We start from the raw sequence: 118,469 nt of genomic DNA, 5'->3' as shown, positions 1-118,469 counted from the left end.
ATGTCAGTCCACACAGTCCATACATGGATACTAACATGAAAGGGTTTGTTTTTCATGGTATTAGTGATTAGTCATTGGTATTAGTGATTTCATTATTATTAGTGATTATTCAGCCTATAACAATTTGGCCCCACTCATTTATACTGAAGTTATATGAAGTTTCAGCCTGGTATGCTTTTTGAATGTGGCACAACACAGGGAAGCCAACCAGAACGAAAATACTTTACATATCGCTGCTGTCGGAACAAAAGCTCACGTCTAGATTTTTGTTGTTTTTCAGTTTTTGACATTTGAAAGTGCCTGTTGCCCGTCACATGGTGTATAAATTGCATGATGAATGGACCAAAAGAAATGGCTTGAAAATTACTTGGAAAAAGTCTGATTCCATAGACTTACATTTAAAGTAAAAGTAAAGAAATGTTCCTTCTTCTATAAAGTTGTAATTTTGGAGATACAGTAGTGATATATCAGTCTTAATGTGAAAAAAAAAGTCATTATAATTTTACATATAAAAAGGGGATGAAAATGGCCATGTAAAACGAATTACACTTTTTTGCTACATGCAACCACACAAATGTCATTATGGGACCTCAGAGCAAATAAATACAAGAAAATGTAAAATATTGACCCTTTAATAATCTCATCTAAGTTCTGTGTTCTCTGTATACAATCTCTCTCTCTCTCTCTCTCTCTCTCTCTCTCTCTCTCTCTGGTGTTTTTTGTGTCATCTTGTCTTTCACAGCTGTTATTGCTGTGTTGGTTTAGTGTTAGTCAGCAGTAAACTGGACTTGAAAGTAGGCCATTCACTCTTCATCACTCACACTCAGTCCACCATCAGACTCTTGCGCACCACTGTGAGCCTCGACTCAGAGAGAGAGAGAGAGAGACTGACTAACCTTTGTTGGCACATACACACACACACACACACACACACACACACGGCAGGAAGTTCTTTGCTGAATCAGAATGTTCAGCCCAAACCCAAACACTGTGGACCCACAACCTTAGCAGAGTCATATCCTCCACACGAAGCTCAAAGACTACAGAGACAGAGAACACTGTTAACTAAACACACACACCACCACATCACAGAGCTCTCTCTACCTCCCTCTCTCTCTCACTGTGTCTCTCACTGTGCCTCACCCCATTTCTCTCTCCCTCTCCTCTTTTCTCTATTTCTCCCTCCCCCTGTTGCTTAATCTTTCTTCATCTTTTTTCCTTTCTTTTCTCCTCTCCTCCTTCCTGTCTCTTTCTCTTAGTCTTTCTCTTGTCTTTTTCTCTCTCTCCAAGTCCTTCTACTCTTACACTTTCTCTCTTTGTCTCTCTCTCTTTGTCTCTCTCTCTCTAGCCCCACTAACCTTTGTTGGCACAGCCACACACACACTCACACACACACACAGCAAGAAGAGCTTTGCTGAAACTCTTTCTCTCTTTTTCCTCCTTTTTGTGTCTCACTCTCTATCTCTATTCTATCATTTTCTTTCTTTCTTTCTTTCTTTCTTTCTTTCTTTCTTTCTTTCTTTCTTTCTTTCTTTCTCTCTCTCTCTCCTGTTTGGTTTGTCTTTCTCTTTTCATCCACTCTCTTATTCACTCTGTCACTGTTATTTTCTCTCCTTGCTCTCTCTTTTTCTCCGTTCTCTCCATTCTCCTTTCTCTTGCTCTCCACCTATCTCTCTCACTATTTTTCTTTGTCTTTCTCCTCTTGTTCTTTCTTTCTTTCTTTCTTTCTCCTCTAATTCTTCCTCTCCTGTCTATCATTTCTTGCACTCTTTCCTGTTCTCCTCTTCTCTTTCTTTTTCTTTCTCTCTATCTATCTCTCTCTCTCTGTCTCTCTCTCTCTCTCTTGTTTTCTTTTCTCTTGTTTCCTGTCCCTTCTCTCTTGCACGTGTGTTAATGGACTGCCCCCCCCCCCCCCCCCCCCCCCCCCTTCTGCACAATAAGCAACATCTGGGTTCTGCTCAGACCAAAACCAAAACAACATGTACAGAGGGGTCAAAAAAAGAGGGGGGGTGGGGTGGGGTGGGAGATGACTAGAACAGCCCCAGAGTTTCAGAGAAGCTAAAGAGAGAAAACACAGATTTAAAGCTGGATTGTCTCAAAGTCTGTGTTTTTGAATCTAGGTCACTATTTCCTTACACATAAACAGATAGATCTCCACTTACTGAATGCTCAGTGAGTCTGAGTCTGAACGCGCAGCTCAGTTCAGTTGTGAAGTGTTAAATCAGTCAAAGTTGTCAGTTCAGCTTTTTTTTTACACTGAAGACATTTGAGCAGGTGTGAAAACACATTTTTTGCACATGTATAAAGTTGGAAAATGGACGTTTGGATGTAGGTCTGCTGAACGTTAGGTATGTGTTGACTGGTGGGGAGATTTTCTGTTGTATTTGTGAGTTTCCCCCCTCGTCCAAAAGCAAAGTAAACAGTACCATAGTGCTGACACAAAGCGGTGGAGCCCAATCCCCAGTCCAGTAAAACAGACTGGAGAGAAAAAAATAGAGAAAGAATTCCACGATTCAGCGACTAGAGCCATAATTATGGAGAGAGGCTGCTGAAATCAGCAGGAAGATGTGGGAGAGTGTGTGTGTGTGTGTGTGTGTGTGTGTGTGTGTGTGTGTGTGTGTGTGTGTGTGTGTGTGTGTGTGTGTGTGTGTGTGTATGTAAGTATGTGAGACAGAGAGAAGGAGAAGTAGGCCAGACAATCATAGACAATGATAAACTACAAGTCTGAGAAGTTAACTGACTGTGATCTCTATAGAGATTATCATAGTATAGACTATGAAGACTGTGAAGACTACATGAACCCATAATGCTCTGTCCATGAAAGAGGTTTCTCTTTGGAAAGTATTTCTGACACTACAGTTTTTCCATTTAATAATAAAGGTTGTTATATTACACTTTTTGTGAGATTTACTGTTGTAGAGTAAGAGCACTTGGCTGCTCCATGGTTCTGCGTATGCATTTGCCAATGATAAAAATCCTACCACCACAGCAGTCTTAATTACTTTTTCAGGCAAGAGTCAATATGGCAAACTCACAAAACTCTTCTCTCCTTGGAGAGCACTCATGAGCACAAAATTCATCACAAAGTAATGTGATCACTCACATAACTCTCAGTGCAACAGAATAAACTAGCAAATCCTGAGGAGAACACTTTAAGCTCTTAAACCCACATGACTGTTTTTTAACTGTCATGAAAGGCTAGAAAAAACATTTGAGGATGAAAATCAGACAAAGTGTGTTGTTCCGATAAATAGCTAAAGTGTCAATGTGGTTTGCAGCAAGAGTGGAATGATTTGGGCATGCAGCTTGCGCAATGCTAATTAGTGTTTATTAGCTTTTGTTACTTGCTAGTAGAGGTAGGTAATCCAGATCCAAAGCCTAAAAACCCTCCCCAGGATTTTGTTCCAACTGCCTGAACATCTTTGCTGCTGGTTTGAGCAAATTGGAGAAGCGAAGCAGTTGGAACAAAATCCTGGGGAGGGTTTTTATCTTTTGGACCTGGATTACCCACCTCTACTTGTTAGCTAGCCTCATGGCTTCAGTGCAAAATTAAAGAAGCAAACTTCAGACACCAAATACTGACTGAATGACTACATTTGTGGTAAGTGGAGAAAAACTTTCGCCAAACTACTATTTTATCTGCTATTCAATTTATCAGACACAGTGCATTGAAGAGTATCAACAGAACTACAAATGGACCATTTTTACCCCAAAAGGTTAATTTTTTATCTGTTGTCCCTGTTGACCAGATGTTATGAAGTAATGTTTATAGCAAATGTTCTCCATTTTTCTAAATTTCACCAACATGTTCTAACTCCACCTAAATGAACTGAGCTTTTCCTTAAATGGGTCACTGCACTGTGACAGAGACATATGACTCAAACCCCAGACTCCCCCATTCCAAACTGAATCCAACACCAGTAAACCAAAGGAAGTGCTACTGCGGTGATGCATTGTGGAAGAAGCATCTTACTGCAATGAGATACTGAAAACTGGAAGATATTTTGTCTTTTCCAAATGACACATATACTGAACTATATTCTTTTACAAATTCCATGGTTTTTTCAGCCTGTCAAATGACATATTACGTAGGCTATTCAAAGATAATGCAATGCTGGGTTTCTTTTCTGTGAATATACAGTGTTGCAGGGTGTGACAGATGTCTATAAACATACATTAACGGCATTTGACGTACACTCTTATCCAGAGCAATTTGCTCTGCAATAGGCGAATGTAGCGTTAGGAGTCTTGCCTAAGGACTCTTATTGGTAAAGCACGGTGTGATTGCCAGGGTGGGGAAATTCAACCGTCATGTGGAGGGCAGTGGTATTATCCAACCAAATTGGGGTTTTGTCACTCTTTCTTGATGTTATTAATTTATGTAATCCTACTGACTCTTAAAAGATATTTCCTTTGTGTATCTAATCACTTCTCAATTAGTCTTGTGTACACTGTGTGTACCTCACAGTGGAAAAAGTTCCTTGAGAAAATAGAAAGAGACTGGCTCCTGCAGAGCAGATGAAGGAGGTCTTTCTCCACACCACTGGCTTATTTGCTCCTCAGAGGGAGTGAGAGAGCAGGCCGGAGAGTAAAATGGCGGCTGTGAAGGGCTGAGTTGCAGGGCAGTGAAACACTGCTGCCTGCTGGATAACACACTTACTTCAGGCACCTCAGCAAAAGATTCCAGTCTCATATTCATACTGTGGAAGGCTACAGTACTAAACCTGTAATATTTTCCATCTAACTTGCCAAAGGCCTAATAAAAATGACTATTACAGTTCTGGGTATGCAATTTTATCCAGGTCCAGTTTTGGGCTTGAAATCTGGCCACCCCGCTCCTCCTTTCTACTCCAAGTGGCAAGTTCCACATGAAGGACACTTACCAAGAGATTCATCTGGAATAAGTGGCTGAATGGAACGGACAGCTGCCTTTTCACATCAACTTTAAAATTTGCATAGCAAATTGAGTTAAAGCTGGTATATAAGCAAAGACCCATTTGACAGGGTAAACATTTCCCCACACACTTCTAATTGCTTAATAAAAATAATAATAATTTTATGTTTACCAGAGGCTGCAAATGCAAATTATCTATGAAACTAAAGATGTGCTTAATGTTCAAACAGTTAACTGAAACTAGATAAAGCCATGAAAAGCTGGCGGTCATGTTTTGGTCCCATCCATGCTATAGTTCATGGGTGCTCAGTCCTGGTCCTGGTGATCTACCACCCTGGAAAGCTCAGATCCAGCACATCTGGCTTTAATATTCTGATAACAATGCAAAAATCCAGCAATTTCCACTGTGGAGAAATAACATTCTTCTAATTGATAAATTTAATACAAGTACATTGTTTGGTTTGAATAGTTTACAATCAGCACCAATGAACCTCACTCCAGCACTCCTCCTGCCTTTCAGCTCAAGAATTTTCTATAAATAAGAACAGTTTTGCAACATGAACTTAGTCATCATTTCTCTTATTTGAATTTTGTTCAAGATGATGTGAGAATATCAAATTCTGAATCCGGTTTCAAGGGTACACACCTTGTAGACAGCAACCTCTAGATGGTTAAACCTCTAAATGGCTTTCTAGACTTATGAAATGGTGATTCACTTGTGTGTTAAAATTGTGTAAATGAAAGTAGGGTATGCATTGCTAAATGATCTCCCTCTAAAATATCTAAATGTAAATAAAAACAGAAATCAATGACATGCAAATAATTTAACCTTATATTTAACTTAAGTTAGTACAAAGACAACATATCAAATGCTGAAAGTGAGATTTTTTTTTATCATTTAATATATGCCTATTTTGAATTTTATGGCAGCAACTCAAAAAAGTTGAGACAGGGCCAACAAAAGACTGGTAAAGCTGTATAATGCTAAAAGAAAAACACCTGGCAGAACACTTCACAGCTATTTAGGTTAACTGGCAACAGATCTATAACATGATTGCGTATAAAAGAGCGCCTCAGAGCGGCTGAGTCTCTCTTACTAAAGACGGGAAGTGGTTCACAATTCAACGTTTCTCAACATAAAATAGCAAAAAACTTTGGGATTTCATATATGGTACATAATATCATTAAAAGAGTCTCTGTAAGCAAGTGACCAGGACCAAAATCAATATTGGATGGCTATGATCTTCAGGCCCTCAGGCAGCACTGCATAATAAACAGACAGATTCTGTAGTGGAAATTACTGCATGGGCTCATGAACAGTTCCGAAAACCGCTGTCTAAGAACACAGTTTGCCCTGCGTCGACAAATACAAATTTAAAACCTACCATGTAAAGGAAAAAAAAATCAGGATACAGAAACACCACCACCACCTTCTCTTGGTCTGAGTTTTCTAAGATGAACTGAGGCAGAAATGTATCCTGTGGTCCAATGAATCAAAATTTTTAATTCTTTTTGGAAATCTGGACACCACATCCTCTGAAGAATAAAGGGTCTAGCCGGCTTGTTATCAGTGCACAGTTCAAAAGCCAGCATCTGTGATGGCATGGGGGTATGTTAGTGCACATAGCATGGATAACCTGCAGATATAGAGGCTTACATGTTTTGGAGCAATATATGCTGCCATTCAGACATCTTTCTCAGGGAAAGTCTGGCTTATCTCAGCAAGACAACGTCAAACCACATTCGGCACATATTACAACAGCATGGCTCTGTAGTAAATTAGCCCATGTACTACATTGCTCTGCCTGCAAGTCCAGACCTGTGACCCACGATAACATCTGACACATTATAAAATGAAAAATGTGACAAAGGAGACCCTGAACAGATGAGCGCGGATATCAAGCAAGAATGGAAAAACATTTTACTTTCACAACTGCAGTTGGTCTTCTCAGTTCCCAAACACTTGAGTGTTGTTAAAAGATGAGGCGATGCAACACAGTAGTAAACATGCCCCCAACCCAACTTTTTTCAACAAATTCAGAGTGTACATGTACCTTTGAAAACACAATAACATTTCTTACTTTCAACATCTGACGTTGTCTTAGTTGTCATTAAATGGATTAAATGATTTCACGATCATTGCATTCTGTTTTTATTTACATTTTGCACAGCATCCCCACTTTTTGGAAACTTGTTGTAGACTACACTGTCCAGAGACATATTATAGTTGGCCATCAAAACCACCTGAAGTCTGAGACATGGAAATTGATTAATATGCTAATATGCTACTTAGTGCTAACCAAGGCTTTACTTTTCTTGTAAGCACTAAAGTACAAAACACAAACTTACTATTGATTCAGGTGTTTTATTTTTTGTTCTTTAATAACAGATTTCCTTTAGGTTTAAGCATGGATGATTTTAACTGTTCTTTTGCTCTTTCCTCCTCTTCTTTTTTTGCCCTCCATGTCTCCATACCTTGGTCCACCTCTGCGTTCAGATACACTGCTCTCCTCTGTCGGGACAGACACAGACAGCATGTAGACTGAGCTCTGATTCACTGTGGTACTTCATCACAAATAAATTCATTCAGCTTACGTGGATCAACTACATGCATCGTGTAACACAGCACATCACACAAACCAAAAAGTCACAAACCAAAGCCAATTACTACTCTGCAGCATTCCTGCTGTATTTTTAGTATGTATTTATGATCTAGACTAGAGGTTCCCAATCCCAGTCCTGGTGACCCAGCACATATTTGTATTTTCTTATAACACACACATCCAATTCAACTCTATTAACTATACAAATGTGCTGAGTGCAGGGTTGTGAGGACTGAGATTGAGAAATCCTGTTCTAGGCTCTTGGTAATATGTGAATGTTTTAATATTTTGGATCACTGTTCCTAAACACCTTTATACAAACTGTTGATAATAACACATTCAAATTGACTGAAATCTCTTGAAAGTATCAAGCATCAGCATTTATGTAAAATAACTTATTATGCCTCACATTTCATATTTTGTGCAAGTTGTCTTCACCACAACTGTGACACTGCCAACATGTGCTACTGTACAGTAAAGAGTAATGCAAAGAATAATAACATAAGTATGAAAATCCAAAATCTCTCCATTACAAGAATAAAACTTACTGCAAACTCCTCCCTCTGCTGCTGCCTCCTAATTTGTCCTTTTAATGGGGGTGCAGGCCTTCCATCTATATAAAAAACACAATCACAAAAATGAGCTAAATACATGCACATCTGTGCTCTCGTTTCCTCTTATCATTTCCTTTTCATTGACTTTAAAACGCATTATATGGTCAAACGAATGTGCAACTATCACACCAATATGAGCCTGTTGGACATCCCAATCTAAAACAATGGGCATTAATATGGAATTGCGCTCCACTGCAGCTTTCCACCTGATTTTGGAGTGTGCATGTGGGAATTTAAGCCCATTCAGTCAAAAAATATTTGTGAGATCAGGCACTGATGCTGGATGACAGGGCCTGGCTTGCAATCAACATTGCAAATCATTCCTGAGACGTTTCATTCCACTGGAGTTCCTTCAAACCAAACTCATCAAACCATATAACATAGTATATAACTGTCTAAAACAGTATCCTTCACTGTAACTAAGGGGCCCATGCCTGCAAAACAGCCCCAGACTATTATTATCCCTCCCCCTTTTTAATATTTATACTTTTGGCATTGCGCATAATAATCTTAGGCTTGTGTGCAACTGCTTAGCCTCTGAAACCAGTTTCATCAAGTGCCCGATACACTTCTTGTGCTGATATTTCTTCCAGAGGCAGCTTGTAATTCTGTAGTGATTGAAGCAACAGAGTATGCTTCCATTGTGGGGCATCCTATGTAAGTGCCCTGTTTAAAGTCAGCTCTTCAGTACGACACATTCTGCTGACAATGCTGTATCACTCAAATAAAGACAGAGTAACACCATTACTGTAGTCACTGTTACTGTAAATAAGCAACAGATCGCAACCTATAGCCCAATTCTGTGGTGTGCAAATGGGCCTTTCTTACCTGCAAATGACCAGTCAGGCAGATCTGTTAATGGACCATATTCTGATCCAGTCCAGGCCAATCCATTCCTGCAGATGCAAGGCACACAAAGTTAATAAAAAAAAAACAAAAAAAAACACACACAACAACAACAAACACTGAAGGCTACTGTACACTATTAAGCTTGGGAGGCAGAAAGGAAAGGAATGGCGTTTAGTTATTTACAAAAGAAAAGAGTGAAAAATTATATAGTATAGAAATTATATACGTATGTGTGTTAATTTTTTCAGCATAAACCCACGTTACAAAAACAGTTTATCTGAGTTAAAGTTCATGGTTAGTCATCTCAGCTTTTAATCCAGTTTATTTGCACATGTCCAGTTGTTCAATGTTTCAGTGCTTTTTGCACAACTTGCTGTTCTCTAACAAGGAGCTTAACGGCAAGGTGGTGGTGTTACAGTGTGGGCAGGTGTTTCTAGTCAATACAGAACTGCCCTACACTTTATGAATGCTACAGTGACAAGCCCATACTACTGAATAACATCATTAATCCAGTCATTGTGCCTCTGCATGAACAACACAGGCCTAATGTCATCTTCATGGACGACAATGCTCCAGCTGATCGAGGCTGCATCATTAGGGAATGGCTGCTGGAGTTTGGGGTACCTCAAATGGAGTTACCTGCACTTTCTCCAGTCCTGAATCCCATAGAAAACCTATGGGATCAGCTGAGTCGCCGTGTAGAGGCTCATAACTCTGTACCCCAGAACCTCAACGACCTGAGGGCCGCCCTTCAAAAAGAGTGGGGTGCCATGCCTCAGCAGACAATAAGTCGACTTGTGAACAGCATGAGACGTCGTTGTCAAGCTGTAATTGATGCTCAAGGGCACATGACAAGTTATTGAGACACTGACATTATTTGTTGGGGTATACGCACCACTGTTGTTGGCTTTTGTTCCAATAAATTGTTGTAGATGAGGAAATCCCCTACTTTCATGATATAATATCACTGTAGCGTGAACTTTTTACGGTTTCCATAAATTTCACCCAAATGCCAAATATCCCTAACTTTTTGTGAGTAGTGTATGTATAATATTGTAATCTATTTACATGTAATGTGCAATACATATTTCAATATATTGTCAAGCATCTGCATCCACTGGCATATATTTCAACTTTTAAAAACAGCACACTTAAATATATTTAGCGCATATAATTAAAAACATCACATGTAATTTTAATTTGAGCAAATGTATGTATATGCCCCCCCTCCTACACACACACACACACACACACACACAATTGAATGTACACTTGTAAAATGATTGGTTACGTACTCCAGTCTCCACTTCTTCCCTGCGTATGTGGCACACGTCGATGAGAAAGGGCGCACGGTCTGCCTTAACGCTTCAGCAAAACAAGAAAACAGGCATCGTGTCATTTGTAATGTAATAAAACCTCCTGAGCAGAAATCCGCCTTCCAGCCACACTAGAGCCACTGTGAGCTCCAGCATCAGAGAAACTGTAAGAGCCTTAACACACACACACACACTGACTGAATCATGGTCACTTATCAAACTCCTCCGGTTACATCCATGTACTGACCGACCCAAAGACACCAAGGCGGCGCGCTTTTTAATAACATCTCTCTCACCTGAAGACCAGAGCATCTTCAAGGGCGCTGCCATTTTGAAACAACTACGGCAAGCAGGCAGGACAGACAGCGGAAGACAGCCACAACGCGCTCTTAGGTGTAGAAAGCGTTGACGCAAGTTTGGTGTTGTACCGCTAGATGGCGCTCCAATCACATTACTGTATAACAGCGTCGCGCTCTCATTGACCTGCTGCAGCCAAACGGCTTTTCTGCTGTTTTTGGAGCTGAATTCTGAATACAGCAATGAAGCCAGTAATTATTTGAATATATACTTATAAACGGAAATATAAATGAAATAAAAACAATGATTAGGTTACACACCATTTGCCCACATTACTACTATATTTAATTCTATATTTTGTTATGCTCAATATTAGCTACAGTGAATCATGCGGTCCAATAGTCCATTTTCATGAGCCTTGAGCTTGATGATATGCAAAAGAGCGTTTTAGTATGAAACCTGATGATCTGAGAATTTAATGATGCATCCAGTTTTCACTCTGAACTTTGCTGATATTCTGTTCCCCTATGGATTAAAAACATGGGTACATAATATTCGCTCACATTAAAAATATACATGCACTTTTAAAATATGAGCTAAATTTATTTAAATGTACTCCTTTCGGATGTTTAAATCAATGCCATTAAGTGCACATATGGGAATATATTGAAATACATGCACATACATGACCAAATGTACATATTTTAATATTTATCTAATTATACATTCATTCATTCAGCTCCATTAACTATACAGGTGCACTTTATAGTTACACGGTTGCAGGCTGTAGTCCATCTGTTTCTCTGTATACTTTATCCTGTTCTTAAATGGTCAGGACCCCCACAGAGCAGGTACTATTTGGGTGGTGGATCACTCTCAGCACTGCAGTAACACTGACGTGGTGGTAGTGTGTTAGTATGCGCTGTGCTGGTCTGAGTGGATCAGACACAGTTTTTAAACTCTGTGTCCACCCACTGTCCACTCTATTAGACGCCCCTACCTTGTCAGTCCACCTTATAGATGTAAAGCCAGAGGTGACAGCTCATCTGCTGCTGCGCAGTGTGTGTTGATCATCCTCTAGTCCTTCATCAGTGGTCACAGGACGCTGTTTTTTGGGTGGTGGACTGTTCTCAGTCCAGCAGTGACACTGAGATGTTTAAAAACTCCAGAAGCACTGCTGTGTCTGATCCACTCAGACCAGCGCAACACACACTAACACACCACCACCATGTCAGTGTTACTGCAGCGCTGAGAATGATCCACCACCCAAATAGTAGTTACCTGCTCTATGGGGGTCCTATGGAGTCCTGACCACTGAAGAACAGGGTAAACTACGTAGGCAGAGAAACAGACGGACTACAGTCTGTAGTTGTAAAACTACAAAGTGCACCTATACAGTAAGTGGAGCTGACAAAGTGGACAATGAGTGTAGAAACAAACAGGTGCACTTCTACTGGTCTCTCGGACTGCTGCAGGTTTTTAAGACTTTTCTTCATAATGTAACGCTCGATGGAAAGTCTTTGCTTCAGTGTGTGTTTTTCAGTCTTCACTGTTGAAGAGCAGAGGCTTGTTCAGGGGCTCCTGAGCAGCCCGTGTAAACTTCCTCTCACATTCTTGCTGTGTATCTACCCGTGCAGTGCTGACTTAGCGCTGAAATATCCCTCCTGTGTGTGTGTGTGTGTGTGTGTGTTCTCCAACAAGTCCTCGCTCGCTGATAGCGCGCCTGTGGAGGGAGAGGCACACCGACACGCACGCGCTCCTGCTAACCGCAGGAGAGGAGACTGGAAGGGGCTTCGGGGTAGGGAAAACCACCAGCTTTAAAACAGCACGACTACACGCCTTCATATGCGTTCGGAGACAGGATTAAAACGCACGGCTACACGGCGGCGGCAGCAGCAGGTTAAGTGCCGCCGGAGTCTCTGCCCCCGGTCTCTATGGAGCGCAGTCTGGCATTTTCAGAAAAAACACACACTCACATTGTTACAGGCTCGAGAAAGCACACACGCGACCGCAGCGCGCAGTGCCAGGGCCCTTAGCGGTATCCCTCCGCACATTCCACAGACGAGAGGCACGACCAACTAGTCCGTGCGAATGGAAAAACAATGAGAGCCCGAGAGTAGGAATGTTTGTAATGTCTCGTGTTTTAACATTTTATGCTCTTCGTTCACTTTAACTCCCAAAGGGCTTGGCTGGTATCGAGATATGAGCTTAGAGTTCCCACGTTTTGCAGGGACTTCTTCTTTTGGCAAAGTGACTGCATTTTCGTTGGCTTTTGTCTCTCGCCAACCAAAGCTCTCTTTTCACTTTTTCGCTACTCTTTCAAGGGCGTTTACTTCACGTGTTTTAGCCGTTTTATACCGCGCAATCTGAAAGGAAGTGGGCGAGTTTCTTTCCTTTCCATTTGGAAAATGTGAGCTGAAGAGCACAGCGCCGCGAAAACACAAGGCAACATCTCTACTGTGAGAAGTTTGGATGTGTGACGAAATTGTGGGATGCGATTAATCCGCGCTGCCCAGAAGAAAGACGTTCCGGTCAGGAAAAGAGAGCGAGCGAGCGAGAGAGAGAAAGAGAGAGAGAGAGAGAGAGAGAAAGAAAGAAAGAAGGGGGAGGCAGAAAACTGCAGGAAAGAAAGAAACTCAAAGTTAATCGATGCCGTTTAATTTTCGGACTTCAAAAGACGCCTTTTTAAACGCGGTTTTTCCTCCGAGAGCGCCTGGGCGAGTATGAGACCTTTCTGCACTTTGTTTCGTTACTTCTTTTCTCCTTCTTTGAAGCTTTCCACTATTTTTACACTCTTTTTTTGGGAGGGGGGCATGATGTTCTTCGTTTTCTTTGAACGGGACTTGAACTAGTGAGGACGCTTTGAGGGAACGTGAGCTCTTCACTCGCCCTCTCAAGGATTTTTCTCTTTTCTGTTTTTGGTTTGTTTTATTGCTGTACAGCGTGGATTTTATTATCTCTCGCGGGAGAAGACGAAGCTGTTTTGTGGAAGGCAGAGAAAAGGATGTTTTTTCTCTCTTCTCTCTCCCTTCCTCTTTTCTGGAGCCCGCTAGCTGAGCTGAGCTGAGCCGAGCTGAGCTGATGAAAACCTGCCTGCCCCTCCAACCAACGACGCGAGAAGCTTAACGTCTTTGGACTCTACTTAAAAAGGCTGTTTGCAGGTTGATTTTGAGGATATTGTATGTACCAGCAACAGTTCTCGGTGAAAAGTCGCTGAAACAAAGGACTGAGTGGACTATTTTCAGCTGCCTCCGGTGTGAAAGGCTGAAGCGCCAACAGCGGTCTTCACTAATGTGACCGCTACGTCCACCGTCTTTGAACGGGCCGTGCAGTTTAAGCCACTTCTGCTTCATTGTTTTTCTTTTAAGGACTGATGAGATTTACAGCCTCGGGACGCGGTCTTCTGTAGCTAACTGACCCTCTTCGTTTGCCAGAGTGTACAAGCAGCCGCTGGAGGCTTCCGTGGTCTCCTAACAGATGGATGTACATGTTTCTCCTCACACATGCATACTCCTGAGATTCCCTGCGTGGAAACGTTCAGGCTCCATCCAGCGCCTGTTCAAGCATGACTAGTGCGAAATGTAGCCTGCAGAAAATGTCACAACGTGCTTTTTTATTTATCTCTATTTTTATGTGATATTTATTTTTTAGCTGAAGACGTCAGACAGGTTTGTTTTTTTTTTTTAGACTAATATTGTTTTTTTATTTGTCTAATCACGTTTCTTACTGTCTTTGTCTTTTCACCTGCTGTAGATCTACTTGAATTTGTATTCGACACTGTATTTATGATACTGTATTTAAGCTGTAGTCTTTCAGGTGTCATTTTATTTCTTTAGTATTTGTAGGGGTGTCGTCTAGGGGTAGATATTTAGTGATGGAGCGCATCGGCACCAAGCTGAAGCAAAAGTTTAAGCTGCCTGACTCTGGCAGTGTCAAATTTAGTAAGAAGAAAAATGAACTGGCCAACACGAATAACAACAGTAACAGCAACAGTGACACTAGTGCAGCACCAGTAGTGGCACACTTGAATCCGACAAATAGCCCAGCACTTCCGAGTCCGGCTCAGTTCAGCTCGGCGGAGGCATGTGGATCAACCCTGAGTGGAAGACCCAGCAAGGTGGTCAACTCTCAGAGAGTGTCACCTTGCGTCCATGCTGCTGCCACCTCAGCTTCAGTGCCTGAGGAATCGGGCCCTGTAAAGCGCCGGTCACCCCAACAGCGGGCCTCCTGTTACCTGCCTGAGTCCGTGGAAGGCCGGGGTACCTGTGACCAGGTTAGGCGCGGAGAGTTGTCCCAGGGCGAGCATGGTGACTCGCAGGGTGCATACAGCCCAAATTCTCGGGCGGCCCTGAATCAGCGCCGGTATTCACTGGAGCTTCAGCAGCTTGTTCGGAGACAGCAGCTCCTCTCGCAGCCTCCGCTATCCTCCATGCCTCCACCGTACCCCACCCATGGCCCAGTGGCCCGCTCTGGTTCTGCAGAACCAAGCTTCCTCCCTGAGCCAGAGCGCCATAAGCGTCTCTCTCTGCAGGAGGCACTGTTCTACAAGCGCTGGAGCTCTGGAGGAGAGCCCTGGGACAGTGGCAGGCCAGCTTCGCTCTCCCACCCTCCGCAGAGGGCCCATGACAGCCCAGGTGGTGGTTACCTGTTCCCTCCAGGCCCTACGTTGAGCCCCTGCTCATCCTTCAGCCTGCAGGAGTCTGTGTTAGCAAGCCCACGCTCGAGCTTCGCTAGCAGTACGGCCAGTGGAGGTGGAGGAGGTGGCAGCGGGAGTCCGATGGGTAGCCCGTGTAGTAGTAACCGCACCAGTGGGATCAGCTTAGGCTACGACACCCGCCATACTACACCTGGCCCTGCTGCACAGCAGCTGCAGTTTTCTTCCACACAGCTAGGTGGCACCACCTCTGGACAGGTGTACCCAGCCTCTGGTCTAGGGAAAGCAGGAGCTCCCCCAATGGAGGTGTGGAGGGACTACCTTGAGAGAGGCTTTCAGGATGGACGTCACTCATACCCACCAGCGGTCAGCGTCCCAACGGCAACTGGCCGCAGAGCAGAGCCAGAGTGGTGGAGTGGCTCAGAGCAAAGAGGAGAAAGGGTGAGCGAGCGGATACGACACTCAGACCTGCCGGGCACTCAGTACCAGCAGGAGTTGACCAGGCTGCTGCTGAGGGACATGGCGCTGGAGGGAGAGGAACTCCTTGGAGGACTGACCCTAAAAGAACAGCCCATGTCCACTTCTACACCTTCTTCAGCCTCTGCTGCACCAGCAGGAAAGTCCCAGCAAGAGGAGCACCCAACAGTGAGGGAGCCACCGCAGTCAGCCCTGGATCGACAGGAGTTCTTTGGTGAGAAAAGTCAAATAAACGTTACCCCCCCTCCCAACCCACCCACTTCCGACCTTCCAACACATCCAAGTCTAGTTATGACTAGTGGAGGTTTAAGGTGTGAGTGCGTGAAGCACTTGAGTCTATGAAAATCCCAGTCAGGCTTGCAGCGACTTGCATAGGCCTCCACAGTGACTGGTAGCCGAAAAAATTACCGCTGATGTCAAGGCAAGTCTAAACCGCAGAACTGAGTCAGTCCCAACAAAGATCACAGTTTAGAGCAGAATGGCAAAGAGCAAACAGACATTATGGCTGTATCCCTCCACCCAGGCCTCTAAACCAGCCTCCATACCTCACTCATATGCCCATGAGCAAATATACTGCTCCTCCGCCCAAGGCTACACACAGGCATTTCTGAATAGACTACACACAGGCAAAAAATATCTCCTCAGACCGCATATAATGACTATGCATGCCCATAAATTACAGGCTGCGTGTTCCACGGGTCATACCAGAGCGCTAGGGAGAAGTACAGTACGTTGGGCAGGGATGTCTGCGTGTGTGTGTTACATGCAGTAGCATGCACAGGCGTGTGTTCCTGCAGTTCAGGTATTTGAGTCCTGAGGGAAGGCTCTCTCACATTATCAACAGGGTGTGTGTCTGCGTGCAATACGTTGCCATTGTTGTGACAAATAAAACCCCCTTTGTCTTTAAAGGCCCTGCGCAAATTTTAAGACTGTTATGATTACATTTTAGATGAGATTGCGCTCTTTGTTAGCACTTTACCAAACGGAAGGGCACTGGAGTGTGGATCAAGCCTCGTTTGTTGAGCTGTGTTTAAACGTTAAACAAACATGCTGGTCATTACTCAGCCTGAAGAATGCATGACTCACCTCCCACAGAAATGTATTAGAATCCAGGCTGGAGTAGTGATGTGTTATGTGAGCGTAGCATTGTTTGACTGATGCTGCTCCAATTTAGATAAGTGGATGAGTGCAATTATGATAAAATACATTTCAAGCTAGGATTAATTCTTTGTTGTCTTTGATAAGCATCAAAGTGTATTTGTGTGTTCAGTGAGTAACTGTCATTTATGCTGTGTTTTAGGAACATGTGTGAAGTGTGGCAAAGGTGTGTATGGCGCAGATAATGCCTGTCAGGCGCTGGACAGTCTGTATCACACACGGTGTTTCACCTGTGTGTCCTGCGGTGAGTCAACCAGAAGTAATCTCAAATTATCCACAAATAATTCACAGACAGTTCTCTTTGGACTAAAAACTTTAAGATACAGTTCACTAGCATAAAACTACTTAAGGGATACATTTTACGCTGTAATGTTATTTTTAATATGCTGAACTTAAGTTTTGCTTCTAAAACTCAGTTTTGGATTTTTTTTTCCCACTGATACATTAATTTATGCAGCTCAGTTAAGGTAAAGGCAAATCTTAAATTGAATTCACTTACACTGTTTTATGGAAGTGACCACGTCACTGGTTATGTCCTAAAATGAAGAACTGAAATACACTAGGGCATGTAATTTATTGTATAAATACAGTACTCCTCACATTAAAATCTCAACAAAGATCCAAATCAAAATACTACAGTGACAGTTTGACAATCTTGTTTGGTGCAAAAAACTGTCGATTCTGGCCGTGCAACCCTAGTCACCATGGTAAGTTCTAAAAAGTGTATTTGTGCTCCAGTCCAAATTGGGAACATTGTAATCATAGTTTTGAGTTATGAATCAAGTGTTGGCAGCAGTGGTCATGATGGGCTTTAATATGAATTCAGTCAGAGCTGAGCCTTTCTATTAGAATGACTGTTGATTGAAGTGTAACAATAAACAAACATCTTCAGTGTTGAACATTACCTCATTAAAAAAAAAAATCAATCTGTAATTGACATAATATCTCTCTCTCTCTCTCTCTCTCTCTCTCTCTCTCTCTCTCTCTCTCTCTCTCTCTCTCTCTCTCTCTCTCAGGTCGCACGCTTAGAAACAAAGACTTCTACAATGTCAGTGGATCAGTGTACTGCAAGGAGGACTACATGGTAAGGGAGATCAGAGTTGGATCTCTGTATTGAACTGGGCTATAAATTAATGTGCCAACATGGAAAAAGTACTTGTGTAATGATTTTAGATTTACTTACTCTTGCCTTATCGCTCTTTCTCTTACTTTCTTCCTTTTTTTTCTGTGTCCTCCCTCAGTTTTCTGGCTTCCAGGCAGCTGCTGAGAAGTGCAATGTTTGTGGTCATCTGATCCTAGAGCAGGTATACATACTACTGTAATGTGCCATTAACAAACTATTCACACTTACGTGACTGACTGACATTTTAACATGGTTTTGATATGAGAGCCCTGTGCAGTTTCAAATATTTAGTAGTACTCTAGGAGACTTTAAAGTAAGAAATGTCCAGAATGATTGAGTTGTAAAAGATTCTCGGATGACTGCAAAAGCTGTAGAATATTCAAAATTAAGTTGTACAAAACTTGATATCTAAAATTCATCAAGTGGAAATAAAATCTTAAGTCAGGTAATTAAGGGGCAGTTAGTTTTTAATATTTTAATTGAAATAGTTTTTGAAAAGAGCAACTGGTGAGGTATAATGTTCAGTTTTTATTTCTCTAATATACATAATAAGAATCATAATATAGCATTGATATTTCTTGTTTTCTTGTGTTTATTGTTTTGTGTTAAGCAAAGACCCAACAATAATTCATAGAGGAAAAAAACAGTCTTTTGTAATGTGTTTTGAAAACCTTTCATTTTTAAACAAAATTTAATAATATGGCCAGTAATTTCAAACCTTTTTACAGTAGCATGGGCTTAGGGTCAGGCACTATGGTTAAGAATATTTGACTATAAATAATAATTAGCTATAGTTCGTATGCAAGTGTGAGTCCCCACACTGATGATGCTGATGATGATGATAATAGTCTTTAATAATAATCTTTATATACATTACACTTTTCATCTTGATAACAAAATCTCAGAGCTTTACCCCGGAAGATAAGCAAAACTTTTGGAAGATAATTATGATCTATAGAAGAAAACAGTTATCTAATGCATCACGCGTATGTTCGCCTTGAAAATAAAACAGTTGTTTGCCTGTGTCAGATTCTACAGGCCTTGGGGAACTCGTATCATCCTGGCTGTTTCCGTTGTACTGTCTGCTCAAAGACTCTGGATGGCGTGCCTTTCACAGTGGACTACCTCAATAATGTCTACTGCGTCTCAGACTACAACAGGTCAGTGCAGGAAGGACATGACTAATTAGTTTCCTTATGGCTCTTGGTCATAAAACAATTATTAGGCTAATGACAACCCTGTGATGATGCTCATTGAGGTATGAGTAAAGAAAGCGATGACCCATCTTGATGCTGCCTTTCGACAAGGTCATATGCCACTGCCTCGCGCCAAACAGTTAATCATTTTTACATCACACTTTCCGTTTTAAAGTGCAGTTTTCAAACCTAAAAAGCCACAATATTAATTATAGCCTGGATTATTCAGTGTTTTAAACATAGTCAAAGATTCAAAACGTACCATTAACTTTTCAGTCCATACATTTCATAGATGGAAACTGTGCTGCAAACCAGCTGGTTTTTGATTTGTTTTATGATGCCACATGAACGTACTGATTTACGTGCCCACCCATTCAGCCTAAAGCAGTTTAGTTTCACCCATTCACAATAAAGCATTTTAGCTCAAACTCCTTTTTGTAGAAGGCCCAGCACAGGACTGCCAATCAGAACAGAGCTGATTTACATACATCTTTTTTGAAAGCATGGCAACAAAAATAACCGGTTTTTGGTAATAAAATCACACAAACATTATGAAAGGGCTTAAGGATTAAATACATATTAAGTATATTACATTCAATATAGAAAGGTATAGAGTAATGGCCCCCGCGACCCTGACGGAGAAGCGGCTTGGAAAATGGATGGATGGATGGATGGATGGATGGATGGATAGAGTAATGGCACTTTGACCAGTTTTAAGTGGAGAATTTTCGTTAACTAGCAGCCTGGCAAACTACATTCAGTGTTTGAGGCTCAAGCCTTTCTCCAAATCGTTCAGCTCCGCCGTAAAATGGAATCATGAGAGAGACATTTTGTCTTTTGATTTAGGATCTTTGTTAGTTTGTGCTGTGTGTTTAGTTTGTGACGTTTATGTTGATGTATGTTTTTTGTTTTGTTTTGTTTTTTCTTTTCTTCAGGACATTTGCTCCTAAATGTGCTGCCTGTTTACAACCCATTTTACCTGCTGAGGTGAGTAACTGCTCAGAACAGCCTGCTTTAGCAACAGAGCCTGTGGTTAGGTTTTAGACAGAAACTAGTTTCTTGCTTTTCTTTTAACCAGAGCTCATGCTGTTGAATGGGCCTCCGCTACTGTAGTGGTTATCAATCCTGGTTCTGTGCATAATGTTGTTTTTTTTTCTTTCTGTCCTTTAACATACTTCTGGTAATTAACTCTATTAAATCCTTTGGCAATTTATAAATGCCTTCATCAGCATTGGATTGGTTTGCACAGGGAAAACAAAAAAATGCAGTTTGCTAGGGCTGGGATTAAGAAATGCTTTTATGCAGCAGTGGTTCCCATGTTACGTCTTTGAAAACTACTTTCCTACACAGTTTACTAAACTAAACTAGCTTTGACTCATCAACTAGGTACCAAACCTATATGAATCAGGGATGACATGAAACGGTGCAGTGCAGCGGTCCTCACCACTGGGATTATGCTCCACTTGTTTTGACATTGTTCTTATGTGTGTTTCAGGGCAGTGAGGAGATTCTCAGGGTGGTGTCCATGAACAAAGACTACCACTTTGAGTGCTATCACTGTGAGGTAAGCAGTCTGTTATGCTTTCATTACTGAGCCTTTCTGATTATTTTAGTAATTGAAGTAATTTAGCAACTATTTTAAGAATTAAAACACTAACAACAAGATTAGTAATCAGTGTATCCTTTAAAGGCCCCACATGAAAAATGGACATCAGATGTTAAGGTTTAATATGCTAAATGGAGATATTCTAAAAAGACACTGTCATATATTAGAAAACACTGGCAAAAAATGAATGTGTGTGTACCATCAGGCTATGTATTCTACTGTAAAACAGACATGGAAGAGAATATGAAATAAACTGTTCATCACCAATTAATCAAAAAAATATCAATTTAATTTTGTTTTAATCGAGTGATAAATTTGCGTCATCTGCCATAATGTTATGTATGCTCCTGGAGATCCATTCTAGAGTTCAGCTCTAAGCAGAGTTAGCACTTTTTAATTTCTGATACCTATAAGCTTTTACTGATAGCAGTCTGTTTTTTTTGTTTTTTTTTTTTCTTTAAAAACTACTAAGCTTTAAAATGAGCTTTATTACTGAAGCATTTCACTTAAGATGATCATGTAAAAGTGGGCTGTCATGCTGAGACTGCTCAAACACTACTGTTGTTCATAAGCTCTGTTATTACATTACATTACATTAACTCATTTAAAACTTTAGACAGCATGGGTAATAATGATAGGGTATAATTAAAATTGCAGGTCTCCACCTTGATTTGACATTTCAAGTGACTTAAATTGGCTTTGAACTAAACTTTCCACGATTAGAGCAGGTAACATTTTGCAATGTTGGTTGTTATTTTATTTATGGATTTATACAACCACAAACTAACTGACTGAGAAGCACTATGCTGGAGTTGTTATATCTGATACCCCCCTCCCCAACATATTACGGTATCATTTCACTGACATCTGGTTTTACCAACAATGGTCAAAACTCACCACTTCCTGTGTAACTACTTAGAAGAATTTTCCAGTATTAAACGTGTGAGGCTTTTGTGCTTTACTTTTTCCTTAATTCGCAAAAATGTTGTATATAAGAACCTCGTCTTCAGCGCATGTTTATGACCAAGTCACATAACGATGGTATTTGTGATGCCCTCCCTCATGTTATTTTGCTTAAAATGACCGCAGTTAATGTGTTCCAGGGTCTGTGGAGACATTGGAATGAGAATAATGCATAGATGATTAAATGGGAAGAAATAGTATCTCTAAAATAGTAATAATATTAGGGAAGCACTGAAATGAATGTTATTGACCAAATCAGAAAAGGTTCATATAATCTTTTTTTTTTTTTTTTTTTTTACATATGCCTCTGAATTAATGTAGTAACCCTAGTTTTATATATATATATATATATATATATATATATATATATATATATATATATATATATATAACTCCGTTATATTGACGGACCTTGTTTTAACAATGTAAAGCCTGTGGATGTGGCTTTAGAGTATACAGTACTGTGTAGTGCTCCAAGGTTTCTTTAGCAGGGGTGCTTTCAAAACGCAAGTCACCTTAGTGTTCGTCATTTACACAGAAAAGATACCATAAACCTCAGCAGGATCTGACAAACGTACATATTTGCAGTAACATTAAAAATGAGATTTAATAAGTTTATTACCAAAAGATATTGTTACAGAGTATTATTTTTGCGTTTGCCTGTACACAGCAGCAGAGGACCATGTTTACATTTTCACTGTTGATCTGCTGCAGCTAAAGCAGTTTGAAAGCGTCTGTGCTGACCAGCGCAGGAGCACCAAGAAAAGTGTTTTAGTCACTGTTTCTCATTTCTCACAGAATTACCATTCTAATTAAGTTAGGTTTTAGATTTTGACACTTAAGACATATTTAATACTACTTTACTTTTTTCTGCCATTTTTCCTTTTTCCAAAAACCAAAAGTGCCACTTTCAACCATTTTGGGCTGACATTTTGGTGCCTCCCTACATAATATCTACTGTTACAGTGATGGTAATTTTCCTTGTTTTTTTTCTTGTGTAGGAGTGCGGGAAGCAGCTGTCTGATAAGCCTGGCTCTCAGTGCTTCCCTCTGGACTCCCACCTCCTTTGCCACTCCTGCCATATGAGCAGAGTGTGTGCCACCCATAGCCTCCCCCCACAGAACACACACTGAGTGGGGAGGGGGCGTTTCTGCTGGACCAACACAGACTGCTTTTTACTGACATATGCATATTTGCCACCAAGGTTATTCGTTGCGGTCTTGTAAAGCCTTTTCAACGTCTTTATCTTATGTTTTGATCTTTCTTTCTTTCCCACACCCTCAGTCCTAAATCCTAAAACAAAAGGTTACGGATTCTGACACTGAAAACAGATTTTAAAGATATTTTTTTCTTCTCAAACTTGAGGTCATACATTTCAAGTGCATAGCCTGCAGCTACAGGGATCTGCCTCCCCCTGGTGGTCAGAAAGTGCACCGACACAAGCCTGCTGACAAAACTTTGTGTAACTCTTCTCTGAATGGATGATCACTGTCAACATTACTAAGTTATTAGGGAGTATGAAACATCACGCTGAGCTACTGTTTATATTTTCATGTCTGCTGTAGAAAGAAAATACAAGGGATTTTTGCTTAACTTTAAACAAATATATTTAATATCACTAGCAAAGATTTTGCACTTAAATGAACATGTTTACCTTTTAAGAGATTTTTTTAAAGAAAGTGTTCCTGCAAAAGAGTAAAAACATTCCTGTATCTTGTCTTATTAATAAACTTCTTTCTGTCTGTATTTTGAAGTCTTAATTTCGAAAGGGCATGTAAAGGGTGCAGAGAACATCTCACCATACCTGTAAAATATATCCATCAGTATTACATAATCGCAGGTGTGGTCTTTACTTTGATTAGCAGTAATGTCTAAATGGAAGCTTTGTGAATACATTCTGAATACCTCTTTTCTTGTCCAATAATGAGATGACAACCTTGAGAATATGTAGCTCTTCACCGAAGTTAAGCATCTAAAAGTGAAAGTGCTCAGACTACTCGAACACTGCTAGTCCACAGGAAGAAAGAGACAACTAACAGCGTCTCACGTTGAGTGAATATTTCAGGATCTATAATTGGTACTTAGACCTGATACTGGATTGAGATTCTAACCAAATTATGTACCGTTTTTTGAGAGCGCACCTTCTAGTGCACTTTACATTTTATCCACTTTAAGGGGCTTGGATTACAGTGATTTTTCAGAATTTCTGCACAAGTTGTCATTGTAGAGAAACATACCAACTCATTTACAGCAATGGTGATGGGAATGAGGCATCACAGTGCCTACACCAAAATATTTTATTTACTATCCCAAATAACTAGTGAACATACTCATGTCTGAGTTACTTGGAAATGGAAATTTGATCATGGTAAAACAGTGGTAATTTTTTTTTTTTTAATCTGGGGGGTGGGGGGACTATTTTGCCTTACAAAACAACCTCTAGTACCTCTCTATGAAAGAAAAAACTTTTTTGAATAAAGTTTTAGGCCAAAACTTGCAAAACCATTCTAAAATTTGTCAGACTTTTGTAATCATTTCATGTAAAAGCCTTATGTGAGGGATCTTTCAGAGGCACCGAACTCTGTAGATACCTGGTCTTTGCCCAACACGTTTCACATCAAACCACCCCGGATGACTCGGCTCACATCCTAACAACTTTGTAATTACACATTTTCAAAAATCAAAAGTCTCTTCTTATAATCTTTCCTAAGATTTTCAGATAGACCTCCTGCTCCTAGCACATCTGTGCTAATGTATAATAGCTAGCATTGCTTTCTGGAACACACAGGTCCCCCCAAACTTACTTCAACAATTCAATAAGCTTCAATAACACTTCAATACACTTACCCAACCCTTCTCCTGCTCATCCACTTTTGTTGAATTACTCATTGCATAAATAGAAGACTCATGTTCGGTTAGCTTCATTCTGCAAACTACAAATACGAACGAGCATCTATTTGTTAGATTCAGCCCACGTGGAGAATTAATCATTAAAAAAAGAAAAATCCAAATCAGCCCATTTTCCTTTAGTCACTTTTTTATTCTTTATACATTCTGCATACTCAGAAGAAAAATAATCAAAAAGCAAATAGGAATCCTTTTCTCTTTCAAACTAAAACAAAACTTTAAAACATTATTAAAACTTTGTATTGTTCCTCTCTTCTCTATAAAGGGTAGATTTCTCCCTTATCCGATTCACAGAGGACAATAAAGAAAGAACTCGAAACTTCAATAGGGGAGCAGGGAGATGCAGGGATGGAGGCAATGAAGGAGGAGGGAGAGATGAGACATTAACCAAAGACTGGTTTTCCTTCAGAATAGCACCCTTCTATAGCTAGACTCTGGGGAGATGGGTAATAGTAGTCTGTCATTCAGTGCTTTAGGATCGGACAGGTTTTAATTGAGGCCGGGGCCCAAATACTCTTCAGAATTAGTCAGTGGCCATAATTTTGTATTCAGGCGAATCTTTGCATGAACAGAAATAAATTAATAAATTTGAAACATCAAAATCAAACAATCATAGAAATACACTCCATCTCCCACAATCCTACACTGCGTTCACTGCACACCAGCCACAGCTGGCTCTTAACTAGATTTCATAAATAAAAAGATAAAAAGATGTTTTTAACCAAAAAAAAAAAAAAAAAAAAAAAAAAAAAAAAAGGATTGGAGTCACCACTGCCACAATCTCAGGCTACGAGGAAGTTTCCTCCAACACTGGTGGGGCCTTGAAACATTGACAATGTATTTCAGGCTGAAAGTGGGAGTGGGGAAAAAAAAAAATAAAGTGTGACTGATGTTTAATTCTGAAAACACAAAAGAATTTTACAACAGTAAATCTGGAACGTATATAAAAAAAAAAAAAAAAGTTTGATGGAAGCCCTGAAAAGGAGAAAAAAAAAAAAAAAAAAAAAAAGGATGTACAGCAGATACAACTATGTTTGTGATGCTACCAAAGTGTATGTTTATATATATATATATATATATATATATATATATATATATATATATATATATATATATATATATATATATATATATAAATAAAAAAAATCAAGAGTGTAAACTCCTGAAACAATTGAGTTTTGATTTTCAGCACTGAACTTTTGCTTCATACTTGGGCCTCAGCAGAGGTGGCATCCAAACATCTTAAACACCACGCACAACACGCGCTCACATTTTTCCTACTCAGCGTCGCCTGTCTCTAGAGGGGTTGCTGCGGCTCCGCGAGCGTCTGCTGCCCCCTGAAGGCTTGGAGTCGCTCGCTCTCCCTCTATTGCTGTCTCTCCTCTTCTCTCCCTCCTTCTCTCTACCCCTCTCACGTTCCCTCTCTCTTTCTCGCTCCTTGTCCCTCTCTCCTTCTGCAGGCCGGTTAGAGCTTCCACTACCGCTCACTGCGTTCCCTCCCTCCCTCTCTCGTGCACGCACTCTTTCCTTCCTCTCTTCCTCTCGCTTTTTGTCCTCCTCTTCCTGCAGTTCTTTCCTCCTCTTCTCTCGCTCCTTCATCCGCTCCGCTCGCTCAAGACTTCTTTGAGCCGCCTGTGGAAACAAGAAACGGAAAACAAGTTTAATCCTTGGAACCAGTTGTTCAAGCAAGAAGTGTATGCAAGTTTTAGAAGTGTTAACACATGTATGGGTCTCTGACCTGTTCTTCAGTGAGTGGCAGCCAGTATATACATGGAGCAGCTTTGGTTTTACGGAACAGATCATCCAGTAGTTTGGCAGGAGGTTCCTCTGGTTTTTCTGTGGCAAAGGGGATGTCAAAAAAAAACAAAAAAAAAAAACAAAAACAAAAAAAAAAAAAACCACACAACATTACTACAGTGGAGCAAAGTATTTCTTGCTTTACATCCCATTCATTTTTATACAAACAGGCAGCAATGGAGGTAAGCAGGCAAGGGGGATAAGTAGCCATGAGAATTTCTTGATACTATGCAAATGAGAAGCTAAATTTTTCTATGCAGCAGACCACTATATTTAAATGTTAATGTGGAAACTTTTACAATATATTACACACATGCAGAGACACCATCATGTGACCAGTGAAGTAGGAGCTTGTGAAAACAGATCTATTCAGCATCTCTTCAACATCTTCTGGTGGAAATGCAGCTTATCAGACTAAACTGCAATGAAGGATATTCTAAAGTTTCCATAATAACGTTACTGTGCATGCTTAATGTGGCAGCATCCTAAACTATTAAACCACTGGTGCATGTCTAATCATGGATCAGACACAAAGCAGGAACCAGCGCTGAACATATACTGAATGGGGGATAATTACAACAGCTGGAGGAAAAAATGAAAACGGGCCTATTAACATTATTTTACTCCACTCAACCTTTAGCGACCCCAAAGACCTGACAATGGAAGCAATTTGCTTTGGTGCAATGAAAATGCAGCTTGTCATGATACTGTACATAAAATACTTCTCTCCCTACCTTTTTTCTCTGCCTTCCTCTCTTTGCTCTTTCCTCGCTCTTTACGTCTCCTGTCCCGCGATCGTGATCTCTTGCCTGCATCTCTGTCGTCTCTGCCAAAGTCTCGTACTTTGTCCCTGTCCCATTCCCGCTCTGACCGCGTCCTCTCTCTGCGCTCCATCTCCCGTTCTCGCTCTGCCCACTGGTCCCTCACTGCCGTGGTGCCAATGTCCCTCTCTCTTTCCCTCTCTCTCTCCCTCTCTCGTGCTGGAGGCATGAGGGGTGGAGGAGCAGCAGCGGGACGGGCTACAGGCCCTGTGACTCGCGGGTCATCTCCAGTCAGGAGACCTTTGTGGAAGTCCACCTGGAGAGTAGCAAAAAAGATAGAAAAAGGGAGGGGAGGAAGACAGGGGAAGATGAGAGAAGTTTACAGATGGCCATTAAAAACACCCAAGCGTGAGATTTTACGGAAAGCATCCTGCAACAAAGTTTACAACATATTTTGCCGCAAAACAAAATCAGTTTGTTTATTTTAAATCAGAAAGCAGAAGTAAAAACAACCACTTGGCCAAAATTACATTTTTCATTTTCACAGACATCATAAAGTGGTAGAAGCCACATCAGTAAGTCTATTTGACATGACTGAACCACATGGTGTAGTTAAGTAAAGTGTGATGAAACCAAACATCTTACCACTACACTTTGGAATAAGGAGAAAACTGTATTTGATTTTTGACTGAATCTGTGCTTTAAGCAGAGATTGAAACGAAAATATAAAGTACCTCGTCCTGTTCACAGAAGTCCACTCGGAGCACTTTGGGATTGCTAGATGGCCATTTCACACCATGAAGCGCCTCACAAGTTGCTACTGCCTCCTCTTTACTGGAGTACTGCACAAGAAAGATCAAACAAGAGACCAGACTCACTTAGAAATTAAATTAGATCAAGATTTAGTTTCCATAAACATCCTGTAAGTAACCGCAAGACTCTAAAAGAGATGAATGATGAGAAACAGATGTGGTACAAAGCAATGGAAAAAAGACTCACCGTCACATAGCAGTGTGACTTAATCTTATCTATCCAGAAGCTTTCTTCAACCACTGTACCAGTCCGATTCAGGAGCTCTTTGAGCTGGCCCAAAGTGAAGGGGCGTACCTACACCCACACAAACAAAATGTGTGGGTCAGGGAAGGCAACCTATTAAAAGACTATGACTAATTAGCACAGCAACAATCCTTATTTTGTCATTTCATTACTCTGATATGTAACGCCCAAACTGTGTGCACTTCTAGTGGTAAAGACTTTTGGAATTTCACTTGGCTTTACAGTCCTTTAACCATGAGTCATAAACCCCAAACACACACTCAGAGCGCTCCCTCACCAAGTTGCAAATGTGGATGATGTTTGAGACTTTGCCTCGAGGAGGGGAGAGCTGCCGGCCCGTGCGTACAGGGTCATCAATAGCAACAGACACTTTCTGTTGACTGATCGAGCGACGCACTAGAGAATCATTAGGAGTCACTAAGAAAGAGAAACAAAAACAAAAGCAAAAAAAGAAATACACCATTTACTACAAAGATCAACAGTCAGCATTTCAAAGATGACTTACTACCTGTATGGGCTGTGAGAGAGAGACAGAGAGAGACAGAGAGAGAGTGTCTGGTCTGAAAGGCAGAGGCTTCTACTGATTCCATTTTTAAAAATATAATTTGGGAACACCAACACCACAAGTTACCTTTCTTGGCGTCTCCCCCTTGTGTTTCCACTGCAACCTCTGACAAGCTCTCCCTCTGATTCCTGTGGGGTTTCTCTTTCTCTCCTTCTGCCTGCTCCTCCTCCTCCTCCTCCTCATCTTCATCCACTTCCTTTTCTTTCTGTCCATTCTCTTGTCCTTCAGATGGGACAACCTATTTACCCCCCCCCAAAAAAAATTGTATAATTTGGTATATTCTAAGTGGCACCATGACTATTATGAGCTACGAACATTTCATCTCTACATACAGATTCCCCTTAATGAACTGAATCTTGCACCAAGTACCTGTGTTACAGTGCGTCTAATCTTAAGCCCCTGGTCCTCCTCACGGTCAACCTGCTGGCTGGAGTCCTCATCACCAGAGAAACGCCCTTCATCTGGGTGCAGCTCCACCACAGCCTCCTGCAGTGGCTTAATATCTGGAATCAGGGACTGCAAATAGAAAGAAAAACAAATAGAAGAAATACATTAACATGATTAGACTACTGGCAAACGCTAAAGCAAACAGAGGAATAGAGAGCATTACTGAAAAGAAAAACTGTGGTAAATGACAGAACAAACAAGTGGATAACAACTGCAAAAGTTGGTACAGCGATAAATCGCGTCTGTGCAACTCTGTACCTTCAGTGACTCTGTGGTGATACTAATCGAAGGCTTCTTGGCAGTGACTGCTGTGCTGGAGCCCCACCTCCTCTTCCTGCTCGCTCCACCCCCAGACTCCGTTTCTGTCAGTGATGCTCCCTCTGGCTTAGTACCTGCAGATTTAAAAAAAAAAAAAAAAAAAACAGCATTCAAACAAGCAAATACAGAGACTAACATGACAAACTTAAAATAAAACAAACAAAAACACTAGTTCTGTTTTTTTAAAGAATAGCTAAATCAAAAAGCTAAGGTTACTAACAATACATATGGGATCAGCCCACCATGTAGTATAGTTACAATAATGATAACAGGCAGCTACTGACTTCCATTCACTGTCAGCCACATTAGCACTTCTAGTCCCGCAAATCCTTTGGACATACACAAAAAAGAACGACTTACTAGTCAGTGAAATCTTGCGTGCAGCAAATGCCTTTGGAGTGGTGCTCTGAAAAGACAGGATGACCAAAAAAAGAAAAGAAAAAGAAAGAAGAAAAAAAAAGGCCCAAGTGGGTGCAGGAAGGGGTAAGACGGAGAGAGACAACACCCGGCCAGGAGAGACAGCAGGAAAGGGGGGGGATGATAGAAAAGAGAAAAAAAAGAAGAGACATAAAACTATCAATGAAAACATATTAGATGAACTAATCCCACAGACAGAAGCTCTGAATGTTCAACCCATTAGCTGCCTTGCTGTCTGTCCAAAAAACACCTCAATTCCTTAAATTCTAGCAACTTAAACTGAACTTATGTTATGAAATGCATGCTTTGCCCATATTCTATTCCACTGCTTGTATAAATAAAGCTACAAACCATATCACCCCCAGCTTAATCTAAACAGTATGACAAGATAAACACCTCTAAAATAAAATCACCCCTCCTTCTTAAACAAAACAAAACAAAAAAAAAGCACTGTGATAACTTTATCAAAAATAAATGCATCTTGGGAAAAAAAAAGGGTATTTCCTGGTACCATTGACACCTGATTCCTCACTGGCTTGGCTATGGCCCAACCACACGGCAGTGTGCACTGTATCTAGGCAACAAGGGTCCAATCAGAAGAGGCTGAGGACGGGAATCGGTCACAATTTGAGTGTGCTGATTGGCCGGCTGACAGGTACTGCTCTTTTTGCTGAGCCTTGACTTTGTGAAGGAGAAATTTTAGATTTTCTGAATCAAACTGAAAGTCTTTGATGTGTTTTCATTATTTCTGATGAACAGAAACAGTCTTTGTTGAATGAGTGACATGATTTTGTGATGTTTCAAGTATCCAAGGTAGTCTATGAAAACATGGGTATTCATATGAAAATGCTTTAGCTCTTGTTCAATCTGGCAGAGCATGTTGAGAGAAACCAGTCCAAAGCTACTGCTGAAAGAACTGTATCACAATGAAGCAAAGTCCATAATCCACACTGCAGACAAGGTTCACCGCAATGGCATTTTTAATCCCCAAGCTTGCGCTGATTAAAGTCTTTGGCTGTTTTCCTTTAGGCAGCCATTTGTCCACCGAGATGGCATTAGGTCAGAAAGGCTGGTGGCTGGACTGACCACAGACTGTCCATGTACTTCCTTCATGAAAATATAGAAGTGTCCATATTTAAAAGTAACAGCAGGATAAACAGTTTCCAGGCAACCCTCTGATAAAGCTCATGACACTTGCTATTCCGAAAAGTTATTTTGTCTCTTTGAGCAAAGGTGGTAATAAAGCTCATCAAAAAACAAACTGTTCAGCAAGTGGCAGCAACCAGATTGACGACTCACAAAATCACAGCAGCACGTCAAACTCCAACAGGGAAATAGGCGGAAGTCCAAGCCAAAACAGTAGAGCAGAGGAAGTCCGAGCTCTACTTTTTAACTCTGGAGATGAGTCTGCTGCGGTAAAGCAGATGAGGGCTGACTCTTATAAGGTGAGCTTGAGTCCATTAAAGTCTATAAAGGAAAGCATGCTGCTGAACTAGCAGGACAAACACACAGATGGTCGCGGCGTTTAAACCACTGTGTGTGTATCTTGCTGCATGGAGAAGTCCGGTAGCATCTGGTTGCAAGTTGGCAGGATTTGTAGGTGAACCATGAGGGCAGGTGCAGGTGTGACAGAGGTGGCAGCTTCTCAAAACAGCCGCCACTTCCCCCACCCAATCAACTCTGAGGGCTTCTCTTGAGCAGTCAAATCAGGGGCCACATCAGTTTGTGTGGTGATCAGCGTGGCCAATCATCCGCCAGGATTCCGTCAGGTGATGCTAAGTGTGCAGTGTCGACTCTGTCTGAGGGGATAGCTCAGCCGCAGCCGAGCCGCTGGGACATAGCTTGGCAGGTGATGGAGGTGGAGGAGAGGTGGAGGAGAGGTGGAGGTAGTAACGCAGGTACCAGTATGAGCAATGGAAGAAGGGAGTTCACCTTCACAACAAAGCAATCAGTGGGTTTTTAAAAACACAACACAGTCATACCACCAGATCAAGAGAGAAGGAACAGAGTGAGAGAGCAAGATGTGTGTTTAGTAGGAGGAAAGAGAGGGAGATAAGGGGAACCATGGTGTCAGAAAGAGAGCAAATAAGGGACTTCTGAAGCAGAGAAAGTGAAATAGTAACAGAGAGAAATGGGGAAAGGAGGGTTAAGAGCCTGGCTATCTCTCTCCACACGCTCTGTCAGGGTCTATTACATTTAATCCACTCTCTCCCTTGTACACCCACACACACACAGACTGTCAAAGAGCTCCTACAACAGCATGTGAATCATCAAATCCAGGAGACATTTTAAGGCGATACTATATAGAAATCATTAAAACAGTAACAAAAAGATTATGTCTGCTGTCTTTCAGCTTGGTTACGAATCTGGTCATTTCTACTCTCGGCTAAGTGCTGGTGTGACAGACCCTAATGCACCATCTAATAAACAGTTTCTGATAAATTTCAGACAACTCAACTTTTCAAACTACAACATAAATAATACAACAAAGCATGTATTAAACTCAAAGCCAGGCCTTGGGTGACTATGGCACTGATCTGGCTATTTTGCTTGGCCTTAGCAATACCCCTTAGTAATTTCTTTTCAGGTGGCTTTACGCATGAAAATGTGCGTTTAAAATATCATTACATAAACACATGTACTGCATTAAGATCTAATCCTTAATTTATACTTTTTTTTTTAGGACAGCTTGAGTGGTACATTACTCACTCACAGTTTTCATGGAAACTCGCCCACCTCTGTACAAGCTTTGTGCATGTTGCACAACTGCTCATCTACGTAAATGTAAGCCATCACAATAGCACGCTAGAACATAGGAACACTATACATACACACATATACGGACTGGCCTTATTTACCTTACAAGCTGGTGGTTATTAACCCCAGTACCCTGTCTAGCTTACTTTGGCATTTTCTCTGCTCAAACACAACCAATCCAACAAACCAGCTAATTAACAAGCAGGCTGGTCATCACTGATTCAGACCAACATACAACGCTTATGTATAACAAGCCCTTTAGACATCACAGCCACACACCTCCCGCTCACGCACACACCAACTTGCCAGTGAGCTGAAGGCTGTCTAATTTCACACGCCGTTAGCCATTTTCAACCTCTGACACTGTAATAACAGCCAGCAGAGAGAGAAAAGAGGAGCGAGAGACAGAAAAGGAAAGAGAGATAGAGGGAGGGAGAGGGTTGCTCTGAGAGATACTTTAAATGTGTACAGCTACAAATCTTAAAGGGGAAAGAAAAAAAAACAATTTGTTTTCTTTTCAGTTTTCCTGTATCTTATGCATGTATTCATGACACTTAACTGCCAATTACTTTTCAAGAAAAGTAATAAAAATGGAATGATTAAAAATATTAAGACTTTACATGCTTTCCACTGGAGCATTATACAAAATGTAATACATTTATTCTTAAGCAGTGACAGTTCGAGCAGAATTCGTCACTTAGATCTGCCTTTATTACACTACATAATGTGAGTTGCTATGTTGCACCACCACTGCAAATAAAGCTAGAAGGACAGTTTTCTTTATTACTTACAAAGATGAATGTGAAGGCACATCCTCTAATACTTTCACTCTATATCCCTCCCCCGTTCCTTAGGGTTTTTTGCTCCACAGGCCTCTTTAAAGAAGGCCTCATTACCTCATCAGGGCGTGACTCCGCAGTCTCTGGCGCCCCCTGTGGGGCAGGTTGGGCCAGCGTGCTCTGTGACTCAGGGCGTTCCTCAAGCTCCATAGCAACAGGTCCTGTGGGCTCAGCGACTGCAGCTTGCTTCACATCCCTAGAGAGAGAGAGAGAGAGAGAGAGAGAGAGAGAGAGAGAGAGAGAGAGAGAGAGAGAGAGAGAGAGAGAGAGAGAGAGAGAGAGAGAGAGAGAGAGATGCATTGCAATGAAAATTACATCACCACTGAGGAACAGAAGGAAAGATGAGGGACAAAAGGAGAAAAAGTGGGAGTAGGGAGAACACAAATACAAAGCAGTAGAGTAGGAATGAAGTCATCAGTAAACACAGTTAGTGCCCTCAATAAACTGCATTAGAGCTAATGAATAGCTGACATTTGACACACTTCGCAAACACTCCATATCAAAGGACAGAGGGAGAAATCAACATGCGCAAAATGAGAGAGAGAGGTAAGGTGGCTCAGGCTGGTGATCTGGGTCACTATAACTATAAATAACTCCGCAGCCAAATGACACCCAAAGTCAGGGTCAAAAACACATGCATTCACAGACACAAAATGACATCCAAAGCCAGAATCACAAACACTGCTGAAACAAAATTAACCGACTGGTGTCACTCAATCAGAAGTGACCCGTGCAAAACACAAACAAGCAAATAAGGCACAAGCAGCTGACACTAGACTTTACTATGGCCCTCGTGTAGACTCTTGAGATCGTGTGCAAAAATACTATTATCCACTCTGACCACTCTGGCCATCACTGACTGACAGTAGTATTGTGAGAGGCACGTGAAAGCAGGCAAGCAAGAATTAAAAATAAATAAATAAAAAAAATAAAATAAATAAATAAAAAAAGAGGGCCTTCTCAGTGTGTTAAGGAAAAAGGTGTCATCACCTCAGAGACTTATCTACAGACTGTGAAGCTTCAGTGGAGATTCACAGCCCCCTTCTCCAGTAATCAATTTCAGCACAATGTAAGGCAGTGGTGCTACAGAGAAGCCTACTTTAACCAGATATAACTTGTGTTTCTTGTAAGAAACTTGCCAAGTTGACTTTGTTCAAACTTTGTTCTGTATGGTTAAACTGCACTTTTACACCCTACAAATTGCTTCATTACAAAATAATCAAATGGCCAAAGCTTACTAGGTAAAGTTAACCTGCAAACTACTGTTACTGAACACTGCCATCGTTATTAGGTTAATAACTGAAAATCTTGTTTAACAACTCTGATTGAATTACAATGACCGTCAGTTAAGCCAACATTCATGTTTCACCAGTAAAGACATGTGAGAAAAGCTGTAACACTGTTTTATAAGGTGTGAAACCTTAGAAAAATGTGAAATTGGTCAGTCTTTAGCAATCAAGGACTACATTGCTGCTCTAGAACGAAATGCAGCCTGCAGCCTCTTATTAGTGCAAAGGGGGAAGAAAAATCTGATACGGGCTACAAGCAAAATTCAACCAACACAATTATCACCACCACATGCTAATGACATAAAATAAACTAAAAGCATCTGGGAGCATCCGACACCGCCAGAAAACAGATGCTAGAGGGAGATGGATGCCAGGAACGACAGAACAGATCAATAAAAAAGCAGCCTATGCCATTAGGACAAGAACATCAAACCTTATTTATCCATTAGGTCACCCTATCAGTGGGAAACAGATCTGTTGGCCACAACAATTGCATTTACAGTCCTTTGAGCAGCCTCACCCACGTTCACTCACTAACACGTGATTCATGCTCGTCACTTGTATCTGAAAAAAAATGTTGAAATGAACACCAGTCCACTGTATAAAGATTGCCAGTGATCCTTATTTAAAAAAAAAAAAAAAAAAAAAAAGCTTCCATCCTGTTCCATATTTTCAAGATAAGTGGGCATTTAACACATGGTAATAGCTTGGGAAGGGGTCAATCAAGCAAAGCGGTGAACATTTACACATCAATGTGAGGCCATGAACACTCAACACATGAAAAACGACGAAACCACTGATAATAAAAATGAAACACCGTGACACAAGTAAGGGAGCTGGCTACAATACCACACCTGTTTAAATACCCCTCCTGAGGGTTAATCACTTTCCTAGAAAGCAGAAACAGCACAGCACCCCATTTTTCTTTTAGGATGCTGAACCCGTGAACATCGGTAGATACCCAAGGCAGGGTATTCCAGGCACTTCTGAATTCCACACAGACCATTTTGACTCCATTCAAAGACAAAAATTCTTGCATAAAATAAATGTGAAAGCGGCTTATGGCTTGACTTTTGGAAGTCAACTGGAATAATTTCTGTAATCGAACAGCCCTACCAAACATGAAGCACTATTTTTCTCCTTTAACCACTAAGCTTTAGAAGGAGCTATTTTTAATTGAAGCAATTCATTTTAGACTTAAAACACCTACAAGTAGATGCCATGCTCACATGCTCTACTGCCCTACAGGGGAAATAACCAGCTTACATGACACAGCAGTGTAAAAAGTGTGCTATACTGGACTGACTCTCTCTCTCTCGTCCAGCATTCCTACTGATATTGCCTTGATGCCAGTGCTGATTTGCCATCTCAGCTAGGAAGTAGTGCCCAAGTACATGTGGTTCGTTTCACAAGCCGAAGCGCATTTCTGTGATTTTCCACCACTGACAGCAACTGATCTTCTCTCCCACGGGGGTCTGCCTGCAAAACTCCCCCAACACAGCACACACCCGGTTTCCTTAACAACCAGGGGGGCTGCGTTAGGGAGGAGCTCCACAACACAAAGAAAAGTCCTAAAACGCTAAAGTACATTGCATTCAACTGTGTGTGTGTGTGACTATATGTGAACACAAGCACACGCATTCATAGCCGTACAGTTTGTGTCTATATGCGTTACCACCCAGAAACACCGCTGTATCCAAGTAACAAAGCTAATGAATACAACGTTTACCTGGCCACCTTTTTCTACAGCAACAGGTAACGCTAGCTAACCCAGGCCTAAGGGATTTTTCCACTTGTGAAGAAAATTTAAGAAAAAAAAAATAGAGAGCGCGTCTTGGCGACCTCCTCGTCCCCCTTCGAGAAAGCCACGAGGAAACTAAGCGCAGGCCTCATTTCACGAACAAGGAATGTGTCCTCCGTGCTAAACGCCGTCTCTTTCTGACCAATTCATCTCCATCTATCGTCCCTTTTCCTCAGAGATGTTCACACCACTCCGCCTGCTCGTCCCCTTCCCGCCTCGCCACCACGCAGGGCATGAAGACGAGGCGAAACCAGACCTTTGCAGATTAACAGCTTCGCCGCTTCAGAAGACAAACAGACGCTTATTCCTCCACAGAGACTGGGATGCCCATAAACGTAGCCACCTATGCTAACGCTGAGGCCGGCGTTAGCACAGCCTGGTTTCCCCTGAGCAGACTGACGCCGTGGGGCATTTCTACAAATCTACTACCCCTCTCCCGCTCCCTCACCTCCGCGATCTGTTTCTCCCTTACCCGCCTTTATTGCCGTCGGACAGCATGTCTGCGCGGCTGCGGCTGAAAGCCGTTGTATCGTGGTGAGAGTCTTGTCGGTTTTTTTTCTTGTGCAATGCGTCGGTGATAATGCAGAGCGGCGTTCACTTAGCGGCCATGTTGAAGAGAGCTACAGGGCAGAGGGGAGGAGGAAGAAAAAGGAGGAGGAGGACCTCCCAGAGCACGGCTCTGTTCTTCGGCCGCGTCCCAACACGCGCACTTATGTCCTACAAAGCGCACTCGTGTTCTTTAAAGCGCGTTCTAGAACGCTTGGTTAATGCGCAGAATTCCAGCCTGCTCCCGCGGGTCCTCCTCGGACACAAGCTCGCGCATTTTAACGCACCCGGAGGCCGGAGTGCTGCGCACTACCGAAGTGTCCTAGAAAACGAGTGCGCACATTGGAACACGGCCCTCCTCATTCAGGACCACACCGCTTTTTTTCGTGGCTGCCACACAGAACGCCTGAATAAATAAATTAAAAAAACTGCCTACGCGAAAGGCGCTGTACAAAGACAAACTGTCCAGATACACCTGAAATCAGGACATTCACGTTTTTAATAATGCGATTTTCACTTTCTTTCTGTCTGTCTTTTATGGTGCGTCTTAAATTGTGGGTTCGATTTTAAAGCCATATGGAGGATTCAGCAGGAATCCAGACGCCAAAGCAAAACACATAACATAAAAATACTTTGGCTGCGTCCGATTTATGAAACTTCCTGTCTGCAGAGCTGACTAGCATGTGGATCCACGGAGCTGCTGCACCAGGCAATATCATGTTTCTTTATTGTTTAAAATATCAAACCACTTCAACATGCTCTCCCATGATCAATCTCAGTTTCCATTCAAATTAACATAAAATGCTCATATGGCAGTCTCAGGAGTCAGTACCATATTTAGGAATTAGGAATACAAATATAGACACCTTGCTGTTGTAAAAAAAAATGGCAACATATTTTATTCATTACATTTAAACCTCGTTTCTACAGACATCATTATGGTTTATCATTTTTCTGAACTATGTTTTTAGACGGTTACATTTCCCCATCATCTTTCTTTGCCTTATAGGTTTGGAATGTGGATCAACATGCTAGTCAGAGCTGCCGTTTACATCAACCATGAGCTACAGAGCTGGTAAATATAAAGGAAAGCAGATGTGAAAGTATGTTTCATGAAGTAACTCAGACAGCCCCACTACTGAAATTTGCCAGCTAAACAATGGTTCAGCTCTGGGGTCTGGTAAAGCTCTGCTGAGCCTTTTACACAGGCACACGCACACACACACACAGGTCGGTTCAGGGCTTTATTGGATTGCCCATTGCCGATTCATGTCTCTGAATGAAGGTTCATTGTGGTGCCACTCAGCTCTGTATGCCAGGGTAGAGCAGAGTATTCCAATCAGTGAATCTCAGCCAGAGAAAACAAACATGCATAAGCATAACATGTTGGTCCCAGGATCATGTCTTCTGGTCACTTTGATGCACAGCTTCAGGAAATTGCACTCAACTACATAATAATGAGTTGTATGTATGTAACAGGCACCTTACAGTGTCTATGACCTTACTGGTTCACATGAAGTGCATGAGTATATAATCTTTTGAACAATCGTGTGTGCACACATACAATCCATACGTGGCTATTTGAACAGCACCGAATGAATCATGCAGCAGAGAATGCATCTATAATTCTTGTATCAGTATATGAATCTGTATGTGTGGTATAATTAAAATCTGAAATATATACTGACATATTCTGCTGCTTAAAAACCCCCTACTCAGGAATTAGCTTAGCAGTTGTATCAGTTGTGCTAGAGCAGTGGTTCCCAAGTAGGTACACTGGGGTACATAAAGTATTCTCACATTATATTTAATTTAATCTTTATTTCAGCTGTGCAATTATACAGGTACTTTCCCAGTGCAGTACTCACTGAGCAAGAGATCCTTACTGAACCTGCTGCTGTGTTTAATCAAAAGGCCATGCCAAATTTCAGGATAGTTCAAGTGTTGCACACTGCCATGAATCTGGCTTTTACGCATGAACAGCAAGTGTGTGATCTTTCTAAAATCCATATTCTAATAGTTTGATTTTTTCATTCATATAAATGGTAGCTTTGGAGAGGGACCATATCTGGAGAGACTTTTCAGAAACGAAGCATTGTTGTTCTGTGTTGCTTCATGATAGCCCTAATACTGCACTCCATAACCCAAAACCTCTTATTTCATTTAATAAAAGCCATAGACTATATAATTCTCAAGCAGTGAAGTATGCAGTATCTTGTCCATGCATTCAAGATAAAACAAAATAGGTCAATAAATTAATTAATTGGAGCAGATATGGAGTGGATTTTCTCTGATCTGTGAGCAGGAAGCAGCATATAGGATACTTGGAGCAAAGTGTGGGAATTTCTGCCGCTCCATTTCACTCACCCATTTGGTCAGGAACTACTGATGTAATCAGTTGCTATGATGACAAATAATGGATAAAGAGCATGCCCAAATGGGATCTGGTCTCAACATGAGGGTTCCGCAAGTTTAAACACCTACACACATTTTAAAAGGGACAGCATACTGGATATCCAAGTAATAAAAAGGTAGCAACTGTGGTAGCAAAAAAAAGGTAGCAAAAGTTATTAATTTTGTGCAGATATGATTAATTGCCCAATTCTCATTTTGTTGTTCAGATTGTTTTTACATGTGCCCTCTCTTACATTAGTCTGAACAGAGCACCCTCCCGAACTGATCTGCTTGTGCCAAAGAACACCAATCTACCTGGCACACTCATCCAACAAACACAGCTGTCCTTTACATTTCCTATAATAACAGAATAACAGATTTTCATATAACATGAAGGACCAACACCAGACACAAAAACACCCACGCTGGACAGATTTTACAGAAAAGAGTAAAATGTTTGTGCTCGTTTTAAATGCAGAAGCTGATCAAAACAGAGAAAGGAATCTAGTATATGCATTTTTCTTCATGGCAGGTAAACAAAAGAATGGTTTTGTTTTTTTTTCTTAAAGTTTTTTTTGTTTTACGTTGGCTACATAGCAAACCTTAGCAACGGGCATTTTGATGACGTTGCCAAAAAGGGCCGGTCCCAATGTGCGGCAAAGTCTGACGAAGATTACAATGGACTGATATGCCACATGAATTCCAGTCTGACTGTTCAGACAGAAGTCATTTTACTGCATATCAGACATGCATCATATTTCCATAACACATATGAAAGTTACCCAGACATCAGTGTTTTTACTATTCACAATGCCACACAAAAAATATAATCGGTGGCACATATGAAGGAAAAGTTTGGAACTGGTCCAATTTTACCTCCAGTGTGAACATACCATAAGTAAAAAGCTACTAATTTGCTGGATCAGGTATTCAGAATTGAGTAAACACAAAGCTGGGGTAGACCGATTGATGGCCCAACTGATAACCGGAGTCGTTAAGTTATGTTTTCCAGATTAAGAGAATATAAACTTGCTTCCTCGCCGATAAAAGCACCTTTTTTATTCATGTGCATATCTAATACGGTTTCTGTGTTCTGTGGTATTTTGAATGTGTGAAACTGTGAATGCCTACAGCAGAGCTCCAGTGGGCCAACTACAGTGACAAGTGACTCTAGTCATTTTTTTTTTGCTCATTTAAAGCACAAACTGCTGTCACGTGCTACTTTGAAAGACTCCCCTGCTCTGCTAGGCTAAATGAGCAGTTTCTATCGAATCATGCAACACAGAATGCGTCTGATATATTCATCACACATAACTGCAGCTTGTTATTGCATAAACACTTTTGGTTGAACAACAAAGTGAAATAAACATTAACATTCACATTCCCTCATTGTTGCTTTTTACAAAATAGCGACAAATTTTACTGCATGACTCAATTTTTCTTGCAATCACTGACATGTTTTTTTTTTTTATCTGCTTGTTATCTTAAAGATAACTATAAAATGTTTACATTACTATTTCAGGGGTGATGGTGGGAAAAATTCCTGAGCCTGAACTTTTTTTCTCTGCTCGGGAGGTGAGCAGGGTGGGGGTGCTATGTATGCGACACACTTAACACATACCTTGTTGGCCCCTGGGCACAGATATACGTCTATGTATAACCCTGCTCTTCATTACTGTCAAAGAATTTTTGCTTTTGAATTAGTCCCTTCAATGATAGTGTTGAATTTTGTTGAAATACATGAACAACATTCAGACATGAGATAAACAAACCCAATATAAGCCTATATTTCAGAAGCTTGTGCAGATTACCAGAACTCGTGGGACTAGCAGGCCTGCTCAGGAATCCATACCTGTTTTTAACTAGTCACATACCTTATTGCTTCTATAGCATAGGAGACTACAGATACTACAGCCATACCAAGAACGGTCAGCAGGTGGCAATAACAATACTCCAAAGTAAACTAGGAATTGATTAGTAGCCTAACCATTGACTAAATGACATGAACAAGGACACATTAATTTCTTTTAAAAATATAATAGCAAACTATGCCCCATTTATTTTAAATATTTTGAAACAGTTACAGTGCAACAAACTCATAAATAATACTACAGCCCTAAAATTACTATTCAGTTCCATTTTCCCCTTAATATAGGCTTAATATAGTTGTGTTCCATGGCTGAGTTTATACGTTTGCACGTGTATTTCCCGGGATTTCCTACTGAATCTATCAATTTGTTTGGTCAAAGCAAGTCCCGTCCCCCCTGTTTCTGACTGGCTTAATGGCTAGTAGGCTCGGCCTTGGTGTTGGTTACAGTGAAACCTGCGCATGTCAGATCAAGAGAAGTGTCAGATCCTATGGTCAGATCACGAGGCCAGGGGTCGGCAACCCGCATGCGGCTCTTTGATCCCTCTGATGCGGCTCAGCTTTTGAAGATAATTAATTTAATTAACGTATATTATTTTTGAGACTTGTTTGGGCGGAAATATCACAAACGTCCGGTATTTAGTTTTGGTTCGCTTGACTGACATGTCGGCGTCGTCAGGCGTTAAGTAAAATTCTCGTAAATTCATACAAACTACAAACATCAATTTTATGGTGAATGAATATCTGCCCCAAATATTGGTTATTGGTATACCTGATTACTAATAATCAGTATCAGCCCTGGAAAAATCATAACAGTCAACCCCTACACGAAACTGTTGTGGCCAGGACAAGGTGCCCCTCGGGTAGTTAAAGCGGTCCTCTATCGTGGCTGAGGTGCCCCTGTCCTTTCCTCTGCTCCCAAACACACCAGATTTAACTCCTGAGCTAATTAACAACAGCTAAACACTGAATGGATAACATCTCCACAAGCATGTGTTCACTGGCTTAATTAATCCGCATCCTTTCAGGTTGGAAACCACCTACCGGTCAGGCAGAATGGAAAGTTGCAACAAAAAATCCTGCTAGAAAAGCGACGCTAATAAAAGCGCGATACTTTGAAGACAAGTTGTGCATGATTATGTCTGACCAATTTAAAAGAGCTATTGATAAAATCAGTACAAAGTGAAAACTTTCATGTGTGTGCTGTAACTGCTAACCTGGAAGGTTTTTCTCTCTCTTCTCCTGCAACTGCTCTTGCCGTTTTCTTCTCTTTGTCCTGATTCAAATAAACACAAAAGCTACATTAGCAGAGCAAAACATGAAAATACAACAAAACCCACCTCTCCTTTACAATGCATTTTCATAGTTCACACACACAAAGATAATGAACAGATGTGGGGTCATCTGTCCTCTAGTTTTGTTTGGAAATGTATTCACTGTTTCCATGAGGTCTTTAAACAAACCACCTTGTTTGTGCTTTCCTCAGATCACACTGCACGTGTGAGAAGTTAAGTTGAACTCACTTGCACCCAGAGAGACAGTGTCAGTCTGGCGCATCAGTATTAGCATGGCAAATTCATCATAGGAAACACAACAAAGGCAAATGCCCCCAACACATCTGAAATATTGAGTGATAACATGGACAAGCAAAACACTCACTTTCTTTTTACTTGGTGGGCTGGATTTGTCCTGTGGGGAAGAGCCTGAAGAAGTGGAGGAGGAGGATTCTGAGTCAGATTCAGAGGATGAAGAGTGACTGGAGGAGGATGAGTGCCGTTCAGATGATTTTTCTCTCTTTCTGGGTTTTGGTTTTGCTCTCTCTGCTTCCCCTTCTTCTGGTGGTGGTGATGGAGGAAGCACAGAACGGGTCCTTTGAGTGTCCTCCCCTGCTTCAGGTGCTTGCGGAGATGCTGGTTTGTCTGTTTCTGCCTGGGGCTTCATGTCTTTGTCATCGTCCTTCTCAGGCGTCAACTCAGGTGCAGCAGCACACTCCTCTGTCTCCATGGCAACGTCTACGTCAGCATGCCGTGGTCCAGAGACAAGGACTGACACCTGCTCAGGTTTGGAAGGGGACAGGAGGCATTCAGGTGGAGGAACTTCAGAGAACATCCGTGGTCGCTTAGTAACAGGAGGAGGGGTGGTGGCTGGTGAGATATGATGGAAATGGGCAGAGCCCTGGGAAGGAGATGCTTCACGTTGGCGTTTTGACGATAAATGGGCACTCTCGTTGGCCTTCTCAGGCTCCTTCTCTTTTTCCTTCTCCTCTCTTAATCCTTCTCTTTTCTCCTCTTTGTGTTGCTCAGGTCTTTCTTCCTCCTGCCTCTCAATCTCTTTCACAGCCTCTGAGTCCTGAGCACTGCCTTCGGTGGTACAGAGGGTAGTGGCTACTAGTTCAGGCTCTTTGGGCAACTCCTCTTGGGGTAAATCCTGTTGACCAGGAGGAGCCACAGCACCACTCAAGGCATGAGTATCATCTTCTCCCCTGGAGATCTCAAGCGCACTATTGTTGGCCTCCATTTCCATCTGTGCATCCTCCTGATCTGCTTCCTCCATTGCTCCATCTGCTTCTTCTTCTTCTTCCTTCTTCTGCCCACCATCAAAAGCTCCTTCAGACTCCATCTTGCGCACCAAAAGGCTGAGAGGGCCTGGTCTGCGCTGGGATGGTGGCTCTGGGCTGCTAGATCCGGAGCTAGAGCTGGACTCCTGCCTCTGTAGTGGTGGAGGAGAAGAAGCACCGCTCATTCCAGCTCTTGCACCTTCTCCTGGTGCTGCAGGCTCGTCCTGGTCTGGGGGGCTTTGCTTGGGGGTGTCTGGCATGGGGAAAGAGAGCTCTGGGGGTGGAGATGGAGGAGGCGTGGGCTGGCGGAGCTGCAGAGGAGAATGATGCACAGGCTGTGGCTGAGGTGGAATGTGCTGAGGAGGCTGAAGCTTGCGCCTGGAACGCTGCGCAGACGCTGCCGGCGGATGGTGCACAGGAGGAGCGCGGGCATTTTTCCTCCTATGAGAAGGGCCCCACTCATCATCTTCATCACTATCATCATCATCATCTTCATCGTCGTCGCTCTCCTCTTGAGTATGAGCAGACTGACTAAGCTGTGGCATCGAATGTGCTGGTCCTGCTTCAACAGGGGCAGTACCTTCTCTTTCTTGTGGACGGGGCACGAGACCCTGTCGTTCAGGCTGACCAACTACACGCACTGAGAGAGAGGCCACCGCGCGGGGAGGGGAGGGAGTGGCAACCTCCTCTTGAGAGAAGGAAGGCTGCCAGATCCTCCCAGTGGAGGCATCAGAGGGTTGCTGGGCTACTGGAGCTGAGCCCACATCCAGCCTACGAGCTCCTGGCAGACCTGGATCCTGCGGCAACCCTCCTCCATGATCCCCTCCCTCATCATCTTCTGCTCGGGACAAAGGGGGACGAGACGCTACCTTGTGACGCTGCAGAACAGACAAAAAGAGGGGAAAAAATAATCACTTGAAATAGATTTGGGTCATATGGCAAAACTGTAATACTGATACTTCAAGAAGTTTTCAAGATAGGCAATATTTATTTTTCTGACTTCTGCTAAGCTGGAACAGACAAATAGTTACAATAAAAAAAATACTATAAACACTATGAATACAAGGATTCGTATTGAAAGTTTCAAGTACTGTATGAAACCAAATCCAATTAAATGTGACTAATTATGCTCTCTTTGAAATCAAACATGCAGTTGGGTTAATAGGTCTAATTATGCTCTCTTGGTAATCAAACAGGGAGGTGGAAATTGCTTTTGGAGTACAATATTCACAACACGCTCAGAAAAGCTTACACAAACACAAAAGCAGTCAAAACAGCACAGAGTTTGAAGACACAGAGTGAGGTACTGTACTTCAAAACAAAATATGGATTTTTACAAAGAGAAATTTGTGTAAATCATAATGTGGACTTGTTAGGATGAGAATTTGACAAATGTTAAATGCCAGTGTGATAAAGTATTATTTATTTTGTGTTCTAAATATACAGACACCACCTGTCTCTGTTTAAGTCAATGCAAATTGTAAGGCATTTTCCTTCCATACATCAACATATTTTTAAGTGAAACAGGGTATCAAATATCTCTAAGCGAGCTTAACATTTTTGCTCAATAATAGTTGGGGGCTGTGGGAGGAAGAGGTGAAAAAATTGCTTAATATTATTGGTTAACATCCATGCCGACTGGTGCACAGTGACAAAATTCAGAATGATGTTTTAGAGGCAAGTAGATTTTACTGTGATAGCAAAATGGGTAAATATTTTTCTTTTAAATGATGAGATGATTAGTGCCTGATCGAGACATGAACAATCAAGGTAGAACAAAATGCTAATTTTCATTTCAGGATGACTTTAAGAACATGTTTACTTTAATAGCAAATTTTTACCTTTTTTCTTAAGAATTTGATAGTCACATTTAATCTCAAATCTACTGTAAGCCATTACAAACAATGGCTAACTCAAATGCTCATGTTTCTACAGTTGCTTTCAAAAGCTTTTCACCTGGTGTCAAAAGAGTTACACATCCATTTTTTGTTTTGCAGACATGAACACTTGGTCAGAATATATTTCATGTGTATTAACGGATAAAACAGCCAGCAAGTCCATTAGTTTGTCACAAATTCAGTTTTTAAAAGGAAAAATATCTGCTTAACTGTTTTGCTGTTGTACAGCATTCCTAAATGCAACCAAAGTGAACATGACATAGTCCACACTAGTTTACAATAAACTCAATTTATTTTAAAACACAGATGAAATCTTGGCTCTCACAACATGTTCTGTTCAGCCACAGTGCAGACTCTCAACACACAGTTGTGAGTGTTTAGAAAACGTATGTGCGAACCTTTTCTGGCAGGTAAGATGAATCGTCATCATTGGCCTCTGCGTGGTCTTCTTCCTCAGGTCCTGCAGGGCTGTTTGAATCTAAAGCCACACAAGGCAGGAATCATAGTTGGAAACACAGAGCAAACAACATCTTTTTCAACATATCACTTCTTTCTTGAATCAGAATCAGTAATGTTAACTGCTACACAAAATAAGGTGGGTTATATTCAACAGGAAATGAAATCTAGCATGTGCCTGGTATTTCCTCAGAGCACACTGCACGTGTGAGAAGTTCAGTTGAACTCACTTGCGCCCAGAGAGACACAGTTATTCTGGCGCATCAGTATTAGCATGGCAAACTCATCATAGGAAACACATTCAATTCAATTAAATTAAGAGACAAACATTAAATTCTAGCTGATTATTTACTCTCAGATAACAATTTAAATTGTTTTTTTTCCTTCAATTTATGCAACTATTGAACAACTAAGTTGCCAAATTGGTGATTAAGCTACCTGGCTTCCTAACCGCTGATTCCTAGTAGCTCCCATTGGATGAAAATCACAACTCAAGCTCAAAACACACACTACTCACTGCTGCATTCTAAAGGCCAATTTATAGTCCAGGCGACAAGTGTCTTTCAACAAAAAAATGACCTAAAAGAGACAAAATGTGTGTCTGCTGTGGAGTCGCAGATCTGGTCACGCTGAATATGTGAATGAGCAGTGCACGTGAGCTGTAGCACTCACAGGACCATGTCGCTTGAGTCCCACAGAAACGGGCTGCCAGCTATTTGAAACTAGGATCAATCCACATGCATTTGCCCCAAGTCAGTTAATGCAAACACATCCACTTCACATTCTGTTTGTTGTGACACCATTGCATTGTGAAAGTTAACAACTGTGGAAAACAACTGCCGTCACCTTGAATAATCAGATGGTTATGTAATAACTGTGACAGGCCTAGCAATATGTGAGCTGAATCCAAGGACGACTTATCTACACTACAATATGTACAGAACACTTTTTGCACACAAGATTTTACTGAAACCCCCACAACACAGTAGGTCATGAAATAGAATTAATGTGACCAACATCTGTCTGCAGCAATCTGACTTATTTCCAAGATGAAATAACTGGATTTTTTTCCCTAATCAAACTGCTGCAAAATGGAAGCAAATTAAAGTGTTTTATATTTTTGGTTCAGTATAGGTTGGTTCACTTTGCTTTTTTGAGGGCTATAAGTTGTGCTCTGCTGTGTCTTACCATCCGCCTCGGCTGCCTCTCGTGCCTCTCTTTCCATTCTCTGGCGCAGAAGCTCTTGTTGCTTGGCCAGGTACTGTTTGATGAAGCTGTTCTGGCTCATCTCCTCCCCTATCTGAACCATAAAAAAGTGCACACTTCAGCTTGATTCAAAATCCCAGATCCTATGTACCCTATTAGCGCCAGGAGCTGGTTTCATTAATAATAAGTCAAGTATGCTGTTTTTGGAGTAATTTCACCGATAGATATTAGAAAAACCATTGTAGCCATAGAAACGGAACCTAAATTAATACTGCTAATCTTTGGATCTCTGGCAGCAGACACCAATCTATTCCAGAAAAAAACTAGTGTGTTCCTGATGTTTGTGAACATACCCCTTTCATACACACACCCAAGCAAACACACATACATATATATTAGGGGTGCGGGAAAAACGTGATTCTTAGATGCATCGCAATGCAGACATGAATGATTCTGAGTCAATTTATAAATATCAAAAATCAATTTTCTAAATATTTAATTTATAACGTAATGTTGATGGAACGTAAAAAGCGGAACTTGGAGGTGGGCAAGTGCAGCGCCTGGACAGTCTGTGGAGGCACACATGGATGAGTGAGAAATCTGACCGGCAGCCTCTGCATTAAAAGCCAGGTTAGGTCAGGAGTCACAACCCAAATGCTAAGACCCATTTTGTCTTCTCAACAAAGTAAAATCTCTGTCAATGTTCAACTGATTAATGAGGCTGAAGTCACTTCTCATTCGCCAGTTTCTTGTTCGGTGGAACTGCAACTTTTTAGAGACAGTCTCTCGTTGCAGATTTAACGTACCAGGAAACAACTGCAGTGCTTATAAATGTGAATCAGTCCATTTGTCTCCAAATGTTCATTTTAATGTCTTTTCGTAGCTGCTGGCAAGGCGAGACTTCATTGCTATGTGACTGAAGGTCGTTGAGAACCAGGGCTTTAGCGCTATGCTGCACACTTTGGAGCCGAGATTCAGGGTCCAGTCTCGAAAATATTTCACTTACACAGCGACCCCCTGATGCATCTCTACAACAAGACCAAAACCGAAGTTATAAAATCACTAACGTAAACAAGTAGGATGGCTGTAATGTGCTGCGTGGACATTCACTGCCACCAGATGTTATTTCACTGTAACTTTATCGCAGATGAGTGGCAGCAGCGTCTCAGTGAATGAGACATTCACTTGCCACATTACTTCCAGTTGATTTATTAATAAAAGATATTTTAGATATTTAAAGCTTTAAAACTACCAAGTCCTCAGACATTAGGTAAATAAAAATCCTGTATAGAAAAAAAAAAAAGAAAAAAAAAAAAAAAATTACCCATTTATTGATGAATGGACTGAAAGAAATTACCTAAAAAGACTTGGGAAAAAAGTCTGGTTCCATTGACTTAAATTAAAAGTAAGTCAATTTTTTTTCATCTCCTGTAAAGTTACCATTTTGGAGATAAAAGGGTTTGATCTGACAACAGCTAAATTATTTGATTTTTATTATTTATATATATATATATATATATATATATATATATATATATATATATATATATATATATACACACACACACACATACATACACACACACACACAATATATATATATAAATAAATAAACACAGACACAGACCACATATCTAGTGTATATCGGCTGATGTTATAAATAGCATGAATAATTCATTCAACCCAATGTTTTTCAATTGCAGCACTGGTTATACATCCTGTTCAGTACACTTCAGTTAATCACACCAAATGTCTCATGAAAAGAATAACTAGCACTTAATGACTTAATAACCTGAGCCTTAATGACTTGCGAGTTTAGTTGTAGCTTACAAGTGTCTGTGGGTTTTTATTCCATGGTCGTTTGTTTAAAGACGGAGGCAAACTTGATCAAACAAGCTGCTTTCATTCCAGCTCAGTTGTGCTGGAATGAAAACCTGCGGCCACACAGCCTTTTCCAGATAAGTTGGAGACTCTTGTAGCACACCGCAAAGGTATAGACGGGACTTGACTGATACAGAATAGTCAGATTTGTTACATAGTTGTGAACATGATGATCGGTAATCCTTACTACTACGTAAAACAAAGTAGGTTGTTTCCTATTTGATCGTAAAGTTTAGGACAAAAAGATGGAAGGGTGCCCAGTATTTCCTCAGATCACACTGCATGTGTGAGAAGTTGAGTTGAACTCAATTGCACCCAGAAAGACACAGTCAGTCTGGCGCATCAGTATTAGCATGGCAAACTCATCACAGGAAAGACACCAGGGGAAAATTTGAACAGTGTCATGAATAAGCAAATCTTACCCCACACTAAGCTTTACTGACCTGCGAGTTGGGCTGCAGCCCAGCATGAGGGGTGGACGTCCTCTGTAGGTTCTCCAACATAAGTGCCTGGAAACAATGCCCAAACAGACACTTCAGCAAACACAACAAAAAAAAAACAAGTTAAATATACTGATTTACATTTTGTAAATGAGATAAGCTGATGTGTTTTCCTCAGATCACACTGCGAGTGTGAGAAGTTGAGCTGACCTCAGCTGCGCCCAGACAGACACAGTCAGTCTGGCACATCAGTATTAGCATGGCAAACTCATCACAGGAAACACACGATAAGACATACACATGATGTACATTTGGATTGTTTTCAGATGAAGTGATTTTGTGAGGAATGTGATCTACTTGGGCTATTTTGTCCACTTTAGTCATTTGAATGTCTTTCCTGATTCCTTGTCTGATTCAATTATGATCTGCTATTCACACCTCTCACTGTCATGCTTCATCATTTCGTATTACAGCAAAGATTTACAAACACGCCTCACTTCTTATGCCGAGAGACGTTGGATGTGCTAAGAAGTTCCACTGTGGTGGTATTTTAAGAAACCCAGTAGCTGAATATTTTTTCCTCCCCAACTCTAATCTACCTACCTCTCGTAATACGTGAAAACCTTCCTTGAACAGGGCTAGAGTATGCTGATAAAATATCTTACAAATGTACCACAGCAGCATAACGTGTGACGGTTTATACGTCTGTTAGTTAGTAAGTTAGTGAAGCCCCAAAGCCTGCGTACTACCACTCTATGCTATAATGAGCTGCTCCGACTGGACTGTTTTACACTTATAGGGAAGCTTACATATTGCTGCAAACGTTAACAAGACAGAAACCAAATTTTCAGAGCAGAAACCTATTAATTTTAGCTATGTATTCTGAACTGTCCTTTCAAATCTAAAAGCAAAACGCAATAGAAATTTTAATACAAACAGCTGAGCAACAGAGGCTCTACTTTTTTTAAATTGGCAGGTTATAAAAGTTACCAAATATAACGCTCACAACACCCTCGTTCAAAAGTTTAGAATCTCTTGCCACGTTAGTATTTCATTGTTTTATATACAGTAACTTAGTGTACACAGTTAGTATTACACACTATCTTTTGATAGTTTTATTCAACTTGTTGAAATTCTGTGAACAAGAAGTGAAAAAAAATGATAAATAATAACCAACAATTAGCTATTCGCATAGATTTTTGTTATCTGCCTTGAGATTTGATCTCCTCTTCTGAAATGAAAAACTGATCATTGAAATTTTTGTACAATACTCGATGTCCTTCAGAACCGCCCCCAGCTCTGCTCGTCATCTGGGCACATTTGAAAAATCTTAATTTGTGTTTACAGCTTCCTGGTGGTGTGAGAAATCAGAAATGTTTTCAACATGCATCTGCAAGAAACGAGGCAATGTATTGATTAAAACTCTGGTTACAAACGTTTAACCAGTGCTTACAAGCATGTAAACAATACTGTGCATCAACATAACTGTTAAAACTGAACCAGCATCCCGGTGTGACGGCAGCACCGGTATAATTTCACAGCAAAAATTAAACTACTAAATATGACATAAACCTGCGATCCCACCGAGTCGACCGCGTCCAGCTCCACACAGACAGAGTAAACAAACCACATGGTCGCTGAGTGGTCGCTCCATTTCGAGTAACCTGCCTCTGCGTTTCGCAGGACCGCGCTGTCCAGTCCAGAGCGAGTCCAGTGCGCAACGACGAGGAGTCGCGTTTGTTTATAAGCCCGATTTACTGCAGACGGGAGGTGCGTAAAGTGCACCATTCACAAGGCCATAACAACCACAACAGAAGTCTGATTTTCCGACGTGTGGCCTGATTTACATGTCAAAACAGATGCAAAGAGGAAAATGGGAGCTAAACGTCACTTCACACTCGCTACGTTGTAAGTTACAGATCGTCTAAAACAACGTGTTTAAATGCGAAGCACTTCGAAGACAAAGGGGTCGTTCCCGTGTTGTAATAAAACGGTGTACGGTTAAATAAGAGTCTCTGTTGCACTAATTAAACCAAGTTTAACATTTAAATGGTGTGACAGACACTCTTATAAGCTTGCGTGACTGGCTTAGTAAGAGTATTAGCTCGATCTAAGTCCATCAAGCCAACTCCTTGCACGTCCGAATTAATTTCATTCCCCAGCCAATTTGTCCCATCGAGAATCTCAAAGTTTAGCTAATGACTTTCCGCTGTTTTCCAGGCCCGAGTGTCTGTCAGCCGTCCGTCTGAGCCATCAGAGGAGCCGGGCGCGCCCCCGCGGACTACAAACACACACTCAACTCACACAGGGCGCGGGCACGAAGTCAACTCGCAAACCTCGGGATCACACGGCCGAACAACCGACTTCCCCTGCAAAAAACAGACACACACGGCGCACAAAACGGACCTGTGCTGACTCTTACACGTAGTCGAGGACCTGCTAGTTACTGTGAGCGCGCAGGTGGCGGTTTAAAACATCGCGCATGCACTAAATCAGCATTCCCGCTCCCGAAGCCTTCGACACTTCGGCCTGTCGCTTAGCTCAGCTCTCCGCTGCGAGTGAACTTGATTAGCAAAGGCGCCCCGCTTTTTAACTACAGCCAAGCCGCTGGAGGAAACTCACCCCTTTCAGGCGCTTGATGAGCGCGTTTTTCTGGCCGCTTTTGGCGAGCCCTCGCTGCTCCAGAGCAGCTTTTAAATCCGCCACACGGAGCGAATGAAGCGGCTTCCCATCCAGCGTAACATCTTCGAGCTCCGCCATTTTGCCTCCCCCTCTGCTCGATCGCTCGAACTTCGGCCTGCGACGCGTTGACGTCACGCGCCGGAGCCTTCCGGAAAAAGCCGAAGAGCGCGACGACAACAACAACAACACAGACGAAAATAAAGGGGACTTCCACCTATTTTTCAAAATTCCTCCATAATTTCTAAATTATCCAAACAAAGTTATTATGAGTGGGTTGTTGTGAATATAGGCATTGTAGAAAAACGTGTACTCTGATTTCTTTAAAATGACATAAATTAATAAATGATGGGTGACAGGAACCAGGGGTTTATAATGCAAATATAGCTATTTTATTTACAATTCAAAAATGATGAGAGCACCTTAGATAAGAGAATCAGTGACTCGGGTATAAGGTAGACTATTTGCGTACTCATAACCATTTTTGTGACAACTATCTGTAAGTTGACTATAAGAGGCAACAAGTCATTAAATTATATCACTATCACTATTAAGTTAAATCATTTTCACCACCGCTGTCAAAAATTCTCGCCCAACAAAGTTTCTCCAGAATGGAGCTTTTCACATCAAAACACTCCCACTTTGTTTACATCTAAATAATTGATTATGCAGAAATCTTGAAAGATCAGCAAGTTCCCTGTTCATTAGTCATTAGTTTTAACACGGTTTAGAATAAACACAGTACGTGTATTAATGCAACTATTTAAAAAAAATGAATAAAATACAGACTGAGACAATATTCTGTTACACATTTCTCAACTATTGTTCAACGGTTTAAGTTTAAATGTACATTTTTAAAATGGACCATACAGATCCACTCACATACTCACTCATATACACTCATATATGTTTTATAGTCTGTCAAGAGTCCCGAGAAAACCGTGCTGTTAATTAAGAGCTACTGACTCAGCCAAACCTGTTTGAGGAGGTCTTCAAGTAATTCAGGTTTTTAGACTCTAAACCAGGTTTAAAGACGTCCTTTGTGTTTGACAAAAAAGAGTGAAGCATATTAAGGTTTCCATTAAAGTATGGGCTGAGATAAATTGATTTCTTGACAGTAGTTTAAATTCAAGTGTAGACTCTACTATGGATCAGACTGATAACTGATTCACTTCTGGCCAGATACCATCGGAGGCATTTATCAATGAGTGGTCTCTAAGGATCTTTCCCAGGCTGGTCACACTGGGAACACATTTTAGTAAAAAGTGTAAATGGATTCTAGCCAAAGTGTTTTTGGGAACAAAACACATGTTAATGCCAGGTGTAAGCACCCTGCTAAGAAGCATTTCAACCTCGACTGGTTTTTGAATGAGGCACAATCAGAACAGAGACACATTACATTTGCATGCAAAAGTTTGAGCATGTTTTGTTGATTTTGTGAAAATAAATTATACATCTACAGAGAACACACTTCCTCACATTATAATGCACACACAGCAAACTGATAGACAATGTGCACTGAAACATATTACATGTGTTTACCTGTTTTCACTTTGAAAAGCAACAAAACATGTAATTTGACCAGGGGTGTTTAAACCTTTGCATAGAACTCTATGAATATTACTGGCACAGTAACCAAAAACAGCCTGTTAAATTCTAAGGAATGAAGAGATGCTGGAAAATGGTAATGTAAAAATGAGTTATGACTCTTTTTGGTACATAAACTCTCATAATCATAATGAGACCCCAGGGAAAACCACAAAATACAAAAACAACATAGAATATGGGACATTCAAAAATGTTAGCATACACAAAATCACAGTAGGGGTAATAAAAAGACAAATTCCTGAAAACTGCGTTGTAACAAAACTGTATTTGGAAAAAATGGTTTTATGACAAGCACCAGAGAAAGCCTAGCTACATATCAAATGTCCATGAACTTACCCATTACATACCAGGTGTCAAACGAAACCCAATAAAGAGTAAAATAAGCACAAGAATGAGTGTCAAAAATACATTCTAGTACAAAAAAGACAACAAAATTCCACATTTTTAAAGCAATTTTTTTTTCTTTTTGAAATATGAATGAAAATTTGTTGCAGGAAAACATCCCTGGTAATATGTGCATATATATGTATTTGATCAACTTAAAGCCATGCATACAATTGCATAAAACAACAAACAATAAATATGATTATGATGTTTTCTATAAGGCCATCTAATCTAAGCATTACAATAAACTCAAATGTATTTGAGCTTTTTTGATTGACTAAAAATCCTTTTAAAGAGAAGGTCACTCAGGAGAAGATGATATGAGTCTTTATGCTTTAGTAAGATAGGCAGTTCCAGCCGGAATGAGAGAGTCTGCAGGGCTGAGAATCCTCCCAACTGTAATGCTGGGTTGTGCAGTAATACTGATATGATCCACTTAGTGGCGGTCTGAGACAGTACTGAAAGCGGTATGAGGAAAAACCAATCAGCTACAGCTGAAGCAATTTGAGAATTCAAAACTTCAGCCTATCTATGTTAACACTAGCAGACCGACCAACATGTCAGTGCATGAGGTTACAGATAACACTAGCACGGCAGCAAGAACAATACAGAGGATTCTTTCATCACATTGCTGAGAAGGGTGAATCTAGAAGACAAAGATAAGATGGTTCAAAAAAAGAAATGGAAGACAAAGTAAGGAATTAAGGTTTCCTGGTATTGTGCCTGATGTTGGGCCATGGGGGAGAGCTGTACAACCATGACGGCTCTATCAGCCTGACTGCTACACAGAGAGGTAACAGGTTTATGCCCAGACCTGTGGATGTACCACAGAAAGATATGTAATCCTTAAACTGGTGACATGTAAGCAATACACACACTTGCGAAACTTCAAAGCCACTCTAAGCACATTTTTATACATGATATTTCACATACAAATTGGCTGATATATATATTGCTGTATTCCAGTTAAAGGCATAACATACATCTATGAGCACAGGTAACAGGTTTGATGCTTGCAGTAGCCTATATTTGCTTCTCCTTTTTTGTATTGTGATTTAACTAACAGTTACTTCACTTTTATGTTAATGATGTTAATATGACTAATAGTTGTTTCCCTGAAGTTCATTCACAATGAGCATGCTTCTGTCTTTACATGCAGAACTGCAGCCTAAGAGAAGAAATGCGGGCAAATGAAGAGAAGCAAAGAATTTCGGAACCAGGGGTGAGATAGAGAAGGAGAGAGGCTGGGAGAAAACAGAGAGCAAGAGGACTGGCTGAACAGGTTTCTGATTCAGTCACTGTCGTGGGAAAGGACAGAATCCAACGGATTACAAAAATCCCTCTATCAACTGCGCTTCCTATCTTTGTATTGAATCACGCATGAGTTCCTTCTTGCCTCTCCACCTGTATATACATTCCGACCAAGCCTGGATAAGATTGGATGAATAAGCACTTGTGCTTTTCTCTTCATGACATTGAAAGCCAGTCTGAAATCACTATTAGGTCCCTGGTCACATTAAGCACGAAACATCATACCATACCATTTAAAAAATGAAATTCTTGTTTTTATGTTAATCCAAATTTCTGTCTCAAATTTCTGTCTCTAAAACAGAATTTTAATTATGTCACATGCACCAGCAGACAGAGAAAATATTAACCAACAATATGATGTTTTACCTCTTGCTCCTACACACTCACCTATTATCAAGCTAGATGTTCTGCTAGCTCAAAGCTCCTCCATTATAGCATGTTTCATTCAAAATATGTCACTGTACGGACTGAAAATGTCTTATGATTTGTTTTCTTTATTTTAAGGCATGAACTGTGGCAGCCTAAAGGCCTATTCACACCAAGACACAATTTTTACCAAAGGGGAAAAAAAACACGTCTTGAAAACTGCATTTTAATTCAGGTCGAGTCCGACTGCAACCCAGAGTGAAGTTTTTAATCAGAGCTGCCTCCATTTTCTGCGTTCAGTGTTCACATCAGGCTGACCAATTAGAGCTCCGCTGTCATGGTTGCAGTCCAAACAAATGGCAGCAGAACAAATTATCTTGCTTGTAACAAGCATGCTAGCTAATTATAAAAAGTGGGGGTTACATAAAATACATAGCAGATAGTAGCTGAGAGGTTGAGAATGATGGTCAATTAGTAAAACATAGTAACTATTTATATTTTTGTTTATCTAAGCGTAAAACGGGTAGTTTTTCTTTTTTTGTAAAATGATTGTACTTGGTTTGTGTGCCTTTGAGTTGCAGTGCTTAAAGTAAAAATACAAAATTCATCATTGCTACTACTTGAAATATCCTTGTTTGTGTCTTTTTCAAAGTTCTCAAAGTGTTAATAAACAAAACTACAAAACCATGGTGTGAAAGTTCCACTACGTCAAAAATTGCACTTTCGTCCAAAAAATCTTACTTACCTACCGAATAACTACAAATTTTCTGACCAATTCTGCAATTGTGATTTAAATACATTTATTTTACATAAATTAAGTTCCAATCCTTTTTACCATCAAGAGGACAAGGACATTTTTTTCAGATGAGGCTTGTGCCAAACTGCCTGTTCACCACAATTATTTGGTTAAATATCCCCATTTAAAACTTGCTGAGGCAACAGTGCAGTTATTGTTCAGCTTGGTGTGAATAGACCTTAACCTGTTTCATGTGACAATTCACACCATCTGTATAATGCTGTACCTAAATAAACACAACCACTGAGTAGCCTATTTATTTTGTACATGTGAAAGAGAGAAAAACAGCCCCTGACCTAACCACATATTATTGTGCCGTGTGCGCGACCATCAACCATAAACTCAACATTGTTCTAAATCAACCGAATACAAATGAAAGCCAATACAAAATGTGCAGCAAACATTCCTCACACCAAACCAAACACCCATCAATAAGTTATTAAGATGCACAACAGTGTGCTAGGCACCCAGAAAACAACAAACAATTCAATAACAAACGAAACACTTAGAAACTGGCACCCATACTCATGCACACACACATACACAACCACAAATTCACCATCTCGAGGCAATCATCACCATCGAATCACTGTGTTACCGGTATAATCAATCAGAATACCTCTTTGAATACAATCAATAAAGAAATGTAATAAAAATACAAACACCCACAAATAAGGCATTCTATCATGAAACTTTGTAACCAAAGGGGAAAAAAATAAAAAAATAATAGAAGATATCAAGATATTTCTGCTAGTCGCTGAAGGAGCCCAGAGAAACCAGCAGCTTGCTGGGAAAGGTCAGCCACTCGGTCCACCATTTCCTGCGTGGCTGGAACTGATGGGTAATTCTGAGCAGCGCCTTTGGTTGCAACAACAACAGCCTTCAGGGCCTGACAGAGACGTCCACTAGAGGTGGTGACCTGGAGAAACAGACAGTGAATTGTGTGTGTGAGTTAAGGTTGTATGTGGACAGACTTAACAGCACAACTGTGTTGCTAGCTTCATTTTTGTTGACTTGTTCACACACACATACACACACTTTCATCACAGATTGACTGTTTGTCTCTTTGCAATGACTGCTGTGTTGAAAAAGGATAAAAACATGCTGTGTGCAAACTGCAAACCACAGGCAAGTTTTGGTAATGGAGTTCACTTGCAAGTCTCTTCTTAGTCTTCAGAAACTTGGATTTTCTGAAACCTCTATTCCTGTCAGTTAAGTCATAGAAAAAAAAGAGGAATCTAATCCGAGATCAGCAGTCCTATTCTGAGAAGCTTTGTGAATACGGGCCCTGGTGTTGTGACATGCAGAGGTGTAAAACACAATGTACATATGAAGGGCTCATTCTAAGCTATTGAAAACACAGAAATTGTAGTTACAGGTGATAATACACTAATGAAATGATTTTATATACTATATTTCATTTTTGTTAATATATCTCCCTAAATCGTACACACTGCACCTTTAAGTCCCTCTCACACCCAAAAACGAAGGACATCATCAGGACATTTTAGAGGTAATGTTCAGGCTGTGCGTCAGTCACACATACAGCACACACAAACAGGTGCGCACGCTCATACATGTCATGAAAATCCTGACAAACAGGAGCTGACATTCGCAGCACGAACAGCCACTTTGTTTCTGGAGTACTTTTCATAGCGGTGGCAGTATAAAGTGGTTTACAGACAGGTGATGAAGCTTATCAGTAAACTTTTTTTTTTTTGCCATAAGCATTAAGTAATAAATCATATAAGGCAAATGACATATCAAAAGAAATGCAGAAATTTAATTACATGCTAAATTAAAGAAATAAAAAAAACTGACTACCGAGCTTGACTACCTAATAAAAGGTACAAACAGACATTCTGTGAGGTGCCTTAAACACTACAAGACATTTAGTGCCTTAAACACTACAAGTTACAGTACTTTAAAATCTATTCCAATTCTAGTTCTTTGAAAACAGGTGTCATATGAGCTCTCTTTTTTACTTTTCTTAGGATCTATGCTGCAGCGAAGGAATGTTGTCTTAGAAAGCCCAGTAAAAGAGCATTGCAGTAATTAGTTCTGCTTGTAACAAATGCACAAACAGGTTTCTCTACTTTAAACTGAGACAGAAAAGACAGAACCTTAGTGATATTTCTTAAATTAACAACTACTTTAGTGACTGTGTTTCCATGCGGGATAAAACAGAGCTCAGAATGTAAGACAACATCTAGGTTTCATACTTCAGGTTTGGTATATGAAGCAAATGAGCCCAGCTTATCATAAAGCATCTTTCTCTGACTTTTAGCAGCAAAAATCAGTATGTATATTTTTCCTCAATTTAGTTTTGCATAAATTTAAATTTTGCCGCTACTGTCCAACCATATCCACAAAGGACCATGTGGCTGGAGTTTTCATTGTAAACGAGCAGGAGCACACCCGATTCCACTTATTTAATCAATTGCTCAGCTTTCAAACAACTAATCATGTCCAGTACAGTTTTTTAGAACTTGCAGCCACACCTGCCCTTTGGAGATAAGATTGGACACCCATACATGCTTGTGATGTATCTACTTTAAAAATTCTACATTCAGTTTTGCTGGATATAACTACACGGCATCATATTTCTCTATAATATATTGTACCTGTTCACATATTAGCCCTGCTGTAACCTCCCAAGTATTGTACTGGGTCTCATACATACAAGTGTCAATTTTATCAGGATTTTGACTCTTGACTTCTTACAATTACACCCTGTTTAATTACAGTTTATTTCCAGGTAGATAGCATTAAAACAATGTAAATGAGTATTTGTGAAAGAGTATGTATAAAAGAGTATGTGTGCTAATAGGGCCAATTAATTTTTTTACAAATAACTTTATAAATAACTTTTTTATAAATATCTAAGTGAATTTCACTAGTAAATCTGCACCAAATGAATTGTGATGAAACCAGAGATATCATCATTAATAACTGAACTGAATTCCTTGCGAGGTGAGCGATTTACACCCCTAATGATACCTGTACAAAAAAAGTCTAAGAGTGGGCTTACCTTTGCCCTAAGGTCGGAGGAGCTGAGGAGACGGGCAAGCGTATCGCCAATAAAAACCAGCTTGTGTGCAGTCACAATTAGACTCTTCCCCTTGGAAACAAAGACCCGTGGCGGCTGGTTCTCCTGAACGCTGGTGAACAGTGTGTCAATGGCATCGCCCAGACAGGAGAGGTGAGCCAGGCTTTGGGATGAATAGAATGAGAGAAGTTCTGAATCCTCTAGAGACAGAGAGCCTTGGATTGGAGGAGATGGACTCAACTGGTGGAAAGAAGAGAGTGATAAAACAACTAATTACTGTTTTTTGTCTTTAGTGGCAAAGTACAATGGTGAACTTTATGTTTCAGTGTGCTCTTGAATCTGTAGAGAAAAAAGGCAGAGTGTGTAAATTGCTTACAGGCTACAGGCTTCTGAAAACACTAAAATATTCACAGTTTTACGTGTCTATGTGCATTTGTTTGCATGTGTATGTTGGTGCTCACTCTGGCATCGCTTGTGGGGATGACATGTGATGTGCCATTCTCTATCTGTGAATCTGGAGATGGCTCTGGCTTTCCCTAAATTAGGACACACAACCAGAACTCAATCAGCCCACACAGCCCAAACTTAATTACAAAAGGATGAGGTAAGCAAATTTACAACAACCTGTATTGTAAATAAAGGGTAGATATCAGTGAACCAGTTCAAGACAGACACAGTTAGGAAGAGTCAGGGGTAGTAGTTTCATTGAGGCAGACAGATAGAGATATATATTAGGGATGCACCAATCATCAATTTATATATTCAATTTTGATTCTGATGTCAATGAATGATTTTTGGCAAATTTTAAGACTTTTTAAACTTACACTGTGTGAGCTATATGAAGACACACTAGCACATTTCTAGTACTTTCTATTATCATCATCATCATCATCTTTGTCGTTAATCGCTTAATCCAGATAGGGTCGCAGTTACTTTCTATTATCTTAAATAAAATACTATTTTTATTTTATGAATGCCAAACTGGAATTTTAAATCAGTTGCCTATGTAAATTACACAGACCAAATAAAGTGCTAGATTAAAAGCATGAGGCAACTGGCTGTTTAGCAAAATAAATCATGCATAATTATGGTGTAGCAGCAGCTGCTTTCAAATACAGGTAAACTCACCTGCCTCACATTCTTTACATCGGAAAATTAAAATGCAGATCTGCCAAAATAAAAACAATAAATTGGCCAATTGCTGATTTTGTGTTTTGGACAAAAATCTGCCAAGTCTGAGCTTGGACATTTCACAATACATTATATGTAGTGTTACCTACACACAGATTAGGACCAGCGTGTCCAGGTAGATTTTGCCCATTTAAAAAATAGGTTAGCATTTTGTTTTATTAATTCATTTTGAAAAAAAAAATATGCAGTGCACTTTGCAATTGGACCCTTATGTTAGTGCAGCTCAGGGTTGGGGAAGGTGAGGGAGAGTGCAAGACACAGTGGGAAAGTAACCAGCAAGCATTACATTAGCTAATAGATAAGTATTGAGAAATATTTTAAGAGGAAGCTGCATGAGGAGGGTGACAGATGGAGCACAGGTGTCTTAACTTGCATTTCTGCACATTTCTCATGCCAGCATAAATCTTACTGACATACAGTCAGGAATAAGGGCTTTGTATTAAGACTAATTAGATGAATAAAATGTGTTAAGTACATTTTGTTCATTTTCAGTAGACATTTTTAAGTGAAAGACATCAGCTTGCAACTTTGTTTTTGATGTGTTTAAGCCCTTTCACCAGTGACAGTAGTTTTGTGCACTGTGTCAGCTGCAGGTAGACCACACAGAAGCAAAACCAACCAGACCAAGTTCCTACTGTCAGAAATAAAACACTGTGAGTCACTATTTTAAACTGTCAGAGCAGCAGTGGCTTTCGTGCTTTTACACTAGACCCTCTGATATACTGTAGTGCGACCTACATGAGCCATCCTTTACAGCACTCTAATAAAGACAGATAAAAAAAATGCAGATAAAAAAGCTGCAGCTACAGTCACACAGAAAAGCTACAGTCACATGGAAAAGTTGTGCCCCTGGTCAAATGACATTGTTTGTTGACTTCTACATGAAAATAAGTTAAAGTGTCCTCTACAGAAAACACACTTCTGCACATTTTAATGCACAGTTACTGTTTATTTGCTGAATTTAACATATTGGTGAAAAAAACATAAATGGCATGTTTAGGCGTGTTCGCTGTAGAGGATGTGTTAACTCATTTAATTAAATAATAAAACAAATGTAACATGTAATTTGACCAAGGGTGTTCAAAATGTTGCATATTACTGTATATACCAAGTGGCAGTGTGCACAGTGCACCAGGCAGCAGGACAAACCATCTGTTTTTTGTAGATATTTACAAGGCAGTTTGTTGACAAAAAGAAATGGTTTTCATGATCAAACTAACTTTTGGTTGTTTGCCAGATAATTTGCTCTTTGGTTTGAATGACCCTGTAAGCTCAGGTATCTAACCTGCAGTTTGACGTATCCCACGCTGTCTCCTGCAGGGTATGAAGGAGGGGGTGCAGGGGTTAGTCCGATCCCTGCATACTCGTTCCCTTGCTCCTCATCCTCGGTTGTCTGTATGGAAGGTGGCAGAGAGGTGGGTGCTGGGGGCAAGGGGAAAGCTGCAGGTGGAGGAGGGGGCAGCGGGCGCTCCTGGATCCAGCTGCCCTTACGTGAGCCCATCCCTCCCGCCATAGGTTTGACCTCAGCCACTGGCAGGGCAGGAAGCGGCCTCCGCGACAGAGACTCCTGCGAAGGGAGGCGGGGCCTAGTCTGAGTCTGCAAGAGGGAGGCAGAGTCCTCTAGAGCTCGGCGAACCATAGAAAGCAGGCTGTCGGCTGGAGGGGCGGAGCCACACACAGAGAGGGCGGGGAGAAGGTCTGCGAGCCTAGACCAGATCTGCTGAAGAGGAGGCGGGATATCCCCAACTTGACCCGCCTTCCACATGGAAAGTATCTCAGCCAACGAGGAGGCTAGGTCCCTGGAAGATGTGGTGGTGACTGAGGCAGAGCTCAGTGCTGATTGGACGAGAATTGAGAGGGAACCTTTCCACTGGAAGTCACCAGAGCCGGTGCTGGAAACAGACAGGCGGCGGATCGGGACATCCAGAGTGAGAGCAGGCATGTCATAGATGCCACCATCAACTTCGGAGACATCCTCAGGTGCTAAGTCTGGTTTTCCTGGACTAGGGATGGAGTAAACTTCAGACTTTCCTCCTGCGTCCACCACCACAGATCCGGGCATCTCACCAGATTCCAATGGCAGACCTGGAAGACTTGGAATGCTGTAAACATCATCTTCCGCTTCAGCGCTTGCTGGGACATTGCAGGCTGGATTCAGACCAAGGGTGGGAACATCATAAATCTAAAACAAGGCGGCAGTGGAAGAGGAAAAGAGAAAGTTTGTTATTCAAAAGGACCTGATAATTGCTCTTTTAACAACCCCTGCAGTTGTCATCCACTGTGCAGTTAAACAATAGCTCTGCTTTAAAAGCCATTGTGTTAGAGCTCAATTGGCTCTGTCTTTCTACAGTGGGGAACTGTGCATAAAGGTTAAACTGTGCTCTTTTCCTTTGCTTTTGTGCTTCCTTAACAGAGAGCCCTTTGGAACCTTAGTGCTTTGGAACCTATTCATCGCTTTTGCGTGCATGCCTTGTAATGACGCATGCCTCCAGTGACCTTGCTGCTTGTGGAAGGCCCTTGTGGCCTAATGCTGATCTAAAACGAGAGCACAGGGAAGCAGACTGCACTTTACACCATGTTATTAAAGAAAGGAAGTAGAAACTCTGTATTAACTATGTATTATGTATATGTTATTAACATTTTGTAACCAGTAATTACATATATATAGAATTAATTATACGACTGATGTTGATGGGCAGGGAGGGGCAATCCCAAAAACATATCTGAGGTAACAGTAATGATTAATAGAAAACAGATGAGAGGCAGAAGTTGTGTGTGGGAGAGAGAGAGAGAGAGAGAGAGAGAGAGAGAGTCAGGCCACCCAGTCCTCCAGAGACAGACGGGTGTGACCAGCTGAACGAGGGAAGGGCGACAGACAGATGGGATTAGCTCACAGCAGTGAAAAACAGGTGTGGCCCTAAAATGAAGGAATGAGAGAGGGAGTGAGAGAGAGAGACCAAGAAAGAGAGAGACAAAAATTGTATGGAATTGTAAACAGATGGTGCGATGAATGCAGAAGAGGAGGAGAGACCGAGTGAAGGAGGGATGAGTGGAGCTGATAAGTTTAGAAGGGGCTACATGGAGACAGTGTCATGTTCCTGTTCTTGCACCTCTGATCGCTGGTCAGTGAGTAAGGGGACGGTGCGGGGGGTGTTATAAATGCTGTCATCCTCCTCCACAGATACCGCAGGGACTGGGTGCTGCCATCTGTTGGTGGGTGGAGTATCATACACCTGGTGAAGAGACATATTTCATTTAGTATAATTTTAACTCCTTAAATGCCCATGCTTCAATTCATCACTTCTATAACTTAAACGGCCCATTTCACAGAAACTTGATTTTTTATAAATATTAGTTTGATGTATTCTGTTAAGGTCTGAAAACATACCATTCAGTCCCCAGTATATATCATGTGATGTGATGTAATAAAACCCAACACACATACATCTGTCTGTTAATAGTTTAGCTCCACCAATTCACACTGGAATTATGGAACACATAAGGAGAGTTTCAGCACAGGCTACTTTCAGAATGAGATACAAGATAGGGCAGCTAATCAGAGCAGGGGACATTTACATAAATCTTAAGTCTTAAAGGCACTGCAACAAAAAAGGGATAAAGAGATATTGGAAACTGTTCATGTAAAAATTATTTGTGACTGTTTTGGAAACCTCAGGGAAAAGCATAATACAATAAAAATGCATGGTCTTGGCCATTTAAGAATAATTCAGCCAGTTTGTGTCATTTTCCTTGTAATTACTGAGTAATAACCCTTAGGATGTAATAAGTCTGGGAATTTTTGGCCTTAATGTCCTGTAATCAGAAAAGACTGGCCACTAGGTGAACCAACATCCTTAAACACAGAAATGAAGGGTATAACTATTTGAATATGCAAATTTATCTCCACTACACCCTCTTATGTATCACCTTTGGAAATTGTTGTCAGCAAGGCATCTCTGTGCATCCTACTAGAGTAAAGTGAGCAGGGAAGAGGAGCTTACTCTAAGAACACATTCTTGCTCAAATGACTGGGCTTTTAAAAGCTCAATAATATATTCTGAGGGCCATGAATTTTTACATTTTTTTGTTAGAGGTCAGAGTGGCTGGCACTGAAAAATATCTGTTGGAAAACTTTAATTTACCTGAGCTGCACTAATGCATGGAGAATACAGCCAGGGGTCTGCAGAGCTTTTTAGAGTTACAGTTATAAAACACCAAACTTGACCTCAAAACTGAAAAACATACAGAACTTGAAAATACACCAACTGAGCACTTGGCACTATGGGTCCTGACCACTGATGTTGGGATAAAAAAATAATGCATAGAAACACATCGACTACAGGCTGTAATTGTAGAATTACAAAGTACACCTATAGGGTAACTGGAGCAGATAAAATGGGCAATGAGTGTAGAAAGTGCTCACTGAGAGTACATGCATCATTACAGCCCTAGTGTGCCAGTAAGTAAACTATGGATATAAATGACTAAATAAATTACTTAATAAATGACTAAAAGACACATTTTCAGCTACTATTAAATCAAATCAAATTTTGTGCTACACCCCTAACAGAAATTAATGCAAATTTCATTGACACTCAAAACCATTTTATGATCATATTAACGACACTGCCTATATTTTTTTAGCAGCAACTGCACAAATATTAATTGAGTCCATAGACAAACAGGCATAGACCTAACCAAATGTTGCCTGAAGAGTTCACACCCTGAGCTTATGGGGAGCTGGACCAAAGCCAGGCTGCATGGTACTCCTGTTTCTGTCTGTGACTAAACCCCTTTACAAAGTAAAACTGAATGGCTTATACATGTTGCTTCATTGTATCAAGTCTCTGATAAAGTAGGATTTTTCACTCAGCTCAATAAAAAAGCAAAGTCAAGCCCAACAGTTTTCAAGTTGCACTGAAATACTCTGCATTGTGAAATACCCCCATTGTCTGTCATTCATGAAAACACAGGAAACCAACAAACAATGCAGAGAATTAGTCACCTAATCTCCATTTTACTCATATCTATCATTTTTTTCCAATCTCTCTGTATTGTTAAATGTGCTCAGCTTCTTTACAATGTACTAAAGGTTTTATTTAAAACCAAAATCTAGCCAACAGGTAATGGCACAGGCCGTTATTATTCACTCTCGGCATAAACAACTGCAAAGTTAATCTACAGTGTGTTCTATTAAACTTGATACCATGGCATGATGCCATATTTTTTTTTCCAATACTGACACCCATATAAAAACCTTGAATATCGGCTGATGCTTCATTTAACAGGGAATCCCAGCAAGTTTTAAACATCTCTACATAATTCTGCTGGAGATGCAAACAAAGTCATTCAAAGTGGTTTGATTATCTATTCTCTGTAACGTCCTGAGTCAAAACGTATATTTGAAACATATTCCTGGTGAAAACATACATCCACAAAAGTGGATTTTGGATTTAGCACTATTTTACCATTGTCAACATTACATATAACACTCAGATATCATAGGCTGTATGTATAATGTTAACCCATGGGAAGAAATACACAGCTACACACATCACACAGTGTGAGTGTGATATATCAGGACAGATTTTAACAGGATTGGATCAGAGTCATTATTTTGCCCCCAAAAATATCTGAGATTCAACATTTTATGTGGAAAATCATCTCTAGTTATTAAAATTCAAACAGCACAGCTATTAGTATCTTTGTTCATACCTGATCAACAAGTTTTCCATCATCAGAAGTCACACACTGTTTGCTTTCTCCTTTCTTTGTCACCTCTGTGGTCTTTTTCTTCTCTTCCTCCTGTTTCACTCCATCTTTACTTCTTTGTCTTTGTTCTTCCTCTTTATTGGGCAGCAGGAGTGCAGGGCCTGCCTGGAGAACAGGTTTCATGGCAGACACTGCTGCAGACTGAGGTACATCCTTCCTGGTTACGCCTCTAACCGGTGGTGCTGGTGGAGGGGGCTTCCGGCCAAAGTTTGGAGATCCTGGCACCCCGGCTTTTCCTGCACGAACAAGAAGAGGGGACCCCCACATTGCAGCCTGGGATAGCTTCCCACGACCCGCGGGTGGTGTGGCAGAGGGACCCTGGTTTCTCACCGCAGGGGGTGTCTGCTTTAGATTTTGTCCTGAGGCGGGCGATACCACTGTAGACCCTGAAGGTAGTTTGCGCTCCGTTTGCGGAGTCCTTGACATGGCTCCCCCTGGCGGGGTTGGGGTTTGGTACATCCCCGGGGCTTCCTGACCTGCTTTGGGCTGGCTGGTTGCAGCTCCATCTTGAAGCCTGGCAACAGGCGCTGAAGCACACTGTCCTGCCGCCGGAGCCCCACTCGTCGGAGTTTGATACAAATCCTCGTTGGGTAAAGCTGCCATGGTGGGCCGAGGGACCAGATAGCAGTTGTCCGAATGCCCCGCGGCCCCCGACTCCCTTGGGGTTAAATAGGCAACCTCTCCTGCTGCTTCCCCTGGAGGTCTACTCACAGCACTGGGAGAGAGGTACACTGACTCTGACACTAAAGCACCCTGAGATCTATATTGTGTTGCTAGTGATGCGGGTGAAGCAGGGGTTTGGTAAACTGACCCAGTCTCACCGAGCCGTCCTCTGAGAGAGGGGGAGCGAGGCCGCCCCTCCACCCCAATCTCCCCCCAGTCAGGCCTTGGCCTGGGACCAGAGCTAGAGTGAGAGCGGGGGCGCCTGCCTTCAGCTTGGCGGAGCTCCCCCTGCCTGGCTGGTCCTGATGCCCCTCCTGGACTCTGGTACACCCCTTCCCCCAGACTCGGTGGCGACAGGTACACCCCATCTGCATCTTCTGTGGACATGCCATTTGCACGGGCTTGCTGGCCAGGAGAGAGATAAACTGAGTCCACACTAGGAGTCCGTCGGGTGTCAGTGCCTGGCTGGACAGGAGCTGGAGCGGGGGCGGTTTGGAGCAGGCGTAATCGGTTGGCTGGGGCAATGCCTTGGCGGCCATGGAGGGAACAGAGCCACCAACCAGGTCCCCCATCCTGCTCCTGCTCCAGAACCATCAGTATGTCGCCTTTGCGGAACGCCAGCTCCTCTGGACTCTCTGCCGCATTGTCAAACAGCGCCTTCGCTAGCACTGTCTGAGATAGAGAAAGAAATGGGAGGCATAGAGAGAGAGAATTGAATAGGCTTTAGTTTCAGTTTAAAGTAAGAGAAGCTACAGCTACAGTAAAAGAAGGACAGATGAAGTCATGATGAAGACAGACACAGACAGAGAGGAAGGATTAAACTACGCACTGATAAACCACAGTTTATGCTGGGTAGTACTGATAAAATGCAATTTCATAGGCTGTAGTGGGCAGCTGAAATTCTTGAGTTTTGTAATAACCGTTATACTAATATGCCATAAATAAGTTCAGACAGCGCAACATTCTTTAGCTTTGCGTGTGCAACAAGCCATGAACCAGCTGATACTGATAGCAATGACTGTAATATTTTTCTAATTCCAGCAGTGTCCAGCAGTGGTTGGAAGCACAAACGTACAGGGCGCATATATAAGATAAATGATTTGTGAAATTCCTCAAAACTGAAGTTGGATTCTTATTCCAATTTTCCCTTCCACCTTACATGGTGCAACAGTGACACTCAGGCACTTGTACAGGTATGAGAAAGTAAATGCTACTCCATTAAGGAGGAATGACAATTCAAACAAAAAGTTGATGAATAAGAAGCCAACTTCAGCCCAGAAATTAAGGTGCAAAAAACATTTAGCATAATGTTTGCCTGCATGGCTAGTGCTAAAAAGCAATATTAACATGGGCTCATCTATATGTTTTTGAGTTTTATTTTTACTATTTTGCACAATAAAATATGTTAGATTTACTTTGATTACTGAAAGTGTTTCTATTAATAAAATTAAGGGTCATTCCAGAATAATAAACCACCGTTCAACAGAAGAAGACAAATGTACAAAAATAAGAAATGGTTCCATTTGGGGGAAACAATTACATAACAACAGAAAATGTTGGTTTTTAGTTTGATAAGACATTTTTATTCAAATTTGTGATATCACAGTGTGTGTATGTATATATATATATATATATATATATATATATATATATATATATATGATATTGTTTATCAAACTAAAAACCAACATTTTCTGTTGTTTAAAAATAAAAAAACAAAATAAATTATAAAACTTCAAACTTAAGTTAATGGGAAATTTAAAAAGAAGTGATAAACAGTTAAATTTAAGACTAAACTACACACATCACAACTACTTAATAAAAAATATCCAGAGTTTAAAAAGCTCATGCTGGAAAGTGCCACTGATAACTCAATTTGGTGAGGCTTAAATCCAATGCACTCGAATTTAAAACGCTTAAATCAATTCAGCCAAGCTTCCAGCTGACTGCTTTCAGCGCTCATAACAGAGATTCAACTCCTTCAGTTAAACTTCCACATATTCTACTGTCAAGACGACAGCCAAACATAAAACCTATTATTCAGACAGCAAAGGACACACTGACATTACAGTGTATGTCAGTTTCTCCTGAGTTCAGCATATTGTGCAAACAAGCATGCATTAGATAAAAAATGACCTTGTTTTCTGGTTTGCTTAACAAACAGAACTGACAGAGAACCCGGCAAAATCTTACTGACAAAAGTCTTGACGCTGCCGGGATCAGTTATTTTTCATCTCCAAATATGTGACTTTATATGAAAAGGAAAAAACAAGGGATGCGTCTGTAAATCTACAAAAGTTGAGACAAAAACATAAAATGTAGTAACCAAGTGGATATAGCTCTAATTTGGTGTTTAATCAAAAAGAAAAAGAAAACATTCTATTTTATCTGGGCTGACATATAATTTTGAGTTACCTGAACATAGTAATTAATAGTAAGATAACATAGTGAAACTCAGAAAGGATTAGTTCACATAGAGGAGTGGGATAATATAATTTTTATTAGTGTTTCCCAGTAATTGTATTCCCGTCTGAAATGTCAGTAATTTTTATGGACTGCATGCTCCCATGCCAGTAACAATTCCAGCACCTTGCATCTTCCATAAAACTTGCTCTTGAATTAATCTCAGGCTACGTTAACTAATCTGTGCTAGTTGACATGTCCATAAAAACACTATCATATCCTGTGGAAAAGGAGTTTCTTAAGTATGGAGGCACTTGAAGAAGCATTTATTGTGTGATCTGTTAAGCTGATATGTACTGTCCTACCTCAAGTGTAACTTTTAAAAAAAAGTGTGATTTTATGTGGCTGTGTAAATTTCCAAGCTACTGACAATGCAAATGACACAGTGCACTTGAGGCAGTAAAAAAAGATTGTTAGGGTAAATGGAATAACTGGTCAATTAAATGTTTTGTCACGTTTTCTACTCTTTTCTAGAGTAAACGCAGGGTGTGAATCGAATAGCCAGTCGCATCTCTGTCATTTATACTAACTTTCTTGTCCCGTACAAACTGGTTATAAACATTACAAACACTCTGTCGCAAAGCGGCATTACCCCACTTACCTATGTCAAACTAATCCTATCCAAATTGTATTTTAGGCTCTGTAAACATATTATTTAAAGTCTAATTTCAATCAATGTTTAAGGCATTATTACATCATTAATATTATTTTATTAAAACATTTAAGTTTAAACAACATTTTTTACAGTAAAATGAATGAAAGGCGTGTATTTAGCACAGTGTTCCCTAAACATTCTGCTTTTCAGGAGTGCAATAAATGCATCACAAAATTTTTGCTTGCAAATGAAAAATGATCAAATGTAAGCATCTATCTGATGCTGATCATTTTATAAAGTAACCATCTACTGATACAGATATGATGTCACTGTACATTCCTAGTGTTTTTTTTTCTCAATGTATGTTAATGTAAAACGGGTTTAGCCCAAGAAGCAACACCTGTGCATGTGTACTTGAGGAAACACTTTATGACAATCCAGTATTTTCATGTTCACTCTTTTCAGTAACAAGATATGCTGTTTAAAAATGATCCTGTTTTGAAGATGTGATGTAAATCATATTTTGTTATTCTTAGATTTTGTTTAATAAAACGAGTTGCCATTTTAAACACTGTAGCTCGAGCTGAGGCCGGCCTGGTTTGAACCCCTAGCTAATCGACTGACTTTGACTTCCACCAAATGGCTTGTGTCCGCTCAGTGAACTGACACTAACTATCTGCTGTCAAATCGTTGAGGTGTGTGTGCTGCACAGGTGGGCTGAAGTGACACTCTATTGCAGCATTTAGGCTGCTAATGATACAAATGCAGTCCCATTTGTGCACTAATTTAAAAGAACTGTGTGGAGGTTGGAGGGCTAAGTTGTTTGTTTATTTTACTGAGTGCACAGACACTGTAAGAGATGCATTTTCTCATTCTGTTGCTATTACTGCCTTTTAACTCTTAGCATACTAGCCTATATGCATGAGCAATACAGCAAGTGAGAGGTTACTGGCTGTCCTTCAGCACAACACAATAGAGTAAATAAGCAAATGAGAGAGGGAGAGAGAACAGATGATCATGGGAGAAATGAGCGGGGGAGGGGTTCCACATCTGTCCCTCAGTTTAGGCCCTTTTGTCATCCGCTCAGCCTGAACCTCTCTCATTTTCCCTCTCTCTCTCTCTCTCTCCCTAGGGGACTAACTACTCTGGGACAAGCTGAGCCTCTATCGCTCCTCCTCCATTCTCCCAAAGGGATTAAAAATTATTGGTTTGGACAGCAGTGGATTTAAGCTTCGTGAATGTTAAATACCAAAGCTTACATGTCAGATCAGCACATCATTAACGTCCTTCAAACACACACATGCACATATACACTTACAGAGAGTGACATGGCTGCTGCCGAATGTCCGTGTTAATGCTCGCGCTGGATCTCTGCTGGTTCCAGGTCGGACCTTTGTTCCTCCGTTCACCCGTGGAGAGGGTGACCCATGTGCATGTTTGCCAGAACTGGGCGCTGAGCTGGATCTCCCAATGGCCAGTTGTCAGAAGCCTGCCTTTACTTACATCCAAAAGAGTCGGCTTCTCGCGGCGGTCATTCTCCTGAGGTGTTTGGGAATCACATCCTCTGTCACAACGTGATCCTCCACTTTAAACCTGGTGAAATAAAACAGGCTCAATGATGTTTTCATACTTTTCAACTTCTGTGATGATTATTCAATTATCCCCACAAACAGCCCAGGTCCAACAGTTCCTTTGGTGAGAGATCCAGTTTAGTATAGTGACCAAAACCCAGTGAGCTCAAACAGTGAAGCTGAAGAAGAACTAAACCAGAGATCTGGTCATAATTAAAGTTTTTTTTTAAATACCAGCCCCTATCCGACCGCCCCCAAACCCTCTAATGACCTCCTATTAGCTAACAATTACATGATAATAAGTACTTTCATATGCTCATAGATGGCTATTCGCTGGGTGTACTTTAAATAACTAAAGCCATGAAGACTCATCTTCTTCGTCTTTGTTGGTCACTAGACACAAATTCCTCTCACATTTCAGCACTTCACTGGGTTTCATCTGGCACAGACCTTTTCTATTTCAGGCCCGGTATATGGTTAAGATGAAGCATTAATACAGATGAATTCAAATTCAGTCAGTTCATGGAGTGCATCTCCTTGGGCTTTTGGCGATGGTTATTATGAGGGCAGATTTGTTGGAAAACCAAACGTTCAGCCACGTTTCGTTTTCCATCGCAGAAAGCCCCATTCGAGCTCACTGTCCTTACAAGCTCACAGCGAATGGAAATCAAACTGCAGCTCATATTACGAACAATGAAGCCATTCCAGGCCCTGAAATGCATTTTCAGGCTGAAAATGTTTAATTTCCAATACAAAGGCCACTTCGGCGTTACAGCCCCGGGCAGCGCGGGGAAGATGAGTCTGAAACACAAGAGAAAAACGACGTCTTACCGTCACATTGGCGTCCACACTGCACCGAAAGGAGCCATGAGGAAAGCCATTTAAAACATATTCCTGCAGACGGAGCGTCTCAGCACACTGCTGTTTGTCGAGCTTTCAGCGTCGCCCTCCCCGGGCCTGAACGGGGATTTGGGTTTGAATTACACTCACCACAGCAAATCCCCCCTCCTTCCCCACGCAGACAGAAAGGGCGCCTCCTAGTGGGCGGGCCTGTGAACAAAGACGACTTGCTTCTATTTAAGGGGTCCATATTATAAAATATTCTTTTATTTTATATTTCCCCTGAGGTCCATCTACGATGTTTGCATGGTTTTATTCATATAAATTCATTTTAAACGACCATGTTCACTTTTTGACGACCCCTCTTAATACATTTGAACTAGCTGCTTTTGTTACTGTGCTTGTGAGACTGATACATGGGGTGGAGGCCATAAATGACTGTTGAATTGGAATGCCCCTCACTCCTGCCCCTGTTGGACAGAGCTTAATGCCTGGAGTAGGTTTTCTAGCTAAATGTAGTGCAATGCAAATGAACTGCATGGTTGGAATTGAAAAGCTTTACATTACAAAATCATATATACGATCAACGTAAGTTTTGGGCATTTATTTACTTATCTATGTCTATCCCACATGGCGATTATTTGTATGAACTGACTGAAATAAAGCAGCATCAAACTTCTTATTACATGCAAACATATAAGAAAACACATGCATAACGCTGTGGTCAGAACCAGTAAAATGTTCATCACCCGGCACAAACACTGCAAGAGTTTAGTATTTAAGCTTTCTCTTGGAATGTATAAGGCTTGAGAAGTTATAACGAAGGAGTGCACCTTTCTACACATGGTCTGGTTTGTGCACTTCAACTCAGACCAGAGCTGCTGAACGAAGTTTATTACATTAATTGCAGACATGTCTCATTTGTCACCACACTGAACTACTATATTAGTTGTTTGGTCACTTTTATAAACTGAACCTGAAAACTACTTTTGGTTGACTGTGAAAAGAGTGTGTGACTTCAGTAGGTAAAATTTAATATATGTGATAATAACCTGGCCATTTGACCTCATCAGTTCACATCCTCCCAGCCTGCAGTCCTGAAACACTCCTTGACTGCCTTGGCCATGTTTTTTGGATGCTCAGCCAATCACTCTAGAAGCGTTTCTTGTGTGCAAGAGCAGACATGTTTCTGATGATTTCTGCAGTACTTGTAGTGCTTTCATCTTCATTTATATTGTCAAAATAGGTGGATTATCCAGACACAGAAGCTGCTAATGTATACCACCTGTGACACCACCACTAATAAGAAAACAGCATAGCAAGAGCATAACGCTAAAGATTGTCCCATTGTCGTTTTCTGTTTTATTGTATTATTTGGCCATTATTATCATTTCTAATGATCATAAAATGTTTGTGTCTTGTGTTATATCTATCTTAGTTCCACTTTTTAAATCTCCAATGAATAATAAATTGTCCTATACCCACAAATGTTTTTAGAGATGTACTTCGCAGATTTTGTGATTTTTTCAAGCATGTGTTTTATTATATGGTTCATCCTTCAATGGCTTCCTTTGTGCCTTAATTTTATACAACTTTCTTTGTTTCTTACAGAGGACTTTAGTAATCCTGGACATACCTGTATACCCCAACATCAGACAGCACAAACGACTGGAACACTGAACCATTTTTATGATGGAGAGTGAAATACCTAAAACAAATCTAATACTAAAATATGACAGATAAAATATGCCAGAGACCACTCCTTATTTCTTTAACCTCCAGTCAAAATGGCCAAAAAGCACAAGTTGTAATTTTTAGGAGATATTTCTGAGGAGATTAGAGATAAGCTAATCCATTTGTCAAAGAAAATAAATGAAAAAGGTGTCTCCAAAAAGAGTTCAAAAAGAGTTTAAATGACGTATAGAAATGTTTTTTGTCTGAGAGAGAGGAGAAAATCAAGCTCCATTTTTGCTTCAGATCTGTAAATTATACAGGTGTTCCTGTCTAATTCCTACTGTGAGAAGACACCTCAATGCTAGGAAGAGTAGGATGTCAAGAAGCAAAAGGATGAATGAAAGGATGTGTAGCTGTTAAGAAGCCGTGAGAAAAGGCAACAAACAACAAACAATGGACTGACCACCCCAGAGCCCAGACCTCCACGTCACTGAATGTGTTTAGGATTCCTTACTGTTCAGAATGATAAGAAGCACAAAAACCAACTAGATTCTAAGACTGAACTTTAGAGATGTGGGAAAATATCCTGCAGGTTTTTTTGAATCACAAAAAGAATGGGAGCTGTACGAAAGACAAAGGGAGGACACACTAAACACTGAAAAAAATATGTGGTTGAGGCTTATGTGTAATTTTCTGTTATATGCCTTTTTCTACTTATTTCCTGAAGCTAAAAATAAATCATTTGTAATTATTGGCAGTTTTGACAGACATTAGGTCAATTATGGGTGGTCTCTGACTCTTGCACAATACTGTATGACCCCACTTCCTAGTTATTTTGAAAAATTGAGTGTGTACATGTCTCAGATGTACATATACACTCACTAAAATGTTTGTGCATTGTGTGTATTAATTTCATGCACTTTGTGCATTAATAGATGTGTTTGCAGTTTTAATTCACGGTGCTATATGCATTACATAAATTCATAAGTAATAAAGAAAGCAAAAAAATCGACCATGAAGGCACATCATGAACTATATCTACCCTTTACTCACTGTATATAATTAAATCAAAGTAATAAATGCGTCGGGCACCAATTCAATCCCAGTTTCAACAGATGCGTATATCAAAAGCTGTTCTTTGAAGTTGGCAACGTATGTAAATAGGTGAAGTTTGGCCACTGCATCATAGAAGGACAGCTGACCAAGTCTGTAGTCCAAGTACAGCCCCAGTCTAGCTGGTGTGGTGTAATCTGTTGGAATGGCTTTACCAGCATTGATTAATATTTTACCATCTACTGAGGCAATTGTCCAGATGCCAGCAGCAGGAGAACAATCATAGTTGTTGTCTGCATCAAATGATGCCGTACGAAATCCCACAGTCCACGGCACAGACCGTGTTACCCGAAGTTCCAAATAGACCCTAGTGCTGGGCAGGACCTTGGATGAAACACAGATGCACTTCAGATATGTCTCAGCCATCAGGACTCGGGGAGGGCTGCTTGGAGAGGATTGATAGAGACTCTTGCCGTCATTGCTCACTCTGAGGAGAGCATGAGCTGATTTAGGATTAAGAACCACATCCGCTGTGGACAAATTGCAAACAAAGAAAAAAACAGTTTCATGTTAAAGGTATGCTGTGATAGTAGTGACCCTTAAGTAAGAGTCTGGAGATTTTATTCAACCCAAATCAGATACCCAAAATTCTTTGGGCTGTTGAGGCATTTGCTGTAAGACCCAAATGGATTACCTAAAGTCCGTGAGGAGTCATGTGATGTATGGTCAATAACCGTGCATGGAAAATATTTGGGTGATGAGTACTTTGTTACAATGTTTAAAGATTATTTTGAAAGACTTGTGCTTTACTGAAGTATTGCTGAAATGGAACATGCTGCTTTGAGCTGAGTTCCTGAACATGTCATTTTATTAAATAAACATGGAACCAATTTCATATTAGTGTAAGGTAAACTGCCCAATACTAAGCTAATTAGTTTTTTTGTGCAAGATCTATTACTGCACCACTGCATTTCATACCACCAAGAAAGATTTACACCAGTCAATAAAACATTTCCCTTTTACTTTTATATTGTCAAGTATGTTAAAATATAGAGCTGAGTAATATGGCAAATAATTCTTCAAGAACTTTTTACAATACACGATATGTGATGTTTTTTTTTCCAGACATGCAACTAGTTGAAACAGACAAAGCAATAAAAAAAACACCAAAAACTGTAAATACAATGATTTACAGTTGACATTTTACATACTGTGTTGCACTAAATCCAATTAAAAACACAACTAATTATGCTCTTGGGACATACAGTTGGGAAATGTTTTTTGAGTATTGGCAATATCCACAATATTCTACGGTGTAATTTATCATAATAACGCTAAATATTGTCATTTTGTGCAGCCCTATTTAAATGTCAATATGTTCTTACTTTAAGTACACTTTTAATTAAGATTGAGAGAGAGACATATCTTCACTGCATATTCTCTTCACTTTTTCCAACCAAAATTCACAAGTTTTCTGTCACTGTACCTTTAGCTGCCACAATCCAATGCCACACTGTAAACAAGAGAAAATTACTGCACTTCAAGGGCCGTTGTGCTCACACATATTAAGCCTAGTCTCTGACTAAAGTGCATTTTAAAAGAGTTAAAGGAGATTCTCATTCACATTTAAAAGCAGTTACTACAGATAGAAAAACAAAAATATCTTACCTTCATCTGGAACAACACCTTCTCTTCCTGGGCACATATTCATGATAAATGTTCAACAGCATATTTTAATACACATGAACTAATTATAAACCAACTCTATGTACAGTGAAGGATTTTCATCACAAGAATATTAAAGTGAAGGCAGTTTATAGATATTTATAGTTGTTTATCAGAAATTTATTCCCAAATTATTACACAGATTTCACCACAGCCATTATTGCGTGTGGCTTGGTAATGAGCAAAAAAAAAAACTCTAAGTACTTACTTGACAGACTAGGAAACTCCTTCTCAGCCTCAGTCTGACCTAAAAGGGGAAATACAACATGAATAGCAACCACTGCTAAAATAAAACAGTTCTTCTTTCAACACATTAATACATCTCTTTTATATCTCCACATGCAGATAAAGTCACCTGCGCCTAAACCTGTAATATAAAGACAAGAGGGAACACATCCTCACATTACATATTTCATATTTGATAATATCTAGGTACCACTCACGTATATATAAATAATCAGAGGAAAACACTCCATTGATTATTGATTAGGAACATTACACTGAAGATTTAAACTGGTGATGAAGAATAACATTCACCTGGATTAAGTAGATCTTTCATCTCTGCTAACTTAGTGGCTGTCGAATTAAGAAAAGCTGTTCATCAAGATCAGCTGACATGAAACAACGGTGAAAAACAGATGTTTAGAAGGTTTAAGGAAATTTTCAAGTTTCCCAGGCTTGTTTAATCATTAAAGTAATACATTAAATTCACTTTCAACCTTTTGAAAAGCAAATTCTCCACTCACTAGTGATGACAACTCCACCAAAGAGAATGAGGATAATGACAGTGCTGGTTGTGATAAACACTATGAACGTACTCCTCCGCAGAGTGACTGTGGCTTCAGCACTGGCTGCCAGAAACAGAAAGCACATACCATACTACATACACACATCTATCTGTTATGTCAATCTACTGGGCTATTTTCAAATATATTGTGCAGGACACTGAAAGGGAGCCTTGAAGGTTACGTGCTGTGTTGGGTAGCTGTTGTTGTACTTGTGGTGCTGCACTGTTTTGCTGACTGGACCCTGGACAACACAAACAAAGAGGGCAAAATAAAGCAATACGTAACATGTGATCAGATGTTTCCTCTTGCCGTAAAGGTATTTTGGTAAGAAAAATATTTTTTGAATGAGACACCAGCTGTTATACACAACAACTTACCCTCCTCTGCAGACTCAGTGTTTAGGATGGTAGAGCAGCTTAGCATGCCTACAGGAAAAATAAATACACTGAAAATGTCAAAGATGACTGCTTTTCACATCCGAAAAAAATGAGACTGAGCGATAAAACTATGAAATGCCTGAACTAAAGCCTGGCAGACTAAACATTAGACACAAAGCATCTGTCACAGGCTTAAAAGTAGAAAGAAATAGTAAATAAATTAAAACATATCACTAAGCCATTTACAGTCCAACGTGGCTGAGTTCATATAATAAGTGTAATAGTTAAGTGTTATGGTACTGTCCAAACAGCACAATTTTACTGTAATAATAAAAGTCATGGGCTGGAGGTTAGGGAACCAGCATCGTGACCGAAAGATCGCAGGTTCGATCCCCAGAGCCGACAGCACATGACTGAGGTGTCCTTGAGCAAGACACCTAACCCCCAACTGCTCCCCGGGCGCTGCGGATTGGGCTGCCCACCGCTCCGGGCTGCCCCCTAGTGTGTGTGTGTGCTCACTAGAGTGTATGTGGTGTTTCACTGCACGGATGGGTTAAATGCGGAGGTGAAATTTCCCTGTTGTGGGACTAATAAGGGTCACCTTAATCTAATTTAATATCTTGTCTCTCTGTACAGTCTTGTGTTTCGGCCTAATATCTAATATCTTGCTGGCTACAGGTTAGGTGTTGAGGCATATGCTACTATTAGTTACTAACATTAGATATATATTTATATATTTATATGCTGTAGCAGTAAAACAGCTTACCTGGGGAGCTTAATGGAAACAATTCACAGGTAAAATTAGCCACTTCTTACTGTCGTGACAGAATGCTGATTACTTTTAGAGACAGTATTCGTAAGGGAGAACTTAAAATGGCTAATATGCAAAACAGTGTTTCCTGATGGACTGGTCCAAATAAAATAAAAAGGGAATAAATGAGACGTGTGGGAAAGCTGGGAATATCCAGAGCTGTCGCTAGGTAACCAGCAAGCTAGCTAGCTACATTTCTAACTTGCTAACCTAATAGCAAACTTAGCTAACCGTTGAACCACCGAACGTATGAATGTAGCCAGTGGCATCTCCACACGGCATTTAGGCATTTAACGTTATACGGGTGCATCTACACATCTTTACAGTTCAGACAGACACTGAATAGCGAGAGCTTTAACGCGTACGTAACTCTGCTGAGTGTGTCGGCTCCGAGGCTGATTATCACAACCAAAGTTTTGTTTTTTTGTTTTGTTTAAGTTTCACACGCAGGTCCCGTTCTCAAAACTGATTGGATGAGCCACATTCGAAGCCGTGGTGAACGCTCATTATTTAAATCCTATGTTAATGCGCCTCACGCACAGCTGAAACATAACGAAGCTAAGGTCACGCTCCTGCTGGCCCCGCGTTCGCTTTTTCACGTTCCACCTTAAATGTGCAGCAGACATCAGGCGCCAGAAAGGAACTGATGCAACATTTATGGTGGAACGGGGAAATTTAAACAAGAATAAGGACCCGCTTCGGCCTCGTGGAAACGAAGAGTTGTAATCAAAGTTGCGTTAAAGTGTTAGTTAATTAGCTACACCGTCACTGAGGTAAAGAAGACGTCAAGGAATAACTTGAGTGCGATAGACTGGGAGTTTGAATATTGTGACAGCGCCCCTCGCTGTTGTTCGTCTTAGCCTGTGTCTCAGCGCAGAGATGTCGTTATTCACCGCCGTCACTGCAGTATAGTGCCATTAACGCACTGAGAGAGAACAGAAGAGTGTGCAGAAAACAGCATCACCCACAAGTGACACCGACACGGTGCCGTATGAATGAATGTAACGTCATTATGAGAGTTAAGCGAAGGTTCCTCCCACAGCCCGTCTGGAAACGCTAGCATTATCTTATTCAGCTAACAGTACAAAGGGAAGGTTGAAACAAGTCGGGTCGCAGTTGGGGTTCTCCTAAATTTGCGCTCTTAAAAAATATTGTTCGTCACAAGTTCTTAATGGTTCTATATAGATCTATTAACACTCAAAGCACCATTTGCGTGTTCAAAGGGTTCTTTGCACCGTAAAATGGTTCGTCAGAGTGATAGAGAATGTGTTGTGTACGGTTGTAAATAGAATCGGAACACTTTTTGAAGCTACACAGAACCACTGTCCTTGCTAAAGAACCCCTGAAAGAAACATTTAAAGAGTGGGACAGTATTTAACAAATGTGCCTTTACCCTAGATTTATACTGAAACCCAATGACACAAAAATTGGCAGCAGTTACTGTGTTCAAACATCAAAAGAGTTCGTTTAGATAACACATTCAGCAAACATGCAAATCACCTTTGGTACTGAAATGTTGCAACAGTAGTGCTAAAACTTTTTCCGAGCTCTTAGTGATTTTCTCTTAACCGAAGAAAATAAAGACTTAAAATAAAAAAAATTAAGATGGTTCGTCACAAGTTCTTAATGGTTCTATATAGAACTATTAACACTCAAAGCACCATTTGCGTGTTCAAAGGGTTCTTTGCACCGTAAAATGGTTCGTCAGAGTGATAGAGAATGTGTTGTGTACGGTTGTAAATAGAATCGGAACACTTTTTGAAGCTACACAGAACCACTGTCCTTGCTAAAGAACCCCTAAAAGAAACATTTAAAGAGTGGGACAGTATTTAGGAAATGTTGAGCTTTGTCTAGTCAGAATGCTCATGCCGTGTTATCTTGAAGACGGTGACCTGCTTTATCCTTCTATTCAGCCGAAAATTCAGTCGTAACTAAGCTAAACGGAAAAGATTTGTTTCAGCTTGTTTCTGTATGGCGGCCCCAGGCGACTCGAATCTTGAGTCGACTCGCGATTCACTCCAAAGCCTTGGACTCAATTCCAGCCAGAACAATCCACAACTCACACTTCGATAGGCCAGCTGCGTTTTACTTTAGAAACAGTATATAAAAAAGTAAAATGTAAAATATGTGATATAAAATACAATCAAACAACACTGTCAGCAATAAAACACATGAAGGAGCTGATCAAAGACAATAAGATACAGTTCAGCCAAAAAAATAGATCTCCACATTTCCTTGCTGGTGTAGAAATATAATTAAAATTGTATTCTTTGTTTTTATCAGTTCTCCTTCTATCCGACGTCTACGTTTCTTTACGACTCTTTTGATTCATGTCACTTTGAATCAGAATCTGAGGCGACACCACATTTTCTGGATTCGATCAGCCCTAACATACGCCCGCTCGAGCCATGTTGTTTCCGTTGGCTCCGATTTTACGTGTTCAGCCAATCAGGTTTTAGAACAAGAATTTTTTTAATTTCGTTTTATTTTAAAAAATGTACATCTCAGAAAAGCCACCACACATAGGTAGAAAATAAGCGAGAGCTTTGTGCCTTTACCCTAGATTTACACTGAAACCCAATGGCACAAAAATTGGCAGCAGTTAGAGTCTGTTCAAACATCAAAAGAGTTTGTTTAGATAACACATTCAACAAACATGTAAATCACCTTTGGTAAAGAAATGTTACAACAATAGTGCTGTTAGTGATTTTCTCTTAACCAAAGAAAATAAAGACTTAAAATAAAAACATTTAAAAACTTAAAAAAAAAATTCTGACAAACGAACGTTGCAGACGGCGACAGTAACCAATCAGAAATGGGCGAAGCGAGGTGCAGCCAATCAGCTGTCACCTACACAGAACAACATCCGCGACCATGGCTGCGTGAGAGGAGGCGCTGTTCTGAAGAACACTCAGTGCAGTAACGCTCGCCTCGCTGCTCTCACACACAGGTAAAATTCACAGCTCTTCTCTCAGTTTTCACAACAAATTCGTGACAGAATTAATCTTACCGTTAACTGGATGCTTTTGTGTCTAACGTTTTTATGTTTACCCGCGAATTAGGCAACACCGCTTTAGTAAAGCCAACAACTAATCCTCTGCATTAATTTATCTGCTCTGATAAAAAATCCGCCAAACTGCAAATGTTTACCAGCGAGCTACCAGAGCAAAAACAGCCCGAAATATAACGATACACTCTACTGTTTGCTTGGGCAGTGCTAGTGAAGTTGTAGGAGGAGTACACACTTTATATGCAACCTTTAACCTCAGTATACTGTCACACACTGTGCGGTCTAGACTACTAACTACTAAACTACTAACCTTAGCTACCGATTTTAGATGTCTACTGTACTACAGTGTCTACTGTACTACAGTGGTGCAGATAGTCCTTAAACGACGTTTCATGGACCTTCTTTGTGTATTATTTGTTCAAATGTTTCCAGACGCCCTTTCTATTAGTGAGTTCAGCTACTTCATGGTCAATTCCATGGACTTTTTTTTAAATGTCTGCATAATTAAATGTTTACTTGGTAAATAAAGTTATTCACGCTGTTCAGAGTGTTTTTTATGTAAAATGCTTCAAATGTACTAAAGCGGACATCCGAAGCATTTAGTGCCTCTAAAAGCTACTTTTCTGAAAATGATGAAACATTGTTACAGATGTGCTTCCTGCTGCCTGAGACAGTTTTATGATAGTTAAGAGAGAAAGTTTTGGTGTAAAACATATTTAAATCAGTTCAGCTGGAGAGATGCATGCAGAGTGTTATAAAGCAAAACAGCACCCAAAGAAAACTTTTTTTTCAGTTTTACTGCTGTTTTACCATTCTCATTACACGCACAGCTTATGTTCAGGTTCACTTTGTGTTTTGGATTATAAATAAAATGGCTATATTTGCATTGTAAACACTGTGATCCTTGGGTCCTGTTACCAGCACTGTGAAGAAATCCAAGTTTCAGTACAGTGTATCATTTCACATTGCACTGCTCTTAATGACTGTCACAGCACAACAATTGAATTAATCAGAAATGTAAAACATCTGTTAAATTCCACCCCAGATGCACCCATTGCCGACACAGTAAATCAATTGCCCACACACGGTTTGTGTAAACTCCATAGAAAAGCATCGATAATAGAATGGGATTCTCTTGAGCAGCCGCTCATATTTCTAAAGTCACCATGCCAGGCATGAGCTAGAAAGAAATCCGATTGATTATTAAGAATAGACCACTGAAGTTGCCATTACTTTTTCAGTTCTTTCTGAAAAAAAAATCACTTGTGTAAGGAAATCTAGTTTGTAGTTTCAGATTTTAGGCTATATGGCAATATTTCTGTGATTCTATTATATGAAAAAAATTGCTGCTCTCTAACTACGTACAAATGGCTGTCATTATGGATTTTACTGGTCATTCTAATATGGTAATATAACATTTTCTCTTTTCTTATCATAATCTTAAGGAAATGTTGAGGGCATTCACCAAGTGCCTTTTGACCAACGGAGTTGCTGGTAGAAGAATGATGTCCCAGGGCAGCCTGGCTGGAAAAGTTGCCATAGTTACGGCATCCACAGATGGGTACCAAATCTTCTGCTTTTGCAGTTCATGCAGTTTTTGGCTATTGTAGCTGTCAAGATTAAGTAACAACAGCAGACATAATTATTAGCCATTGTTACAGACACAGTGTAAAATATGAGGTTGTCAAAAAATAGTGTAATAACCTGATTTTCAGGATAGGCTTGGCTACTGCACAGTCACTGGGGAAGAGAGGAGCTCATGTTGTTGTCAGCAGTCGTCGGCAAGCCAACGTGGACAAGGCCGTGTCACTGTTGCGCAGTGAAAATATCCAGGTGACTGGCACCTGCTGTAATGTGGGAAACAGTGAGGACAGAGAGAAACTGATCAGCACAGTAAGCTCTTAGTCCCTTTTCTCTCAATAAATACGTAGGAAAATTGTCACTTTGTGTATTTTGGAGATTTCTGTTATGTCATTTTTTTTCCTTAGACTCTGGAGCAATGTGGGGGTATTGATTTTCTGGTCTCTAATGCAGCAGTGAACCCTTTCTTTGGAAATATCCTAGACTCTACAGAAGAAGTCTGGAACAAGGTATGCTGTTGAAACAAAACCTTGGGTGTTTTGTATAAAATTAGTAAACAGCATATTCCATTCACACTGTATCAAAATTTCATGATAAATGGATGCATAAAATGGTCTAAAATGTGTTAGATTAAAAACTAAAAACTTGTTATATATACTTACATTGCAAGGTAAAAATGTTTTAGGAGATACCAAGTTTTGGTTTGACAGTGACAATATGCACATGACTTTGTCAACAAAAAAAAAAAAACACAATGTGAATTAATTGTGGTAATAAAATATGTAATTCTGTTATTACATTTGAATAGTATAGCAAGATGACAACTGTATTTATATATATGTAGGTGTGTATGTATGTACACTGCTCAAAAAAATAAAGGGAACACTTAAACAACACAATATAACTCCAAGTAAATCAAACTTCTGTGAAATCAAACTGTCCACTTAGGGAGCAACACTGATTGACAATCAATTTCACAGCTGTTGTGCAAATGGAATAGACAACAGGTGGAAATTATTGGCAATTAGCAAGACACACTCAATAAAGCAGTGGTTCTGCAGGTGGGGACCACAGATCACTTCTCAGTACCTTTCTGCTTTCTGGCTGATGTTTTGGTCACTTTTGAATGTTGGTGGTGCTTTCACACTCGTGGTACCATGAGACAGACTCTACAACCCACACAAGAGGCTCAGGTAGTGCAGCTCATACAGGATGGCACATCAATGCGAGCTGTGGCAAGAAGGTTTGCTGTGTCTGTCAGCGTAGTGTCCAGAGGCTGGAGGTGCTACCAGGAGACAGGCCAGTACACCAGGAGACGTGGAGGAGGCCGTAGGAGGGCAACAACCCAGCAGCAGGACCGCTACCTCCGCCTTTGTGCAGGGAGGAACAGGAGGAGCACTGCCAGAGCCCTGCAAAATGACCTCCAGCAGGCCACAAATGTGCATGTGTCTGCACAAACGGTTAGAAACCAACTTCATGAGGATGGTATGAGGGCCCAACGTCCACAGATGGGGGTTGTGCTCACAGCCCAACACTGTGCAGGATACTTGGCATTTGCCAGAGAACACCAGGATTCATTGGCTCATTGGAGCAAATTCGCTACTGGTGCCCTGTGCTCTTCACAGATGAAAGCAGGTTCACACTGAGCACATGTGACAGACGTGACAGAGTCTGGAGACGCCGTGGAGAGCGATCTGCTGCCTGCAACATCCTTCAGCATGACCGGTTTGGCAGTGGGTCAGTAATGGTGTGGGGTGGCATTTCTTTGGAGGGCCGCACAGCCCTCCATGTGCTCACCAGAGGTAGCCTGACTGCCATTAGGTACCAAGATGAGATCCTCAGACTCCTTGTGAGACCATATGCTGGTGCGGTTGGCCCTGGGTTCCTCCTAATGCAGGACAATGCTAGACCTCATGTGGCTGGAGTGTGTCAGCAGTTCCTGCAAGATGAAGGCATTGAAGCTATGGACTGGCCCGCCCATTCCCCAGACCTGAATCCCATTGAGCTCATCTGGGACATCATGTCTTGCTCCATCCGCCTCCATTGGTTAATAAATTTGATTTCCATTGATGATTTTTGTGTGATTTTGTTGTCAGCACATTCAACTTTGTACAGAACAAAGTATTCAATGAGAATATTTCATTCATTCAGATCTAGGATGTGTTATTTGAGTGTTCCCTTTTTTGAGCAGTGTATGTATGTATATGTATATGACAGTTCATCTCTTAAAAGAGTAATGCTGAGCAAAACCTACCAGATCCATCACTACTCGATGTTCTGGGTCCTCACCTTTTACAGATGATGCCCAGCCTTTGTTCCTGCCTCTGTTGTTGAACTTATTTTACACTTCTACCACATACTTAGTTTTGTTCTTGTGATTGTGTTCCTCAGATATTACATGTCAATGTGACAGCAGCATTCCTTCTGACTAAACAAGTAGTGCCTCACATGGAGAAAAGAGGGTGAGAGAATAAAGCAAGAGTAGAAGAGTAAACCCTTTTTTTTTTACATTTGTTTCTGACCACGATTCTCCTTTTCAGAGGTGGCTCAGTGGTGTTGGTGTCCTCAGTAGCGGGATACCAGCCAATGCAGGTAAACAGTCATATCATATAAAATTTTGCCTTCCAAAGAAAAAAAAGACCATATAACAATAACATTGACAGAATTATTTAACAAAATATTTTCATCCAATTAGCACTCACCATGTACTCTAGAATGTACACTCTGTGGGCAAAAGTATTGCTACACACCTTTTAATCATTGAATTCAGGTGTTTCATTCAGTCCCATTGCCACAGGTGTATAAAATCAAGCACCTAGCCATGCAGTCTGCCCTTACAAATATTTATGAAAGAATGGATCATTCAAAGTATTCATGGTACTGTAATAGGATGCCACCATAGCAACAAGTCAGTTTGCGAAATTTCGTCCCATCTAGATATACCTGTGTGCAAGCCTTACATCACCAAGGACAATTCCAAGCGTCAGATGGTGTAAAGCACGCTGCCCCTTTACTCAGCAGTAGAAACGTATTCTGTGGAGTGACAAATCACTTTTCTCTGTCTGGCTGTCTGATAGACAGTCTGGGTTTGGCGAATGCCAGGAGAACGTTACCTACCTGCCAAGGGCAACTTCATATTAATGCCTCTGGCTTTAGAATGGCATGTCATGAAAGTGCCTGTAGGTGTCCCAGTACTTTTGTCCATGTAGCGTATGTTGTGACCTGACCTCATGGTGTTTGCATGTTGTCAGGGTCTGGGACCGTACAGTGTGAGTAAGACGGCTCTTTTGGGTCTAACCCGAGCGCTCGCCCCTGACCTCGCTCAGAGCAACATCAGAATCAACTGTGTGGCTCCAGGAATCATCAAAACACGATTCAGCACAGCCGTAAGGACTATTGTTTTTCTCTCCTCTATATTGGTTACTGTATTTTTATCACTTTCTTTTTGAAGCTTGAATACTGCTCAGCTACCTTGTTTGGAGGGTTTTTTATGTGTGGTTCTATCCTACAGTCCCCTAAATTAGGAACTGTACAGGGGCATTCAAGCCTCCAACTAGGATTAAACACACTTTCATATTCCATAGTATTATGTGGCATAGTATTTGACCTCTCAGCCTCACCAGTTTGACAATATTCACGATTTAATAACCTTTATGTCCATCAATGTTCTTTTACTACAATATCATGTATGCATTACACAGATGTCATACAGCATTGGTGTGTAGAGGTTAATAAATAGATTTGATTAATCTTCCTAGCAGTAACATGAGATATCTGCTGGCTTCCGTCTGCATAAATTAGCTAGCAGAAAAAAAAAAAATTCAAACAACCCACCTTTATGTTTGTCAAATGTTCCTCCCACCTTCAAGATACATCATCAGAAGGTTTTTTAAACTTTAAATAGAAAATCTCACGCGAGACTACTGTAGCATCACTGTAGGAGGCAAGTAGGCATGTTTACAGCCAATGAAGCAATGGTTACATTTTTCATTTTGAGCAGAGTGCCTATATAAATTCCTAAGGGTTTTTACTCAACACTTTTGGTGTTTCAGTTATGGCAGAGTGAAGATTTGAGAAACGAGTTGCTGAAGCAGATGTCCATAAAAAGGTATTTGTATTTTACTTTGACATTAGATCAGACCTTAAGCATTGACAGTCAACACAAAGTTATGAAGTTGATCATTATTTTGTTTATGGACTAGCCAAAGTGAATACAATTCATGAATGGTGAGTCAAGTGCGAGTAATGTCTGATGAAGTCAAGAACATTATTTGTTTGTTAAAAAAAAAACCCTCAAAATAAAGGGCGAGAGTGTGACTGACATTCATTGATTTAATTGTCTGTAATACTGCATTGAGGAACTGTGACACGAATGATTTGTTAAATCTGGTGAACTGCAGGCTGGGGAAGCCAGAGGACATTGGGGAAGTGATCGCGTTCCTGTGTTCAGATGAGGCATCCTTCATCACTGGAGAAACTATTACTGTGACAGGGGGCATGAATTCCAGACTGTAGTGTGTGTGAGTGTGTGCATGTTTGAAACAGCCAGAAAACACCCATTTACAGTCATACAATATTATATAATCATACATCATAACATACAGTTGAGAAATGCAATGTCAGATTTGATCTTCACATAATATAAAATGACATTTGTTTTTGAAGAAATTAAATTACCGACTATGCTATTAAATACAAAATGAAAAGTGTTCTGTGATTTAGATGCAGTTTATGTTTATTAAGGCATATTCGTTGAAATGTTTATATAGGTAGTTTGTGACATGATGTAAAAAAAAAAAATTAAAATATACAAATAAACTAGATTAAAGAGCATGCACACATGTTTACTGTTGCATTAAAACATATTTAGCACATGTCCTAGTGGGTATTAAAGGGGAATTTCCCAAAATGAACAAAGTTATAATAAATAAAATGGTAAAGATGTAGACAAAGTCGGAATGTTTTTATGTGAAATACAGCCAATTATAATGTTTCATATAAATGCTGAGAGAAACTGATAACCGAAAGCCTTAAAAGCTACTTCACACAAATCAGATGGCTATATTTGTGTAATATACATCATGATCCGATTTCTATAACCACCACTATACAGAAATCGGAAGTATTTTTCACACTTTCACATCAAAACACCGAATAGCTTTTTTGCATCTAAATTATTGAATTATACAGAAACAATTATGAAATTCCCCTTTAATGCACAGCATCTTATGTTATAAAAACTCATATTGACAAACAGATACTGACCTATCTGACTCCATAATAGCTACTTAAGAAAAAGGAAACATTTGACATTTATGCAATAGTTTAAGAGTGCTGAACAGTTACTCAAAAAAACATAGAAAAAAAGGCTACATCAGTGGTAGCACACTTGTTTATGGCTAGAATGTAAGGACAGTAGCGAATCATCTATTTAAATAAACATCATCTCTACCCATTTCCAGGAGACACAAGTTCCCGACGAAAGAAAACAGGAGTCCAGAACTCCTGTAAAGTGGGAACATAAGTATTGTTCTTGGTCTTGCAGTATCGAGTTGAAAACCGCTGCAATACAATACATCATTGGCATCATGATACTAGCTTCTTTGTTGTTACACTAATATGTTTTAATGTATATTGTATTTTTTATTTAAATGTACAGACTTACTCTGCCCTTCACATTCTCAGTAACTTCATCTTCTGAATCAACAACGATGTCATCAGTGGATTCATTTACAGGAGAGGCCTTTTCTGGAAATAGGTAGACTCATCAACAATAGAAACACATACATACATAACACTGAGCTTTGATGTGTGTGAGTGTATTAGCTTAAGCATTTCCAAAGTTCTTCTCAAAGAAGTCCAGTATTTACAGCTAATCAGAACTTAAATCACTAAATCCTTAAATTAAATCAGGTGCTGCTAATGGAATTCAACAATGAAGTTTTTGGAGTGCAGCAAGAAGTCAGGAACCAAACCAGTGTTCATCTAATTATTCCTATAACCAAGATATCATTCATTTAAAATTTTATTTTTTAATTTTAGATAAAACAAACTTAAAATTTGACAAACAAATGATTGGCATACTGAATGAGGAGTAAAATGGAAAATGCAAGGTAATGAATTTCCAGAAAGCTAGGCAGTAGTATGGTGGCAAAGAATTGTTTAGAATAGTGCACCTGAAAATTTTTATATCAACTGTGATCTCCTGGAGATCCACCTTACTGCAATTTAACACCTGACCCAAATCTAACAATCAAGCATCTAACTAATCAAAGACAATAATTGGATCAGGTGAGGTTGTTGAGGGTTGTAACAAAGTGCAGGAATGAAGATGTCCAGGAGCAAGATTGGTGACCACTGGTGTACAAGGTCTTGAAAAAATGAAGTCTGAAGGTGTCGTATAAAGAAGATTAGGTCATTCTAATAGATCTCTGTTAGTAAATTCAGAGGTACACTCCAAAAGGAGTGTTATGAGACAAAAAAAAAAAACCCTAAAGATGGCTGCACAAGCGACCAAAGAAACCCACAAATGTGAGTAATGTCTCTGTAAAAATAAATTACAATATCCATTGTTTTCTCTTATTTCAATGTCAATTCATTGTATTATGGTCCTTTCTTCATCATAAGCATAAAAAAAAAAAAGTTTGCTGATGTCTCGGTAGCCAGTTATCTAAAGTTCCCATAACACCTTAAATAGTCCAGCAGTGTTGACGCCTGATGTGTCAAAATGTAACTGGGAAAGGAAACTGAACGAGAAGCTGGCAAAAAGCTGACTTCAGCTTCACATTACCAAAGAATTAGAGGTGACAATAAATAATTGTGAACACATAGTGCTCTAAATTTAACTGAAGACCAGAAGCGAGGTTGCTGAACTGCAGCCAGCACTGCAGACTGACTGGGTCACGTGTAAAAAGCTTGCTTGCTTTTTTTTTTTTTTTTTTTTGAGGCTTGTCCCATTTCGTAGAGGAAGCTTTCAAATGGTATCCCTTGTATCTCAGTTTTTAGGGGCAAGGTGACACTTAAAAACAAGGGGTAGAGGTAAAAATAAGAACTAGGATTGGGCCTTAATCCCCTAAATGGGGGTTTTATCTGATAATAGTTACCTGAACTATCCATCCTTGCAAGCATGACTGTGGGAATACAGGGTGACCCAGCACAGACTCTAGACAGAAAGAGATTAATATTATTATTACTTTTGATTGTTCAGTAGCTCCTTAAATTGGAAAGACTTTATTGACCACATTTGTAATCAGACATCAGTCATGTATTTATTCTCATCTCAAACAGGCAATACTCATACCAGATAAAGATAATACAGTGGGGCAAAAAAGTATTTAGTCAGCCACTGATTGTGCAAGTTCTCCTACGTAGAAAGATGAGAGAGGTCTGTATTTTCATCATAGGTACACTTCAACTATGAGAGACAATATGAGAAAAAAAAAAAATCCAGGAAATCACATTGTAGGATTTTTAAAGAATTTATTTGTAAATTATGGTGGAAAATAAGTATTTGGTCAATAACAAAAGTTCAACTCAATACTTTAACATAACCACTGTTGGCAATGATAGAGGTCAAGCATTTTCTGCAAGTCTTCACCAGGTTTGCACACACTGTAGCTGGTATTTTGGCCCATTCCTCCATGCAGATCTCCTCCAGAGCAGTGATGTTTTGGGGCTGTCGCTGGGAAACATGGACTTTCAACTCCCTCCACAAATTTTCTATGGGGTTGAGGTCTGGAGACTGGCTAGGCCACTCCAGGACCTTGAAATGCTTTTTACGGAGCCACTCCTTCATTGCCCGAGCAGTGTGTTTGGGATCATTGTCATGCTGGAAGACCCAGCCACATTCCGTCTTCAATGCTCTCACTGATGGAAGGAGGTTTTGACTTAAAATCTCACAATACATGGCCCCGTTCATTCTTCCCTTGACGATGGATCAGTCGTCCTGTCCCCTTTGCAGAAAAACAGCTCCAAAGCATGAGGTTTCCAACCCCATGCTTCACAGTAGGTATGGATGCAACTCAGCATTCTTCTTCCTCCAAACATGACAAGTTGAGTTTTTACCAAAAAGTTCTGTTTTGGTTTCATCTGACCACATGATATTCTCCCAATCCTCTTCTGGATCATTAATATGCTCTCTGGCAAACTTCAGACGGGCCTGGACATGTACTGGCTTAAACAGGGGGACACGCCTACCTTTTAAACTGCAGGATTTGAGTCCCTCTCAGCGTAGTGTGTTACTGATGGTAGCCTTTGCTACTTTGGTCCCAGCTCTCTGCAGGTCATTCATCAGGTCCCTCCGTGTAGTTCTGGGATTTTTGTTCACCGTTCTCATGATCATTTCGACCCCACGGGATGAGATCTTACATGGGGCCCCAGATCGAGGGAGATTATCAATGGTCTTGTATTGTCTTCCATTTTCTTACAATTGCTCCCACAGTTGATTTATTCACACCAACCTGCTTGATTCACTCTTCCCAGCCTGGTGCAGGTCTACAATTTTCTTCCTGGTGTCCTTCGACAGCTCTTTGGTCTTGGCCATGGTTGAGTTTGGAGTCCGACTGTTTGAGGCTGTGGACAGGTGTCTTTTATACAGATAACAAGGTCAAACAGGTGCCATTAATACAGGTAAGGAATGGAGGACAGAAGAGCTTCTTAAAGAAGAAGTTACAGGTCAGTGAGAGCCAGAAATCTTGCTTGTTTGTGGGTGACCAAATACTTATTTTCCACCATAATTTACAAATAAATTCTTTAAAAATCCTACAATGTGATTTCCTGGATTTTTTCCTCATATTGTCTCTCATAGTTGAAGTGTACCTATGATGAAAATTACAGACCTCTCTCATCTTTCTAAGTAGGAGAACTTGCACAATCAGTGGCTGACTAAATACTTTTTTGCCCCACTGTATATACTAATATACTGAGTTTATCTATACATGTGCAAAAGAGTTTCTCTCACTGCTTTTTAGTTGTGCCACTCAGGTTCTTTTCAGGGGTCCCTGTGCAATCAAGTTTCCTCTTTCGGTTCACAGAGTCACCATTTCTCACTTTGCATGTGTGCTTGGTGAATAGCTGACTTGGGGATTTTGTAATCTGTTTCTCACTGTTACTGTCAAGTTGAGTAACATCTCTGATATCCAGTCTTGGGATGACGACTCTAAGTTGACGCTTCATGCAGGAGGCAAGGACAGCAGGCAGATGCTGGCCTTCATGGGATACAATGTCCTGTGCAGTTCCTGGGCATGTCTTGCTGTCATCTTCAAGCCTTTCTTCTTTAATCTTCCTGTCCTGCTCCAGTACTCTTGTACCACTACTCCTCCTCTGGGCACTTCTTCTCACTGGTTGCATTTGAGCTTCATCAGTGTCTTCTGCTTCACTGCTTGTAGACGTTTGACTGACTACAGTAACCAGCATATTCCCAACAAAGTGTTCCTCTTCTGGAACATTCTTCAAAATCTCACTCGCTGGACATGACCTCAATTCTGTCCTTGTGTAACTGGAAGCACCTGTGTTCATCAGTTCATCTGCACTGTCTCTTCCCAAAATGTCCTGATTGGCTAAAGTCCTCTGAGCAAGCTCTCTACCGGATATCGTCCCAATCACAGGTGCAATTTGCGACACTGTTCTGCTACTGGACTTATCTGTCGACGTAGCAGGACTTAAGGCAAGGTTCAGTGTAGGAGCAGATCCTGATCGGTTTGTGTTCCGAACCCTGCCAGAAGGAGGGAGTGAAAGGGAGGATAGGATAGAGTCCCCAGTGGAGGAAGGAACGGATGCTGGGGTGAAAGAGAGAACAGGATGAGTAATCAGCAAATCAGCATTACCAAAACATCAAAATCTGAATCAATGTTTTCGATATTCAAATCATTCATATCGTCACTATGCTGACCAGCTGAGTCCAAGTGTCTGAGACATTTCTCATGCTGCAGCAGAGTCCGGAGAAGCTGCGGCTGAGTTGCGGAGCGTGCGCATTCTTCCAGCACAGCTGGGGCAGCACTAAGCCATGACACAGTCTGAAACACAAACACACACAGTCACCAGCTAAGTTCAATTAGGGGGTTCTTTGTGACCAGGCCCTGCAAATCTTAGAATCTGTAACCTAAGATTAACTCTGTTTGCATTGTAGTCCACATGGTTTCTGAATAATAAGACTTAGGATATAATAATCATGGGATTTTAAGGTTAAGTACACATTCTGTGTGGTCTTCAGTTCTTTTTGGATAAATGAGAAACAAACATACTTTGATATTTACAATGAATACATGGATAAATGCACAAGAGTACAAGTAATAGACTATACAGAACACATTACACAATTAGAACAGAGACATGTGACGAGGCCTTTCAAAGGTGATCTGAGATGATCTGTTTTTCTTGTACTTCTTAACAAATTGCTTATTAGAGGAAGCTGGTCCAATGTCTGCATAAAGACTACACAGAGGCTTTTCTACTTAAAGCTTTTCACAGTTTAAATGTTTAATTGGTATTTATAAAAAAAGAAAAATAAATAAAACGGGGTTCCACACTTTTAGGAAAATAATTTTTCAGAGTAATTTCTATATAACTAAAAAAAAAAAAAAAGATTTTACTCAAAAAATGCAAACATCAACAAAACAACCTCTAATATTAACAAAACAACCACTAATGACCTCTTACTGATTGAATGATATACTGACAGAAAAAGTTTAAACAAATCATTCCTCAATCAATCATTATTTGTTGTCGAGTCCTACTAAAATTATGGATGCAGCCATATGGAATATTGCCTTTATCCAATATTTCCCGATTTTTCATATACATTTCTACTGATTCTAATACATAATTTAATAATCTACTTGGATTAGTATAATATTCATTTCTAAAGAGTAACCTTTGCAGTAAATTTAATACAACTGCAGGAATGTTAGCACTGTAGCCCAGTGCCACTTAAATATCACGCCCTTCTGGAGACACAATCAAATATCAGTTTGAAATGCCAGTTCAAAACTAAACATCTGTTCATGTAAACATCTGTTTATGTAAGCAATTATCTGCTGATGCTGATATGATTGATATTATTGTGGATCCCAATCTAAAATATTAGGAACAAACATTACATGCTGTGTGGTAATGTAGCCTTACTCTACCAGGCATTTCAACACAGCACCCTCGTATCTATCAGTGTGACACTGCAGCGTTTCAAATTACAGTAAGTATGAATGACCACCTCTAGTGGAAACCCTGAAAAATTAGCAGTCAAGTCATTGACAACCATGAAACCTTATAAATGGCAAAATTGGTGCTTGGAAACATTTAAGAATAATTATCTACCTTTTAAATGTTTTGATAACTTAAGTTCACTGCAGCATCACAATGACGACTACTGAAATTCTGAAGATGACATTTGGATTAAGATTTATAAATGATTTTATACAGTCAACAAATGTCACATAACAGATTAAAAAAGAAAAACAAAGACCTGGGCAAGATCTGGGACTGGAAGCAGCTGGTCCAGTCTGGTCAGAAACTCCCATAGCAGCTTTTCTAGGGCAGAGTTGTACTGTGGTCCATACTTAGAGTCAAACTCCTCCTGAAGTCAAATTAGAGAAAAGATTTTGTGTATATATGGATGTATGACAGAAGGATGTTTTAAAGTATGTAATAGCATTAAGAGACTATCAAGACTGAAGACTTTACTAATAGATATTCAGAGAAGCACCATGTCAGCCTTTCTCACCTGGAAGAATTGCCTCCTCGATGCTGGGGACTTCAGTAGAGTGTGGACAAGGGTGTGGAAGTTCTTCACAGCCATTTCGACTTTTTGGTCCTTTCTCTAAAATGAAACACAGAATACAGAAAATGAAAATGTTATCAGCTGTTCAGCACACCAAAAAAATAAAATGTAAAAGTAAGATGACGATTGATAGAATAAAGGCCACTCACTTTCCCTTTGGATAGGGTGGGAGCACGCAGTCTCTCCAGCTGAGGGAGAATGAGCTCAGGGTCAGGAGACTGGGACATGTGAAGTTGTTCCAGGATCAGCTAGGGAAAAAAAAAAAAAATCATCTAAGATGAGAGCCACTCTACTGATCCTTGTAAATACTGCAAGAACATCTGAGAGAAGAAAAAAAAAAAACATTATTCTTAACTCTGGATCTCCTCAAGGATTGGCTTGAAAACCATCTACGGTCTGACTCTTAACTTACACTAGAATTAAGATACATAAAAACTGTAGCATAATTCAATAGTTGAGATGTAAACAACCAGTAAACATACGTCTTCTGAGCTTTAATTTATGTTTATAATGGTAAAATCAGAAAAAATACCTACGTACCTCTCAATGACTAAGGGATACCATGAAATTCCCATTTAAGGGTGTAACAGTTTTAGCATAGTATTGAAAAATAAACATTCACTGACACTCACTAACAAACAGTCTTTTATGGAAAACTCTGTAAATGATCACAACTACATTTACATTTAAGGCATTTGGCTGACGTTCTTATCCAGAGCGACTTACAATTTGATCATTTTACATAGGTAGGCCAAGGCAGTGTTAGGAGTCTTGCCCAAGGACTCTTATTGGTGTAGTGTAGGGTGTTTGCCCAGGTGGGGATTCTACAGCGTAGAAGGCAGAGGTGTAAACCACTACTCTATCCCAACCACCAGGCACCAGGCAAAACTAGGCATCAGGGTGCTGCCTATGATAGCAAAGCGGGAGGGGGGGCGTTCTGTTATGCACACCCTCTACAGGTTGCAATATTTGGTCCTGTTTGATGGCTGGCAGAAGTTTCATATAATCTCTTTTATTTAACTGAGCTGAACAAATCGGTGTAGTACACCATTTTATGGAGTAGACTTTTTTTAAAATAAGTTTTGATCTCAGAATCACAAGTCAAATCGAACCTGAACACGTGTGTAATGTTACACCCGTAAGTACAAACTCACCTGTGCGCGCAAACCCAGAGTGAGTTTGGCCTGATGTCTGTAATTTAGCAACCCAGGTACAGTCTCAGAAACTGAGGTCACAAATTCCTCCAGCTTTCCATAATGCCTCACATCACGCTGCTGCATCACCTTCCAAACTGCAGCAGAGACCAGTCTCAGGGGTGGGGCTAGAAGACGAAGGGAAGCAACTGGTAAACGCTCATCTGTTTGATTGAAAGAAGAAAGAGGATTTGAATGAGTTCCAGAAAAGTGACTATTCATTAGAGTTTTTCCATCACAGTTAGTTCTTAGTTTGTTCAGAAGTCAAGACTGTTCCTGTTCGATACTGTTACCTGTTCCCAAGGTACTCTCTTGTATCCTTGGCTTACATCATCTCAAAATTCCTTCATAATTTAATGGTTGATATGTAAACAAATACTTTCAGAAAGTTTTGGTGTAAAAGTGCATTGTGCACTTTTGCTGCAGGGCTGGGAAACACTGCATTACCACTTACCGCAAACACACACATCTAAACAGTTACCAGACCAGGTTACTAACGATTTGGAAACAACTAGCCACACATGACCTACAAGAACACACATTCAAACATAAATTCAAGCCCACTGGTCTGGGACTCCAGCTAGTCCCTTAGTTAGTCAGGTAGCGTTAATAGCTGAACTTCAAAATCTAGCCAGCTGTTTACTGAATGTGAAAACGTCTGCTCACCGTTAGAATTCCTCATTGTTGGGTTGTTCCGACCTCCCAATGAAGATGTTTATCAACAACCTCAAGTTCAGGTACATTAACCGAGTTCCAGTCGGCCAAGTCACATTAACGCCCTAACCAGCCAAATTAGACAAACACGCTGCATGAAACACAGACAGGACCTATGACAACCGCTTTGAGCGATACTTTACTTATTATAAGCGCTACAATTCCCGTCCTTTAAACAAAAACAGAGCGAGTTAATATTAAAAATCCCTCAAAACTCGCTGAGCTTCCTCCGCGCGTCGCGCCAAATCTCGGGAACTGTTTCCGGTACAGGGGAGGAGTCTTGTCCGTACTTCCGCGCGCCGGGTTTGACAGGCAGCGGCTAAAATATCCCGGAACGTGGCGACTCGGAGTCAGGAAAACTCGGGGAGGCCTGCCTGAGAAAAACGATGTGCTGGATGAATCGAGTTTCTGTCTGTCTGTGTAATAAACAGAGGCTTTAATCCACCGACCCCTGGCGTTCTCTGGAAGCGAGCTCTGACGAGATTCACAGCTGAGCCCTTCGTGTTTTTCAAAATTAAAGTCTTCAGTGGAAGCTGGTGACTCCAGCCTGTTTCAGCCACCATGCTCGGATTTTTTCTAAAGTTCACTGTTGGTTTATTTGCAGTTTATGTTGTTAAACCCCACACCCTCGGCGCACTATCAAGTACCGGACCTTGCCCCATGACATCTGCGGCTGAATCATTCAGCTCAGGCCGAAGTCCACAAAAGCAGAACAGACCTTTGGGCAGCCTAAACAACTCATTTAGTCAGCTAAAACAGAATCAGCTCTTCACCTATTACTAGGACTGAGAGAAAAGAAGCACATCTAAGAACGAAAACTCAATGTAATCTAGGGATAAAATAAAATAACTGAGTGAGATCACCAGCATGGATGCAACATCCTCACTGATTAAGTAAGTTTCACGATAAGACTGACCTTCAGATATATTTAGTGTAAATACGCTGCTTTAATATAGAGAGCAACTACTCTTTAATGGTTGTTATATTACTGTCTCTTGTACAGTAAGATGTGTTCTACAGGTTAGTAAGCTTTGCTGCTTAATGATCTTGCCCATTCTAAATCAGTAATTGGTCTGAGCTCTGGTCTTGCTTTTTTATTTCTTCAAATTTATTTATTTCAAAGTTCAAGATTCAAGTTTCAATGTATTAACTGCTGATGCAGCCCTTCTTTATGAAGGACTTTGTTAATGGTAAATAAAAACTTTTTTTAGTCTCAGGCTTGAGCATAATCTGAGTTTTCTGAACCAGCCCTAACTGTATAAAACACAAGTGCTGATTACAACACTACACCACACACAACATGCTTTGTTCTAATTTCATCAGAGTTTTGACCAGTAATTAACCAAGGCTATCCATTATATAATAATTACTGGTATCTCTTTTATTCTTTTGACTCTTACTTAAGGTCAGTGTCTCGACGTGTGTGGTCTCCTCCTCAGAGGCCTTTCCGAGTGTGTTCATGGAACAGAGAAGTCCGAAAGGGAGTCACTGCCGCGACCCTAGAGGAGCTCAAACAGAGGGTGAGTGAGTGACAAACTGATAAAAATGAGGTTGGATATCCCTGGTAAAATAATGTTTTGTTGATTTTCCAAAGTGGAAATAAGTTAACATATCCTCTAAAGAGAAGAAACTTATAAATAGAGCACAATTTCTGTTAATTTCTGTACTGGTTTTAGTTTTCGATTTAGTTCTATTTAGTTTTACATATTGGAAAAAAAATAAAATGTTAAATGTGTCATTTCATTTGACCGCTGGGATAGGCTCCAGCGACCCCCCGCCAATAGGTCTGTTGTTCAGTGTTCTTATGGGTTGTTTATGTGTTTGGCAGGCAGCCCACGCTCTGCTCATTCCCACCCTGCTGTCTCTAGTGTGTGAGGAAGATGGCACTGAAGTGGACTCGGACGAGTTCCTCATGGCTCTACCAGACAACACAGTTCTCATGGCCTTGGAGCCAAAGCAGGCTTGGAGACCCCATCCTGTATGTATGGTTGTATGCATCTGTTTATTAGTAAATACTGAGTCCGTGTGGATGATCTATGCTATGGATGAACTTAGTACTTCATATAGTGCGTCCACTCAGTGTTACTTCTGGAAGTTGAAATAAAAGCTCAAAATATTTTCAGTGCTGTAGCAAAATTACATGTATCAAACTAAATTCTCTTACATTATAACACTGTATTACATGCTGAGGATATCATATTATTTCTTTAAAATTTGACATTCATACCATAACTTTTCAAAATAAATCAATCATTTTGAATATTTTCGTCATATAAAAAGAAACCAATAAGTGCAACTTTTGTACATGCGTTTTAAAAACATAATTTATAGTATGCACAATACATATAATATCCCAAGAGACAGTCGCACACAAATTACGTTCAAGTGTCCCTGGTCAAAAAACATGTATTGTTCATTTTCTAAGTGAAAATAAGTTAACACATCCATGATTACTGTTTATTAGCTGTATTTAACATATTGGGAAAAACCAAAAACATAAAACAAGGCCTATGCTAAAGTATGTATTCATAAGTAATATTCATTTTTGCAATACGCAAAACTCTGCAAATAAATACTGTGTGCTAGAATTTGTAGAAAAATGCCATATTTATATATATATATATATAGTTTGTTCCCTGTAGAGGATGTTATTGTATAAATGTCATTTGACCAGGGGACACCTGTATTGTCTTTGTCAGTTTCCTTCTTATTTTCAACCTTAAACATGCTCATCATTGACAGTTAGGCCAGAGAAGCGGCTCCAAACCAGCTGACAACAAACCCCGCACTGGTCGTGACATTGCTCGAGTGACCTTTGACCTTTACCGCTTGAACCCGAAGGACGTGTTTGGCTCTCTGAGCGTGAAAGCCACATTCCAGGGTCTGTACTCCATCAGTGCAGATTTCAAATGCCTGGGACCCAAGAAAGTGCTCAGGTGAGAGGAACCAGAAATCTCTTGAATTGCCTGGAAAGGTTGTTTATAATTATTCCTACATTTTGGAAATTGGTGTAGACATGACTCCTTTATACATTTTTATAAGGAATAGGTACACATGACTAATTTTCAACTTCCCTAGCTGGTCTGTTTTGTTGCTGTATGTAGGTCAAAATTGGTCCATTTACATGCGATTTACAAGCTACAAAAGCATCATAATAGTGGTGTTAAGGCAGGGATTTCAGCTATTTCAGACTATATGCTGTGACCCATGTAAGAGCTTTTATATTTTAACATGATATTTCTCTTACACTGTTTTACATAGGCTTTATAACTGCTTTAATGCTCAACTGACTAAATGAGTCAACTTGCATGTCAGATATATTTAATCAAACACTGTGCCAGCAGCATGTTTCATGTTCCCATCTCATTTCTCCATCACAGAGAAGTCCTCAGAATGGTCTCCACTGTACTCCAAGCAGCAGGTCACATGTTGATCACATCAGCCACTGTGATTCGCAGAATCATTCAGGGGGCGGACCTTCTGCAAGTGCAGCATGGTGATCAGGACATTCAGACAGAATACTGGAACTGACTTCAACTTTATTCAGAACATTGACTGATTTTCCTTCGCGAATTCAACTCATCTTAAACATCCCACCATCAGTGTTCTACATTCCATATTAAACTACCAGGTACAGCCAGATATGTATAGTAGATTTGCACAGCAGTCACAAAACCTCCTTCTGAAAATCTACTTTCCTGCAGAATTCAGTTTCAACCTGCTGCCCTATTTCCTTACCCAATACTAATCTAACTGTACAATCAAGAACTTGAAGTTGAAGGAGCTGGACAGGCATGGCATATACAGACTGGATCTAGACTCTGCAGGAATGTAGATCTCCAGGACCTGAGCTGGTGATCATTGTCTAAGACTATAGAAACAGGCAATGGTAACCTGTGATTGAGAACAACATGTACTCCAGGAAAAAGCTAAATGGATATCCACGATTGTCCTACGTGACAATATAAACACAAACGATATATGAATCATGATTACCTGCTATATGTATTTATCTGAAAATGCACCAAAATTGGGGGGGGGGATAAAACAGTACTTTGAAGACCAGTTTATTGAGTAAAATGTCATTTTAACCAAGGGGAAACATTTTCTAGAAATAGGTACAAAAATCTTCACAAGTGAAAAAGGAATTCTCTAGTCAACCCCGTGATATCAATCAAATGCATAGAATATAAAATGTATCATTCAAGCTTTTCTGTTGGATTATGGTCCTATGGTCTAAAACAAAATATTATGACTCAATTGAAATGAGCAATATTTAAAATGTAAGCACATGATGTAATACAATCTGATCTTTTAACACATTAAATAATTGTTAAAACCATTTAAAATAAATATTTTTTGTCCACTGATTGACTCCTGTTAAAAAGCAATGATTCAATGTTTTGAAAGATCTACAACTCAATTCCAACTTGCATCTAAACAAAAAGAAGAAAATACGATGGACATAAAGACCCACATGAAAACAATTTCTATGGACACTAATAATTTGCTTAATGATTCCACGGAGGATGAGAACTTACAGAAGGCAGACATTGAAATGCTACACATAAAAGCTGACAGTAGATTCACCCAGTACCTGTGGTATGTAAATTACTCTCAGCATCTTTCTTTGCTTATTTAGTGTTATCATAAATATTTTCAACTTGGGCAAAAATTGCTCAGATTGGCAAAATGAAATAAATAAAATTTGTATTAAAGATTCTGACGAGGCACTGTATTATATCAATGCATCAGTGGTGATACAACTTGGGCAAAGACAGAGACCAGAAAAAAAAACTTTTCTTTAAAAACAAAACAAAAAAAAAACAGAAACAAAACAAAACTTTGATATACAGTACTTGGCAGCCATGTAGAGTCCAGACTCTACTTTTTCCTCTATTCTAAATGCTCTCTAACATTACATGTAACTTTACAATTACTCCAGAATCAAAGTTCACCCCCAGGCAGTGCTGAAGGACTTTCCTCATATAAGTTATTCCAGGTCATCACTTCACCCCCTGCTGTCCCATTACTGGGTTTAGGCTCCTCAATGCCAAAGCTTGAATCTGCGCCCTCTAGCCAGGACTTGCTCCTGGCGCTCCTACCGCCTCTCTTCTGCTGCTTAGTAATGCCTGCGATGATGCGTTCCCTATCCTCTGGGCTCATCCAGCGCATGTTGTTGTGTTTGACATGGTAGCGCGTGTCTCCAAACCACTGCACGATTTCTGTCCGCGTTAGGCCTGTCTTCCTCTGCAAGACGGTGTAGTCATCACTGGTAGGCCACTGGCAACGCAGAAAGCTCTGCCTCAGCACATCCAACTGCTGCTGCGTCTTCTTCCGGAGGTTGGGCTCAGGGCCGAGACTAAGGACTCGACCTTGGATAAAGGAAGGAGACGGAGAAGAGGACGAAGTAGATGGGGAAGGGGCTATAGAGATCTCCTTACGTTCCTGTTTAATAGACGTGTGACCGTCCCCAGGCTCTAGGTCCATCTCTCCCTCTTTTCTTGCATCTGAACCACTAACTCCTTCCATCAGGGTGTCCTGCTCATCTTCCTTGTCCACATCTAACTCAATCTCAAAGCCCTCTGGGCCAATTGGCTCACCGTCCTCATACATGCCACCACTTGGAAACACATCATCATCCAATTTTTTTCTATATCTACCCCGTTGTGAGCGTCTACCATCCTCTGACAGCCAGGACCGACCGCTCCTGCGAAGTTGATAGCGGCTGTCAGCAAACCATTTCCGAATCTCATGGCGCCCAAGTCCAGTGACGCGCTGAAGACGCTGAACCTCAGCCTCTGAGGGCCAGTTCCTATGGACAAAACTGCGACGGAGCACCATCAGCTGAGCTTTGGACTTCTTCCGCAGCTGTGCTGTAGGTGCACGAGTTGGTTCTGGTTTGGGCGGTGTGTGTGGGTCTGCTGGGGACTGGTACGGTGCTGTGCTACTGTGATGAATATTGCCGTCAAGTTGTGGTGGATAACTATAAGCACTAGGACTTTGGGTTTCAGGTTCAATAGGAGGTATGTGTTTCAGATCCATGTTAGACTGAGGATGAACTTTGTGCAGGGATGAATGTTCAAAAGCAGACTGAGCTTCTGCTGTGTGTGGAACAAACTGTTCTAAACCATTGGTGTACTGAGGAATGGCAGCACTGCCGTTGTAGTCATGGGAATCATGCTGGGATAAAATGCTACCGTGGTTGGGTGTGTGATGCATTTGTCCCGTATAGCCATCCCCTACAGGTGCCTGCTTAAAGCTTTGCTGCAGCTCCTCAGCTGCCTTCCTCTCATGGGCTAAATTGTCAGGTAAAGCATCTTCCTTTTCTTCCTCACACTCCTCCCCATGCTGAATTTGGTGGTGCAATTTGCGTCGCGTCTCACGGATGTCATCGTCACCCCAGCTGATTCCATAGCGAACACGCTGCATCATAAACCACACTTTGACCCGTTCAGCAGGCAGGGAGCAGCGGCGTGCCAAAGCATTAGCCTCCTGCTCTGTGGGATACGGAAAGGCATTAAAAGCCTCTACAAGCTCAGAAACAGCATCTAGCTCATGAGTCTGCTCAGAGCGCACCCACACCAGCTTCAGACCCTCAGACACCAATGGTAGACACACTAAGTGCGTCCGGTTGAGGCTGGACGTGCCAGAAGATGCAGTGCTCTCACTTTGGTTTCCTTTGCTAGACCCTGAAGAGCACGAGGCCTTCCTCCGGGGCAAAACGGAGGCAGGGATTGGACTTTGGCTGGCCTTGTCGGCTGGTGCATTTTTTGCAGTCTCCATTTGCTCCACTTCTGGTACCTGGTTCTCCACAATGCAGGTACTTCTGCTGCTTTCCTCTGAGTTCTTGGGTAAGGAAGACACGGATCCCTCAGAAAGCTCAGGCTGTGGGGAGCAGTGGAAACGTCAGATATGGATGTGTTCCAAATGATGAAATGATTATGCACTGCAGAAGATAACTGCAAATACATGCTTATTTGCTAAATGTAATCCAGTCAGATTTTGGCCTGTGGGCTGCATTAAAACATCTGAAACTGGTCTACTTTGATATTTCAGAGATTTAAATCTAAACCAGGAACCAATATTTGACTATTTACTAAAGAAAAACAAAAAACCCTGCCACTTAAATAATGAAAATATATCAATATCTATAACACAATAAAATTGGAGAGTTTAAAAAAATTCACTGAGTTCATACATATACTAGCCCCATAAAGGCTTTAAATCTTAAATCTTTAAATCTTTGCTTTGTCATATTAGAGATTAGCGCATGAAGTTTGCGTCTGACTTGTTAAATTACAGATTTCCTAGTTGTACAGTGCACACATGGCCCACATTTCCTTTATTAGCTGTTCGGTCCCCTTTGTTACACTAGTTTAATTTCTGTGAGCAATAAAACCATAACCCAACACTGCTGTGATTACAGTGGACCAAAAAAGCACTTATTTATTAATCCATTCTATTAACATAATAATAGGGCACTTCAAGCAGGTCCATGGATGAGTTGTAACCACAACATAAGTAGGAGCCTATTCTCCATACATCTACCTGAAAACACACAATATTAAGAGGCCTACATGACAGCAGTATAAAGCTGGGCAGGATGCCATCTTACACTGACCCACAGACCAACCCTGCAGCACAAAAATAAAAACACTTACGTTTTCCACAGGAGGGCTCTTCTGTCTCTCTGGGCTTTGCTCTCCGTCCACATCAGGAGCCTGTGCAGCTGTAACATCATCCTCAGCAGCAGCAGCAGCAGCAGCATCTTCTGCTTCCTCCTCTTTTCTTCTACGTTTCGCCCCCTTTAGCGAGCTCGGGCCGGGTAGCGAGGTAACAGGGTGGACTGAGTGGAGATGATGGCTAAGCGAGCCAACGTCAGCTGCTTTATAGCCACAGATACGACAGTCGTAGCTGTCGGTGGTCGTTAAACTCTTACCCCTGACTTCATTTCCATCCTCACGCCTCACCCCGGCGTCCCGCGTCGACTCAGCAAATCGTGGCGGCTCACACTGCTCCATTGCAACCTACAGGAATGAGGACAAAGTTAACCAGCTAAACAACAAGATCGCATTCGCCATAGTAACACCAGCTAACGTTACAGCAAGATCCCAGCGCTGAGGAGGTAGCGTAACGCTGCTAAGCTAGCTAACGCAAATCCGTCGTGTTGCGGTAACTATGGTAGCTGGCCAGCTAACGTTAACTAACTAGCTACTTGAGTACGAAAACCTGCGAACGTTAACGGGCGACGCAGACGGTGATCGACGGGTCCGGATCTACAGCTCGTCCAATATATTTTCCCTTTTAAATTCGCTTTCTACAACGTTAGCTGTCGAGCCGCTAGTCGGAACAAAGGCTTTTACCCCTGCAGCTAGCAACCTAACGATGTCGCTAGTCGGCTACATAAAACTAAGACTGCGTCTACCACGTTACAGTCCCGGGACAAAGGTGCGTGTTAATGAGGCTCTAACGAGCCCCAGCAAGGTAACGCTATGCACACTCGCCTCGGATAGCTGTTGTCAATCTGTCACAGTTTGGTTTGTCGCATCTTCGGTCTGTGAAAACAGAAACAGTTATCTTGTAGGATCTCCAAAATAAAAGCCCCAGATCGCGACCGGAGATGAAATAGTTTGCCGGGATGTTTAAAAAAAAAAAAAAAAAGATCAGTTATTTTATACAAGTACATAATAACGTGACAAACACACAATCACTAAAGAAAATAAGTAAAAATAAATATTGTTTTACAAAATAGCAAGTTAAATATGGAGAATAAAGGTTAAATGTAGCTACTATACTATACAACAAAATACAGTGATAAATAAAAGTTACCCAGAAAGCAGGGAACGTTCCCACAACTTTGGTCAACGTTACCTACAAGTTCTAATAATGTTTTAAAGAAAACTAATATTTAAAGAACGTTTTAAAGACCCTCTCTAGTCAGTGATAAAACCAGTAAAAACATCTCTGTTAATCAAAACGACATATTTTGACATTATTGTCTCGGGGGAAAAAACCTAATGCCTTAGAATTCGCATCGATATAACTCTACGCCTTTGCCTTCACTATGAGCGGATCTAATATGCAAACTGAAGTCTGCCTTCAGGGCTTTCTGTCAGGAAGAAGTAGGTTTCTAACGTTACATCTTCTATGCACACTTGAATTAGCTAGGTTAACGCTATACCAGCAGCTCAAGACGACTAACTACCTTTATCATGACATGCCTTCTTCATAACCCCAAAGTCATGATTTTCCTGATAGAATTATCGCAGTGAATAAAGCCATCATCGTCTAATTCAACAAGCTTAGCTGTCTGACACACACAAAAATAGCTAAGTTAACGTTTGCCCTAACTTTCTTGCCCTAAGCATCTGAAAACGAATCATCATGCATTTCAGCACGGCTACCCTTAGCTTATCTAACATCGTACGTTGCAGATTTAATACGAGGCTGAAGTCATACGAGGCTGATCCGTTAGCTACTTGTTCGAATTTTCCATTCCACCTTAAACGATGCTTCAGTTAGTTACATTCTGGCGCCTCAGGCCGTCTTATTCGAATTTTCCTGGAACTGTTGCACCATTTAAGGCGGAACGGGAAATTTCGAACAAGAAGCTCACGAGTAAGAAGCTGACTTCAGCTTCGTGGATTCACTGTACCGTTAACGGATAAAACACGAGAAAATAAACTTACGCGTTGGCTGGTACTTGCTGTGTCCCCAGCACAAATGGATGGAACAGCGTCCAGCTTCAGTATAAGTTTAGTGGCAAACCCCATCTGTTTCTGAGTAAAATTTACAAAACAGTCCTCTGGAAAATGGCTACTGCAAACCCGAGCTTTCTCTGGAAGTTTGGCTGGGACAGTCCGATTTTTCCAAATAAACTGCACCCATTTTTCTCTGATTTTCAGATCCTTTGGCAACATATGAAAGCTCACATTTTCTCCTTTAACTTTGCATCCGAATACAAAGCATGTCTCTGCCATCATTAAAAAAAAAACTAAAATAAAGTACAAGCTAGACCGGACTCGGACACACCCCCTTCCACCTTATTATTATGGTAATAATATGGAAATCCCGAACCGTCAGTGGACGGGATTGGTTCATTAGGTTTGTGACGTATGAAACCCTGTCTGCATGACCACAGGAACTCTGGCTCTAAGCTTGATTTCTTTGTGGCCAGAATGAACTCCACTGTGCCGGGACAATATTGTACACTGAGCCACTCATATTGAATTGCCACGTTGTTTATTTTGTGTATCATATTTCATATTGTACTGCCACTTTGTTTATTTTGTGTATCATATTGTATATTGCACTGCCACTTTGTTCATTTTGTGTATCATATTTCATATTGCACTGCCACATTGTTTATTTTGTGTATCATATTTCATATTGCACTGCCACATTGTCTATTTTGTGTATCATATTTCATATTGTACTGCCACTTTGTTTATTTTGTGTATCATATTTCATATTGCACTGCCACATTGTTTATTTTGTGTATCATATTTCATATTGCACTGCCACATTGTTTATTTTGTGTATCATATTTCATATTGCACTGCCACTTTGTTTATTCATCCATAAATGTCAAAGGTAAACTGTACAACTGTTAATATTTATTTCTACAGTACATAGACAGTAGTTCATTCCCCGGTGGGACAGGTGCCACCACATTGTCTTTTGCATAGCAGTCATGCAGTTAGTTCTTATTTCTGTACTACACAATACTTTTATTGTTTTAGTATAATTTATTCCATTATTTATATCTAGTTTTAATCTATTTTAAATGACTCCAGCACTTCCAGTTATAACATGTAATTGTCAACATGCATTACTTTTCACAACAAGATCAACCACAGAAGGCCAAGTCAGTCAAGCCAGACAAAAGTTATTTTGGTATTCTCATTATATAGCAACCTGTGAATTAAAATTAAAACGACAGTCAAGCACTAAAAACACTTATTTCTTTCATTTGAATAAACTGAATTCATGTGTTAATTACATAACATAGTTTGATGTAGTACAGTTAAATTGAACAGATTGTGTTCAATATATATCATTACAGTGTGCAGAGTGCTACTTTAACACATTTTAAAAAGGATGAACTGGTTTAAAGTTTAACAAAGTAAAAAAAAAAGGTAACTTCTTGTTTTGTAAGCAAGTGACTGCTACACATATATTTATGTTTAATGCAGGTACCACTTTATAAGTAGTCATTGTTGTGATAATGGTGTTTCTATTAGCACCTGTTTACAAACACTTCTCCATACTGGAAGAATGGAGAGACAAGCAGAAATTGGAGAAAAAGCACCCCTTGCGGTACTGCTCATAATGCAGCTTGGGCTTACAATGCATTATGAATTGCGTTGTGATGCATGTTAGAATGCAACAATGCACAAAACCATGTCTGCATAGCTCAACATGTACTGCTTTTACATCTTCAACTGAAGTACTGGAGGGCTTGTTAGCCTGTTATCGATCTGCCAAACTGTAAATTACAGTGTTTTTCCTATGTTTGTATTAGAACTGAGTTTACAACACCTTACTTAACAAAATATATATTACTAAACTTTCTTCTTCATTAAAACTCTCACAAATTAAATGGTTAATGGTTAACCTAATTTGTCAAAAGTCAGTAGGGCTTAATCCTATGCCATTTTGCCTAATAGCTTATCCTTTCAATAAAAGATTTAATTTTGTAGCAATAGCAGCAAAATTTAAATAAAATTTATTACCTCCATAATTCTGTTGACTAATCCTCAGCAGTTAGCCTTTTAGCTAAAGTGGGAGTGCATTTTCCTGGAATGCATTTTGCATTTACATCTTGAACCCGTACCAACCACTTCCAAGCAGTTATAAAAACTCTTTTGTCAATTGTTGAAATGAGTTACGTGGAAAAGCAAAGAGAATTGTTGGTTATGCCTTATACACATGTTCTATACTCAAGGCCTACTACCTAATTCTTTATATTTACGGCATTTGGCTGACGCTCTTATCCAGAGCGACTTGCAATTTGATCATTTTACACAGGTAGGCCAAGGTGGTGTTAGGAGTCTTGCCCAAGGACCCTTATTGGTATAGTGTAGGGTGCTTGCCCTGGTCGGGGATTGAACCCCAGTCTACAGCATAGAAGGCAAAGGTGTTAAACACTACACTAACCAACCACCTTTGTTGTATGCTAAAACATAATTATGTACCACATGAATCTGTCTGTATTTACAATATTTTATTACATTTACAAGCTGGTTTTGGTCAGGTTTTTTTTCCCTTCTTTGAAATCCAGTTTCTCTGTGTTAAAACTGTGTGTACATCATACGCTAGAGCTAGTGTGAGTGCAGCAGACACCAGATGGCGAGCCAACCCCTGGATTTTATGCCTATTAACAGCTACAAACTGAACTTGTTCCTCCTGTACGGTAGGACAGTTTTGAACAGAACAATTAGAGTATCGGAAAAAGGCGAGAGACTACATTAATCTCAAGAAGAGACAAGGACCTTGCGATTTTTTCCCTTTTTTGTTTAACCCTGGAACATTCATGGACAGGACTGTCCTGAGAGCTTGAACAAAATATTGAGTGAAGTGTAATTCGCTGAATGGAATAGAATTCCTGTTTTATTTATTTCTTGGAAACGTTAGAGTGTGTTCATTGTTGTAAAATCTATTTATGTTAAAGGGTGTCATTTAAGTTGTCATTTGTCATTTGAAACCCTGAAAAGTAAGGGAAGTTAGCAGTACTCTCAGTTGCAAAAGACAGACAAAGTTTTTATTTTATTTTGTTACTTTATTTAATTTATTGTTATAGCCCCATCACGTCACCCCACCCCTCCCTCTCAAAAACAATTGGGACAACCCTACCCCCAGATGTGAATGCGCAAAACTGAGGGGTGGGGTTCAGTGTTAGGGGCAAGGGGTGAAATGGGACTGGGCCTTGCTGCCATGTTCAGTTTTACTCAACAAGGTCCCACTGACCAAATAAACACTGATCAAGTGAAATTTACAGCTCACTGCATCTCACTGAAACGACACAGCTGACTCAGTTTTACTCATTCCCATGTGTATGTTAAGTAACACCAATGAGAGAAAATGGACTGATACCATAAACAGAACGAATGCTCTGAATGATTTCCTGCACACTTAAAGACAGTTCTTCGGTTCTAAATTGTTCCATACTGTGTCACTCTATAGAACCTTTTTGATTATCAATAATTTCCTTTTAATCTGGATTCGCTGCTTCTGACCTTGTGGTGCATTTAGACAGTTGTTTATGCACCACCTTATATTCACATTCTGGTTGTAACCAGGCAGCAAGAAACACCCACCACCTTTAATCCTGTTTTACAATGTACAGCATGCAGGTCAGAGAACGCACAGCAGCTGTTTAGTATTTTGAAACGATGTTGCAACTTTTATTCACATCTGACAACAACATTGATTTTTCTGCGCACTTGATTATACTGGCCTACATTTGTTGTAAACATTGTTAACATTTCTTTGCTCATGCCAGACAAGGCAAATGGGCCAACCAAAGCGAACATATCAATGTTCAGTGATGCAGACAGAGTCTGTGAAAATGATCTTCTAAAAGCAGCGTCAAAACTTTCTGGCAGTTTGTGAGACACTGGGATTCTGAATGTTTGCATCCTTTTCTGTTGTGGATAATTTAAATATATAAGTGAATAAAACTACGTCACGACTCCCACCAGCTCGGCCGGTTCAGAGGCTGGCATCCCACAAAACTCAAATTCCCAGGATGCATCCGCTAAACTACTGAACAATACGTCAGAGTCATCGACCAATCAGGAGCGACTCATGCGATCAAGCCCCCTCTAGTGGTTCGCGGGGCTGTACTCAGAGAGAAGCAGTAATGACCGGTACCGTCAATGTAAGTCATAAAAAACATAAGTAGAAACGATTAAATTAACAATTAAAAATACAATAAGTAAAAGTTTTCTCGGCATAACTGATATAAATATTAAAAGAGACGTACAAATGAAAACGTAACAGAAGTGGGCTAATTAAACGTCAAACGTCGTTTATCACAGCTTCTTCTTTAGTTTAGTTTGACGTGTGAACAGCCCACCCGTATTCGGGTCTGCAGCAAACAGCTGAAAGCTGACAGCAGGAGAAGGTTGGGAACTCCTGAGTCAGAGAGGAAGGAGAGCAGTACAGTTCGTGAGCTATTGATTTGCTACCATCTAGTGGCCGGTACAAAATCCTGCACTGTGAACGAGTGACGACAGATCAGAGTGAATGGAGAAAGACAGCATAACAGTCACTACCTGTCGCACACTGAGCGCTTTAAAGACACAGCAGTATATCAGAGACTGGCTGTAGGTGTGACAGAGCTTTTTACTGACAGTAGGACTGTACACAGAACACAGTGTACATGTTGATGCAAAACCCTTTCCGTGCAAACCATTGTCACTCCAAAACTGAGTGGGAGTGGGAGGAGTTCAGTGACAAGCTGAGGGTTTTCACTGGTGTATAACAAATCTAGAAAACAGAAACAAGATGCTAACATTAGCCAGCTTATAGCCGGCTGTGAAGTCCTAGACAATACTAGTTACTTCAAATTGTCTCTATGTGTCAGAAAATTATAGTAACAGTTCTATAGTGAAAATGATTTAACGTTAAATATATAAACACCCAATTTTAGAAATGCATTGTTTTATTATGTACCTGGACTTATCACTTAATGATTGTTTGTGGGATCACTTTAGGGGCATTGTTACAGGTTAAAATGGTAGAAAAGTGGTTTTTCACCCTTTTTGACTCAGAGCTGTACAAAAAATGTAGATTAGGGTTCGTGACCCACCATCTCGACTCGCCCTCTCAAATGCTCTTCACATTTCTCTGCACAGGTGATGTGGAGTTTGGGAACGGAAGCTCTTCTCTGCAGTCTGTTTCTGTTGCAAACACTTGCTACATTTCCAGTTCTGCTAATAGCATGTTAAAGGTGAAGACTTATTAATGTGATCACACAAGATACAAGAGAAAATGAGAAAAAGGTACTTTATGTTGAAATAATAAGCAAACATTTGAGAAAATAAGTCAACACCTGTTTTTTTTTTACCATTTTATTTTCAATGTAAGTTTTACATTGATGCAACATTGTAATGTTTTGCTTTGTACACTAAACATTCACTGAAAACCACAAGTAACAGTGCAAACCAGTGTAAGACTTAAGAGACACTTAACTTAATACTGTAGGCTTCACTCATTCCAGTGCTGCACAATGTTCCTTCATGTATACATTTAAGCAATCGCTCATAATATAGAATTAGTTTACATTTTACCACGTCACCTTTTCTCAAGCTTTTTGGAGACAAGTACAAACTATTTATTGGCTTATTCAAATGCTTCCCTTCACTATTAACTCTTTCATAATCAGTGAACAAGTATCATTTTATTATAAAGTGTGGAATACAGGGTCAATGTCCATAATTAAGGAAAAGCCTGAAGCTCAAGTGTTCAACAGTGCTTAACACCATTTTAACAAATGGATGTAAAATGTGAGCATGTTGACCACTGAGGACTGAGCAGCTGTTTAGACTCCACTGTAGATATGCAAACCAAGCAATAAAATCAATCAATCATCTTGTTTATTTGATTTATTCCCAACAGCAAGTAACAAGAATTTAAGGAACAGGGGTTGAGATCACTGTGGTGAAATTGCTGGGTATCTGAAACAAAGTATATTTCTAACAGATTACACAGCAACAGACTCCAGAATTGTACTGTAGAACTGTACATGTAATTATTGTTTACATCTCTGCTTTCACATGTAAGAGTGTTACTTATTGAAAACATGTAATATGTCTACTGTCCCATTTAGGACCGTTACTTAAGGTTAAATGATGTAATATGTGACATTTTACTTGTAATGACAGTAAAGGGACATTTATCCCAAAAGTATCTTTGCCAGTTGTCTTACAATATTGTCAGTTTTCAGCCACTACATGTTTTTTTGTTTGGATTTTTTAAAAAAGCATGTTTTCTGCATGTAACATCTGAAACTACACTAAGGAAAAGTTTCATTAGATATAAAATTAGTTTTTTTTAAGTGTGACACTAAACTCCATGAATATGAAATATTCATAAATATGAGTCCAATATACCTGAATTTCCAATCCTTGCCATTGGACATTTTGCTCTCATGGACTGCAGATCACACTTGGATGGTCTACTACTTCATGTATTATAAAATAATAAAAGTCATATTACATCATTGTACTACACTGACAGGGTTTTCCTATGCATAGAATCAGATTGTTTAATTATTCAGTCTCTTATATGGATGAGATAATCAGAGGAGCTGAGTTTTTACCCTTATCATTATTACAGGGGCTCAAGTATGGATAGAGTTTCTCAGTGAAAGACTGACCAGTGAAAGAGTAGATATGAGATCTGGACTCCACATCATAAAAGGAGACCAGACCTTCCTCATAATCCACAAATACCCCCACCTTCTTGAGCTTATGTTTCACAAGGAGGGGAATAGGGGGACCTGCACTAACCTCATAATCATTTCCATTTCTCAGAACCACAGTCCAGAGTCCGTTCACAGGGCTCAGTGTAAGCTGACCCTTCTTCTTAATGGATTCTCTGGCCACTCCTACATCCCACTTAGTCTTCTCACTCACCTGCACCTCATAGTAAAATCTTCCTGAAGAGAATCCCTCCTTTCCCAGGACACAGGGACAATAATCAAATCTCTTTGGGTTGTGAGGAAGATTCTGTCTTGTGTCTCCATGTGTCACTTGTTTTCCATCATCAGACAGGATGAGATTGGAATGAGCTGTATCAGCATCCAGAGTCACATCCACTGAGGGAAACATACAGCATGTGAAAGGACAATGCAGCTAACAAAATTTACCATTATCTAGTCAATTAGACTGGATGGGCGAACTGCGAAAAGGGTTTTTGAAAATATATTTTATGCTAAATGAGTAAGGGAACTTGTAAAGTATGAGCAACAGTTGTGTGATGATGGTGATTTAAAAAAAAACAGCGTTTTAAAATAATAAAGATATGTTGTACCTGCATACTGCTGAATCTTCTTCAATTCGGTGGAGGCTAAATCCAAAAAGAGATCAAATTAATCAGATTTTAAAGAGGTGATTAACAGAAACTAAAAAGAAACATTTCATAGATCAATAATTCAATGAACCAACCATTCACTTGATATTTAACATTCTTCAACTAAATACTTCTGACCTGTAAATTATGAAAGTTCCTCACCTGCTTCTCTCATTTTCTCGTTCAAAGTTTTACTGACTTCTTCATCCAGACTCTTCTGAAGTTCAGACACAGTTTTCCTCACAGTCTCTACACTCAGATCAGGGTCAATACTGATGTCAGTCCAGTTCTTGGTGTGTGGAGGTCTGCACAGTGATGGGTAAATCTACAGTCCAGCAGGAGAGAAGAGAAATCCCTCAGCATGAGCAGTGCTGTTGTGTGATGTGCATTGTCACTGAGCAGATAGAGGGACACTGACCTGTAGGAGGTGGAGGTGGTCCTTAGTGTGGGAGAGCTGCTCCAGCTCAGTGTCTCTCCTCTTTAGCTCAGTGATTTCTTTCTCCAGCTCTTTAATGAGGTCTTCAGCCTGCTTCTCTGCTGATTTCTGCTTCTCCTCCATCACCTTAAGCAGCTCAGCCTGGCTTCTCTTAATGGAGCCGATCAGAGCAGTGAAGAGTTCAACACTGTCTGCTTTCTCTTTCTCTGTGTTTCTCTGATGGCAGAAAATTAATTAAATCTAATCTAAATTTAATCTTAATCAAATCACAGGGAATGGTGAGCATGTGTTTAGTACCAGTTTGCTCAATCCTACAAATAAAATGAAAACTATGTAATATTGTATGTATCATCAAGCTACTCACTTTTCTGAGCTCTACTGAGTGTTTGATGTCTTTGATCTTCTTCAGTCTGTCTTGGACCATCTGCTGCACCTCTGCTTGTGTCTTCTCCAGCTGTGTCTGTGGACAGAGGTAAATTATTAGACTTTAATTTTTATATTTCAAAAGGTACAAATTCTCCCATTCATTTTTTAAAGAGAATTTTTGAGTTATTCTCGGTAAATGGATATTCCAGTAAAACTAATTATATAATTACAATTTATATAGTTTAAATATGGATATTAGATGTCCGTCAGTGTGTCTCCCACCTTCCTCTCTCCACTCTCCTCCTCTATAGGAACAGTGTTGTGAGTCTTGTGGTCAGTCTCAATGCAGAACAGACACACAGACGTCTGGTCATCTCTACAGAACAGCTCCAGGGGTCTCTCATGCTTCTGGCATATGTAGTCCTCTAGGTTCTCTACTGGGCTTATTAGCCTGTGTTTCTTAAGCTTTGGTACATTATTATGAGGCTCGAAATGAGATTTACAATAAGTCAGACCACAATCCAGACAGGACTTCAGGGCTTTCTGCTTTACTCCAGTGCAGGCATCACATAGAACCTCTGGCTTAATAAGACCACTTTTTGTCTTGAAGTGGTCCACAACCTCTCTCAGTGTTGTATTGATCTTCAGTTCAGGTCTCTTGGTGAATTTCTCTTTACAGAATGGACAGTGACACTGCTCACTGTTGCCCCAGCATGTTTTAATGCATTTCATGCAGAAGTTGTGTCCACATGGAGTAGTGACTGGATCAGTGAACACATCCAGACAGATAGAACACAGGAACTGATCTTCAGAGAGAAGACCACTGGAGTCACATACTACAATGCACAAGTGAACAAAATAAGAAGCATTCATTCATTGCATCAGAAAATTATTGTAAATTATATTGACATAGAATATACGAATCATCATCGCACCTTTTTCTTATACTGAAAGTGAGTCTCAAAAGTAGGCTACAAGTAATGAAATGGTTTAATGTTTTTCTAGGATTTTATGGCTCATAATCTACATGTAGAGCTGTAGCATGACAGTATTGTTTCAAGTTCAAGCTGAGGCATCCTCTCTGGATACACTGTATTTGCCACTTTTAGCCTATTTTCTTATTAGAATTAACTGAATGAATTAAAAATGATGTATTAAATAACAGTCAGCCATGCTCCACCTTTAGTTAATAAAATACTCTGTTTCCTATTTTTTTGTACCTGCATACAGCTCTGTAAATGCCTTGCTATTGCGTCTCAGCAATACCTTGCACACCCTAAACACAACCCATCACTGGTTTTAATGTACTGCTCTAAGGCTTTAACATGTTGAGATAGTTTAGCCCTCAACATAGCTGCAGAAATGTAAAAAGCATTTTATTCTTGTTAATAATCTGTTTTCACTTTGACTATACTGGACTGATATAGTCACAAACATATATGTTAACTTATACTTATGTGGATCACACATGCTCCTTTTACCTTCTCTTAATTGTGGTGATGAGAATTCAGCCATCTCTGTCCTCCTTCTCCTCCGACACTGCATTACATTACATCACATTGAACAGCATGTATAATACAACATATCTGCCTTAAACATCCTCAAACAAATATCATATCGAGCACTTTCACAAATGCACTGGAGACCGCATGATACTTGCAACCTGTTCTCTTCATAGCATTGATCATTGTCACAAGTCAGAAATGATCACTCCCAGTTTTTCAATGACTGTTATTTTAAATGAGGGTTTCTGTTGTAGTTACTGCTGTCAGACCATCATCTTTTTTAGATTAGCTCACAAGCTTCATCAGAAACAGTATACTGTCATCTTGTTGGAGATAAATATACTTACATTACATTTCAGTATCAGTATTTCATCTGATCACTTTCCCAGTGTTAAAACACTTTTCATCCAACATTGTTTACTAATGTCGATCACCCTGATGAAGCAGACAGCGGTAAAAAGCCCATAAACTATGAATCTTCAGCTGAAGTACATACCTTTATTTTACTTCTTTGCAGGTTTTGGAGTGCCAGAACTGTCTGTGCTTAAGATCCTCTCAGAATTATGGAATATCCAGTAGTTTAAATCAGCATTTACTGTAAAGAGGCTGGTTCTCCTGGATGTGAACTTCCTGATTTATTCAGTTTCACTTTCACTCAACTAGTGTGACGTCACTTCCTGCTTAAGTTATTATTACATTATTAGAACTGGAATGTGGATGAAGTGGGGACAGCGCCTTTCTCCACATGCAGGAGATATGGAAGTGCAATTTACCATGTAAAAATACTGTTTTTGTTTGTTATATAAACTTACGTTTCTTAAAGTTGTACACCCTGTTTTGGTTTGTACCTTTTCTGTAAGTTTTTGTCACTCTCTACACTTTCTATCATTTATGTCTTTGAAGACTTGAATGGCCCGTATAAATAAAATACAAATGTACACATTCTTATCAAATTAAATTCAAGGCCTGTATCTCACTGCAATACCTGCAATCCTTGGCTTGCTACTGACAATAATATTTTTCTACAAGCTCAGTTTAACCTTGCTGAATGAATCAAAATTTCTAAAATTAAGGATTTATATGTAGTGAGTGGACAAAATATAAGAAACAAGATATGAATAACATCAAACTTTGACTAAACTAA

The 118,469-nt window shown here is 40.3% G+C and overlaps 9 protein-coding genes, 4 non-coding genes and 1 pseudogene across 17 annotated transcripts; 3 read left to right on the top strand and 11 right to left on the bottom strand.

Annotated features, from left to right (window-relative positions):
- Positions 1 to 7,239: 7,239 nt before the first annotated feature.
- Positions 7,240 to 10,675, bottom strand: mrpl52 (mitochondrial ribosomal protein L52). 2 transcript variants are annotated; one of them, XM_017718754.2, is made up of 5 exons: positions 10,573 to 10,675; positions 10,256 to 10,325; positions 8,940 to 9,007; positions 8,046 to 8,110; positions 7,240 to 7,406 (listed from the first exon to the last, which is right to left on the bottom strand). In XM_017718754.2, the coding sequence occupies exons 1-5, from the start codon at positions 10,604 to 10,606 to the stop codon at positions 7,260 to 7,262; spliced, it is 384 nt and encodes a 127-aa protein (XP_017574243.1). In that variant the 5' UTR covers positions 10,607 to 10,675; the 3' UTR covers positions 7,240 to 7,259. The 2 variants fall into 2 exon arrangements, with proteins under 2 accessions (XP_017574243.1, XP_017574242.1); XM_017718753.2 differs by having other exon boundaries at positions 10,524 to 10,578.
- A 2,302-nt stretch (positions 10,676 to 12,977) lies between these two features.
- On the top strand, positions 12,978 to 23,496 carry ajuba (ajuba LIM protein). Its single transcript, XM_017718738.2, has 8 exons — positions 12,978 to 15,918; positions 17,005 to 17,106; positions 17,879 to 17,946; positions 18,104 to 18,166; positions 19,015 to 19,145; positions 20,117 to 20,168; positions 20,677 to 20,745; positions 22,752 to 23,496. Exons 1-8 carry the CDS (start codon positions 14,448 to 14,450, stop codon positions 22,881 to 22,883), a joined length of 2,088 nt encoding a protein of 695 aa, XP_017574227.1. The 5' UTR covers positions 12,978 to 14,447; the 3' UTR covers positions 22,884 to 23,496.
- Positions 23,497 to 25,811: 2,315 nt separating this feature from the next.
- Positions 25,812 to 52,743, bottom strand: acin1b (apoptotic chromatin condensation inducer 1b). Its single transcript, XM_037547028.1, has 17 exons — positions 52,572 to 52,743; positions 49,953 to 50,018; positions 47,611 to 47,722; positions 46,365 to 46,444; positions 43,171 to 44,946; positions 42,729 to 42,787; positions 33,672 to 33,810; positions 29,962 to 30,007; positions 29,542 to 29,675; positions 29,206 to 29,352; positions 28,903 to 29,074; positions 28,549 to 28,688; positions 28,215 to 28,322; positions 27,950 to 28,057; positions 27,189 to 27,531; positions 26,396 to 26,493; positions 25,812 to 26,289 (listed from the first exon to the last, which is right to left on the bottom strand). Exons 1-17 carry the CDS (start codon positions 52,707 to 52,709, stop codon positions 25,939 to 25,941), a joined length of 4,017 nt encoding a protein of 1,338 aa, XP_037402925.1. The 5' UTR covers positions 52,710 to 52,743; the 3' UTR covers positions 25,812 to 25,938.
- Positions 42,989 to 43,099, bottom strand: LOC119262671. The gene has a single exon (XR_005129811.1). It is a non-coding gene; the product is annotated as a small nucleolar RNA U6-53/MBII-28 (small nucleolar RNA).
- On the bottom strand, positions 46,607 to 46,717 carry LOC119262672. Its single transcript, XR_005129812.1, has one exon. It is a non-coding gene; the product is annotated as a small nucleolar RNA U6-53/MBII-28 (small nucleolar RNA).
- Positions 49,773 to 49,883, bottom strand: LOC119262670. Its single transcript, XR_005129810.1, has one exon. It is a non-coding gene; the product is annotated as a small nucleolar RNA U6-53/MBII-28 (small nucleolar RNA).
- LOC119262674 lies at positions 50,119 to 50,229 on the bottom strand. Its single transcript, XR_005129814.1, has one exon. It is a non-coding gene; the product is annotated as a small nucleolar RNA U6-53/MBII-28 (small nucleolar RNA).
- A 1,739-nt stretch (positions 52,744 to 54,482) lies between the features above and the next one.
- On the bottom strand, positions 54,483 to 73,371 carry efs (embryonal Fyn-associated substrate). 2 transcript variants are annotated; one of them, XM_017718730.2, is made up of 8 exons: positions 73,229 to 73,371; positions 72,145 to 72,419; positions 67,049 to 68,440; positions 64,444 to 64,566; positions 62,619 to 63,515; positions 60,604 to 60,678; positions 60,125 to 60,382; positions 54,483 to 58,012 (listed from the first exon to the last, which is right to left on the bottom strand). In XM_017718730.2, the coding sequence occupies exons 2-8, from the start codon at positions 72,154 to 72,156 to the stop codon at positions 57,830 to 57,832; spliced, it is 2,940 nt and encodes a 979-aa protein (XP_017574219.1). In that variant the 5' UTR covers positions 72,157 to 72,419; positions 73,229 to 73,371; the 3' UTR covers positions 54,483 to 57,829. The 2 variants fall into 2 exon arrangements, with proteins under 2 accessions (XP_017574219.1, XP_037389262.1); XM_037533365.1 differs by lacking the exon at positions 60,604 to 60,678.
- Positions 73,372 to 75,936: 2,565 nt separating this feature from the next.
- On the bottom strand, positions 75,937 to 82,856 carry LOC108440046 (butyrophilin-like protein 9). The gene is made up of 9 exons (XM_017718751.2): positions 82,676 to 82,856; positions 78,855 to 78,902; positions 78,659 to 78,718; positions 78,409 to 78,540; positions 78,227 to 78,300; positions 77,898 to 77,936; positions 77,633 to 77,659; positions 77,451 to 77,477; positions 75,937 to 76,494 (listed from the first exon to the last, which is right to left on the bottom strand). The coding sequence occupies exons 5-9, from the start codon at positions 78,246 to 78,248 to the stop codon at positions 75,974 to 75,976; spliced, it is 636 nt and encodes a 211-aa protein (XP_017574240.1). The 5' UTR covers positions 78,249 to 78,300; positions 78,409 to 78,540; positions 78,659 to 78,718; positions 78,855 to 78,902; positions 82,676 to 82,856; the 3' UTR covers positions 75,937 to 75,973.
- Positions 82,532 to 88,966, top strand: dhrs4 (dehydrogenase/reductase (SDR family) member 4). Its single transcript, XM_017718749.2, has 9 exons — positions 82,532 to 82,615; positions 84,121 to 84,236; positions 84,391 to 84,568; positions 84,664 to 84,765; positions 86,648 to 86,718; positions 86,797 to 86,848; positions 87,508 to 87,642; positions 88,309 to 88,364; positions 88,657 to 88,966. The coding sequence occupies exons 2-9, from the start codon at positions 84,124 to 84,126 to the stop codon at positions 88,769 to 88,771; spliced, it is 822 nt and encodes a 273-aa protein (XP_017574238.1). The 5' UTR covers positions 82,532 to 82,615; positions 84,121 to 84,123; the 3' UTR covers positions 88,772 to 88,966.
- Positions 88,967 to 89,396: 430 nt separating this feature from the next.
- On the bottom strand, positions 89,397 to 98,507 carry tinf2 (TERF1 (TRF1)-interacting nuclear factor 2). Of its 2 annotated transcripts, none has more exons than XM_017718740.2 (10): positions 97,889 to 98,507; positions 97,184 to 97,386; positions 96,179 to 96,277; positions 95,973 to 96,068; positions 95,715 to 95,825; positions 94,146 to 94,269; positions 93,216 to 94,032; positions 91,360 to 91,418; positions 89,922 to 90,004; positions 89,397 to 89,818 (listed from the first exon to the last, which is right to left on the bottom strand). In XM_017718740.2, exons 1-10 carry the CDS (start codon positions 97,902 to 97,904, stop codon positions 89,705 to 89,707), a joined length of 1,722 nt encoding a protein of 573 aa, XP_017574229.1. In that variant the 5' UTR covers positions 97,905 to 98,507; the 3' UTR covers positions 89,397 to 89,704. The 2 variants fall into 2 exon arrangements, with proteins under 2 accessions (XP_017574229.1, XP_017574230.1); XM_017718741.2 differs by having other exon boundaries at positions 97,184 to 97,350.
- Positions 98,508 to 98,664: 157 nt separating this feature from the next.
- Positions 98,665 to 102,278, top strand: cideb (cell death inducing DFFA like effector b). The gene is made up of 5 exons (XM_017718750.2): positions 98,665 to 98,829; positions 99,342 to 99,456; positions 99,765 to 99,914; positions 100,679 to 100,872; positions 101,317 to 102,278. The coding sequence occupies exons 1-5, from the start codon at positions 98,804 to 98,806 to the stop codon at positions 101,465 to 101,467; spliced, it is 636 nt and encodes a 211-aa protein (XP_017574239.1). The 5' UTR covers positions 98,665 to 98,803; the 3' UTR covers positions 101,468 to 102,278.
- homezb (homeobox and leucine zipper encoding b) lies at positions 101,988 to 107,784 on the bottom strand. 2 transcript variants are annotated; one of them, XM_017718731.2, is made up of 3 exons: positions 107,629 to 107,784; positions 105,601 to 105,966; positions 101,988 to 104,824 (listed from the first exon to the last, which is right to left on the bottom strand). In XM_017718731.2, exons 1-3 carry the CDS (start codon positions 107,710 to 107,712, stop codon positions 102,884 to 102,886), a joined length of 2,391 nt encoding a protein of 796 aa, XP_017574220.1. In that variant the 5' UTR covers positions 107,713 to 107,784; the 3' UTR covers positions 101,988 to 102,883. The 2 variants fall into 2 exon arrangements, with proteins under 2 accessions (XP_017574220.1, XP_017574221.1); XM_017718732.2 differs by lacking the exon at positions 107,629 to 107,784 and adding an exon at positions 106,444 to 106,527.
- A 5,740-nt stretch (positions 107,785 to 113,524) lies between these two features.
- LOC108440038 overlaps positions 113,525 to 118,469 on the bottom strand; it is a 17,598-nt pseudogene continuing 12,653 nt past the window's right edge.

Source organism: Pygocentrus nattereri, chromosome 2, assembly GCF_015220715.1.
Source record: "Pygocentrus nattereri isolate fPygNat1 chromosome 2, fPygNat1.pri, whole genome shotgun sequence".
NCBI lineage: Eukaryota > Metazoa > Chordata > Actinopteri > Characiformes > Serrasalmidae > Pygocentrus > Pygocentrus nattereri.
Note: the sequence above shows the minus strand (reverse complement) of the source record. Positions and strands in the feature narration are given on the sequence as shown.

Coding starts and splice junctions, on each gene's coding strand:
- mrpl52 (XM_017718753.2), bottom strand. CDS start 10,563: ATGTTATTAAAAAGCGCGCCGCCTTGGTGTCTTTGGGTCG. Junction 10,326..10,523: donor GCCTTGGTGTCTTTGGGTCG/GTCAGTACATGG, acceptor GTTTTGCTGAAG/CGTTAAGGCAGACCGTGCGC. Junction 7,407..8,045: donor AGCAGAGGGAGGAGTTTGCA/GTAAGTTTTATT, acceptor CTGTCCCGACAG/AGGAGAGCAGTGTATCTGAA.
- ajuba (XM_017718738.2), top strand. CDS start 14,448: ATGGAGCGCATCGGCACCAAGCTGAAGCAAAAGTTTAAGCTGCCTGAC. Junction 15,919..17,004: donor GGATCGACAGGAGTTCTTTG/GTGAGAAAAGTC, acceptor GCTGTGTTTTAG/GAACATGTGTGAAGTGTGGC. Junction 19,146..20,116: donor TGCGTCTCAGACTACAACAG/GTCAGTGCAGGA, acceptor TCTTTTCTTCAG/GACATTTGCTCCTAAATGTG.
- acin1b (XM_037547028.1), bottom strand. CDS start 52,709: ATGGCGGAGCTCGAAGATGTTACGCTGGATGGGAAGCCGCTTCATTCG. Junction 46,445..47,610: donor AGAGGCAGCCGAGGCGGATG/GTAAGACACAGC, acceptor GTGTGGCTTTAG/ATTCAAACAGCCCTGCAGGA. Junction 29,075..29,205: donor TTAGACGCACTGTAACACAG/GTACTTGGTGCA, acceptor GGGGGTAAATAG/GTTGTCCCATCTGAAGGACA.
- efs (XM_017718730.2), bottom strand. Junction 60,383..60,603: donor TCCCCACAAGCGATGCCAGA/GTGAGCACCAAC, acceptor TCTTTCCACCAG/TTGAGTCCATCTCCTCCAAT. Junction 58,013..60,124: donor CCTCCGACCTTAGGGCAAAG/GTAAGCCCACTC, acceptor CTGTTTCTCCAG/GTCACCACCTCTAGTGGACG.
- LOC108440046 (XM_017718751.2), bottom strand. CDS start 78,248: ATGAAAGATCTACTTAATCCAG. Junction 77,937..78,226: donor GAAAGATCTACTTAATCCAG/GTGAATGTTATT, acceptor TTCCCCTTTTAG/GTCAGACTGAGGCTGAGAAG. Junction 76,495..77,450: donor TTGGATTGTGGCAGCTAAAG/GTACAGTGACAG, acceptor ATTTGTCCACAG/CGGATGTGGTTCTTAATCCT.
- dhrs4 (XM_017718749.2), top strand. CDS start 84,124: ATGTTGAGGGCATTCACCAAGTGCCTTTTGACCAACGGAGTTGCTGGT. Junction 84,569..84,663: donor GAGAGAAACTGATCAGCACA/GTAAGCTCTTAG, acceptor TTTTTTCCTTAG/ACTCTGGAGCAATGTGGGGG. Junction 87,643..88,308: donor AAACACGATTCAGCACAGCC/GTAAGGACTATT, acceptor TTGGTGTTTCAG/TTATGGCAGAGTGAAGATTT.
- tinf2 (XM_017718740.2), bottom strand. Junction 96,278..97,183: donor CTCTGGGTTTGCGCGCACAG/GTGAGTTTGTAC, acceptor TTTTTTCCCTAG/CTGATCCTGGAACAACTTCA. Junction 90,005..91,359: donor TGCAAGGATGGATAGTTCAG/GTAACTATTATC, acceptor ACCTATTTCCAG/AAAAGGCCTCTCCTGTAAAT.
- cideb (XM_017718750.2), top strand. CDS start 98,804: ATGGATGCAACATCCTCACTGATTAA. Junction 98,830..99,341: donor GCAACATCCTCACTGATTAA/GTAAGTTTCACG, acceptor CTCTTACTTAAG/GTCAGTGTCTCGACGTGTGT. Junction 100,873..101,316: donor GGACCCAAGAAAGTGCTCAG/GTGAGAGGAACC, acceptor TCTCCATCACAG/AGAAGTCCTCAGAATGGTCT.
- homezb (XM_017718731.2), bottom strand. CDS start 107,712: ATGGGGTTTGCCACTAAACTTATACTGAAGCTGGACGCTGTTCCATCC. Junction 105,967..107,628: donor CAGCAAGTACCAGCCAACGC/GTAAGTTTATTT, acceptor TCATTCCTGTAG/GTTGCAATGGAGCAGTGTGA. Junction 104,825..105,600: donor AGAGCCCTCCTGTGGAAAAC/GTAAGTGTTTTT, acceptor TGCTCCCCACAG/CCTGAGCTTTCTGAGGGATC.